Here is a 121961-nt window from a genome sequence, read left to right as displayed (position 1 = left end):
TATTGTGTCTTGGTATATAAATAATGCTGCAGAACCCTTCTTCTGACTAGTTTTAAATTTCTCAGCAAAGTGTAGTTTTACCTAAAGGATGCCAATGGAAAAATCCAACTGGGCCAGTGAAAGTTTTATTACACATAATATAACTGATTGGTAAGTGTGAACCCAAGAAGACTGAATGCTAAAGATGATCACAAGGTGCTTCAACAAGTAATTTGTGGGAAAAGTGTTTTTTTTGTTTTTTTTTATTATCAAAATCCCATTTTTAAACTGCAAAAACCTAGTATTTTAGCCGTGGTGCGTAGACTTTGTAGAGCCACTGTAAGCTTTGACTTTCTTGATAACTCTTAGATTTGAACACATCTAGTCTGAGACATGAACATCCATCCAGCCATTGCAGAGTAGACCTCTTCAGCTGAAAGTCATTTATTTTGAAGGCATTAACCTTACTTCCCGAAGCTCGGTTTCACTGGGAACTTAATGTAACTTTTCCTCAGCAGAAGCACCTACGATCAGCACCTTTAAGATATGGATCTTTCTCCTGAACCTTACCCAGAAGTTACAGTAAGAAAGAACAGGTCACTAGTCACACCATGTCATTAACTACATAAAAGAGTAGAGATAAAACCATATGAAGGAGGACAGTAATATTGAGGATTGTTTGACTTTGATTCTAACTGATTACCTCTTATCAGCTTGTCTTTAGTCTTATTGGGCAAAGATAAGGAGAAAAAAAGACAAAGGAAAGACAAATAAAACAAGGTTGATGTTTTATTCTGAAAACTACAAAGCTCTAGACAACAAGCTTTCAAATCAGAGCGGGATTGTGTGATAAGTGATCCAATAACAAGACATATTCATGACAAAAGTTATCCATTTCCATTAGACTTTTCATAGACATGATCTGCTCTATTATAGCATTACAAAAACAGTACACCTACAAGGATAGATGACGTGATCATTTTTGGCAATAATCACCATCCCTCTGTTAGAGGGAACAGTCTCTTTGAGCTCTGGCAGACAAAAGATTATCATTTAGGTATTTCAAGTAGCGGAGATCACTGTTACGCCCTGTTCACTGTAAGACTGAAGAAACAGACAGACACGCACGCACGCACACACACAAAAGAGCTGCAATAGAGCAATAAGGACTTTTTGTTAAGAATGAATACAGCAAACGCTTAAAAACAAAAACAAAAATGAGAATATGTACATCCCTGAAATAAACAGCATGGACAAAACTTAACATTCTGTGTGCTAATGTGTGTTAGCATAGTGCTAGAGTTAGAGTTTCTTCATTGTCACCAGTCTGTCCGGCTTATTTAAAACAACACTACCTAGAATTAATTATAACCATCATAATCTGTCATGTTGTCAAAAACGTAATAATTCACTATTCCATCAGAATATTATTCAATGAATCTGGTGGCTTAGCATCTCAGAACTTTTCATCTGAAACAACATAATACTTAATGTGTTCATGGTTGCTGGAATACGGTTAAAGAGCTGCAGCTACATACACAACATCATAAAGTTTCTAAGGAGATATGCCTTATGGGGCAACATGGTGAAATCCTTCAAGAGTTGATTTTGGCCTGTACACAACTGGTTGATATTTACAGCATAATTATTAAACCTGTCAGTGATCACAGCTTTGGTGCGGTCCTGGTTTCGTCCCTCACTGCCCCACAGGTACCGCACAGCGGGTGCAAACCATTGGGTACAAACCATTGGGTACAAACCATCTGTACAATCGAAGGCTTGGGTAGAAATGTTCAAATAAAAACACTAATGCAGCTAAAATTCATAATCCTTTTCAGCCATGTCGATCGCCCAGGCAAACTTTTCCCTCTGGGTCTTGTTGTAGATCTTTTCAATAGGAATGGCCCACTTCTTGCACCTGGACAGAAGGGAAGATGGACCAGCATGAGCAGCAGTTTGCGACTAATATGTCATGAAGGAGAGAGATCACTTGTTACACTGGAAAGGCAGTCAGTTTGTGACTCTTCTGCATTAAAGAGAGACTGAAGAGACTAATGGCTGCCATGTCTGGAGTTATTTGTGGTGAATGAAACAGATGACTTCTCTCATAACTTAAAGATTTCCTGTGAGTTTTGGTTGAGATGATATAAAATACCAGTATAATGTTATCGGTGCCACAGAATGAATGCTGCAAATACATTAAAACACTTCTGCCATCAGTTTCAAGAATCTTAGATGCGTTCTGATGTTTTTTCATTTCTGAGGAAACAATAGTTGCTTTTAAAGGTCTTTCATGACCAGTAGATAAAGTGCCTTGTAAAAGCATTTACACCTGTTGAACTTTTTTACATTTTACCATGTTATAATCACAAACTACAAAATACTTTCTAGTTACACCAACACTAAGAAGTGCAGCATCTTGAAGTGGAAAAAAAGAATGCTTGTTATCGATGAATTTGATTCAATTACAGTAGTAAGGCTTTTAGGGGTGTGTCTTTACCAGGTTTGCACATCTAAAGACTGACGAATCTTAGTGAAATACTGAGATTACATCAAATAAAAATGGATTCCATTAGGTGACTTCTGAAGGGAGATAGTTGGACTGTTTTATTTAGGGGTATCAAACTGACGCGAATACAAATATCATTGTGCGCCACAATTTTACGTTTTTCAATTGTTAAAAAAAACTAAAAAAACATGGTGTCATGAGTTGAGTTGGACCCAAATCCAGGAAGGAAGATTGCAGCATCCCAGTAGAGTTGACTTATTGAAAAGAGTGGGAACTTACAGGTATTGGAGGAGACATGAAGGAAACTGAAAGCAAGCCAGCATGAACCTGTGAACTAGCTCGCACTCATACCACTATTCCACAAGACCACGAATCGCCAAGAATTGCCAAATTTTAGGAATCTTGGATCACAATAAGTTCCGGAGTTCGTAACTGATTCGTCTTTCATTCTTAGTCACTTCTTGCCATTCTTGAGCCATCTGGAATTCATGGCAAAGGTTTTGAGCTGTTTATAGGTTTGGTGCCAAAAATCTCTGTTAATTCTTAACAAATTCTTAGTTAATTTTTTGGTATCGTAACTGATTCCTAATTTATTTGTAGGCATTCCTACGTACAACTCAGGGCCACTGTACTCCCTAAAACTGCCCAAATGTCTCTTCTGGCTTTGGAAAAAAATGAAAAAATAAGAAATAAGGAAAATTATTAATACAAAAAAGTAAAAAACCAAAACAATGATCTTAAAATAAATACAAAATATAAAAGAAAGTTAAAATAAATATTTTTCTTACTACGTTTCTGTTTACATCTTATGTCCAAAAACCAAGACTTCAGCTTTTACGATTTATTGGTAAAAACAGTCAAACAGTTCAAACATTTTAACTTCTTAATATGAACAGTCGTCATTTAAATAAGATTCACTCCTGCTAGTCCCTCATCACTTTTTTATTATATCCTGATGGAAAATCCCACTAATTGTCAAGAATAGTAACAAATAAACATTTAAACCTGATTCTTAGATGCATTCAGCCTATTGTTAACTGATCCTAACGTTCATGCAGTATTCCTAAAAGATTCTTGTAAATCATACTGAACTCTACACAATATTGATGTGAATCAAGCCGAAGCTCATGATTTATCTTTATCTATCGTAGATGTGTCGTAACTGAATCTTAGAGAGCCACAAATTGGACCAGATATTTTGCAAAACTGCACAAATCCTGAAGAATCCTAAAAGTTAGCAATTCCTGGCGATTCATGTTATTCGTGGCCTGTGTGGAATAGTGGCTTCAGGCAATGATTTCTTCTCTCTCTCTTTTTTTCTTACTGTCACAGATCCTACACTGTGTGCCGTGTTTCTACGCACCACCCTATAAGAGGGAACCCCATCCCTCACACCATTCATGGAGCATTCCATTATCCATTGTGCCTGAGTAAAAAGTTCTCCATAAATAGCTGTGGGGCATCGTTTAGGGAGGGCGGACCACTGTCCCCCTTTCTCTGAGGCATTCTGCCACAGACAGCTCCCCATGTACCTCCCACATGGAGGAAGGAGAGCTGTTTGGGGACGCTCCCTAGCTTTCAGAAACAAACCCCATTGTTCCTGGCACTCACACACTTTTCTTCCTCTTATTTTCCTTCTGCACCCTTTAGCTTTTTTGCCTCTGCTGCTCCTTTTCCTACAATGCAAGGCTGTTTCCTGCCTTTTTGTCACCAAGGTAGATGTGCAGTCCACATGGCCAGCTACGCACAGCTGGCCTGTGCAACGAGTAGTTTACTACCCTAATTTTACAGCTTTTAAACCATAAAAACACCGTCATCAAAGCAGTGCAGGAAAAAGCAGTGCATAAATACCATGCCACAGAGATGCGTGGATCCAGGTAGTTGAGCTTGGAGGTTCCCAGAGCAATCTGCTTGTTCTCCTCCCTGTCCGTGGCTTGTACCTGGAGTTTCATGAGCTGCTCCTCTATCCTCTGTACAGCTTTACGCTTCACATCAACAGCCCTGAGAGTGACAAGATACAGATACAGAAAAAAAAACCACATGAATATATAAAGAAAGTCTGAGACTAAGCTAGATGAAGAAATATAAACACACATCCTGAGCACATTTAACTGTGGAGATTAAAAACGTATTTCCATTCTACCCCAAAAGGGACAGAGAAAGTAGGGGAAGCAACACATCAAACACTTTGCTGACTGTTAACTCTCAGGCATTCTTACTTTTTACTCTTTTCATCATGTGAGGCCTTGTGATCGGCCTTGGCGGCCTTCAGCTGCTTCCTGGCTGCAGATAGTTGCTTTTGTTTCTCGTCAATCTGCGATCACAAACACAAGGTGAATAAGGGAATTAATCTAGATGGGGCATTCTAAAGGAAAAACATGCTTGGGGAGGGATTATAAAACTAAACTAAACAAAATTTACCTTGGTCTGAAGGTTCTGCATTGACTTCTCAAATGTTTTGGGTGGAGCTCTCTGGTGGTTACACAGAATGGCTACTGCTCGGTTAGCTCGGTTGTATGACAGGATTTTAGCAGGGATGCTGTCTTCAGCTGTGAACCCAACAACAACAGAAACGAATAAAAGAAGAGGTTTCAAATAAACACAGTTTGTTCGACTGGATAAAACTAAAGCCACTCACGGCAGGTAAGTTCCTTGAGCTGCTGTTGCAGGGTGATTGAGGCGTTGTAGGTACGGAAAACTTTGGCTGTCAGTCCATCCATCAGCTCCTGTAAGTGCTTGTTCAGGATAGAGGTCTACAGAAAATGGAGAAAAAATAAGGATAGTGGGGAGATTGTGGGAAGAACACAGTAATACAATCACCAATGTAGACAGATCCATTTCAGAAGCATTTGGTGCTTTTCTTACATTCAATCTGTCAAAGAGGTCGTCCTCTGGCTGCTTGTTCTCCAGAAACAGCTGAAGGTTTTTAAAGACCTAATGAGACATAAACAAAGACTTAATGAGCATTAGAAAACTGTACAAATTGTACCCCTAAGCCTTTAAATGAATTCATAGTTGCACCATCACATTCCTACCGAAAGGGGGAGAATGGCACCTGGACTTATGTTTAATATCCAGACGAGACAAATATGGAGCTTTTTAGCCACAACGAGAAGACTGTTTGAAGGAATCAAAGTGAGGCATTCAAATCTCAGAACAATGTGCCAACCTTCAAGCACGGCAGTGGGTGTGTTGTGCTGGGGGTCTGTATAACAGTTTTAAATTATTCATGGTAATGATGAGCTGGTGTAAATTTGTCGTTGAAACTTTTTGTTTTACTGAAAAAGTGGGGTTGCAGTTTAGTCAATCAGACAGTGTCAAAGCATTGGAACGATCTGCAACTGAAAGCTAAACAGAAAGTGTGTGTGGTTGCGTACCCTCAGTAACAAAGGAAAAGAGACCTCTGGGGAAGAGCTGATGGAAAACATTTACAGTCTAATGTAAACATCTTCCCAACTTCACATCTGGTTAAAACTAAAATACAAATCTACAAAATAAACAATTTTCCACTGTAAAGACTTTGCCATAAATCCTTCTCTCTTCCTTCAACGGAGCGCTGATTTTGTTGCTCACCCGCTTCTCCACCGGGATTTTGTTGTAGTAGCGAATGGAGTCTTTTCCCAAAAAGTCAAACTCCACCACATACTCCTGCTCGTCCATCTTAGGGTACAGTTTGATGTGCTCCACCCTCAGCGAGCAGCAGCCGACTGTGTCTGCCGTTTCGCCTTCCTCCTTTTCATTACCTGCCCTCAGAGCCAGCTGCGGGGGGGGACGCAATACATCAGTTTACTGTTTTAACTCAATTACAGAGAGCAAGTAAGTAGGATTTACTCACCTTGTCAATAAAATACAGTGCAACAGCTCTCTGTCTGATCCTCATCTCTTTTGACTTCCAGTCATCTCTGTACTGAGAACGAATCCGATCCACGCACTTCTTTAATCGCCTGGCAGTCTCGTATTTCTGCCAGTCCTTCTCCCCCTGCACACACACACATATTTTTTTATTTTTTTTTATCCAGGTGAAGCTGTTAAAAAAGGCTAATGAATGCATGAAGGTGTGAAAAAACAGGCACCTTGATCCTGGAGCTAGGGTTCAGCATGATGTACTTGATGGAGCCCTGGATGTTCTCCGTCCAGGACACTAACCACGTCACCTTGTTGTCATGGCGAACCTCCTTCCACTTTGTCCCTGGTGGAGGTTTGGGTTGCTTGGAGTCCCTGTGGGAACAAAAGGCTGGTTTACAAAAAATTAATTGGTGCAGAACATCTTAAAAAATAAATCTGGGTGTATGGTGGACTAATTCCACCAAAACTCCAGTTTCACAATGCCCCAGCAACAATGAAGTCTCACCTATTACAGAAAGACTGAACTATTTTCCATCATAAACACTGGCTGTATGACACTGTAGGGCAGAGATTATATACAGCTAGTGAGGATCAACATGTCCTCCCTGAGTTGTGTGATTGTTTTCGCAGATACGGCTTTCTTATACAGGAAGACTACCCTGACACGCTGCCAGAAGTGTATCTATCTGTGTGTGTGTGTGTGTGTGTGTATCTCATACTGTACATGTCAACTCATTGCTACAAGCTACTTATAAAAAACGTCCTGCTAATGTAACCCCTTAGATAAACTGAACGTCACACCCAAAGTCTATAAATAACTGCCAGCAGTCACAAAAAGACAGTCAGAGGATGAACGGAATGATAAAGAATGAAGAGGCTGAACACAGAGATGAGAATGATTAACAAATTTGAGTTACATTCCTAAACAGGAACTCCTGCAAAGTGACCACAGACTATCTCTAACCTGACCCTGCAAGGTTCTCATGATGTAATTTTATGTGAATGCATTTAGGATGGTAGTGGCACAGTTGGTAGCACTGTTGCCTTGCAGCAAGAAGGTCCTGGGTTCAATTCCCAGCCTGGGGTCTTTCTGCATGGAGTTTGCATGTTCTCCCTGTGCACATGTGGGTTCTCACTGGGTACTCTGGCTTCCTCCCACAGTCCAAAAACATGCCTGTTAGGTTAATTGGTAACTCTAAATTGCCCTTGGGTATATGAATGAGTGTGTGCATGGTTGTATGTGTGTTGCCCTGTGATGGACTGGCAACCTGTCCAGGGTGTACCCTGCCTTTCACCCATAGACTGCTGGAGATAGGCACCAGCTCCCTGTGACCCACTATGGAATAAGTGGTAGAAAATGACTGACTGACTGCATTTAGGATGGTTTGATGGGGCCACCTTGTGGTATACAGGTCCTTCTCAAAAAATTAGCATATTGTGATAAAGTTCATTATTTTCTATAATGTAATGATGAAAATTTAATATTCATATATTTTAGATTCATTGCACACTAACTGAAATATTTCAGGTCTTTTATTGTCTTAATATGGATGATTTTGGCATACAGCTCATGAAAACCCAAAATTCCTATCTCACAAAATTAGCATATTTCATCCGACCAATAAAAGAAAAGTGTTTTTAATACAAAAAACGTCAACCTTCAAATAATCATGTACAGTTATGCACTCAATACTTGGTCGGGAATCCTTTTGCAGAAATGACTGCTTCAATGTGGCGTGGCATGGAGGCAATCAGCCTGTGGCACTGCTGAGGTCTTATGGAGGCCCAGGATGCTTCGATAGCGGCCTTTAGCTCATCCAGAGTGTTGGGTCTTGAGTCTCTCAACGTTCTCTTCACAATATCCCACAGATTCTCTATGGGGTTCAGGTCAGGAGAGTTGGCAGGCCAATTGAGCACAGTGATACCATGGTCAGTAAACCATTTACCAGTGGTTTTGGCACTGTGAGCAGGTGCCAGGTCGTGCTGAAAAATGAAATCTTCATCTCCATAAAGCTTTTCAGCAGATGGAAGCATGAAGTGCTCCAAAATCTCCTGATAGCTAGCTGCATTGACCCTGCCCTTGATAAAACACAGTGGACCAACACCAGCAGCTGACACGGCACCCCAGACCATCACTGACTGTGGGTACTTGACACTGGACTTCTGGCATTTTGGCATTTCCTTCTCCCCAGTCTTCCTCCAGACTCTGGCACCTTGATTTCCGAATGACATGCAGAATTTGCTTTCATCCGAAAAAAGTACTTTGGACCACTGAGCAACAGTCCAGTGCTGCTTCTCTGTAGCCCAGGTCAGGCGCTTCTGCCGCTGTTTCTGGTTCAAAAGTGGCTTGACCTGGGGAATGCGGCACCTGTAGCCCATTTTCTGCACACGCCTGTGCACGGTGGCTCTGGATGTTTCTACTCCAGACTCAGTCCACTGCTTCCGCAGGTCCCCCAAGGTCTGGAATCGGCCCTTCTCCACAATCTTCCTCAGGGTCCGGTCACCTCTTCTCGTTGTGCAGCGTTTTCTGCCACACTTTTTCCTTCCCACAGACTTCCCACTGAGGTGCCTTGATACAGCACTCTGGGAACAGCCTATTCATTCAGAAATGTCTTTCTGTGTCTTACCCTCTTGCTTGAGGGTGTCAATAGTGGCCTTCTGGACAGCAGTCATGTCGGCAGTCTTACCCATGATTGGGGTTTTGAGTGATGAACCAGGCTGGGAGTTTTAAAGGCCTCAGGAATCTTTTGCAGGTGTTTAGAGTTAACTCGTTGATTCAGATGATTAGGTTCATAGCTCGTTTAGAGACCCTTTTAACGATATGCTAATTTTGTGAGATAGGAATTTTGGGTTTTCATGAGCTGTATGCCAAAATCATCCGTATTAAGACAATAAAAGACCTGAAATATTTCAGTTAGTGTGCAATGAATCTAAAATATATGAATGTTAAATTTTCATCATGACATTATGGAAAATAATGAACTTTATCACAATATGCTAATTTTTTGAGAAGGACCTGTACATCAAAAGTAGGGACTTCCTGACTTTTCGACAGACTTTCAGTGTCCTCCTAGGCCCAGATCTTTAAGAATATCAAAAAAACAAAATTTTGTTAAAGAAAAGATTACACTCTCTTCCATCTAAACAACATGTGAAAATGTTTTATTTTAATATTTATGTAACCCTTATTTAAGCAGGTGTGTAACATGTTTGTCAAGGTACATCTGGCCAGGAAGGCCTGCATGTTACCAGTCACAAGCTAATAGTTAAAGTTAGTGTCAAAAGACATAAAGAAAATTATATAATCAAGTATAATAAATTCAGTTTCAGTTACAAAAAATCTCCCAGAAAAGTGAGACGTTAAGCTTTGATGTACTCTGAAGATTATTCTATGACCAAAGTGCCAAACAGGAGAGAACAGCTCCACCAAGTTCAGAATAACTGTGGGTACTCTTAAGGTGAAGCCAACCTGGATCCCGCAAATCAGTTAAACTCATGTTGACCTCCAATTAGGTGGGTAATTTACCCAGTATAGATTTCTACATAAACTATACCTGTGCTGTTGTCTCCTTGGGTTTAAAGAGGGTCAATAAATCAGATTATCCAATACAAGGTGACACATTCTGCTCAGGTTTGTTATAAACAGGAGCAGCGATACAGACAGTGACATGCAGAGGAAGCAGAATGCATATAAGTAATGTAAACATAGTCAACAACAGACAGAAAGTAGCCTGAACAAGAGTTTTTTTTTCTAATTGATAAATTAAGACATAATAATGGCTCACTTTAGTCTTCAGATTTGTATTTTACTAAAACATCGATAAGTTCTTAGTCAAATATCAAAACATTCTTAGGATGAAGCTCTTTCAACGAGGTCTACCCCTAGGGTAGAAATCTTAACATTAGGAACCAACTTTAAGTCATACAGCGATGCATGCAGTGGCTAAAAGGTGGTTTGAAGTTCACTGACACCTGATCTCAGAGTGAAGTCAACTTGATGATCTTATTTGTACAAAAGTGTACTTTAGCTGGAGGCATATCCTTCCCAAAGTCAATACAGAAATAAACCAAAACGGAGCCTAAAATTTAGCCCTGATGGACTCAAAATCTTAAAATAATGTGAAAATGTGGCTAAAAACAGAAAGTAGAATGGATGAAGATGATGCATAGATATTCCTGAAGAAATATTAGGATAGATTCAATGGTCTAACTAAGACTTTCAATGTCTTTTATTGAAATATGAATGTAAGTGTCTCCTCCATGTCTGTGGCCAGCCAGGCGCAGCTCTATGGTTTCAGCAAGGCTAGGATCCAAGAAGCCGTTGTTGAACCAGAACACAAGTTGTATCTTAGTGGCTAGATGAGGGCCATATCATTGGGACAAGTCATTGCATTGTATTGTTATTCATTTGTGTATATTTAAAAAAATAATTAGAAACCCTACTTGCTACAGTTGATGATAATGTCTTCAGGTCTGATGCGCCGTTTCAGCATTCCCATCTTTGGATGGTCGCCGCGTCCTCGGAACAGGCCCGGTGGCTCGATGCGAAAGTTTCCAATCCTTTCCTTGTGATTGTCCATGATGCAGAAACCATACTCCTGGAGGATCCGCTCGTTTTCCTCTTTGATTTTCTGCAACGAGTTTTAAAAACACAATGACGCGTTCCACAATGTTCTAACGACTGATAGCACCCACGTAAACGAAAACTAACCTGTTTCTCCTCCTTGGACATCTGTTTGCGAGCCTCTGATTGGGCCTTGAAGTACTCACTCATTTCTCTGAAGTCACACTTGTTCAGATCGGTGATTACTGACTTCTCTTCTGATGTCATTTCCTAAAACACAAGAAAAATCTATAAAGCATTCTCTGTTTACTTTTTCTGAGCTTTGAAACACTCTGTGAATTCTCCCCACCTTCCTCCAGTCCTTATAGAAGTTCTTCCTAAAGATGTCTTTAGTGGTGTACTCGTGATCTAGCATCTTGGCGAAGAATGTAGCGACTTCCTCAGCAGGAGCACTAAGTTTCATTGCCTTACCTAAAAAAAACATAAAACATTGCAGCTTTGAACAAAGACTAAGTCTTTGTGATTTACAAGGTGACACACTCACGGTCATAGTAAAACTTGACTTTGTCAGGCAAAGCCTCATAAGGTGGAGCAAAGACAGGACCCTTATGTTCAAGAAAGCGCCATTTGGAGCCATCTGTATATCTCTCCTCCTCCCACCTACAAACACAAACCACCATAGGAGAAAAAAAAAAATCAGTTCTTGGAAAGCAATTTCCTGAGGAAAAGAACAATTTGAGCTGAACATTATCTTGCCATTTCCATTTCTCCTCATCCTCTTTTTTGGCTTTCTTTCCCTCTGTTGCTTTTTTGTCTTTCGTCTTCTTTTTGTGCTTAGTGTACTAAAAGACAATGACATGAAACCAGGTTCATATAGTTTAATATAAGGTTTTGTCAATGCAACTAAACAATCCACAACAATCTGATACCTCATCCTCCTCATCATCTTCGTACTCATGTTTCCTCTTCTTGGCCTTCTTATCATGTTCTACCTTGACTCTCTTGGGCTTGTATTCAAACCTGTAAACGGCTGCTGCTTTAATAAAGCTCAAATTACCAAAATTGCAAAAAATACGTTTTTAATTGCAGCAAATATAACTTTCATTAGATTTGAACAACACATACTCCTCATTATCATCCATCTCACGTTTGGTGGCCTTGTTGTGTTTGGGAGAGGGGTAGAAACCGTTGTCATCTTCCGGCTCGCTCTTAATCGCAGCAGGACTTCTCTCTCTAAATCGCACATTGAATGGCATATGTGTAAAGCAATCAAAAACATAAATTTTGTGATATGATGTTAAACCAAGCTTCTGTCTAACAGTGCGTAATCAATTTATATCACATGCATTACAATAAGGATATACTGTACCTTACATAGCCATTTTCCTTCTCCTTTTTAGTTCTGTTAGAATGGGATGAGAGACTCTGTAAATATAAACAAAAACTACTTTAGTCAAAGGCTCTAAGGATGTTGGCTCTAAGTTATTGTCCATATTATGTATTGAGGGTGTACGGTATTGCAATCTTAGAAAGGATCTAGTTTCTCAATGGATGGATGGATGGCAAATCAAACAAATAAATAGAATAACAAACAGATGGATGGATGTAGCCATACTCTATTCTGTTTTTCTGTACTTATCCAGATATTAAAAATACTTAGATCCAATTAAATCATTCTCCAAATTGCATAAGAACCCAGTGAGTATAAAAGTCATTCAGCACTGAGAAGCAATCAACAAACCTTGTCCTCTTTCCTCTTCTCTTTGTCCTTGTCTTTGTGTTTTTCTCTGTGCTTGTCTGAGCTGCCATCACTGTGCCTCAGCTTCTGTTTGTCTTTGTGTTTTTTCTCAGAGTACTCCTTATGTTCGCTGGAGCCACAGAGGTCACCAGGTTAGCAAGCAAGAGGTCAGACAAAGCATGTCAGTGACACAGAAACAACCACCGGTGACATAAACATCTTTATATATTTTCTTTTAACACAAAGTGTCCACATTCATCATCTTCGCTGTTATACTGCAGCCCACCCCTTTTCTCCAGGAGTAAGCCATACCACATGTCCTGCAGATGGTTTAAAAACAGATGTTCTGCAGATGCCATTCACGTGGCTGGTTGAGGTGTATTTGCTGATTTAACATAGCAGTTTTCTTTTTTTATGAAACTTGCAGCAATCTTTGTAATATCTGTTAACAGCATCTATACACATCAGAATGTCCATAGTCCTTGTTTAACATTGTAAAACTAACTATATAAAGATCCATCATGTGGCTGTAGACAAATGTAAAACATTAAAACATATTGTTGTCTTCAGAGAGGATAAAAAAGTGTACCTGTTGCAGTGCTTTAATTTTTCTCTCTCCTTGTCTTTCTTGTGATCTTTGTGTTTGTGTTCCTTTTCTTTGTGCTTGTCTTTATGTTTGTGAGAGTCTGCGGCACAATGAAAAGATTCACTTTGAGTCAATCATTATAAAAAAAACAGTGTATATTATATGTGGATAGTTAACACATCTGAGAGTCAATGATTTACAGTTGTTTTTTTTTTTAAATCTGGATGACTTTGAGCTGGTTTAGTGAGAAAACGTGGCTATAAGGACGAGCTCAGGAAACAAAAAGCTCTCCCTGGGGCGGCATAATTTACTCTGATGACGATGTATAAAGCGCACTAAAATTAACTAATTTTTTTATTGAAGGACCATAATCACACTGAATATTTCAGAACGATAATTTTGAATTAAATACATCTAATCAGTGGAGGAGAAAAAAACATATTTTTTAACAAAAATCAAGATGCAACAACTAGTTGCCCTCCTAACAATTTCCATATATGAAATGTAACTTTTTGTAGTTTATGCTATTTAAGTTAAAGAGAGTATCTGTGAATGTTTATAAATAATCACACATAAATATATACAGGGGTTGGACAATGAAACTGAAACACCTGTCATTTTAGTGTGGGAGGTTTCATAGCTAAATTGGACCAGCCTGGTAGCCAGTCTTCATTGATTGCACATTGCACCAGTAAGAGCAGAGTGTGAAGGTTCAATTAGCAGGGTAAGAGCACAGTTTTGCTCAAAATATTGAAATGCACACAACATTATGGGTGACATACCAGAGTTCAAAAGAGGACAAATTGTTGGTGCACATCTTGCTGGCGCATCTGTGACCAAGACAGCAAGTCTTTGTGACGTATCAAGAGCTACGGTATCCAGGGTAATGTCAGCATACCACCAAGAAGGACGAACCACATCCAACAGGATTAACTGTGGACGCAAGAGGAAGCTGTCTGAAAGGGATGTTCGGGTGCTAACCCAGATTGTATCTGAAAAACATAAAACCACGGCTGCCCAAATCACGGCAGAATTAAATGTGCACCTCAACTCTCCTGTTTCCACCAGAACTGTCCGTCGGGAGCTCCACAGGGTCAATATACATGGCCGGGCTGCTATAACCAAACCTTTGGTCACTCATGCCAATGCCAAACATTGGTTTCAATGGTGCAAGGAGCGCAAATTGTTCTCTGACGAGTCCACCTTTACCGTTTTCCCCACATCCGGGAGAGTTACGGTGTGGAGAAGCCCCAAAGAAGCGTACCACCCAGACTGTTGCATGCCCAGAGTGAAGCATGGGGGTGGATCAGTGATGGTTTGGGCTGCCATATCACGGCATTCCCTTGGCCCAATACTTGTGCTAGATGGGCGCGTCACTGCCAAGGACTACCGAACCATTCTTGAGGACCATGTGCATCCAATGGTTCAAACATTGTATCCTGAAGGCGGTGCCGTGTATCAGGATGACAATGCACCAATACACACAGCAAGACTGGTGAAAGATTGGTTTGATGAACATGAAAGTGAAGTTGAACATCTCCCATGGCCTGCACAGTCACCAGATCTAAATATTATTGAACCACTTTGGGGTGTTTTGGAGGAGCGAGTCAGGAAATGTTTTCCTCCACCAGTATCACGTAGAGACCTGGCCACTATCCTGCAAGAAGAATGGCTTAAAATCCCTCTGACCACTGTGCAGGACTTGTATATGTCATTCCCAAGACGAACTGACACTGTATTGGCCACAAAAGGAGGCCCTACACCATACTAATAAATTATTGTGGTCTAGAACCAGGTGTTTCAGTTTCATTGTCCAACCCTGTATTTATAAACTAAGAAAATGAATATAAATTACATGAAAGACCCATTTCTTTTTTTTTTATATATATATATTTTTTTGCAGCCCTAGAGGCCTTTATTTTTCAATAGCAGGTAAACAGGAAAGTGGGGCAAAGAGAGAGGGAGATATTTGGCAAAGCTTGCCGGGTCCTGGACAGCCTTACCGAGGACTACAGCCTCTCCACATAGACGCACGTTTAACCCCTACACCACCAGCGCCGCACCCGAAAGACCCATTTCTATTAGACACACTTCAAGATGGGAAAGATAAGAATACATAGCATTCATGGAAGCTGGATGTGAGAATCAAATGTTAGCAAACTAGTTCAACATAGTTACTCACCTAAACTAGCCCTGTGTACAGTAAGAGTGAGAATTTAAAAGTGTGGAATAACCAAAACTGTGCCAAACGACGCTGGATTAGGACCAAAGTTTATCATAAAGTAAGGGAGGTTAAAAAGATCTCTGAAGCTCTGTTAGAGAACTGCAGCAAAGGCTGGCATTGAGATTACAGTGTCGTAACAGCAAACAGCTCCAAGGCTGCTGTTCAGATCTTAATCTGGGTGCCAATAATTGTGCAGCACGATGTTATTAAAAATACAGAAGATGCACTTGGCACCATTACTATACTATTTGTTTTGATAAAGCTGTGATCTGTGAGAGTTTGCAAAGATAACACAAACGAATTACTAACAAATCTCTATTACATTGTAATGAGCAGACACACACTGGTACAATGAGGAAGTTCAATTCCTTAAGAATAACAGAAAATGGAAATGGAAAATTTTCCTGAAAGTATAAAGTATCACTATGCTTTAAAAAGTGTTAGGCACCGCTTAAATGTGATGTGGGAAAACTCTGAGGAGACAGTTTACCCTGCTGGTAAGCAGAGGTAGCATAAGTGGTAATATACTTTTAAAAAATGTAACGTGCTAACTAAAATCTAACTGCAAATTATATTTTATACTTTTCTGTAAACACTTTCCTCAATTTGAAAATATTTACAACAGAGTTAAACTAGCAATATGTTTATTTGTAGTTCTGCCATGCTGAATTATACATTTAGTCAAAACTGTTCTTTAAAAATCAAAATAAAATCATTTCCACAACCGAGACTTTATCAAGTGTATTTCAGAAAACATGCTTATAAATCTATCTTTTGTATAAAAACAGGTTATTTTGGATCATCAGTGGCTTCACTTCACATTATACAGTTAACCCTGGAAAAGTATTCACACCTCTAGAACTTTTTGGAGTTTTGTCACATTACAGCAACGAACTTCAATGTATTTTTGGGGGATTTTATGTGATAGATCAACACAGGGTAGCAGAGTACAACTATGAAGTGGAAGGAAAATTATCCATTGCTTTTAAAGTTTTTTAGGAATAAAAATAAGACAAATGTGGTGTATTTGTATTCAGTCTCTTGTAGTCTGGTTCCCCTAAATATAATCCAGTTTCAGATGTCACATACTTAGTCAAAGATAAAGTGGAAATTAATGTAAACTTAAGAAATTGAAAACCAATCATCTTTGTGTTGGTCTAACATACATCCAATTAAATACAATACGTTTTGTATTTCATGTGACAAACAGTGGAAAAGTTGAAGAGAATTGAATACTTGTAATCACAAAAAGCACCACTGACTAATAAATATTCTATTTACTTATATTATGCCCTAAAGATGAGTCAAGTTTTGTAACATTTAAATAAAGTCCAGCATTTTGCTCAGCTTGAAAAAAGTGAATGAACTGGATTTAGCTTTTAAACGCTTTCTATTATTAAAATATCTCAGTTATAAGCTGTATCAGTTCCCACTTTGATTTCAATAGAATCACTATAAATGAATCCTTAGAGGAACAAAAAAGAAACTCAACTTTTAAAGTGTCTGGGAGGCGCACATAAAGGGGTTATAATTAGATAAAAATTGCATTTCTTTCAAATAATTGTGGGCAACTTTATGTAGTTTGGTTTAAAGTTTCTGAACCCATATTTGTTTTCTGTCGGCGGTGCAGATAAACGGCTCTTTGGCGGAGATGGAAGCAGAGCGCAGGCGGTGCTGAGATGCTATAAGCGCCCCGCTCTCGCCTCCATATCACGGCGGACAGCTGGCTCGCTGAGCGGCGCCCTGGATGCTACACGCAGAAAAGAAAATGGCGCAGAGACTAAGTCCTCAACCCCAATTCCATCACTTTCGGCTCCAAAATTCATCACATTTGCACCCGCATATCATGAAATGAAGGCATGCAAAATTAACCCGAAGCCAGTCTCTTTCAGAATATCCTTTTAGTTTTGAAATCCGAGGGTGGTAAATGCACATTTCAGACCCTCTTTTTGAACAATAGCCGCAAGAGAGTGGAGGAGAAGGGACTTAGTCTCTGGGACGCCATTTCTGTCCTTTAAAAACTAACAGTAGACAGGTACCAACGATTACGTTTAGAAATTAGTCAATACGAATAAAAAATAATCAGAAAAGGACCTACCACTTCCTTTAGATCCAGCGTTGACCTGAAAATTGTGAGGAAAATATTTTTATTATTTCAATTTTTAAAACGCCGGTAGCTTGGCTGTTCAAGTTAAAACTGCAACAGAGAAAGACGTTACTCTATAAAAATGATGAAGATAAAAAATAATAAACAAAAAACACCCAACATCCCGCATAACTGGAGGCCTCTCTCCAAGACTAGTTGCTTTAGTTTTTAAGAGTTAACATTTATTTCATATCGTGACTGTTATTACTCATATTATGACAGTTGTGGCTGGAAATATTGATTTAAAACTAGCGAGAAAAAACGTTGACTATTAAGCGAGAGCTACCTGAGAGTCTCCGCGTCCATGATCCCCACTCATTGTCAGGTTGTCTTTGTTTAGAAAGCAGGTAAAGTTATTACTGAGAGGACGATAGTTCAGGGAGGCGAGCTTCAGGGAAGCTGCACTGACAGCCTGGAATGGAGTCCCAACGTTTGCCAACTGCGCATGCTCGCTCTAACAGAGAACTCTCCTTGTACAAACACCTATGAACGCTGGCATTTATTACTACACCCATATATATATATATATTAGCAATAAACATATCAGGGGTAGACTTAGCGGTTTTTAAAATTTCCTAGCCTCTTTATTGCAGCTGCAATGACTAGGTTTCCTTTAACTTAAACCAGTGACATCCAAAGCTGGGTCAGGTCCTCATTGTGGATTATATAAAAGTACCAAATTGGTTGCTTCAATATGGAAACAAGTGTAGGTCAAAATATTTATTAAATAGAGAAAAAAGGTTAAAACGTATAAGATAAAGGAAAATTGAATGCCATTTTTTTGGCGTTACACTCTGGAAAAACAAGAATTTGTTTCGTTTTTTCAGTTTTCTTTACTTTCACTGATACATTTTCTCACATTAGGTTTTTTAGTTACAGATTTTGTTTTCAGATTCAGGTCTATTTTGCAATTTTTTCCCCCATTTCAGATACATTTTTTATACATTGAAGTTTTTTTTTTAGATTCAAATCTCCAGTAGTGATCTTCAGAGGACACTGCTATTTCATAAAATGAATTACAAAAACTTATCAGTGTACTTCAGCCACAAAAGTGATATTACAGTAACCTTAAATCAAAGGGGCTTTGGGACCATTGGTGTTACCACCCAGGTCTTTAATGTTTTTCTAATATTTTAACAATGTTTAATGTATCAACTAGCAATTATCAGGTTTGCAAGCATCTGCCACTGTCAATTTGCAGGTGATAAGCTGAATGGTTTGGGAGCCACTGACCTAAACATGTGTCTTATTACACAAATAGGCAATAATATAGTAGGAGTCCAACTATCTCTGTGTCCTGCTCCAAAGGGGGACAGCAGAATGAAGTACAAGATATAAGGATAAAAGCTTCATCTTAACCCCCTGCATGCTTTACTGGTTTGTTGTGAAGAGAAAGCTTGTAGCTGAAAGGCATTTGAATTTACGGGTCTAATTAGGTTTCATGCACCACCAATGGTAATGAGTCATGGATCCTGGGTATAAGCATAAGAAAAGACCGTTGTCTGTTGGGCGGCTAGGCTGAGCATTAGAAACTGGGTAAAAAGCTCCAGCATCCTTGGATAAAGCAGAATCACTGCCCTTCACATAGAAAGCAATCAGGCTTTCTGTGCATGTCCCACTAAGAGACCATCTTGGAATCCCCCAGGATGAGATGGGGGAGAGGGACCTTCAGGTTACCCTCTTGAACTTATTTATTACCTTTGCGACCCGACCTTGGACAAACTTAAGACAACAAATGGATGGCCGGAATACAGTTGTAGGTAAAAGCAGTTCTAGTTACATAAAAAACTGAAATCTAATTTAAACTTGATTATTTTAGGTTAAAAAAAGAAGCAGCTTGTCATGTCACAGAACAAAAGCAGTAGAAAATTTTATTCCATTTTACAACTTAATCATACAGTAAATGGTGAGTTTCATTATCAATCTTCATGATTAATCCAGCATGTTATAGAAAAAAAAAGCACATTCACACAAACTGTATGCACACATTCTAGCTACAATCACACATATAAGCTTCAACAAAACAATAGCTTCATTTTTTCCTTAAAACAATCTGTACATAGTATCTTCCTCTACTGGGAGTTTTAAACTGAGCCAGAGAAACTAACGTGAACTGATTCACAGCAGAAAACAAAAACATTTACAGTAAAGTTCACAGGTAAACAACCACTGTTGTGTCTATTTAGACTTCCTTCGTTTAGCTTGGGTCGGGCTCGCAGCGGTTTCTGTAAAACCAAAGATGGTGGTTAGAGAAAACGTCTCGATGTCTCATGTAGCTTTTATGTGTAGTGAAAGAAAGTGACTTTGAACGTCGCTTTAGTGATCATTGTACCTTTAACTGCAGCACTCGTTCCAGGCCTGGCTGATCTCTTCCTGCCACTGTCTACTGCTGGCTCCTCCTCCACCTCCTTCTCAGCTCGGGAGCTCCGTCTGCTTGGCCCCTTGGGCTTCTCCACAGCAGCTCTGGGAGAACCACAAAGACAAACAACAAACAAGGAAAGAAAAACAGGACATGGATCTGTTACTAATGAGCAACTATCTCTGCTTTACTCAACATTGTAATACCAATGAGGACTCTGCTGTTTTTCCTCATCTACCACAGATACTGTCCATCTTCATCCCAACAGCGTCCACGACTACGTCGACATGATCACTGCTTGCGTCTTTGCAGCACAACCATGTCAAAATACATACCTTGGGACTATGTTGATGGGCGTCTTTCTTTTCTTTGCCCATCTGTGATAGAAGTGGAAAAACAGCGGTAAACTATCAACTGTGCTGAACAAACAGTTATACTACCTCACCATATCATGAAAATCCCAATGTGGAGATACAGCCATGTGGTAACGATCTGCCATTGATTTGACATGCTTTAGATATCATATAATCTCATGCTAATCATACGTACCATATGCGAAGGTCTGTGTTCATCATGTATCCCAATGGTCAACCAAAAAACCTCCAAAATGTTTCAATGGAGATAGAAATCCCTAAGAATCTCCTAAGATTGGTTTTGCTTTTCATAAGATTATATTAAAAGAGAGAGCTTAGAAGCCCCAGCACCCAAAACAAGCAGAAAGGACAGCAACAATAATGTAGGAACCTTACCCTTGCTCAGAACCGGTTGAGGTGTCTTCACCTGACAAGCACAGGAGCAGATATATATTAGGAATCTAATTGCAAAGGTTTAAAAAATGTTGATGACTTGTTTCTCTTTCTCCTGAAAGAGAAAATTAAAGATCAGTTACCCGTCTTCTCAGTCGAGGTGGGTTCCTGTGAAGCTTCTGGCTGAAGAGGTGCTGGAACATGAGGAGAAAACAGTGCAACTAGGAGTAGTTGAAACATCTCGATGCACAACACAGGTTGAAATGTTAAAAGAACCAGCTCCCTATGTGAAGGTATGGTACTGACAAGAAGATTTTCATGTCCTCAGCTTCACAAGAACCAGCACTTCCGAAATATTCCTCAAACATCATGTATTTAGCTGTGGACAAAATTATTGGCACCTCTGATAAAGATATGTAAAAAGTCTTTCAATAAATTCGGATTTTATTGCAACAGCATATAAGAATATGTACTTTGGGTTTGGGAAGCATGCCGAGAATAAAGCTTTCTTGTCCTACAATCTCGATTTTAAATGTGAAGTTTGTTGAACTATACTGCTTTGGTTTAGATGAGGCAACAAACAACCCAGGTGGGTCTGGTGTGCTGTCCTGGGGGCAAAATGAGGTTGTAAAAACTGTTGATAGTAGGAGCAGAAACAATTGTGCCACTGGAGATTTTGTAAAAAATAAATTTAATGAACTAGGGCTGCACGGTGGCACAATTGGTAGCACTGTTGCCTAGCAGCAAGAAGGTCCTGGGTTCAATTCCCAGCCTGGGGTCTTTCTGCATGGAGTTTGCATGTTCTCCCCGTGCATGCGTGGGTTCTCACTGGGTACTCTGGCTTCCTCCCACAGTCCAAAGACATGCCTGTTAAGTTAATTGGTCACTCTAAATTGCCCTTAGGTGTATGAATGAGTGTGTGCATGGTTGTTTGTGTGTTGCCCTGTGATGGACTGGCGACCTGTCCATGGTGTACCCTGCCTCTCGCCCTTAGACTGCTGGAGATAGGCACCAGCTCCCCTGCGACCCACTATGGAATAAGCGGTAGAAAATGACTGACTGACTTAACACATTTAATGAACTAATAATTCATTTGAAATGCTTTATATTGGGAGATAATGCTGCTGCAACAAAATGCTTCTTTTATTATCTTGTTATACATCTTTACCAGGGGGTGGCAATACATTTTTCTACTTATGCATTTCCCTATTTAGAAATAAAATGTGAAAATCCAATAAATCATTTTATGAACACAGGAGTGATGGATGATGTTTTACAATATGCCTACTGATAAGACTAGTGTTGAATACTAATAGTTCTTTTGGCTTGCCAAGCATGTACCTGGGATGGTCTGAGTGGATTCAGCAGGTGCTGTTGCCGACGTCATTGAAGGCTCTGCAGCTGGGGCATCTGACTGGCTTGCTGGGACTCCGCTGGCAATACCAGGTGGAGAAGAGGTGCTGTGGGAACCCTCACCAGGTCCGCTTGATGCAACAATTGGTAGAACAGATGTTACAGAAGATTGTATGGGAGGGATTGCAGAGAGCAAAGTACTGGGAGAAACCCCAGTGCCAGCTACAGTCACAACAGGACCTTGAGCTTTTACAGGCAGTGGCTGATTTGGGACTGAAGCTGCTACGGGTGCAGGAGCCTGACCAACAATCTGAGTAGGAACTGTAACTTGACAAGAGATTTGAGAAGGAACTACAGAGGGATTATTTGTACTAACAACAATAGTATGGGGAGTTTGTGCTTCAGTCTGACTAGCAGGAGGAAGAAAGACTTGTTGTGGGATGCCCCCTTTATGCCCTTGTAGAGGCCTTTCTACTGTACTTTGCTGGGAGTCACCTTTGCCAGAAACAGATACAGTGGCTGATGTGGGCATTATTTTCATTTGGGCTGTAGGGGATGGAGGCACGGGACTCTTTCGAATGGGGTTAACAGCCATAGGACTGGAGCAAGGAGGTGGAGAAGCCAGAGGTGGCTGAAAAAAAGTCGATACAGAAGGGCCCGGGTGGGGAGAAGGCTGATGGCCTGGGAGAGCAGATTTCTGAGAGGAACTTGCCTCACTTGAAGTTTCTGTTTTGATACCTCCTTGGTTAAATTGCTGAGGAGCCAAGAGAGTACTTATTGGCCCTGATGAGGACATACTAGTGGCTATGTGGACCTGTCCAACACCACTCCTATTAGACAGAGCACTTGTCATTGTAGCCCCTGTGGTGTGTGAGGAGCTTGAAGCATGAGAAAGATGGATGTTACCAGCCGACACTTGTAGGGAACCCACCATGGTAACCGACTGTGATACGACTGTTGAATTGGGAGCCATAGAAGAAGCTGGGACCTGGAAAATTGGGTTAATAAATACAGGCGTAGTGGTGATAAACTGTGCAGGTCGAGGGCCAGAGCTCTGATGCCGGAGGTCCTGAGGTCTTACCATAGATGTAGGTACTTGTGAGGTGGGGGCAGATGTAATGGGGTTTGATGTTACAAACACTGTTATCTGGTTGGGGGAAATGTTACTTGATGACGCAGGAATCTGTATGACTGACTGAACACTTGTCCCAGGTTTTGTACTGGGGCTTGGTTTAACAGCTGAAGTGGCAGGATTTACTGCAGAACTGGCACTAACAGTTGAGGCAGAAGTGTTTTGACCGGAAACAGGCGTACTGGTGCTTAGACCTGGACTGGTATTAGTGTTGGTGGAGACTGAGCCGGTAAGAGTAGCCACTGGATTTACATTTTGATTTACAAGGTTGGGTAATGGGTTCTGTTTAAGACTCATGGTAGTACTGGAGTTTACAGTAGTGGGAGGGTGTGGGCTTGGAATTGAAGTAATCGGCAAGGCAGAACCACTAGTAGGATTAAGAGCAGATTTAGGTACAGCCAGAGGTTCGTTTGCAGCACCAGCAGCCGTAGTAACGACAGATGTCGATTTATCTGTATTCTGAGAATTGCAAGATAAAGGCCTTTCTGGATCCAGAACAGACTTGTGGTGGTCATTCCCTGTTTGCGCAGGCCGAAGAGACATGTTCAAAATATTTGTATTATCCAGTAACTGGTTAAGGGATGTTGGAGCTGCTCGGAGAGCAGGTGAGACCTCTGAGTCCTGTCCAGTTGCTGGGTGTATTGGGGGTCTGTCAGCTGTGTTAGCCTGCATTTCGACATCAGGTTTGGGAACCTGATGTGTTGGCATACGAGGACTTGTTATTCTGGGTGATGATAACTCCCTGAATTGCTGTGTCTGGGCTTGAGGTTGGGGTATCTGTCGCTGCTCTGGTGGCATTACTCCCTGATTTTCTCTAAATCCATCAACAGGATTTCCATGAATACCATGGAGGGAGCTCTGACTCTGCTGTGTCTCTATGCCTCCGCTGACTTGTGAAGGCATAGATACTGGACTCTGAGGTACTGAGGAAGGGCTCAGCATCACAGTTTGTCCTTGAGAATTTACCATCTGCTGCTGGTGAGGAGAGCAATTTATAGTATTTTTTGTCGCCTTTTGTCTTCCTGGACTTGGAGTGGCTGACTTTCGACTGGAGGCTGGACTTGACCTACGGCTGTTGCTAGGACTAGCCCTCTTATTCTGACCCCCGGACTGTTTGTCTTGCTTAGCACCTAAAACCCCTACACCAGCCCCAGCAGACTGCTGATTGTTAGAGTTATTTCCTCCTAAATTGCCATTATTGTTGTTGCCTGGTAGAGTTAGGCTAGGTGGAGCCTGGCCGATGGCTTTTAGAGTTGTTGGGTTCAGACCTTGTTGGTCAAATCCCCTGTTAAGGTTTGGCTGTCTTGGAGGAAGAGGAATGTTAATTTTGGGAGGAAACAATCCTGCAATGGAGGCGTTTAGTCTCTCAGGAGAAAGGTTAATTTCTGAGGGCTCAGTGCTGGGTGGCCGATTAGTTGGAGTGAGGGGATGGTGGTAGGGCCTAGGGCTTGCTCTGTTTGGGGTTTTTGGCCTTGAGCTCTGTGAGGATGTCGGTACATTGGGGAAATGAAGGCCAGGCATGTGGCCTCCTTGTTGAGGCTGAGGGGCTAACTGCTGCTGAGGACTGGCCCCAGTATGCTGAGGCATCTGTGTTTGACCGGGACCTTGCTTCATCATTTGAGGGTTGGAACTCTGTTGGGCCCCATTTCCAGGTTGCACTCCAATTTCTGAGCCAGTAGGCCTGTCTTGTTTTGTGTGGGGACCAGCGGAGACTTCCTCAGACCCACTGCTTTGGGGTCCCTGCCCTACATCTGGATGAGACATTCTTCGTGCAGCACCAGAAAGCTACAAAATATTTTAAAAAAAGTAAAGACAATTAACTATGCACCTTAATCAGAAGAAAATATATTAACAAGTGCGTTTTTGATCATCAGATAAAAATGTTTATTATCCCATGTTCATTAAATGCATTAGTATTACACCCTTACTTGTGGGTTCACCATTAGGGGAATCCCCCTGGCTTTGTCAGGTGATGGTGGGACACTGCTGTGGCCTTGAAGGTTGATCATTACAGGCATGCTGGCCTGCTGCGAAACAGGATGCCTCTGCACCTCTGTTGGATTGCCTATACTCCGAGGAGGGAGTTGACCTCCTGGGGGAATGGGCATGTGATTCTTGGATTGCTCCTGTTGCATCTTTAGCATCCTCATCATTTGCTGTTGTTGCTAGAATGTAAAATAGACACAAACTTTAGGAATGAGACTAATATTATGATGTTGAAAAAAAGATTCATGAATGTACACAATACCTGTACCTGCTGTTGTAGGCTGGGCTGCTGCAACTGCTGCTGTTGCTGCAGCTGATGTGGGTGCATCTGTGGCTGACTTTGACCTGGAGTCTGTGAACCCGGCATCACTTGCTGCGCTTGAGCATTTTGAAGACTCTGCATTTGCATTATCTGCTGCTGTTGCTGCATTTGTTGTAACTGTTGTTGTTGTTGTTGTTGCTGCTGCTGCTGCTGTTGTTGTTGCATTTGCTGCTGATGGATTTGATGTTGCATTTGCTGCTGATGCTGCATTTGCTGTTGCTGTAGATGTTGCTGTTGCATTTGCTGCATCTGATGATGTTGCTGCTGCTGATGTTGCTGCTGCTGTTGCTGTTGCTGCTGTTGTTGATGTTGCTGCTGCTGTTGTTGCTGCTGCTGTTGTTGCTGCTGCTGTTGTTGCTGCTGCTGTTGTTGTTGTTGTTGCTGCTGCTGCTGCTGTTGTTGTTGTTGTTGCTGCTGCTGCTGCTGTTGTTGTTGTTGTTGTTGCTGCTGCTGCTGTTGTATATACTGCATGGGTACTTGTTGCAGCACTCTCTGTTCTCCTGTCTGGCTGGGAAATCCTATTCAAAACATAAAGAGGGTCATATTCATAACTTAAGAGGGAACATAATAATACAATTTCCTAAATTAAAAGAGTATGTAACTGTAAATATTGGTGATTCAAAAGGTGTACTAAATAACTAAGATATTGTTTTCCAAAATTTACCTGCAGGCCTATTAGGAAAATCCGGGAGTTTTTGGCCTGAGCTTTCCAAACCCAAACCCTGCTCCCCACTAAGATTTGGTAATTCAGCATCTTCCATGCCAACAGCCCCATCAAGACCACTTTGAGGAGAAATGCAAAACTTAGCCATCTTAAAATAACCAGTTCAAGCATAACTGTAACATAACTGTAACAGAACCATAACAAATTCTGGTTATTACCTAAGTCCCTCCACTTGCTGCTGTCCATCACTCTCTTTAGGCTTCTTCTTTCGTGGTGGTTTCTTCTTTTTAGGTTTAGCTGGATTATCCCCACCAGCCCCCTGTTTTCCTCCTGGTCCAAACTGGCTTGCTGAAATATCACTCTGCAGCAGATTGACCAGGAGTGGGCTAGTCAGTGTAACATCTTTGCTAACGGGAAAACCACCAGGCTGTCCACACGGTCCTCCAACCGGCATCTGACCAGAGAACTGCGGGTTGAAGTTCATGCCATGACCTGGAAAGTGTCCATTACCCATCTGGATGTGCTGGGGGCCTCCCATCATGCCTTGCTGCTGTTGACCTTGCATATCAGGGACCATCTGCTGCACGCCTATTTCCCCTGTCCCACTATTCGGATCTCCAATGACATGTGGATGTTGCTGAGCTGCCTGTTGTTGTTGTTGTTGTTGCTGCTGCTGCAACATAGCTTGTTGCTGTTTTTGTTGCTGAAACTGCTGTTGTAACTGTTGTTGCTGTTGTTGAATGAGATGATGACCAGCAGGGAGTCTCATCTGTGGCCCATGCATGCCCATACTTTGATTAGGATTGCCAGCTATTGGGACCTGCTGAGGCTGTTGTTGGTTCATCTGTTGGTGTTGCTGTTGTAGCTGTTGTTGCAGCTGGTGCTGTTGTTGTAACTGCTGCTGCTGAAGTTGAGCCATTTGCTGCTGCTGCTGTGGAGTCATCTGTTGTGGGCCAACCTGGCCCTGGAACTGAGGCATGTTACCTGGAACATTGGGTGAAGGGCCACGCATCATCTGGCCAGGCATAACCCCAGGTGGAATCTTCCCACCAAACGCCTGTTTGTTTCCTTGCATCTGGTTGGCAACCATCTGCTCCATCATTGAGTTTTGTTGCTGCTGCTGCAGGAGCATGGCCTGATGCCCTTGGCCTCCAACCATCTGACCCTGCCCATGCATCACCCCCTGGCCTTGCTGTGGCATCATTTGCTTAGGTGGGGTCATCCCACCTCTCTGCCCTTGACCAATGGGCCTTGAAAGGACAGTCTGACCTCCACCCTGGCCTTGAACCATCTGGCTGGGGGAGGAGGGCACAGGCTGGGCCTGATGCTGGAGGCCTATCATTTGGGTCTGGAGGCCAGGCTGCTGCTGGCCCATACTAGCACCAGCCGTGGTACCAGGAGGTGGACCTGCCATAGTACTTTGTCCAGCCATTATATTGGGTTGAACATGGGGTGGTCCCTGCATTGAGTTAGGAGTGGAAGCTGCTGGCTGGGCTCCTGATTTAAAACCGAAAAAGAAAAGGATTTAAGACATTACTTCAACGTCTTTTTACAACACATACACTGTTATGGCCTTTAGCAACATATTTAGCTTTCTCATATTAGACAAACTAAAACTAAACTTCAGCGCTAATTTTTGCTATGGCCAAAAACCTCAAATTAAAAATAAGATTAAAAAAGTAGTTATTATTACTCTGGCATTTAGGAAACTCAGAGAATGTTGGTGATACTAACTGATCTAAAATGGTAAAGTTTAGTCAGATTTAATGATGGAAAATGGGGCCTCTGACTGGCATGCAATACCAGGTGGAGAGGAGGAGATGTAGAAGGGATGGGAAAAAGATTTTGTCTCTTTATGCAACGCATATAAAAATTTTGGTTGAACTCTATGTCTGCTGGTGTAGCACTGCACATTTTTGGGTTGAATAATTTCTGATCATATGAAAGTTGAGAAAAAAGATCAAATCTAGAAGAAATTGTGAACATTTATGGAATAATCTTGTTGAAATATAGCCTACATTAGATCAACATGATGCATTCAGCCTAATCATACTACCATGCTTCTGCAGTGTGTTATTTTAATCATTCTTTGAATTTTATTTACCTGTGTGAGTTATTCCTTGGTTGTTCTGCAGCTGCTGAGGAGCTCCGCCTACAGGGGTTCCTGTAGTGCCAGCACTCACCTGACCTTGAACAAAGTTCATGTTTGGAAAGCCCATGGGACGCTTTCCCATGCCTGCAATCAGTAGTTATTATATTATTATTAGCAGTTGTTATTCAAAAAAAAAAAAAAAATCATCATTACTGTAAAGCAATTATATTACCAAAATTGCAATGCGCTTTAATATGCAGGTCAACAACAACAACAACAAAAAAACAATTACCAACAATTACTCACCCGGGTGAACTTGGGCACCTGGCTGCACATGTTGGGGCATTCCCATGAATCCTTGCTGCATGTTACCCTGTTGGCTGAGAGCTGCTCTGCCTGGTGAACCAACACCCTGGGGGAACCCCTGAGGAGTTGTGGGTCTCTGAGCCATCATAGGAGGCGTCCCTGGAGAACCTTGCTGAAAAGGAGATGAGGATGATCCAGGAGACTTGGCAGTGATGTTGCTCTGTGGTCCAGACGTTGACGGTAGGGGTAGTGGAGGTCTGGGTGGTCCGGTGACACCACCAGGACCAGCTTGTTGGCCTTTAGGTTGCGGCGTAGCAAACTGACCCATTCCTGCTGGCTGTTGCTGCTGTAACTGTCCTTGTCCCATTGCATTATATAACTGCCCAGCCTGCTGGCTCCCAAATGGATATGGGGGTGGAGGGTGATTGGGGGTCTGAACTGTAGCTAGTGATGGTGGGCGTTGAACCATTTGGTTTTGAGGGGGAAGTTTTCTCCAAGCAGGGCCTCCTTGGGCTGCTGGGGGCTGTAGTACGCCAGAGGGCAACGGATTCCAGCCAGGAGGTGCTCCCATTTGGCCCGCAGGATTGAATGGAGGTCTAGGTCCGAGCTGAGAGAGCTGAGCCTGTTGCTGCGCTTGTTGCTGGGCCTGTTGCTGCTGTTGGTGATGCTGTTGTAGTGCAGCTGGGTTGTGTGGTCTCCCTACCTGCAGAGCCTGCATGTGATGTGCAGCTTGAGCAGACATGGCGCCTGAAGCATGTGGAGCACCCTGTTGGTGCTGAAGTTGTTGCTGCTGCTGAACTGACATAACTGGCATCATTGGATCCATCACATCTGTGACAATGGAGGACATGGTGCTTTCATTCAAGTCATACATATGCTATGATATTTTCAAAGGTCCAACATCAATCATTAGATGAAGACAAAATACAGACCTAAACCTGTTTGTAGAGGTGGTCTCTGCACACGAGCATGGATCTGTGCACTGCTGCCAGGTAACATAGGCTGACCCACCATGCCAGGCCCACGTGGAACCATTGACGGATCGGGCATCCTTACCCCTCCTCGAGAAAATAAACAATCATCATGTCACTAACTATGAATACAGTACCTTGCAAAAATATTTACACCAATTGAATTTGTTTCACATTTTGTAATGTTGCAACAACAATCTTCAAAGCATTTTACTAGAATTTTATGTGATAGGCCAACACATAACCATAAAAGTAACTGGAAAGTTGACAAAAAAAAAATCATTTAAGATTGAAAATCTTTTTTTTTTTTACAATTACAAATCTAAAAAGTGTGGCATGCATATGCATTAACCTTTCTGAGTCAATTCATCCCAGAACTCCCTTTTCACAGCAATTACAGCCGCAGTTCCTTTGGATTCGTTTCTACCACCTTTGCACAGCACAGATACTAAACCTTTTGTCCAATCCTCTGTGAAATACTCAAAGCTGAGTCAAATTGGATGAAGTCTGAAGAGCAATTTTCATGTGTTGTGATTGCTTTTTTGTATTTATGTCTATAATGTTTGATCTAATTTACTGGGTTTACTGCACGTTTTTTTCCTAACACTGTCCTCCATCTAGCCTCCCATCAATTCTGACAAGCTTCACTGTCCCCGCTAAAAAAAAGCCTCCAGCATGATGCACAATGTTTAAGGGACAAATGTTCGTGCCACGCCATATAATAAAATCAAAACGTTTAATTTTGGTCACGTCACACCAGCCCATCTTCTTCCACATGTCCCCTTTATGGCTTTTGACAAACAAAAAAATAAGATTTCTACAGGTGTTCTTTCAACAGTGGCTTTCATCTTGCCGGTTTCATAAAAAGGTCAGACTTGTGGAGTGCATGACCAGTAGCTACCAGTGCTCTGTGAGATGCTTTAAACGTCCCCACAACTTTATCCTTAACCTGTCTTGTGTTTGCCTTGGTCTTCCTGATGCCCTTTGTTCGCTAATGTTATCTAAAGAAACTGATTCCTTCATGGAACAGCTGTACTAAGCATGAATTCCAATAGTAATTAGTTAATCTGGATTTCATTTAGAAGTATCAAAATAAAGGGGGATGTATACAATCATTTGTAATAAATTAGAATATGCCTTGTGATGAGGCTCGTTAGTTAGATTAAAAGTACCATTTGGAAATAAGCAGGTATTTAAATGTTTGGTCTAATATTTTTAATCTTGAATGTCATGTTTTCATTAGCTGGAAGTGGAAAATAATCATAATTAACAGAAATACAAGCTTGTGTGTAATTTATCTTTATAATGTGCCTCACTTTGTGAATCAAGTTACTGAAATAACTTAACTTTTGAATAACATTCTACTTTATTTAATGGGTCTGTACACGCACGCTACACTTCACAGTCATGCACTAGTTTGTGTTGGTCCATCAAACAAAACCTAAATAAATTACACTGATGTTTGTGGCTGTAATGTGTCAAAAAATAAGTTCAAGAGGAATGAAGACTCTGCAAAGAACTGTGAACAAAAAGTAATATTTATCTAGTAACCAAGTACAGAATTAGAGCTAAAAAGAAAAAAATTATCTTAAAAGATTGCTCAATAAAACTGTAAAGTAATTGTTTTTATTACCAGCTTGGATGTTTTTGGTAATATTTAGTTTCTCACTCAATAGATCATCTGTAGTTAGAATGTGAGACAGGTAAAGTAAACCAACCTGGACCAGGCTGACCTGGAAAGCCACCATCCATTCTCATCTGACCAGGTGCACCAATTGGTCCATTCACCCTAACTTCTTGTCCTCTGTTTGGTCCAACAGCCACATTGATTGCTCCCTCGCCTGAAAATTAGACGTGAAAAAGAAAACGCAGTTAATGAACATGCAAATCCACTTTTAAGTGTCCAAAAGAAATATGTTTTTGAAATATGTTACCTTCTATTTGCACAGAGAGAATGCCCAGGTCTCTGAGCTGCTGCTGGTTGTTCTGGGCCAACAGTCTGAGACGTTCTGCAGCATCTCTGGGAATGTTGAAGGTAACACGGACACTGTTCCATGGCTCTACACATTGTGGCTGCAGCCTTTCAGAGCCTTAAAGAAAAAGATTTGATGTATATATAAAGTTTTGCAACTACATGGAGCTATTATAGTAGCAGTACAGTTTTCCTTTCTTATACATGTCACGGTAAGAGTGAGATGGACAGATAAGAATAGCTAGAAGAGCTCACAGAAACTGATCGAGAGACTTGTCGATGTTTTCAGGGCTTGCAAATCTTGCGCAACCCACCTCAAAATGTTTTAAAATAAAAATATTTTGAAACTAAATATTATAATGGCATTACGACATTTCAGAAAATCGACTAGTTAGAGGGCAACATAATAAAAATGAACTAGGGAAAAAACAAAGCCATTTTTCTCATTATTCAATAAACCCTCCTGACATGACTGCTACATTATAAACGGAGGACAATGTACATCTGCTAAGGTAAAGAAGGGAAAACTGACCAAGGTTAAGCATGTTGGGTATCCCGCTGAGAACCGAGTCAAGTTTTTGAGTGAAGTCCTCGTCGTTCATGTTCCCTTGAAAAGCAACAAATATTGTGGAGTCTTCATCCTTCACACTATTTTCTTCCATGCCACCTGCCTTCTTGACCTCTTCTACTTCAGTTGCAGTGTATATATGGCAACTCTCAGCTTCGTCGACTGCATCGTCCCCAACACCGGAGTCTCTGTCTGAATCACTATCAGACTCCAGGTGCTCGGTCTTCTGGGACATGTCAGGAGGGGTTTGTCGGTGAGCCATCCTCCCCCTGTACTAGGAGTGGCGTCTGAACCGTTTTATGCTGCAACCAAATGTGATAAGGCTCAAATTAGAACAACATCTTACAAAGCGCTGATGTCAGTGAGAGGAAACAAAGAAACAACAAACAAAAGGGCAAAATGATCAATTAAAAACACTAAAACTCTAGGTTGCAGACAAAATTCAAAGTCAAACTAATAAATATTAAATATTCTTTGCTTGAAAGAAAAACTTAACTGCAATCAGCATCATTAATGCAAAATTCAATGCTTACATCACAATTACGTCTTCCTAATATCAAGCAGCACTACACTCAGTGATGAAAAACCTGTCACACATTTCTTTCTGAGTACTCAACTAGTTAAGGTAGTTAGTACATGTAAGGATGTGCATGCATTCAGCATTTTTCCTACGCAGATTACAGCATCAAAACTGGGTCAATCACAATTGATCAATTCTAAAGTAAAACAATTACTTCTTAACAAAAGGTAGAACAACAGTTCTTTCTAATTTTTATTTTTTATCTTATTTTTCTGAAGTCAGAATTTCACCTGGGAAAGCCAGAGACCTTCAAACAACACTGAATTCAACATGGCTGCCATATGATTAATTTATGTCGATAAGGAGGAAAATGTGTTCTTTTAGTGTTTGAACGCATAACAAAAGCAAAAAGAGAAATACATTGTTATTGGCTTATGTTGCTAAAGGTAGTTAGCAACACAACAACCAGCAAATTCCACTGGTTTTCCAACATGCTCTTAGAGCATGCTCAACCTGGGTGGGTTATATGGAAGACATAAAGGATTGCCCCATTTCATCTAAATGTTTTCAATCAGAGATCTAAAAGTAATATTGACAGTAAGACTAGAAATCAATCGATGGGGGTTTTTTCTATGGGCAAAGCCAATGTTTTTTGACTGCCCAATATTTTCATTTTTTTTTTATTTTGCAAATATGTTTCAATCTTTTGACCAAGGATAAGATTTTTGCCCATTGTCTTTGGGTATTAAGCAAGTGTGTATTGTTAGGCTTTAATTTGGTAGCTGAAGAAGTTTAGCTCACTTTCTGTTCCTCAGATGACCCGCATGGATTGTGTTTACAGATCTGCTTTGCTTGTAACGCATCCTCTGGAGGAAAGAGGTTCCCCAGCATACAATAACCCTGGAACAAGACAGTCTGAGTAAAAATACCAGAAATTTGAAAAAAATTTCAGAAAAATTTGAAAAAAACAAAATACATAACATGATCAATTTTCTCAACTTTAAAAGAGAATAGAAACAATTATTCCAACTGTGGAAAACAAATTGTGATTATTAGTTAGAATACTTTTATCTACAACATTTGATCAACATTATTTCAGTTCTAATACAAATATAGAATAAACACTAGCTACATTTCATAGTAGTTCTAAACTGTTTATTGGGCAGGATATTATAAGTTTACTGTTCTGGTCTTTGTAGAGTAACAACCATACTGCATGATTAGTTGGGTTATATGCTCAGGTAGCCAGGTGGCTTATTGACAGACACAGCACTGGTAGCTTGGTAACTAAAGCTTTAAAACTGTGTTTCTGTAATAAGAGTGATGGGTGCTGCTCCTTTAGTTTCCACATCATGACTGTCTATTCTCTTTAGCGATGGAAAAGTGTTAAAACCCTCATTCTGCCAACTCACAGACAGCTAGTGCTGCACAATATAGAGCAAATATATTATAATGGCGATAGTGTGTGCAGTACTTATGTTGCAAAGGACTGTTTGAAATGCAATATTATTCAGGAATTTTCATGTTGCATGCCCAAAATATATTCTTCCTCACTGCAGTATAAACCCCCAACTGGCAGCTGACAAGGTCCAAGCTACCAAAAGTCACAACAACGTTTGGATGTGATGTAATGAAATATGAGAATTGCATTTATGGTGCATTAACTGCAGTGGGAAATTAAATCTCCCTGTGGAAACCTCCTAAAGGAACTAATTATTTATTAAAACCACATTTAACAAAAATATGACGATTGCATGATTCTCTAATAATGTGCAGACCAACGGGCAACAAATGGGGGAGGGTCAGCCCTCCAGCAACCTATGCACCAGACACCTTAAAAAAAAACCAAAAACAACTCCTGCTATTTTGACACTTTTTCTAGCAGCTTATAAAAATGAAACTATAAACCAAAGAAATGGTAAAACAGAAATTTTTTGTATTTAAACCATAGCTTTGTTAAACCATGGTGTAGCTGGATACCTCATGCCTAATAATGCATTGGCTATGTAAAATCAGACACGACCAATGGATGATATTTTTAAAAATGGCAAATATTGGCCTAATTTATTGTACAAGCTACATACCTGCCAACATCTGCACTGGAGGTCAAGTTCGACCTAAATGCACATATGGACAAGCTGTGCTGACACTCAAAGGTTGCAAATATTTGACTAATTTACCTTAAAAATGGGATAAATCTGTCACATATTTTTTTTTTAAATGTATTGTGGTGTATGAACAGTGTAAATTTGGCTTCTTTTTGTTGTTACCATTATACCCTAAGCCTGCTTGGGACAACGAAGGTAAATTCGTGTCTGTGGCAAATTGTGCGCATTTAAAACGGCTAAACACGTATATATTAAGGTGCATGATCTAATTTTAATGATGAAATAAATAAAATAAAAAACCATGAATCTACGTTATGACTGTGTAGCAGCACATACTAAACACACCGGTAGGTCACATCAACTTGATCGGTGATGTTCCGTCCATCAAAGCAAATATGTCAAACGTTTAGAGGCGTTTTGTATCGCTGTCAATGGCTGTGTAATTTCTATAACCGTCAATAAATATCACACGGTTGAAAAGCATCACTTTAAACAAAATCCAGCTTGATTATATGATGACGGGCCCAGCAGTAGTACGGGCCTTAACGCAAATATAAGCTAACGAAATTCACAACGCAGAAGCTGAAGATTGGTTTCCTTTGTTATTATGCACATTTAACAAACAACCGATAACGTTTATACACGAGATATTTACACTTGAAGTGGTACAGTTAGAAAAAGATAAAACGAACTTGAAAACGGTTCAAGCTAGTTTCTCCGTGAACTAAAGCTAACTCCAGCTAGAAAATTTTAGCTGCGTTAGCCAGCTAACAGAGGAGATAACTTATCACGAATGCATTCAAGCACCTGATGTTAGCTTACAAATTCTTTCGCTTTAATTTTCTACGTATTTCAATTAGTAAGAGCAAAATAACTTACCACACATAACAGTCAGGAAATATGTTTACCAGTCGAAATCTGTTTGCTAGGAAGGCTAACCAAACATGATTCACATTAGCAGGTTAACAGAACGACTTCCGGTGGTGTTTACCCAAATAAAACCGCAACTCAGGAAAGAAGCTTACACAACCACGTAAAATTTCTACAAAATATTTTTATTTCACCCTCCTGTGTCCCTGCATATTTTATGTTTTTTTAATTTTATTTTTGCATAATTTGTTCTGGGTTGATGTCAATGGCATCTTTTTGCCACTTGGCGTGTGTGTCTCCCTTTAAATTAAAATAGCTAAACACCTTTTTCATTCCCTGCAGTAGCAATCCCTTAAAGTCTTCATTCATAAACTATAAATCTACCAACTTTCATATAAGTGGTGGAGCAAAAACATTTTGATGACTTTTAAACGACTTTGCACAAAAAATGGATAAGAATCAAGCAGTGTTTATGCAACGTTTTGACATTCCCTGGGATGGGGAAAAGCAACACCAAAATAAAAAGATGTGAGGTTATTATGTAGGGCTACACTGAAGTCAGAAATTTAAAAGGCCCACATAAAATTATGATACATAATATTTTATGGCAATCTATAAAAGACCACATGGGGCACAAAATGGACTCCCAAAGTTCAATCAAAAAATTCCTTCTCTAAATGTGTACATGTTTAACCAACAATTTAATATGGAGTGGAACATTAATTGTCTATATGTATGTTTTGATGTTTTCTTGCTGACCTGAAGATGTTTCTCCAATTCAGAGAGGTTTTGTGCTTCATAAATGATTTGTTATGCTTTTCTTCTAATTCACCTAATTTACAACCAAAAAGATACACTTTATTCAAAATATCACAAATATTCACTTAGTTTTCTTTTCAAATCTAAAATCTACTGATTGCTTTTTATTTCTTTTATACTTTCTTAGTTTTTTCAATCAAATGTTTTCTGTAACAGATGCATGTTGTATTTGACTATGCCAGTTAAAATGACCATTTTAAATGTCTTATTTAAATAAAAAACAGCAAGGAAAAAACAAGTGGTGAAACATTCTTTAATGTTTGGACGTGTGCTACGTGTCTGATTTCTTGTGTTTGTACAAAGCAAATTTTTATGTAAATCATACATGAACACAGAAAAAGCAGACATCAGTTGTGCAAATGTGTGCTTACCGCACAAAAAAAGATTAAAGATCAGGATGGATCCGATCAGGTGAAATTGGCATTTATGTTTCAGTGATAAAATAGTCAAAAACAGTTTGTTGATATCTTAACCTAATACAATTTAACCTGTACACAAATTAGATGCACTGATTGGTATGTGATACAATAACAACGATAATAATGTATACAGCCAAATAAATGTTACTATAAAAATAGAAATCACATTAAATTATTTTTAAAGAATCCAACCATTCCTGCACTGAGAACATATGACCTTCAGTTTAAGAAAAGAAAATCTTGATCTTCCGTTTCTACAAAATTAATTTAATTGCACTCATTAAACAATTACTTACATCTAAAACCTGTTAAACTTAATAAAAACCATATTGGCAATGAGCAAAGAACTGAAGGTTTAGTTTAAAATTGTATTTTACAACCTTTGTATCAGTGTTAAGCTTAATCATGGTCCCAAAAAGTCATGCAACAGTGAAAGATGCAGTAGCTTTACCAAAAAACATCTAATCACAGTTACATGCCACACAAAGAGCCGAGAAGGTCATGTGTTAGGTTTAGGATGCTCCTGCCCACGTGAGATGCAGCAAGGCTTTGCAACAGGTGATTTAAATATACTGCATGCCATGCCTGTGTTGTAGATGACGACCTTTTGGTGTGTGTCCTTTTCAGTCCTCCAACCAGTCCTTTCCTCAGGATTTTCACTCATAATTTCTGACGGACCATTTCTAGTGCAAAACTCGAAAACCTACTTTTAGAAAAAAAAACGGTTACTTTCCACCACCTTTGGAAAAATAGCTTCATCAACTGTTCATGCTTCTATTTTCCTTTCCCTGGAATGCCTCACATTAATTTAATAATAAACTTGGTTCTCCTGTGTATAACACAAGCAATGGACTTTTAAGCCATTTCTAGGATGGATGTGTACTTTCACAACAGGGTACACTGTGACAGGACGGTACTTGAGGCCGTGACAGTAGGTACACTGTAATCAACAACATTAAAGTGAAGCTACCTTCTAATTTTTACTGTGAGCAAGTCAGCATTTAAAAAAAGTATCGGCTTCTTACCATGTTAGTTCAGAGAAACCTGCATGTTATTTGCTGTTAGATGTTTGTAGAGTGGATTAGTTTGGTGTTTTATTTAATAAGTAGCCTAAATTTCTGCCTCATTAAAAAACGCTTAATCTTGCTGTTGCAGTCGTATCTGGGTATTGAAAGGAGCAATGCATTAAGGCATCATAGACATAGTGAGGGCGGAAGCATCAGCACTGCGGGGATCTTTCACCCCGATGATGAGATCATTGGTCCTCCTTGTGCCCTCCACCAAGGAAAGAACTTCCGTTCGTTCAACTTTGTGCCCTTTTGCCTGCAGCAGCTCTACATCGTCCTCTAAAAACTCAGCTACAAAGAGAGAAGATGATAAAAAGGTTACACTTTCTCATCTCATGTCACTCAAATGTAATACAGAGGGTGTAGCAATCACAACATGCTTGAATTGTGTGTACTGTATGTCTCCATGCAGTATTTTACAGTGTTGGAGACATTTATTGGCTTTCAAATATAATAATCTGAAACAGAGCTTTTAAGAAAACTCTCTATTTTGCGTGATTTATACAACAAGAGAAAACATTTTAAGAAATATTTGGTTTTAACAATTTAGATAGGCAAAATTATTAGTGCCTTTAACTACTATGTACAACCCCCTTTTGCCATCAGTACAGCATTATTCGTCTCCTGTAACATCTCCCAAGGTTTCAGGAAACAGAGGAAAGAATATTTGAAAATGTATCTATGTGTAGTCTTTGTGTAGATCAACCAAAGTCCTGGATCCTCTCTTATGTTGTCTATACAGGATTTAGGTCTGGAGACTCAGATAGCCATAGAAGAAGGTAAATTTTGTGTCTGCTGTTACATTTGTGTGAATTTGCCCATCTGTTTTGGATCATTATACCAGGACGAGACCATTTGATGTCCTATTTGCAGTTTTCTGCTACAGCCTTTCATTTAAAAATTGCTGGTATTTCAAAGAACCCACAATGCTGTGCACTCTAACAAGGTTCCCAGGGCTTCTGGAAAAGAAAAAGGCCTACACCACTACGAATCCCCCATCATACTCAACAGTAGTCTGTAGTTCTCTTCCATATTCTTATACTTGGCTTTAAGCCAGACCAACCTGGAGTGTTTGTTGCAAAGTTGAATTTTAGTCCTATCTGGTCTGACTAAAGCACATCCCACGTAAAGTCCCAGTAATGTATAGTAAACTCTACATGTTTGCATGTGTGACAATAAGACAGGACAGACCAGTTGGCATACGGAAAACATCTAATGGTAATACGGAAGTGTGTTGAACCCAGTATCCCACTTTTTGCTGTTTTCAATGAGATTTCTTGATATTTTCTCTTTTATGATGCCATCCTGCTCTCTGTGCACAGTGGCAAGATAAATATGGGTTCTTGTCCAGCCCAGAGAACAGATAAATTGGTTTATGTGTCATGTCAGGTTTATTCTCCCGTGAAAAAATGCAAAAATGCATGGATTACTAGTAAGACTTTCCGAGAAACTCTAAAGAACTAAAAAAAAAGGTAAAATCTAATCAAATCATTTAAAGTTTTCTTTACATTGTGCTTAGGCCTGGTAACTATACACCTGACACCTGGTGTTTATGTTTGCCAGGTGCAAGCTTCCTGCTTACAACATCTACTTTACATAGAGTGTATAATAAAGGGTGATAAAAGTGCACAAAGACAAGGGCAATCTGTAACCATAGATGTTTAAAGCAGGAGAGGTAAACTAGGGTCAGCGGTTAATGTCAGTGTAGAGAAATACTTTTCTGAACACATTAAATTAAACTTGACACTTCATTGAAAATACTTTTTTTGTGTTTTAAATTTAAATCTCTTTATCCCAATACAATATTTAAATTTGGACCTAAAAGTTAAACATCTCAATAATGTTTGTGCCCAAACTTGTCAAAAGAGGAAGTAGGAAAAACTCACCGTCCACCAGCAGTGTGTTTGGCTCCAGCTGTGGGTGGAGTCTCCCATAAGCTAAACTGTCACTCATATTTTTGCGTGAAGAGAGAACATTCATCAGTACCTGTGGAGAAGTAGAAGATAATATGAATTGTAACAAAAAAAATGAATTAACCAAGTGTAGTAGAGAAGACTAAGTGCAACTGCACTAAAAAGTGAATAAATAACCTGTGTGATGCCGCTGAGAGCTTTCTCTCCGTTGGAAGACCCAACGGCTACGTATGTACCGCACAACCCCACAGCTGGCCTCACCGCTGTGGGCATCAGGAAGGACATGGGTCTTTTTCCGGCCTGAACGCGGTTATGCTACAGCAAGGAGGAAAACAAAAACATAAGGGTCATCAGACAGCACAACAAATAATTTTATAAAAACATGCTTCAAGATGAAGGTTATACATACAGGGTTGGGTAATGAGCTCAGTGTTTTATTAGGCCAAGAAAAGTCCAGGATCTGGCTATTCAAAAGGATTCCTGAAGAAGTCACTATCCCACTGCCAAATGGTTTATTTAGTGAGCTAAAAGAAGGTAAGAATACAAATGAGCCCAGTTTTGCAACTGTTATCATTTTTGGGGGTTATTTGTTACCAATAAGACATACCTCACAACTGAAACGATGTGGTCGTCTGGGCCCATAACCATGACTTGTGCAGCTGCCGCACCGTCCTCCATCGTAAATGATGTGGTGTAATGGCTGACAGGGAACGCTTGGAAGTCGCTGATCATCTGGCGAAGTAGGGAAGCCTGTGGTTTACTGGAGGACCAAAGAGAAGAGGTTCTGTAGAAATGTCTTACTAATGGCGTGATTTTGCTTCTTAGAAGGTGGATTAGTTTTTACCTCAGCATCTTATCAACAATCTCTGAAACCGAAGTGTCAAACATAGGGTCTCCCAGCCCACTAGCAAGGGCCAATGCTATCTTCACAGCCTGAGTTGATTATAAAACAGAAGAAAACACAAAAATCAATCCTGCATGCATATTATTTATGCTTTATAATCAGGATTTGTTCTAATTATTATTTACCTCTGCAATCCAGTGGTAGGTTTTATTCCTGGGCACTTGGCTGGTGATGTTGTAGCCTTCAAGGATGTTGAGTGCAGTGATCAATCCAACACCTGCATGCGGGGCTGGGGCGGCCATGACACGATGTCCTTCAAAAACACCAACAGATCACAAGATTGCACATATATATTTCTAAAGGGAAAATAGACATCTGGGATGACTGTTGTGTTGTACATAGAATGCTAACATATACTTATATTTAATTCATTAATGATATTATGATATCAAACAGAAACAATTACAATAACATAAAGGGTAAAAACATGTAGTTATTAAATAAGATCAGTGTTCGCATTTAACTCTGGATTCCAGGATTAAAAACAGCTCGCTCTAGGTTAGACAGAGAGCATCAATGCCACCTTTGTTAAACTGATGAGTGGACATTTAGCGATTAGGAGGATCATCCTGGAAATACAAAGGAATGGTGGGAGGAAGTGATCCAGACCAGGTCAAGTCAATATTTTAGTTTAAGGTGTTTCTCAAGCAGCTCAGAAGGGTTGTTCACGAACATATACCTTGGTAGGTGATTTCTGCTGGCTTTTGTATGACAGTGCTGTAGTTTCCAAAATCTTCCTCTGTCAGCACGCCACCTCTTGCTTGCACCTATTACAAAGGTAGAATTAGGTATAACATGCCTACACTGTTTTTCTTACTACTGCAGCATATTTTAAAAGTGAAAAAATAAACCAGATCTTGCATAAACAGTTCTACCTAGAATGACTGCATTTAAACCATGACTATTCACCAGGGTAAATAAGTATTCCTTTTAAGTTGAAATGTGATACCAACTTTTCAGCATCATGATGAGGAACAAGGTTTTTCAGTGTTTGCATTTGACCATACTGTAGTATCTATCAGCAAGGTTTTTCCTCATGTGTTAGTGCTGCACTAACTAAACAGACAGCTTAACACCACATTTAAATGCCATGTCAGGGTCATTGAATCAGCTGAGTGACAATATCAGCTGATTAAAGTTATTTGCCAGTTGGCTAATTTCATTGAAGACTCAGAATCACCCAATCCCACCATCCAGTGGGGATTTTATGCGATAGACAAACACAAAGTGAAAGGAAAATTATAAATGCATTAAAACATTGTATTTAAGCCCCCTTTCCATTGATTACCCTTAAGAAAGTCGAATGCAACCAATTGCTATCACTTGAGCTGCAGAGACCTGCAGCTCAAGTGAGAGAATTTGTTTACAGGACAACTGGAAGTTAAGCATTCCATAAATCTAGTGTTTATGTAAGAGTGGCAGGGAAAAGGCTGTTGTTGAAAGACAGCAACTTAAAAGTCTTGTTTGGAAAAAGGTGCTCTGGTCAGATGAGACCAAAATTAACATTTCTGGTGTGAATGCAAAACAATGTGTGGCAGAAAACTAAGACAGCACATCATCCTAAACACACACTCTCCACATACTGAGACATGGTTGGAGCAGCATTAATTTGTGGAAAGTTGTATTTCAGCAAAGAAACGAAAAGCTGATCAGAGTTAAAGAGAAGGTAGATGGAGCTAGATGTAGGACAATCCAGACTTGAATCTGAGGTGGAGGATCACGTTCCAGCAGAACAACTGCCCCTAAACATACAGCTGGAGCAACAATGGAGTGGTTTAGATCAAAGCATATTTATGGTCCAGACCTAAATCCAGATCAATCTGAGGCACGACTTGAAAACAGCTGATTGCAGACGCTCACCAAACAGATATTAACCATAGATATTTTGCCAAGAAGAATGGGCAACATTTTCAGTCCTTCGATGTGCAAAGCTGATAGATATGCTGCAAAAGACTTGCAGCTTTAACTGAAGCAAAATATGGTTCTGCGTATTATTGGCCTGAAGGGCTATATGCAAATGCTCCACACTTTCCGGATTTTTATATGAAAAACATTCTGAAAACTTTGTATCATTTTCATTTGTGTGTATTCTAGGTTATGTGTACAGTCCTTCGTCTATTACCTGGAGGTCCAGCTACCGCCAGTCCGCTAAGACACATCTAACCATAAACTGAGCCGTTTTCTCGGTATAAACTAGGACTCTATTGGTACCTTGTGTTTTGTCTTGCAGACAGCTCCACACTTAGCAAAAAGTCACGGTAACCAACAGAGCTGGTAACTTGTTCCATCACTGCGAATGAAGGTTTCTTTAAAATTCCTTTTCATGACTTCCAACCACAGCAGCAGCTGCTGTATTTTAGTTAATAGTAAAATAATCCTTTGATTTTGCTGTCCAGTAATAAAAGAACAGTGTTTCCCTGTTGATGCATTAATGTTGTCCTCACATCCTTTGAGCAACATTAATCTCCATACTATCTGCAGCTCATCCATCAAAGCTGCACAATTATCATTGTATGCTGCAAGAAAAGGATTTCTGTTTGTTATATTACTGTGCCAACAATAATTATAACATTCATTCATAATCATTACAAATTAAATCAGAGTGAAATCATTCTTCCTTACTGCAGCCATCATTTCCTGTGCCAGTTTCCCAGCGTAGAACTCCGATATTCCTTTATCTGCAACGGCATCTAAAATGGCTGCTAGATCAAGGCGCCGGGTGAACAGTCCGGAAAGGGGAGCCTGACCGTTGGAGAAGAATAAAGCCCGAAAAGCATCCGACATGTTCTGATTCTTTACTTTATTCAGAGCTTCCGCTGCAAAGGAATACATGAATGAAAGAGAGGGCCAGATGAGATTACGCTAAAGTGTGTGTGCCTTCGCTTTATATTGTTTGAGAGTAAAATGGTGCTTTGTTTCTATCTGCACAAAGGAGCAACAGAAAAGACAATTAGCTGGCCCCAGTGCCTGGCAGGATAATAATCTATAATCACCCAAATCGTGAGTAACGTTGAATCCATTTTTGGCTACATCTGCTGCCATGGAAACAACATCCTTCCATGGTATCCTAGCAAAACAGAAGATCAAGTCAACAAACAATCTAATAACTATGCTAATAGTCCTCAGTTAATCATTTTAAATGGATGAAGCAAGATATTTATTGCTGTAAAATCCTGCTGAGGCTACTGAAAGATGATAATAATTTGAGTACAAAACAACTTTGTTGTTTGATCACAGTCAGGTCTAGATCTGAACAAGTCAGCTTAAAACAATTTTGTTATGAAAACATTAAAAAGGTAGAATAGAGTAAAAACTATTTGGTTTTACAAAGAGAATCCAAACCAAGGAAGGGCAATTACCGGTAAGTGAGTTCAAGAGTTCAAAAGCAAAAATGAATGCAGAATGTAAATTCTGGGAGCTTGTAACAGATAGAATAGAGAGTATTATTGAATAAAGACCTGCCGTAGAGCTTGTGTGCCTGATGCATCCCACTGAGCATACCTGGAACTCCCACTAGCAACCCTGACTGGAAAAAGAAACATATAAACACCATGTTAGTGGCAGCAGAGAGCTACTTCAGACCTTTATCTGTCACTTTTAGGAGGCTTATATAAAAAAGTTTACATTAAGATCGAAGTTTAGCAGCATGTCCTCATGGATGGCCGATGGCGCCGTCTCTCTGAAGTCAATCACTCTTGTCTCATTCTTACGGATGTCGTGCACCAACATAACGCCGCCACTAAACACCAAAAGAGCAGTGAGCATGCATTCAAGCAAGTCTTAGCACCATAATGATAAAACTGTTTATCAGAAGGAAATACAGAGCACTCAAAAGTTCCACAAACTACAATGTAATATGATTTCATGTGATAAACCAACATACAATAGTGCATAACTGTAAAGTTAAAAAGAAAATGATACATGGCTTATTTTTTTAAACGGCCATTTTGGGCCTCATCAGTGCCGTGTCGGCTACATGTCTTAACAAAGCAAACTATAAAGAGGATTTCTTATGTCGTTCTTTCAACATTGGCTTTCTTTTAGTCCTTCTTTAATGAAGGACAGATTTGGGGAGTGCTTGACTAACAACAAATTTTCCCACTTGAGCTGTGGATCTCAGCAGCTTATTTCAGATTTACAATGGGCCTCTTCTCTGATTATTGCTCTTCTTCCCACCCTCTCAATTTAGGTGGACGGCTATGTCTTGGCATGTTTGCAGTTGCAAGGCAAGGCAAGGCAAGGCAAGGCAAGGCAAGGCAAGGCAAGGCAAGGCAAGGCAAGGCAAGGCAAGGCAAGGCAAGGCAAGGTAAGGTAAGTTTATTTAGATAGCGCTTTTCAGCAACGAGACACTCAAAGCGCTGTACATACAATTACAATACAATCACAAAGCAAATGAACACAGATACAGACACAGAAAAACAAATCAAATGATAAAATTAAACAACAGAGGTAATTTAAAAAAGTAAAATAAAATTAAGGGAATAGAATAGAATGATGGACAAGAAAATGAAAGGTAAATTGGACTGAAAAAGCAACTAATCATGCCTAGATGGCACAGTCAAAGGCCACTCTAAGCAAATAAGTTTTTAATCTTGATTTAAAGCAACTTAGGGTTTCAGCGCTTTTACAGTTTTCTGGCAGTTTATTCCAGATTAGTGGAGCATAAGAACTAAAAGCTGCTTCTCCATGTTTGGTTCTGGTTCTGGGTATGCAGAATAGATTTGGGCCAGAAGACCTGAGAGGTCTGGGTGGTTGATACACTGACAACAAGTCTGTAAAGTATTTTGGTGCTAAGCCATTTAGTGATTTATAGACTAACAGAAGTATTTTAAACTCTATTCTCTGAGCTACAGGGAGCCAGTGTAGGGACTTTAGAACCGGGGTGATGTGCTCCACTTTCTTAGTTCTAGTGAGGACGCGGGCAGCAGCGTTCTGGATCAACTGCAGCTGTCTGATCGACTTTTTAGGCAGACCTGTGAAAACACCGTTGCAGTAATCAATTCTACTAAAGATGAACGCATGAATTAGTTTTTCAAGGTTCTGTTGAGACATTAGTCCTTTAATCCTGGAGATGTTCTTTAGGTGATAGAAGGCCGACCTTGTTACTGTCTTTATGTGCCTCTGAAGGTTCAGGTCTGAGTCCATCACTACACCCAGGTTTCGAGCCTGACTGGTGGTTTCTAGCTGTATTAACTGAAGCTGTGTGCTAACTTTTAAACGCTCTTCCTTTTGGTCCAAAGATTATTACTTCAGTTTTGTTTTGATTCAGCTCAAGAAAAGTTTGGCCCATCCATGCATTGATTTCTTCTAAGCATTTACCCAGCACTTGAATGGGTTCATAGTCACCTGGAGACATCGTAACGTATAGCTGTGTGTCGTCTGCATAGTTATGATAACTTACATGATAACGTTATCATAGTTATGATAACTTACGTTGTGCGATACTCCTTCCATATTCAGATGACCTACTGCACGGCACCGAGTCAGATATTAAAAGCTTTGTATAATGTTTTACAACTTAAAAGTTCTTAAAACATCTTCACAACTTTGTCACTGGCATGTCTGCTTTGTTCCTTGGTCTTTATGATGCTGCTCTTCTTTTAAGGCTCTTTAACAAACCTCTGAGGCCTATACAGAACAGCTGGATACATACTGTGATCAACACATTCACACGTGAACTTTATTCACTAACAAGGTGACTTCTGAAGGTCATTTGTTACACTGAATTTTATTTAGTGTTATCAGAGAAAGGGGGCTGGCTGAAATGTAAGCCCACCTTTTCAGACACATGGACAAAGTACAATAAAGTTTTCAGTTAAACATGGAAGATGATGAAATGGTTTATGGCAGATTAATCCTTCTGTAAGGTGCTGCCTTTCTTATAACTCACCCCCCAATGCCAGAGGTGTGAGGGTGGACAATTCCCAAACAGAGAGAAGCAGCTATGGCAGCATCCACACTGGACCCCTGCTTTCCCAAAACATCAAACCCAAGCGATGTACACTGAGCTACATCTGTCACCACCGCTCCCTGGTTAAAGACCTTAAAACACAAAAGGACAACAAAGCAGAAGGAAGTATATTTATTAGCACACCTTTTGTTATGAAATAGCTTAAATGGGCGTAGACAAGCACATAACCATGATCGTTAATCTCATGATTACTCATCTGAGAGAAGCAGAAGTGTTGCAACGTGGCTCACATTAAATTAGCAGGAAGTTGTAACAGACCAGTACCTGTGGATCGCCAAAGTAGATCTGCATGATGAGAGCCACAGTGACCCCAGTAGCGAAGGTGAGACAGGCCGTGATTATGACTGTCACCCCATCCCGCTGACAGGCGCAGTCTTCAGTAAAAGGGTCGACGTTGGTCTCTCGCAGAGAGGCAACATCATGGCTGGCCAAGTCTGACGCAGAGGAAGGGAGACGCTGCAGGCGGGCCGACCTCAGAAACAGATCTGGGTCTGGGATGAGTAAAGTTGTAAATAAACAACAGGCGGAAGTGAAGAGAGCAGAGGACGCAAAGTTGTCTCCTTTCACAAAAACTCTTGTCAGATTTCGCTTCTAAGTTATGACTGCAAGCAGTGAGGTTAGAGCTAACTGAAGATGCATGACTGATTTATTACAATGGTATCAACCACAGATTTAAATGAACAGGCTAGATAAGCTCATATTTGCACACTCCCTTTCACAGAGTCTAGGAAGTATTTTGCAAAATGACTCCTAATGTGACATCACCAACCTGTGTCCTGCTCACTCAGGACGTTGTCATCATCTTTGCGGGATTTCAGGGTGTTTTCTCCAGACACCACGTCATCCTCTGGCAGCCTGGGGAAGCTGGTGATGCTCATGTAGTCTACCGGAGAGTAGGAGCTCCCCAAGGTTGTCTCCGGGTTGGCATCCTTATCCACGGCATTTCCACCTGGGTGGGCTGCCAGAGCTTCTGGAGCAGGGTTGTGCATGGCTTGCAGTGGTTCCTGTGCTCACCCTGTTTTCTAAATCTTAGAATTAGACTCGGAAATCCATGTTTGTAAAAACCTGTTTCAGGAAAATGACAAATTTGTGGATTTTCCCTTTTATGGACTTGTTAATGTTTTGAACCTACAGCTTCCGTTTTTTAAATTATTATTAAATCAGAATTCTCCTGCTGGGATTTGTAGCTTTATGTGTGACAGTGGGACATTTAAGACCACTGGAGCTGGATCTGATTGGGAAACATTTTATTAGGCCAAAGCACATGTGTGTAGCTCCAATGATGGTGCATTTTCTTCCACCTGAAGATAACAAACCATACAGATTGAATAGTTTTGATAAAGCTATGATGAGCTTCGCCTTGTAGGATTTAAGAACATTCACGCCTAAAGCAATAATGGACATATGAGACAAAACGCTTCGTGGTAAAAGTCAAGCCACAAACAGATTTGTTATTATTAGATACAGCCGCATTATTACCTGCTTAAACTCCGAGCTAAATTCGTGTGCTGTTTATTTACCGCGCTACTACAAGCTAACGCATCCCTCCATATACGGCTTCTAAGAGCAATCAATTTGCGCAAATAATACTTACATTTGTCGTAAGATACATGTCGTTCAATAGAAGTATTCCTTGGCGGTGTAAGTTTGGGTTTTTAAACGGAGCAGGTGAGGTGGCAGGACGGAGCCATCACAGCGACCGAATCCCTCCCCACAGACAGACAGCAGCCGCAGCTCCGCGCTCCGAAGCTCGCTTCCTATTGAGGGATAGGGACAACCGGTGGTACTAGATACTGGCTGCTGTTTCAACCAGGGTTTTAGGAATTCATTTGAGTATGGCCAAAAAGGTAAATGCGGATGCTTGTTAATATTTGCTTGGCACAAAACAAATCTTAATTAAACTGCACATATTTGGCAACGACCTAGGTCGTCTTCTCTATATCAATGTCAGACTTACTTCAATGGAAGAAGTAGAGGCCTTGAAAATCCCATGAAATCTGCGTTTCTTAAATGCACAAATCCTCCAGCTGTTTGCATATCTAAATAACTGCAGTAACCAGAGAGGATACTCCCATTAAGGCATTCTGGACTGCCTTTGAGTATAAGTGAACAGGACAGGGTGGATAAACAGGTTAAAGCAGGTGCATAAACCAGCTCAGCTTTAAACCCTCCCTTTAAGCATGTGTCTTCATTTTCCGCCACCTCCTCTGAACTGGGGAATGACTGCAAAAGTCTCAAATGTCAGTTCAGTTATTTTCGCTCTCTTCTTTTGTTTGCATTATTCGCTCTGCAGGAAAAAAAAGAGAAGAAAAAAATAGGTGGCTGCAGTGGCAGTTCTAGACCAAATTTACCAGGGGGGCCTGGGTGGGGACACTGTTTTCTTATGTGGCCACAGAACAAAATAATTGAAAAAACAAAAAAACAGGGCGATATTTAATCGTTTAACATATTAAGTGAGCAACAAAACCACTTACGGTTCTGGAGCTGCAGGTTGCAGCCCCCCTGATCTAGCAGATGAAATCTGTGATCCTGTCTCAATACAGGTGAAGCTAAAAGTAAACCACCTTAATTTTTTATTCATTGTTAAAGTAAAACTGTAAAGGCAAAAAAATAACTGTACCAGATCTACAGGGGCACTGGGCCCTGTTGGCCCCTGTCTAGAACCACCCATGGGTTGCAGCTATGTTTACTGGCGATTTTTGATATGGGCAATATGGCTTTCTGCCCAGGACAACCTAACAGAGGGCGCCACAAGGCAAAAAAGCTAGTCAGCACCCTACTGGTTTCTATTGGCTTATTTGCATGTTCTGTCAATGAGAACTGGCGCACTGTGTGGCAAGCCTTTTGTGTATATATTTAATATTCTTGTGCACAGTGTTAGCACTGTAAGGAAATACTGCCTATGGCATTTTTTCTATCTTTTCAGGTCTCATTCTACACTGAACATACAGTGCTGTGAATATTCATTTGCTCCTTTAAAGGTTTCTTTTGTGTATGCTTTATTGTCACATTTCCATGTTTCGGGCAGTTATACAAATTTTACTATCAGACAAATATACCCAGGGTAAATACAAAGTGTTTTTTTAAGATTATGATTTCATCTATTAATTGGTTATGCCACATTTGGCGGCAACAGCTTCCATCAAGCATCTGTGGTAATTCGGAAAGATGTCCTTACATTGATGTGTTTTTACATTGATGAGTTGGACTTGCTGGCTGTACATCCTCCTTCAGGATTTTCTAATGGAAAACAAAATTGATGGTTCCATAATTTACAGCAAGACATCCAGGTCTTGAACATCATACTCCCACACCATATTTACCTGTCTGCATCTCAACACATATATTTTAGCTTAAATCATTTAAATACAAAATAAAGTCATGCATGTCCTTTTTTATCTACAGTAGAAACATTTTTGAAACCTTACATGAAGCGCTGTCTGCATAGTATCTTCACTTTTGTCTGGAGATACTGCAACATTAATGGTATCCAGTGCAACAATAATAGTCATTATGGTCTCCTGTGCATTCCGATTGAAAGGACTTTTTATTTTTATTCAGATTTCTCACTTGTCTTGCTCTATTTGTTGGTTTTGTTTCTTTTCGTTTTTTTAAGCAAACTTGTGAAAGAGCATCTCTCCCCCATTTTCCTTCATCTTTTACTTTGCTCTATTAGTTTTGTGTAACGAAGCAGAAGGAGGAGTACGACTAAAGCGCTATTAATGAAACAAATGCCACGGACTAAATTATAACATAAAACCCTGACATGCTGTTCCAGACATGGTCAAACTCAAAGAACGACTATTGTTTTTTTTTATTCATCACACTCACTGATTAAAAGAAAGATGTGAAAATGTATCATTCCTTCTGGGTGCCTGTTTTAGTAAATTTGTGTGTTTTCATGATTGCTGTAGCAAGTTTCCTATGGATACCATTTTAAGTCAGTGTTACACACAAGAACACGCCACCCAGGTCCACAGACAATAGTTACACTTCATCACCACACCTGTCTGGTCACCTCATGTCGGTTCATCCCTGAACCTTTGACTAACTAGATTCACTGTTTTATCTCTGACAATATAGGAAAACCCAACCCTTGATTGTATGGGGCCCTGACCAGATATTGATTTTGGGACTTATTTGCAGTTAAGACCTCGCCAGCTATTAACACTAACCTTCAAATTATCTGTTTTGAATAGTCCAAGTTGGACTGGTTGCGTGTTGGGGATTTTCCTCTCATTGTTTCATGATTTAATAGCAAACCAACAACTGAATTCACCATTTCACAGAATTTGCTTTCCTTGACCCCAAACCTAGTGATTTCACATTATTTACAAAAAAATCAACAAATTGTGGTTGCAGATTTTAAATGTTTGCTTTTGTGACTAACTTTGGTCTGAGAGATGTCTGGTGGGCAGCTTTTCAAAACAGTCTTGACAGTGTCAGTAAGAAAGGGTTGCTTAATTAGTTATGCTTATAAAAAATTTTAAATTATAATTTACTAATTGGAATTTAGAAGAAAAAAAAGAAAGATTCATCTCACATTAATTTGGACTGAGAGTGGGGCAGAGCAAGATAGATACCACAGCTTCAAAATATTTAAACTGGGCAGAAATTTGCAACTGTTCACATCGACAAGGAAACTCTATCTGGATAAATGTTTAATTGACAAAAGAGTCAAGATTGAGCAATTGGACCAAAATGAAAAGTATGTTTAGAGCAGCCAAGGTGGTGTATACATAGGACACTGCACGAACTGCCAGGCATGGTGATGGAAGCATCATGCTGAGGGACTGCTTCACTACCAGTGGTAATGGTACATTGCAGAAGAAGGGGAACTACTTTAAAATTCTTCAACTCCAATTCAGATCAACAGTTAGATTTCTAAAACTTGGAGAGAGTTGGTTTTTCCAACAGGACAGTGATCCCAAACACAAATGGAAGGAGCATTAACCTGTGGGGGAATCATTCGTCCTCTACCCAAATGAAAATGTGTATTTATCTATTCTTAATAGCCGAGTGCATTCCAGGAAAACAACCAATTCAAAAGAGTAGACGTCCGGCCAGAATTGTTCTTGGACCTTCTTAAAGGTCAATACAAAACAATACAAAACGTGTGTGGTTTGCCTGCAAGCCGCTCTCAAATATTAGTAGGGGTGTAATGTTTATATATAGGTCTGTATTTATAGTTTTGATCTTGTGAAGATGTGTGCAGATGATTCATGTTTTTAAAATTAGTTGAAATCATATGTTGCTTAAACATTCCTAATTTAACTAAATCATTAAACGTTCAAGGGAAATGTGCATTCTATGCTTTTAGGTTTTATTTTTAACAAAGTTTGTCTTCTTCAACTAGTTAAATGTTGGGTCATCAGCTCTTAAAAAAATATTTTGTGGGTCATACAAAGTCATGAGAAGAGCTTAGATTTTTTTTTCAATCAAACATATTTCTGAACACATTAGCATTAAGAGAAAGACCAGGAATAAGTACCTCAGCTATGTTAAGTAACTGTTTTTTCAAAGCTTTGTCTGGACTGTTTTTTTATATATAGAACATCTAGTATGACCTCCTTCGGTGTTGATTAATTATCACATTTATGAATAAACGTCAGAGTCTCACATTAAAACAATGACACAGGATTCAGGTCTTAACCTGAATATGTATTCTTGTTGTTACTTTTTATTGTTCAGATTTTTAAATATGTATATACTTTTTCATGGAGGGTGCTTGAATGGATGCTGAAAAAAACCCATCCGTTGACTTTTGCATAGATCTTGTCTCTCCAAAGATTGGGAGTCAGTACATCAGCAAAAACCATACAGAAGTAGTGAAAATGCACAATCACCATAAATATCAGATACACTGAAATTTCAAATGTTTATAGATTTCTCTTTTTTAATGAATGAAGCAGGGGTTGTACCAGCTCAGGTGTAATATTGACAAATCCTCCAGAGTACTTTTAAGCTGCCATTACTTTCAGGGCACAACATAAAACAGGAAAACACCTCCTAGACATTCAATGCCTTTTGTTTAAAACACCCATATTGTTCAACAACTTCTAATAGCTATATGGGAAAATACAAGCATGTCTGTGTTTTTTAATGCAGCACATTTAATTTTATTCATATATAGAAACTATTTTTCTTCTGCTTATTCTTGTCCATATGCCTCTCATCATCCAACATCCATCGTCTACCAGTTTTCAAGAATTTTCACACAAAGCATGACACCATAATGACACACAGAAAAGATGTTTCATTTTTGACTGATGAAGGGAAAAACAAAAACAAATGAGAATAGAAAACCTTTTGCAGCTGCAGTCATCTGTGCTGATTTTGCACATGTGTGATCTTTCATTATTATATTGGTTTTTTTTTGTAACAGATGAACATGATCTACCCCTCAGGCACAGAATAGTAAGTTCTGCAATACTGTGGATGTCAATAAAGACATCACTATATGTTTGTGTGTGTGTGTGTGCAGTGGGATCACCATCTCATATACTCTGTATTACAGAGGACATACATGATTGCATCATACTCTTCTTCAAAGCAAAAAAAAAAAAACGAATGGTATTTATTATTTTATGTTTTGAGTGCACAGACTTTTTCATTCATAGGACCACGACCACAAGAGGAGACAAAAAAAGTACATAAGAAAAAAAAAAAATCAAATAAAGTCACTCCTTCAAGAAATCAATACAACTAGAAATGAATTCAAAGACAATCTTTCACTTGAACACAGGTAGAGATGTATTTAAACCATGTCATCGTTTTTGTGACGTCATTGCATTCATGCAGCAGGTGCTGTGCGGCACTGCCCCCTAGAGGCCAACGTTTGCCTGTGGCCTATTAACTCTTAGTTTGGTACTGTTTTGGGGGTTCTTCCGAGACCACTTTCAGCTTTAACGCCCCTCAGTCCCCTCTGGACGCAACGTCCTGGACTCAAGTCCTGAGAGGCTTTGCCATCTATATCAGAGAGTTGTAAATTGTTTTCTAATATTTACAAGAAAAATAAATGACCAACATCAACAATTTTGTTTTTATTATTTCCCCCATTAAGGATAGGTCCTGGCATTTAGCATGCCAGTACACCTACTCACACATCAGGATCCAAAACAGAAAAGAAAAAAATGTTCACAAATAAAAAACAGAAAAAAACAAGCACACAGCACACTGCTAAAACTTTGACCCACACAATATCTGACGATGCAAACTTACGTCCATGTCTTAAAATAATTTACAAACATTAGTATACACTTCAGCACCATTGTTTAATATTGTTGAATACACATCAGTAAGCGAGATCATAAAAGTGGATGATATTAGAGCTGGATGTGCAAGCAATGAAAGGGAAGGGCATTTATGGAGTGGTTGGTGGAGAGATGTTGCAAGTAAATGAACTGATGCAAGGTTTTTGCACAACAGCATTAAGAAAGTTGTTGTTTGTCATTCTCTTAAAACAGTGCCTTGCAAAGATATTCATGCACCTTGAACTTTTTCACACTTTCACATTACCAATAGATCATGCTCTGGTCAGATGAGACTAAAATGTTATTTTTTGGCTTACATATAACATCTTGTGTGTGACAGAAAATTACCAACTAGTACACAGCATTTGCATTGTGGAGGACAATCCTAACCTGATTCTGCAACTGGCTTGAGATGGCGGCAGGGGGTTTCCTTTCAAGCAGATAAACTACCATAAATATACAACCGGATATACAATGGAATGGTTAAGATTGAAGCACTTTCATGTGCCGGAGTGACCAACTCACAGTCCAGACCCTGATACAACTGAGAAAATCTGACAAGGCTTGAAAACTGATGTTCACAGACCCTCTGCATCCAGGTTTACTGAGCATGAGACATACCTCAAAAAGACTTGCAGCTGTAACTGTTACAAAAAGTGGTTCTATTATTTTTAAATTGTTAAAAGATTTTCCTTCACTTTGCAATCCTACACTATTTTGTGTTGGTCACTCAAATAAAATCCCAATAAAATACATTGAAGCTTGTGGTGGTGATGTGACAAAATGTGAAAAAGATCAAGGGGTGTCTGTGTTTTTGCAAGGCACTTTAGATCTCCTTAGACAAGTTACTGTAAAATATCTTCCAGAATTACACGGATAGGTTACAGCACATATTGCTGTTAAACATGGCTAATGTGTGAAAGGCATATGACAGATCTTTAAGGAAAATGAATATGTTGACCTTAAAAGCCAAATCTCTTCCTCTGACAGTGCAGGAATTGTTTTATTTTATCTCTTGGTAGAACTTTGCGAAAGAGACTACTAAATGAAACGGTTTTCCAGATAAAATAAGATTAAATCAATGTTAACAAAACATAACAAAGAGTTCCTTTCAATAATGCTTTTCACTTACCATAACTTGCCACACCTTGTAACCCACAGGCAATCCCAGAATCTCTGAATTCTTACTGGCTGCTCTGAGGGTTAAACCACATTTTTCTAAAACCATATTCCGAGTGATTCCTTTTACTCTTTAGTCTGTTTTGCACATACATACACCATCTCCCACATGCTTTAGCCTTCTTCATAAGGCAGAGAAGAGAATCAGTTGTTTACTCTAACAACACAGTTTCTTTAGACACTTTGCAGAGAAATCAACTTGTACTGGTTTTTGTCTTCTTCTTTCCAAAAGATATTTTCTTCCACCTTTTCTGATCAAACTAACTTCAATAAAATCATCATCATGTTTTATAGATTATTAAAAGTTTGTTCGCCCAGTCGGAGTACAAAAGAAGTGGCTATTTTGGTCTTATTTCATTTTGTATTATAATAACACAGTATTATGGTTTTGAGTGAATATAATTAAAACTCACATGTTTCAAAAGCTTAAGAAAATTTATTGAACTCAACTATTGCCAATTTTCCAGGTGTAATTGCAACTACATATAGCTTGGGAAATCCGGTGGACAAAAAGGGGGCAATTATAATTGTCTACTAAGATCTACATTGAGCGACTGCTTTCTACCTGCAGTTTGGGTTAAAAGGTACCAGGATGAGTCAGTTTGTGCTGACACAAAAAGACCCACTGGACCTCTTTTAAAAAGAATAATCTGATATAATGTACGGAAATGGAAGCTGAAAATGCTGTAGGTGGACATGTTTAACCATGTTTGACTGCACTACGAATGCCCCCAGAGTAAACACAGCCTCCATTTTTGATGGAGAGCTTAGTGACAGAAGCTATGCTTGCTAGGCTGGTGAAGGAAGGTGTTTCTGGCGTGCGAAGCGCGACGAGGGACCTGCTCCCTCACACGGTTTTGGCGTTGGATGTGGCTGCGGCTCAAATGGCGCCGCTCCATGCGAGCTTTGTAACGCTGGACCCTGGCCACTTGGGTGACCTTGGCCAAAGCCCCAGCCTGGGCAGCTGCTCCACGGCTCACCCTGGTGGGCATAGTGCTGCAGGTGGCTGGGGGAGCTGCTGGTTCAGTCACTCTACTGCAAACAGGAGTAAAACAAGTGGCAGTATTTTCATTAACTACTAAAGCAGGTAAAGATCAAATATAGTGTAAATACAAATTTCTCACCTCGCACTGCTCGCCAGGCTGACAATGCTTTCCTCCCCCACCACAGACAAGTTGCTGCTGGAGAGCAAGGACAAGTTGTTGGGGGAGACGTATACAGACATGCTGGGGTGTTCTATGAGCAGGTCCTCCATGGGGCTGGTCTCTGCTGTGGCTCCCTCTGCAGTGAAACAGGGGGGAGGGGTGACAAACCAGCTCTCATCCATGCAGCCTCTCTCTGAATCTGACCTACTGGCACCCCCCCTGCCCCCGCAGTCACTCCCAGAACCTGGAGACATAGACGGGGTGGAGGAGGGCGTGGACAGTCTGGCCCGTCTCGGTAGGCTCACAGGTGTGGTGGCAACTAAGTGTTGTGGACTACTGCTGGGACAAGACAGGGGCTCTGATGGTATTGCTGGACCCCGTGTCTGACCTTTATGTGGTCTGCGACGCTTATGAGACAAATATGGCATGGAGGCTGGGCATTCAGTCCTTGTTTGTGTGTTTTGGCAATCTGATCGTTTACTGTCTGGTAATGCTTGTGCAGTGAGTGGGGTCCCCATCTCATCCTCCACCTGCATCATGCTGTCAGAGTCTTTTAAGCACATGGCACAAACGAGATCAGGAAAAGGAAGGCCAATAAAAGCAGGAGGATGATTTTGCAAAAATATTTTGCAAATGTGGCAAAAAAAATGTTAGAAGGCCATGCGGGACGTTGAGGGACCACATACGCACGCGCACACATACCGATGTGAGGTATATAAGGGTGTTTAAAAAAAATTTGGAAGAGGGGAAAAAAGAAGGGGTAAGGAAACACAAAACATAAAAGAGTCACATTGTTAGTTGTCAAGACCCTCTGAGGTTGTGCTGATGTCAGTGACATAATGTTTTGACTCTGCTGAGAGATACTTTAAATGGGCTCTGGGTCAGGTAGATCCATCTCCATTTTGTACCCCCATTTCATGCCCACATGTTGCCATTTCATACCTTTAAACAAACTGCTTTGTACCGATGAACCATTGCATGGAAGTTTATTTTTCTTCTTAGTTAAGTATTTTAATTATGTAAACAGATAATCCTAAGAATGCTCAAACCTCATCTGTATGTGAGTTTTAATACAAAACTTTGTACTTTGACAAAAAATCGAGACATAAGTGCCTTGAAAAACATTCATAAAAGATGAAGAAAAAAGACCAAAAAAATTATAATTTAATCTATAATATATTTTTTAATGATTTTAATGAAAATATTACATCCTGTTTTCATGGATTGGGGTCCTGATACCCTTTTTGGGTAACTTTATTATGATAAAATATGGCAGATTAGGCCCCCGGATCAAATCCCAATTACTATCCTGATGGTCAAAATTATTTATCAGAGGCACATTGTCACATTTTGTTACAGTAATATATGAGTATATAATAGAAAATTACTTCATTATGTCAATTGTCAAAGCAGGTACAAAACTTTGCCAAGGTGGGTATGATTTGAAGCATGGTTGGTATGAAATGCCTTGTGGCAGATGGTTACTTAAAGCACCCAACAGTCAGGTAGAAAATGATCAAAACTGCAAAAGTATGAAAATGCAAAGGGACAGCACACCTTTTGACATTCTGATATGTGCTTGGCTCCAGTAAAGGCCTCAAGACATTTTTTTCATTAGCTGTGATTGTCAAGATCCCATCGTGAACAGACTGGAAGAAGCTGAATGTTCCTGTGCTTTCATCTACTGAGAGACAGAATTTTTGTCATGGCAGCCATATGGAGGTATGCCACACCCAGACTGATTCTACACCCTACTCCATCATACCCATTAACCTTTCAGATTTTAAAAACACTACACAAACGCAGGGAGAAGTTGAACATTTCTCACCTCATAACACACAGCTTAATTACACCATCCGGCATAACATTGTGACCACCTCCCTAATAGTGTGTTGGTCTACTTTTGCTGGACTCCCCCAAACTCCTGAAGCTTTTCTGTGGTATTGGGCATCAAGATGTTAGCACCAGATCCGGTGTGGTCCTATTAATTGCAAGGTGGGGCCTCAATGGATCGCATTTTTGTGTAGAGTGCATCCTACGGATGCACGGTTGGGTCTAGATAAAAGGAATTTAAAATCCAAGTGGACAGCTCAGACTTATAGATGTGCTCCTCAAACCATTCCTGGACCATTTCTGCTTAGTGACAGGGAGTATTACCTTGCTGAAAGAGAACCCCACGGACCCGACTGGTCTGCAGCTATCCAGCTCCCTAAGCAATAATTTGAGATGCAACAGGAGCTACAATCTATTAGATTGACCACAATGGACTGACTTTGCTCCCCATGTGCATCAGCGACCCTGTTGCTGGTTCATCACTACTCCCTCTTTCAACATTTATGACTGATACTGTACCCTGCAGACCAGAAACACCAATCAAGAACTAGAGATTCTCTGACCCAGCTGACCCCCATCACAATCTGGTCTTTGTCAAACTCATATCCTCATGCTTGCCCACCCAATAACAGACACTATTATAAAATGACAAGTGTTGTTAACGACACTTGTGAGAGGTCATAATTTTATGCCCGACTGGTGTATTGTCTGACTGTGATGTTGTAATTAAACGGCATGTTCCATCCACTCCATCTCGGAACTCTTTGACTCACCGGTCAGGTTGACGAGCATCCAGCCCTCCTCATCGGCCTCAGTCACACATGGATTGGGTCCCTTCAGATCGGCTTCCACCTCCTCCACCTCCCCAAACAACAGGTTACTAAGACGCTGAAACATTGCTGCTTGTATCGTGAAGTTTTGATGACTGTGATGTGCTATAAGCTGTCCACAAAGAAAAATTATGCAATAGCTGCCTTTTCTTTTTTGTATTTATCAATGCAATAATTGTGTAATGCTGCTCTTCTGCCTGATGTTCTTGTTTTCACTTAAAGCCCTGTGCTTGATCTTGTATTTGACAAATCAAGGCTGGAGGGACTTCTGTAGTGCAAATGTAAGGTTTCACTTGGTTTGGAACAAAGGCCTGGGGAGAAGAAGAGAGAAAATGGAAATTATTAGTTGGATACAATGAGTTATTGTACCTGTAGCTAATTTTAAGAGTTTTTCTGGTGCTTAGAACTTAATGCGTCACTGTGTTTTCAAACTTTTGTAACCATAATATTATAAGGCTATAGCCAGGCAGAAATAACTGGATGTAATTCAAATAAAATAAAACATTTCCTTGAAAGTGCATCAGTAAAATTTAGCATCATCCACGTTTAAAGCCTTTAGATATAATTAGCTAAATACAGATTAGAAACAAATGTTTAAAAAGTTTGGTCAAATTAAAACATTCCCATTTGCATCCACCACAGAATTAACATTTATACTGCATCAATCAAACAGTTGACACATTCATGTTAATAAAAGCTAAAGTTTCAGCAGCTTTTTAAAGTGCTGCCATTTATAAGTCACATTTTTTAAACCAAAATGCTATAGGAATATTTATTTCACCCACTTTACAAGTTCATTGCCTACAATGGAGGGCTGACTGATATATAGGAACTGACTGTACTTGCATATAACTTGATTTTTAGATCTTTGCAATTTTAATACAATTCTGTTATGTCTGCCTAATCTTTCAAATTTAAAATACAAGCTTTCATACATGTATTTAAGACCTACAATGTGAAGTGCATTAACAGATCTGAGAAGAAAACATGAAAGAAAGGTGATTTATGAAGGAAAAAATATTCATTGAGCAAAAGAGCACAAAGACAATGACAATGCTCCCTTCCCCCAATAGATCTAAATAACCAATCAGCACAGTTTCAGGACAGATGGACAAGCCACAGAAGAGGAGGAGGGTGAAAGAAGGTAATACAAAAGAGACTCTTCCAACAGCCAACACAGTGACTGTGCACATGTTAAATGCAAAGAAAACCAGAAATGTGGACAACAGCTGAGGCAAAGGACAACTGCTTGACCTACATGTGAAAATGGTGATGTAATATTAAGCAATGTTTAAACAGTCTGCCATGTCAACCTTTACATATTCAAAGGCCACATTTTGTGTACTTAAACTGTTTGGCTGTTGGTCAAGCAAGTACCATACCTGATCTCCCTGCAGAGCACTGACAAATTTAAATAGTGTCTAGATTAGGGGTAATTTTGACAAGCTGTATATTAACTAGATTACTAGATTACTGCTTGGACATTCCTCACTTTTATCTTTTTGTTGTAAAGATTTATCATTCAATTAGAACTCATTTAGTTACGTATTCTTAGTAATAATTTATGTGTCCCAAATAATTAAATAATAAAGCCGGCTGTCAATAGATACACACACATGAATATGCATGGTTCCCATTTGTTGCAATGTATACACTCATTGGTTTGTAAAAATCCTACAAAAACAAACATTTCAGACGACAGTAAATAGGTTCAGCTGCACAACCTTTTTAATGTGGAAAAACTCTGGGATTGATGATGGATCTCCACAATAAAACCGTTTTTTAATCTGTGAGGAGTTTGTAAAAGTGAACTTAGATGTGCCTCACTGGTTTAAACATAGTTAGTGATACGGCATGAACAAAATATATCACGTCTTTATAATTTTGTATTGGCAAGCTTTAAACAATTACAGTTAATGCAATAACAACTATACATGTTTATTGATGCTATATACAGATTTATACAAAGGAGTTTATCTGAAAGATTGTAAGCATGTGCTCACTTTTACAATGCAGTGCTTTTTGGTCCTCTACCTCTACTACTCAGCTTTCTACCTCACTTATCTTTAGTAGGTTTTGGGTTGCAGATGACGATTATACTACAGTATCAGTTACAGGAAATTGAGCTTAGCATTTTTATTATGTTGTAAAGGGCATTAAACCAAACTGCTTGCTTTTTGTATTTTAGGAGCTGTGGTTCTCACAGTGTTATATGACAAGTAATACCTCACTAATTACTATGTTTTCTGAGTTCGATCAAACTGACAGGTGGTGGTGGTGGGGACTGGGGGTGGGGTAATTCATGAAAGCTGAAAAAAGGTGTGTGTTAGTTGCACCCTAAATTATTTTCATATTGCTTATCTGCTTGTCCAGTCAATGATGGACTCATTGTACAGTGTTATAAAGGTATGAAAATATGACCATATACCACAGTTGGCGATTGCAGTGGAAGCTGGTATCTGGTTTGTAGCCTACTTTTAATACTTTCTAGTTAAAAATTGAATAGGCCTACTGAACAGATCAAATGGTACTAAAAAAGCTACATAACAGATTGCTGGGTGCATTTCCCGCTAGAACCACCAGAGCACGGCCATTTTTAAAGAGTACACGAGGAGTTGGACTTTTCGTCTGTTTTTGTGTTTACTCAAAAAAAAGAAGGGTAGAAACAATCAATTTGTATTCTATGTTTGAAGTAAGAGTGACCAAATTCCAATATGAATATATTAACCAGAAGGCTCACAGAAGTGGAAATTCCAAGATGCTAATTGGAGGTTTTTCATCATCCCTGATCCCAAAATCCAAGATGGCTGCAGTCCATTTAAACCATTTTTAACCTCTGTGATTTTTGGTGATTGCACCACATTGCCACACACAGGCATGGCTGGATATATCTCCCTTAAAATTATTCTGTGTGTATAAGTAACTTTAGGCAAAATCCACAGATTGCTTTATAATTTCTTAATTTGCACAGTGCCAGATAATCTTAAAGTTGATATGTATCTAATGACTTCGGATCAGTTTGCCTGTTCTTTTCTCGTTTTGTACTTTCAAATTGTCATTTTGTCCATTCCTTCTTCAATTTTGTACCTGTGAACAAAATATTTCATAGCAGTGTACTTAAACCACAACATGGAGATAAATGATCATTAAAAAAATTTTTTTTACAATATTATCTGAAAACATTGCTTTGCACACAATTTCTGATACCTATTTTGGCCTATTTACAAAACTCTTATATAATCATATGGTCACATATGTAGACTGTGAGTAGGTTATAAAAATTTGGCTGACATTGTCAGTTGTCATCCTGTGTATAATATTTCCCATTCTAGCTACATACTGATACACGACTGGGACAAATTGTCCCGTGGGAGACAGCATAGAAATTGTCAGGTACAAAATAACCAAACCTTCAAAAGTGAAATATAGTGAAAGGGCAAAATTACCAGCACCCATACTTACCAATTGTATGACTTTGTAAAATGTATGTGTAAACGAAACTTGTGTGACTAGGCCACCAAAACTACCCTTAGCCCAGAGGCCCACATCCTCCTAAATCCGGCCCTGGCTTTATCCTAAGGTCTATGATGTTACATAGGAAGCAACAATGCTAGTGGTAAAATATATATAAATACACAATAGGTATAAAATAGAAATAGTAAAATATCTTATTGTCAGTCAGTCAGTAAGTCATTTTCTACTGCTTATTCCATAGTGGGTCGCAGGGAGCTGGTGCCTATCTCCAGCAATCTATGGGCGAGAGGCGGGGTACACCCTGGACAGGTCGCCAGTCCATCACAGGGCATATCTTATTGTTAAATGTATAAATATCTCCAAGTGGGACTTCCTGTGAGAGGAAGCCGAAGAAAGGAGCGCGATGGGCGGAGATCTGGAGAATGAAAACAAGAACCCTCTGACGTCACGTTGCGTCACGGACGCTGACACAGAGTTCAGCCCATTTCGCGACCAAAGGCGAAAAAATAGGTCTGAACAGCAAACATATCCAAACGCAAGATTGTGTACTTTGAAACATATTCTGCTGTCCAAGTCTAGTCTGCATTTTGCAACCGCTAAGTCATCCGAGCGAAGGTTCTCTGCTTGTCGACGGATCACATGAGAACTACTCTTATGTAAAGATTATGCTACCAGCAGCAATCATATTTACACGGAAAATCACAGAGACACCCGTGATGTTAATGAGGTAAATAAAACAACTTCAGCTTCATTATGTGAAGCAGGGCGATGTTGCGACTCCGTGTGTGGGAAGTATCCAGGTTAAACATGAATTATCCGTATAAGCTCTACAGCTGAAGGGTCACAGCAATGACAGCTGTGGTTCAGCAGCACTGCACGGAACACATCAACTGGATCAGGCTCCTAGTAATACAACAGACCGGCGTTTACACTTAATACCATATATGTCTGCAAATTTACAGATACATACAATATAAATATATTTTTAGTCTTATCCTGAAGGTGTCACAAAAGGCAGACAAAAACGTCAACATCCGCCATCGACCCCACATCAACATTTGGTGCAGTTAGCAAAACAGCGGCTGCTGGCTGAGCATATATACAGATATGATAGAGTCATTTTTTTCTTAGTGATACATTAGGTCAAATCGGCTTTTTTACGCCCCGATACTGCCTTCGCATTTATTCATGTCCTAATAATAGGTCATCACAGCTATAATACACTGCAGACAGAAATACCCTACAGTATGGGTCACAAAGACAAATACGTTGTAACCAAATGTCATATTATTCCATGGCAGGGAAGTAGGCTTAATAAATGCCCTAAAATTGAGATAACAAGAGGTTGGTGTTAGACAACAAATATGTTGTCTAACACCAATAGCCAGACACAAAAGATAAATATATTTGGAAAAAAATACTTACCTGCCTTTGAGTTCAAGTTGTAAACGAGGTGTCAAAACACAGTAGAAACGACAACTCTTAAAGCATAGCTTTAGATATAGCCTTTATGTGAGGTAGTTAAAACACTAATATACAAAAATAAAAGGCTTTCTTCTCAGAAGAAGGGCTTCGTGTAAAAAATTTACACTGATGTTTCAGATCATTACATCTGCAGCTTCTTCCTCCTCTCCTTTTTTTTTTCGCTGCAGATTTTCCCGTTTATTGCTGCCTTCCAGCTGATCCTCGGATCAGAATGTAGAAACGTACAAAACAGCTGATTGTGAGATCACAACGTGTCAGCCACGCCTTTACCACGCCCACTAGAAAGCGAAGCAGCCAATCAGAATATTACACCCGATAGAAGCCGAGTCCTCTAAGCAACAGGGATAGATGGAGGCCGGGCAGGATGGAGATGATAACCTGAACCCAGAGGAAAGTGACTGATCCCTGATCAGCTTCTATGTTCCAAAAGCACTGTGTTAGAAAGCAGGCCTGGGGGAGGGTAAACTGATCTAGAGTCTGCTAAGCAAGAAGATGAAAATCTGATGACAGCAAAGTAATTAAAGTGTCAGCTTGAAATGCAATAAAATTAATTTCGCTGAAGTAATCATGTCTTACATTGAAACAGATATCGCAAGTATATTAAAGATATTTAAAATATCACAAAACTCCAGATTCATGTTATTCTTTATTTTTTTATTCACATGCAAATTCATAGACTAATGCTGGATTGTGTAATCCTATTTGCATGTTCTCATCTGACACCACGGTGATCAAGCTGATCATTAACTGAAACAAGTGTAAGCCTCAAATATTCAAATGAGTAAAAAGCCACAGTGCAGATAGCACATATGTTCTCCCTTTTCAGCGCTGCTACTTCAATCCTATATGTAGATAGTCATTTCCTCCTCCCAACAGCGTCACTTTATTCATTCTGCCTTAATAGGGAGGACCGAAATGTGCATTTCATCACACTGTATACCATCCAGTCAAATTGGCTTTTTATGAATGCAGTATCTGAGTATCCAATGAGATTTCAGGATTCTTGGTTTAAACCCCTGGTGCTTTTTTGTCCTTTCTGCAGTCTCCACTTTCCTTTTTAGTGTTGTTCCACATTACACAAAGGTGTGATGTACACTAGTATTGCCCAAAGCAAATAGTTTTGTTTATAAAAAAATTAACTATTTACAGCAATGCATATAATCATCATATAATCATCAAGCATCTTCACAGCTTGCTCTTCTTCAAACATGTTCACTTGTGTATATTACAGAGTGCTGGGATGGTACTGTGATGCAATTGTTGAGCACTGTTGCACCTTGCAGCAAAAAAAAAACAACACAAAAACCTCCACTATCTAAAAACATGCAGTTAAGTTTATTTATCTCTCAATTTCTTTTGGAACCCGCCAAGGTGTACCACTATTGTCCTGTGTGGAAGAAAGGCATCAGCTCCCTCCATGTAACAATTAAAATGATACGAAAAACTGGATGACTGTATGAATAGTATATAGTGGAAAAATTGTGTTTTACAGGCTGAAATCTTGGCATAAATGAAGCCTGATTCTTCTTTGATCATCCACTTGTACTGTTTTCTCAGTTATTTAAAGGCAAATACATAGACTATTAGAAAAAGAATGAAAAGTCAACCAAAGCAGATCTTTCCAAAGCATGTAAAGGAAGTCTGACTCCTTGGATGCAAAACAATTAATGCTTTTCTGCTGCGCTGTAAGGAAGTAACAATAACAAAAACCTGACTATAAACTGCAAACGCAACACACCACACCTGTCTACAGATTTCTGCGTCACAGATTCCTAAGTAAGATGTAAAAAAAAAAAAAGCAGTTAGCAAAGCAGGCAGCGTGAGTTTTCTTAAGTCTGGATAACAAGGCTTATACAGCTACCAGGTGCTGAGTAACTCAAACACACAGACACACACACACACACACACAGACAGAAACACCTTGACTCCGCAGTGATAATAACATCCAAACTCAAGTGACACACAGTATTCAAACATTCACCAAGAACAGTCTGTACATCTGTGCCTAATGTTTGTGCTCTTGAGCTAATCAAGAGATGACACAGCCCTGGTAGCATTTGTTGTGTCATTTCCTTACAGTGTTTTTATTTGGGTATTTATTAGAAAACATGCAAAAAATGAAACAGATTCACGTCAAGACATTTGTAGCAGGTAATCAGCGCTAAACATGATTATAGCTGCAATTTTCACAAATAACTAGTGCTCAAATAAAATGAATAAAGACACAGAGGCATTAGTGATTAGTGTTTCCCTTTGTCTGCCTTCTTTTACCCTGTTCCTTAATCTGTGCCGGTGCTTTCACCAAAGTTCTCTGGCTTTACAAGAATTACACAGTTTCCTACGCTGTTGGAGAACTGGGTCAAAGTTCACAGCAGTGATGCCCTCGTTCGCTCTATCTCTCTCTCTTCAGGTGTTCATGATGAAGGATGTGACATGCAGCTTTCGTTCAATCAGTCCAGAAACAGCTAACAAAGAATGAAGTGAATCAAACCTGGCATCTAAACAACCTTAATCTATCGATCGAATTGCCTTAAAAGACATTTTGACAAATCAGACAAATAGTCTCCAATTTTAATGAGCTTATTTGAATTCTTTATTTTAGATTCTCAACAGCACACTATTTACCTTCATCATGCATATACTGTTGGTCTTATTTTTAGTGCCCCTCTTGTCTTAGGCCTCCTTCCATCTGGCTGATGATAAGACAGCAGCACCGAATGATTAGATGTGTGCCACAACATAACTTGCACTAATTTTAAGACATTTAGCAAAAGTATTCATAAAACAACTTCACATTTTGTCACATTATGGGCACAAACGTACATTTTTTGCAGGGATTTTACACAATAGACCAGCAGGAAAGTAGTCCGTAGATGTGATGTTTTTTACAAAAACATAATGTTGTGCACAATACTATTCAGCCACAACGCTTTGTATAATTGCCTTTTGCTGCAGTTACACCTGCAAGTCTTTTGGGCAATGTCTCTAACAGCTTTGCTCATCTAGAGACGTAAGTGTTTGCCCATTTTTCCTTGCAAAACAGCTCAGATTCAGTCATGCTGTATGAAGTGTCTGTGGACAGCAGTGTTCAAATCTTGCCAAGGATTCTCAGTTGGATTTATGTCTGGACTTTGACTGGGTCATTCTAACATATGAAAAAGTTTTGATCAAAATTATTTCATTGTAGTTCTGCCTTTTCTTCAGTATCATTGTCCAACTGAAAGGTAAACCTTTTCAAACATTTTGCTCCATCCATCTCCCCATTATCTCGACCCAGCTTCCCTTCTGATTGCTGACAAAAAGCCACCCCATAGCATGATGTTCCACTGTGTTCCTCCGTGGTAGTGGTGTATTCATAGAGATGTACTGTGTAAAGTTTCTTGTCACACACAAGTATATTTTAAGTTGGCAAAAGTTCAGCACCTTCTTCCATGTGTTTGCCATGTCCCATACAGGGATTGGATTGTATCAGGCTGCAAACTGGGCTTCTTACGATTGTCTTTCAGTTACTGCTGTCCTTTGGCTACTCTTCTATAAAGGCCAGGTTAGTGATGTACATAAATACTAGTTGTCATCTCAACAGATTCTCCCCCCCTGAGCTGTGAGCTCATTTGATTCAATAAGTGTAATGGAAAGATACACAGCAGACATTTTTGGCTGTGTAACAGTCAGTGTTCTGAATACCAATCCTCAGGGACATAAAAGGCAATTTAAAAAAGATTCAAGAGAAAAGGTTAAGCCCCACTTTCAGAAACAAGCTATACCCCTACCCAAACTCTTGACCATTTCTTTTGATACAGTCCACTGAACTGTTGGAAGGTCTGTGGCCTTAGATTACTAATTCCTCTGCTTGTCTCATGTTGCATGCACCCTGTCTGTACTCGCAACCCTTCACAGTCCCTAGAAAACCTCTAATCACAAAGCACTATGTTGGTATTTCTTACTCAGCACGCACAGCCTGATCTTTCACCCAAATTCACACAACAGGAGGTAGAGGAACTGATAGATCTTCTTTGGCCTGGGAGGTCCCTGGTCTACAGTGATAGCTCTCATGCATAACCTGCATCCAGGGAATCTAGCCCTACAAGGCCAGGGCTAGCAGGTTCTGGAGACAGTGTCCTTGGCAAAGAGTGCATACTCACCGATAAACATGAGCGAGGACAGACTGTTCTCACTAGAGGGGGGCAACGTTCCCCCTGGAGGGCTTTACGAAACATAACCAGGAGAGCTATTTTAAATTCTCCAAAGAGTTATACCGTCACGGATGACAAGAAATAAGTTACAGAAGCCGTTCATGTAAGAAATATAGACCCGGCAACCCTCTCTGGTTGTCAGTTCATTATTTGCTTTTCACGCGTGGGAACAAGGGCTTCCTCGGTCAGACAGACAGATGTGTCCACCGGCTGATAGCAAGGCTAAAAATGGCTGAAACCATCAGATAGGTTAAAAAAGCCGAGATTAGAGTACACATCTTTATTTTTTTTATCACATACATACTAGCGTCAATGACCCGTTGTGCTAAAATCACAGATAAAAAAAACGCCACTTCCACGAACATAAAAAAAAAAGGTCAAATAATATGATCTGCACTTTAAAAACAGTTGGAACACAGCAGGGAGATGCGGTGAGAATATGGGCATTGAAAGAACGGACTGTGGACTGAAGTAAGGACGAAAAGAAGCTTTTGTACATCGAGTACTTTCCACCAGAAAGTGGACCCGGCAGCGGGACACAGATAAAATCACCGCGGGCGGCAGCTTTTTCAGGAGGGGATGTAGCTCAGTGGTAGAGCGCATGCTTTGCATGTATGAGGCCCCGGGTTCAATCCCCGGCATCTCCACTTCTTTTCGAGATTTTGTGGCCCATCGTTCTTTCGCAAGCGGCTTCCAGATCATATATTTTAAAATTACGTAAAGTTTGAGAACAGGCTCAAACAGGCAAAGTACCTTGATAAACTTCATTTAAGTTCATGGAGGTAAGGAGGAACTTTATTTTTTAATTTTCCAGTTTAGTTGTTTATGAACCGAATGGTTTCATAGTAAATATTTGACTTTATGACTTATTTGTTTTACAATAAAAGTTGCAGCAAAAAAGCTATGAACATTGTTTTAAATGCATTAAATTAGTACAAATGCTTTTCAAACTGAAATTTCATCTCCAGACGCCTTTTTAAAAGGTAAAAACTACGCGTTAAAGCTTTGAACCTCAAGGGAACATTCATAAAGGTTTTGTAATACAGGTTGCAGAGAAGAGAACTTTTCAATTTAGTTCAATTCAGTTCGGTAATCCATATTGGGCCAAATTCAATAAAATAGTTATTTCAAGGCATTTTTCAAGAGAAACAGATCCAATCCACATGCAGAAATGTTCATGTTAAATTAATCCACTAGAATTCAGTCCTCAACAAAAGTGAGCTGCAACTTTTAGATGCATGTCAGGAGGACTCCATAGAACCTGTAGTGTACTGAGAAGGTAATTCTGCCATTTTATTCAGGTACTTTTGACCAGAGACGCATCTAAACAGTGCAGAACCCAGTTCAGAGGCCTGGAGTTTAGGACCCCTGATATGGACAGATTCATTCAATTACGAACATCCCAATTCAATCCTGGTTTTAATACAGCGCATGTAAATTTGCATTAAAATGCCAAATGGTCAATTTATTTATCACTTTCAAGGAATTTTAAAGAATCATTGCTTGAAGGTTCTCTAAAGATTGTAGTAAACCCCATGTCAACTTCTAAAAAATATTCACTATAAGCTGATATTAAACATACTTTTTATTAGGTCTACATTTCTGTATTAACACAGTTTTTTATTGATCGGATGTAATATTCTAATCTTGAATGTCACGTTTTTTATTAGCAGTAAGATCATCATAATTAACAGTGATAAACGCTTGAAAACATCCGTCCGTGACAGAGCCAAGAGCTATTACTTATTGTGTTACGTAAAAAAGAAATATGGCAGAAGATAAAAAATCAAGTATTACTTGTTTGGAAGAGTTTTCTGGAGAAACGCTCTTCCTCTTCAGAGAATGCTGAGCCTCAGGTTTGTAATGAACTACACAACTTCTAAGACAAAAGTCAAGAAGTACGACACTGATTCACAGCGCAGTGTGTGATGAAAAGTAGACCAAACAAATTGTCATCAAACACTCACTTTATTCATGTGAGAGGACTTTTAGTAAACTGTGTATAACCAAGTGCCCATAATCTTAAGGAAAATTATAAAAAAGTCGCATTAAATTCTACCACAACCATGAGATGAGGCCTATAAAAACACACACAACGTGACCCTCCAAATGTAAAAAATTTAAGTATATTCCGACTCTGAAGGGCCCTTTATTTGAAATGTCCCAGTAAAACAAAAAACTGTAAATTTCCTTTAATCTGAACTCTTTCTGGATATCTTCATCTAAATGTCTTGTTTGTGGTTATTTTTCAAAGTGGGACATAAAGTTGACTGGTACAGCTGGGGTGTAAGTAAATAATCAAAACACAGCTATACAAATATTTGGAAAAAAGAAAGGAGGGTTTCAGTTTTAGCTTTAGTTTAAGTACTCCATTGTTGTGCATTTTGGTGACTTCTTTAACAGCGTCTATAAGCATTATTAGTAATCCCTTTAACTCATGCTGCAAACTAAGTGTTAGTGTTATATGCTATGAAATAAAGTTGAAAATCTAGCAACAAACTTAACCTGAATTGTGAGTCACTCGGGATGTGTAGGCTACGGAGTGCTTTTAGTTTTAAATAATTACCTTTTAAATGTTATTGTTTAAAGTAAATAGGTGACATGCAGAAATATCTGGAAAACAGGCAGGTAAAAACAAACAAACACACCTTAACATTGTCAGGCTGCTGTCACAGAAAGGAAAGAGAAAACACAGGACAAGTTTCAGAAATCAAGCTCTTACCAAGATCAACACATGCGGATACATCATTATGCAACAGTATACTAAATTAAAATTGCCTGTCATATCAAATGGCAGTGGATCCATTTTCTTCTTTCATTGGAGATAACTGTACTTATGATGAGTCAATCTTAACACCCATGACACTGCTGGTATCCATTTATGACTTTGCTGGTCTATTGTGACAACCTTGGGCTAAACATACAACCAGAAATCATTCCACAAGTTATTGTGATTTAGGATAAGATCTTATCTTTTAGCGCTGGGATGTCCAAAGTGCAGAACATTTGCTGCCATTGGAATGATTTTTAGTGGCCCCTCACTGCAATGTAAGAATGGTACAAATTTGGCCCAACAGCTCATGTGGTTGATTCCAATGAACACGGTTTGTAACCTTTTAGAGGGAGATTTTCACTGACAATAAATGTTTTTTCTATTTATTTTGCTTTCATTTCAGTGTCATTGTAAGCAGCATAAACATCCATGAATTTGTTCTCATACAGATATTTGAGAAAAATACAACAAGGGTTTTTGAAGAGAGAGTGACTCATGTTGCATTCTTAATGCTGATTTTCTAGACCAACAAAAAGAAAACAAGAAACCAGAAAAAGTTAGGAAGTTGTATCATTTTCTTTTACTATTTTAATGTTTAATAGTTTTACGTCAAATCGCAACTCACAAAGTAAGATTGCATTTCATACTGATCTGGAATTATGTTCTGCTTCACTCAAGTTTGTATCTGGTTTGTAAATATGTTTTGGTTCCAGTGTGATCTAATGCAATAACAAGGAAAGACAGAAAATATAATTGCATTATCTGCTGTGGCAAATATTTTTATAGTTATGTAAGAAAGTCAGTCAGTCATTTTTTACCGCTTCTTCCATAGTGGGTTGTGGGGAAGCTGGTGCCCATTTCCAGCAGTCTATGGGCTGGAGGCAAGATACACCCTGGACAGGTCACCAGTCCATCGCAGGGCAACACACAAGCAACCATGCACACACCTACGGGCAATTTAGAAAGACCAGTTAGCCTAACAGGCATGTCTTTGGACTGTGGGAGGAAGCCAGAATACCCAGTGAGAACCCATGCAGGCACAGGGAGAACATGCAAACTTCATACAGAAAGACTACAGGAGTCAAACCCAGGACCTTCTTGCTGCAAGGCAACAGTGCTACCAACTGCGCCACCATGCAACCCTGTGTAAGAAAGTCATGTCAGCAATGTAAAAAGAGACTCAATTCCCCTAAAACAAAACAAAAAAGACCAACAGTCTACATCTGAACATGATTGTCTTTGGGCCGTTTGAAAGAATGAGCATCTTTTAATCTCTTATTTGGAGAAGGGTTTGCTTTTATGACACTAAGAGGACAAAAAAGCCAACCAAAATTCGAATTGCATTGATAAAGTGTTTGTCATTGACTGTTGACCTTTTTTCTTTGTCTGATGGGTACTTGCATCAATTGGGACAGCAACACCGCCAAATGATGATTTTTGAATCCAGAGTTATGTTGATATTTATTTAATACTAGCATTTTCAAAATTAAGATAGAGCAATTATAAGCAATATGTATGGGTTGAAAACAACCATAAATTGTTCTTTGCCGCCACCTTGTGGTAAATTCGAGTATTTTCAAGAGAGGGTTGACACTAGTGACCGCAGGTAGCGCCACTTTAGTATGTAGGTCATCTGACATTCTTGACAAATGCAGTACCATCAAAATGAACAAAACCAGTTAACTGGAAATAGGTTCTGAAATTTGTTGTTTAATGGTGGTTTAAATACAGCTGACAAGGTGAACAATGGGAGGAAGATTTCAGAATGGGGATGCAAAAGACCAAATATTATACTACGTGTAACTTTAAAATGTGCAGCTTATTTTTCAACCCATTAACAATCTTATCATTCTTAATTTTTTACTATTTTTGTGTTTGGTTATTAACCCAATGGCAATCTACCTATCAACATTTTCGGTTGTTCCTAATTTGGGTGAGGAATAAATAAAAGGAAGTAGGCTAAGATCATAAATTGCTGCTGCTTGGTAGATGTAGTGTCACAAAACTATTATTATTAGTATTAGTATTAGTATTAGAGGTAGTAGTAGTAGTGTCAGTACTGTATCAAAGACACAATGTACTGTAGCATAATTAAGAAAAAAAACATTTAATTGAGTAATTCAGGAATACAGATTTATTTTATTGCACCACCTGAGAAACAGTGTGTTTACTAAGCTGTATAAGGCCTCTAAAGCCAAGGAAAACAAAAAGGAATTGAAACATTTTGAAAAGCAAATACATGCTGGAGCTCATAACCTGTTTGAATTCTTTTTTTAACATTAAATATATCCGACATTCTTTCTGTGATCTAAGAATTTTTAGCTGAACACATAGACAAATAAATCCTAAACATGTTCTAACCCCAACCCTCACCCTAAACCTATTTCCATCATGTTTTTTCTGGGTTTTAAACTAACATTTAATTTCACCTCACATAAAAATAGAACATGTTACCATCTGTGTGTGAGATGTGGATGTTTGTCTGTAATTAATCTGTTGGCTTGTCAAGTGTTTGTTCTTGAATGACATGCAACAATACAACTGTGGACAAATCTAAGAATGACATGTCATTATTATCACTTGCCGATGGACATGCAAAACCTCATATGGTCTGTAAATGAATACACTCCGTGAACAAACAGTGTATAGGAGCACAAAGAAATGAAAATGTGAACAGAAATTTGCTATTTGAGCTGTTGAAATCTGATTGAAAAATTATTTGTTCTGGAGTTTAAATATGATATATAATTGGCTGGTATTGCATACATGTTTTCTATTACTGAAGCACCTTTTTCTAAATAAAAAAAGTAGAAGGGACAGAGCTAAATATGAGAACTTAGACACCATAAAACAACAAGAATAAATACCGTATTCCTAATGTCTGCATAAAACAAGTTGTAGTAGATAACTTCAACATTACTTTGTAAGATATGGTGAATACATCATGATAAACTCTAAATGATTTAGAAACCATGTGGATAAATGGGGTCAAATTTCTGTCCTGTTGTTTTTTTTTTATATATCATATATGTTTGTACGTTAAGCTCATGTAAAGGAGGGGAAAGATAAGCAGAAAAAAAAAAGTTATTTAAGGAAATATTTCTCAGTAAAAAAATTAAGACACCCTAAAACGGTCTATATGTTTTTATTTTACATATAAGGGCATGTGAATATTTAATATCAATTTAAACAATTCTAATAATGTAAATAAACAATAAAAAACTAAAGAAACAATTTTTTCATGTTTTTTATGTAAATAAAGAAAATTCAGTTGCTGTATAGGAATAAATTAGGCATCAGGTGCACATTGTAACTCATTGAAGCCGGTTTGTCCCTGTTTAAACCTTAGTTTGGTGGTTTAAGATTTAGTTTGCTGTGCTCCTGACTGTTGAAGTGAGGGTGAAGCCCAGGATGAGTTTGAAAGAGCTCGCTGAGTCCTTCAGAAAAACAACTAGAGTCGCTGTTCCACTGCACAAAAAAGAGTCTACAAATGGAGTCCATTCTGCCAACATACTCAGGCATGGTAATTTCCCCTCGGGGATCAATAAAGTATCTTTGAATTGAATTTGAAATAGATTCACCATAAAAGCAGACCACAAGATGCTAATAGAAGTGCCCAACAATCTGAAAATGTCAGACAGCTTTTATAACTGTCATGAAAGTATATGCCTCTACAATCAGAAAGAGATGCTGCAAAATCAAACTTTCATGTTTAGTGTTTATGGAGGACATCTTTGCTCTCTGAGAAAAAACATGATGGCCAAACTAAAGTTTGCCTGAGAAAACAAACACATAATGCAGGACTCCTGGAATAAGCTTCATCGGACAGATGAGTCTAAAACTGAACTATTTGGACAACTGAACAAAGGACATGTTCGGCATAAACCAAGGACAGCATTCCAGGAAAATAACCTTATTTCTACTTTGAAGCATGGAGGTAAAAGTGTCATGGTTTGGTGAAGGACCTGGTGAGCTCAACATCATAAAATCCACCATAAATTCTGCTACATATATTGGAAGGTGTTTGAGATTTCAGATAATCTGTAAATAAAACTAAAGCTGCTGCAAAATTGGACTCTGCAACATGACAATAATCCTAAATATAACAGTGCAAAAATATTCTCAAAATTAAGAAATGGAAAGTCCCGGACTGAGTCAAAGCCCAGACCTCGATCTGATTGGGATGTTGTGGGGTGACTTAAAATGGGCGGTGCCTGTAAGAAATCTCTTCACGTGACTGTATGCAAAAAAGATGCATTTGCTTGATTTAACAGCTAAACAGATAGGTAACAGGTTGGATGGAGAACACACCATTCGGGAAAACATTAATGTGTGTTGTGGAAAAAAAATACTTTATTCTAGTAAGATACATAAATACAAAAAAGCCCAGGATTTTGAATGTTTTTGAGAGTGAAAAATCTCCAAGCATATGGAAATTAAAGTTACAGACACAGAGATAATTTAAACTTCTGTGGATAGCAGCACAATTTGAAAGATTTATCACATAGTCTTTATACAGTAACTTGTTTTTATAAAATGAATATATGAATTAATTATGAATATAATGGTAAAGTTTTATTTTTTTCTGTGCACAATAATCTGAGATCAGTCTTAAAATGACTTCTCTCTGTGTTTTAAAGATGTGTTTATTGATGAAGTTCTGGAGAGCTTCTTTCAAAAGTTGTTTAAAAACAAATTTGACCTTAATTTCTACATTAAAACCCACATGAGGCTGTTTTTGCTATTACTTCAGCAGCCCTGTAGCAACCAAGGAGGAGAGATCAGAGTTTATTTATCATTCTTACAAATACTTATATGGCATTTATTAGTGGTGATGAAACGGCTCCACTGGACTACATCTCTGACAGGGAGTTGATTTACAGAACTGAGCTACACTGTGTCCTTCAAGTCCTCTAAATTTAGTTAGAGGTTGTTGTTCTTTACTATTTTTGAGAGTTCCTTGGAGAAATTGAGAAAATTATAATCTTGAAAGACACTAAATGTTAATTGTAATAGCTGACTCTGGCCAAGAAAGTACAATAATAGTCTAAACTTTACTTTACAGCAAGTACCATCAAATGCATTTTCATTAATTATAAAAGTCAAAGCAACATAACAGTGAATAGTATACTTTTGAACATTATATAAATAAACATGTTAATTTCATGCTGCCATTGTATATCAATGTGCAAATAAAGTGCATTAAGCTATTAAAAATATTATGTTTAACTCACATCCTAGCGTGAACATTTTTTTTCCAGACAAACAGGGGTCAGGAAAGGATGTTTCTTTGGAGCAAACTATCAGTTGTTTCCTAGAAAAATCTACTAAATGTGTATGAAAATAGATAAAAGCCACGTGAAGAAGTAAAGAACTGTTATTGGTTCCTTATGGTATTCGTTCTTTTTCAAAGTACTGCATCATTCAGAGATGGAGATCTTGGATTGCAGTATACATTGAAAAAGGTATCACTTTATATTATCATTTAAGATGATAAATCTAATTTGTTTTATATAGACAAGCATATGTTAAAACTAATTCTAATCAGCACAATTCATACAAGAGATTTAAAGTGATCATGTTGAAAATTCCTCATCACAGCATGCTCAAATACACAAAACCTGTGTATGCGTCTGGCAATGTGACCAAACCACAGATCACGTGTAGGAGTTAGTGTCCATATGAACTGCTGTGGGATAATCTTATCTTCCTCCAGGTGGACCTCTGAACTGCAGGGCAACACTTACACACCCACCCGCACACACACACACACACACACACCCACACACACACACACGCACACACGCACACACACACACACACACGCACACACACACACACACACACATACAAACAAGCAAACAAACAGAGATACATCAGAGAAAATGCATAAAACAGCTGCAATACATCAGGAATGCTCTTATAATGGCATGACAGAGGCCATTCATCACAGATTTATCCTATGGTTTTCAGGCTAAACAGCAAGTACATTAAGACACATTAAAAGAAGACCTGTTTCCTTGGCATTCCTTAGCATTAACATTATGTAAATGTGCTCAAGTGGCTATTATCTGTCTTCTGAGAAGACTGAATGGTTACAATGCACCTCATTCAACTAAGACCGTAGATGGGTTTTTAAAATGTAAAGCTGTACTTGATGCATGCACTCAATGACAAAAGGTGTTTGGAATCGTGTTGCTTCTATTTAGATACATGATGAAATACTGTTAGGCTCTGAAAAACATTTAGAATTGGAAATACAGAGCTGAGACGATCAGGGCGTGTCCAAGACTGAGGGTGAATTTTGCTGTTAGAGACAAACCTTGAGATATTAGTCATGACTTTGGTTGAATGATATTCAGTTCACTTAAAGTTTGACGTATCAACTGCATGGCGGAACTGTGATGTTTTTTGGTGCCATGTTTGAGTTTTAGCCATTTTTTTAAAATAGCATTCTCAATATCTTTTTTGTCATGCTATAACCAAAAACTTCAACATACTTTATCTTGATTGTGTGCAGATCCAAATAGTGCATAATTGTGAAGAAGAAGGAAATAATACATGGCTTTCAAATTATCAACATTTTAGTACAAGTGCAGCAACAAGTCTTTTGGGGTATGTCTTTGCTATGTTTGCACACCTAAAAACTAACATTTATCTCAGTTTTCTGCAAAGTAGCTCAAACTCAGTTAGATTAGACTGACAGCAACTGCAAAACATCAATGTTTAAGTCTTGGCACAAACTAATTTGGATGTAGCTCTATACTTTATCTAGGCCATTTGAACATATGTTGACTATTCTATTGCAGCTCTGCCTTTATGTTAATGGTTGTTGTCCTGTGGGACGCGGAACCATAACCCCAAACTTATGTCTTTCGCAGTCTCTAACAGGTTTTATCGCATATGTACCCTGTATTTAACTCCATCCATCCTTCCATTAATCCTGATCAGTTTTGCTATTTCTGATACAGAAAAACATCCCCACAGCATGATGGTGTCACCGCCATATTTCAAATCTCACATTTATTAATAAGGTAATTGAAAAAGCTGTGTTTCGAGAGTTTAATACCTTTTTGACATAACCAGCCGCTTTAACATCTTCCAGTCAGGTTTCCATGCTCACCACAGTGCAGAGGGTGCCCTTGTCAAGGTCTTCAGTGACATCCACATAAAGGCAGACTGTGGAAGAACCACAGTGCTGGTACTGTAGGACCTCAGCGCAGCATTCAACACTGTTGATCACGGTATATTACTGGAGTGACTGGAGAACTGGGTCGGTCTTTCTGGTACAAGATTTTACTGGTTTGATTCTTACTTAAAGGACGTTTTTGTCAATAGATAACTTTACATCGGAGTTGACAAAAATCACATGTAGGGTTCCCTAAGATTCCACACTGGGGTCCTTCCTATTCAATATCTACGTGCTCCCCCTAGCTCAGATCATAACAAACAACAACATAAGTTACCATAACTACACAGATGACACACAGCTCTACATTACAATGTCACCAGGTGACTATGAACCTATTCAAGTGTTAGGTAGATCCATACAACAAATCAATGTTTGGATGAACCATAATTTTCGTCAGTTAAATAAAAACAAAACTGAAGTAATTATTTTTGGACGAAAGGAGAAGCAATCAGGAGTCGGCACACAGCTTCAGTTACTACAGCTAGAAACCACAGATCAGGCCCGAAATCTGAGTGTAGTGATGGACTCAGACCTGACCTCCAGAGGCACATAAAGATAATCACTAAGTCTGCCTTCTATCACCTGAATAACATTTTCAGTATTAAAGGATTAATGTCCCACCAGGATCTGGAAAAACTCATCCATGCATTTATCTTTAGTCGAATGATTGCTGCAATCAGACAGCTGCAGCTGATCCAGAACGCTGCTGCCTTCACTAATACTAAGAAAATAGAGCACATCACCTCAGTTCTAAAGTCCCTTCAGAAAAGAGACTTTAAAATACTTCTGTTAGTTTAAAGTCACCGAATGGCTTGGCACCAAAATACATTGCAAATTTGTTGTCATTGTGTCACCCTTCCAGACCAGTCGGGACTTCTGGTTCAAATCTACTCTGCATCCCCAGAATCAGAACCAAACACGGAGAAGGCTTTTTAGTGTCCACTCTTTCACAAAGGCACGATATGTAGCATGCATGATTAATAGTTGTCATTTCAATAAATTATTCAACCTGAGCTGGGGATCTTTGCAGCTATCCCACAGTTACTATGGGCCTCTTGGCTCCTCTGAGTAATGCTCTTCTGATAAAATATTGTGGCGTGTCAAACCCATTTGAAACATTTGATAAAGGAAAAATCAATTCAGCTGACAATCATAGGTACTGAGAGTAATCATGCACTCCATCAGTGCATTTACACTGCTTTTATCAAGGACTTTTGTGGTTCAAAAGAGACCATTTGGGTAATCATTTATTTCTAAACACAAAGCATTTTCTAATATAATGGGTTTATTTAGGCCACGTTTCCAAATGTGTCAAAACCAACTGTTACACAACCTAAACTTGTGCATGAAAATAAAGACATTGTTTAGGGGCAGAATACTCTTGTGACATTTTTTTCTAAAAACAGAACATCATGAGACCAACTATGCATTCTACATTCCCACTGCAGCAGTGATCTGGGGCCATTCGGAGAAGAAGTGACCAGACTGTGAGAGCCTCTGTGTCTGGTTCATGCCTGGGGCCACAGATGAGTGAAACATCTGTTCCCTGCAGAAAACTTTTCATGTCACAGGGTCACTAACCTGCTGTAACACAAATTGTAAGCAGTCTGCCCTACAGATAAATTGCCCCCTCCACAGAGCACATTCACCAGTGTGTATAATCACCTGTTTTCACTCTTACGTGGATGACTGGAGGAAAAGAGAAACACACAAAGTGATGTGGGCAAAACTCTTATCAAGTGTTGCATCGAGGTTCTCCTCTAACCTCAAAGAATCCGCGATGTAAAAGAAATCATAAGCTGCAAGATTACTTTCACGTGCGTCTTGGCTGTTTGCCTTTCTGTTTTTTACTGCAGCCCTGCCCTCCTGACCCGCAGTCTACGTGGCGTCAGCATCAACAAGCGCTCTAACGATGTGTGAACTTCTGGGCACGCCGTGACAATAGCGCCTTTTGGACAGGTGCTCTAACCCCCCATCACCCATCATCTGACTGTCTTTGCAATGCTAAATAGCAGCAGTTACAGGCTGAGACATCCCTGCCTGATGTCTGTCACCTGATGCGCAGATTCAAACACTTTGCGTACCGACGGTTCCAAGGGGGGTCCAGAGAGCAAGTTCAATTTGCATGTTGAACACAGAAAGAAATATAAGATTTTGGCCTCATTTAATGTTTTAACGCACCATACAGACGCGATATAGGCTAATTTCCTCCCAGCATTTCACACCACCCGAGGCAGGCGCTTGATCTCTCCATCTTTACATCGTCATTTTGTTCCTGTCGGCTCCCTTAATTTCTGACCTCGTTTCACGCTGCGAGGAAGCAGGAGAACAGGGCCGCTCCTATTCAGACTGAATTATCTCCTGCTGAGAGCGGAGGAGAGAACCGGTCAGGATGAACTGAGCTTTTTTTGTTTTGAAGAGGGCCAAAGAGAACAGGCCGTTTGTCTCCTTTCGACGACTAAAATCTCTCCTTCACATTTAAAGCCTTCGTATTTTAAACGAGACCACCAAAACCTTACCGATGCTGTTTTAGACCCTTATAATGAACATTTGTATATAAATGCCAGAGATAAGTGCGGACTTTACAACGCATTTATACCAGGAGCCGACAGAGGACGCTCCCTCTGGTTTTCCACCCCATTACACGTAGTTTTAGGTTGGATATTGGACAGGTATGCGTTCCGGGTGTAGCGGGGTCTTCCTTGACCGTTTCAACCCAGTCCTGGCACTCATTGGGACAAACGTCCTAGTAGAAACTCACTTAGGGATAATCAATAAATTATTTAAATAATAACACAAAAAACAACAAAAACAAAACAGTTGACAAGTTTGGTTAATTTACTTTATCGCCCGTTAAATATTGATATTTTTATGGATAATGAGTGATTTTTTCCCCATTAGTTTTATGTCATGTGACCTAGTGATCCCAAATTCGTGCAGAATTGTATTACGTGGATGGGCTAATAAAACAGACTGATTTTTGAATAATTATTTGTATGAAAATTTACCGATTTTCTTTCAATAACCAGTCTTTAATAACATTTTAGTTGGTAATACATTTATTTGATAGAAATGGGCGTGTCTCATTAGTATCGTCCTTTAAAACAGTGCAGCATGAATTTGCTATTGAATGTGTGATTTAACCAGTAATTTCTTGATGGCTCCTAAGAGAATAACCTCAGCGAGTCGCACTGTGTCATGAAGTGTAAATAAAGTTCAACCTCATATCTTTATCTTCTGAATACACATTAACCTCATCTGACCCTTGACTGAAAGGTTTTTGGCATCGACTACAATTAAAACATTAATATTTCAGGGAAAGTCTATAGTGCGCAGTGAAATAGAGCCGTGACATGCGCAGTCGTTTGTTAAGTGCAGATTTGGGCACTCCGGGCACCTGTGATGAGAGGGGATGGTGGCGTCCCGGAGTGCAGGGGTGTGTCTTTGGGCGGGGATGTGCCCACCCACCCCGCTGCTTTCTCCCACTCTATATGAGAAGGCAAACTTTAACGGAGAGATACATGCAACTTTGCAGGTTGTAGCTTCCTGTTAAGTTTTTAACTCGGACCGTCTGGAATTAACAGTTAACCGAGGCGTACTGGGACCAGTCACCGTTTTGTTGTGGAGATTATCTTATTTGTTCTGGTTGAGGACAAACTCGAGCTCAACATGCCTCGATCTTTTCTTGTTAAGAAGTATTTCTCCAGCAAGAAGCTGTATTACAGAGAAAGCCAACTGGAAAGCCAAACTGGTAAGTCTTGTTAATTTATTATTTTTTACATTTAAAATGAAATATTGAGAATTACAGGAAATCCCACTTTAAATGCAGTGCTCCATCTAAGTACCTGCGGACACAAAATAGAGTTGTGAAAGGTGCATGTAGCCTGCAGGTTTCTGAGACTGATCTATTTACCTGGAAAATGTGTTGATGAGAAAGCTTGATGCTCAGACTGCAACCTGAGAGAAGAATGATAACAAGCTTAGATCATCTGTTTAACCCACCATACTTAACGTCTTCTTTGTTTACAGCTTTTGTCCCTGAAAGCTTTCCACTGGCTGAACTTCCAACACAGAACACTTCTTCTGTGCTCACCTGCCAGCCCAGTAGCCCCCTTTTCCCCAGCTCAGATGCCCTGCCTGCTCCTCTCTCCCCGATCACCCCGATCACCCCGGTGTCTCTGCCTCATTCCCCGCTGGGCCCTCTGAACCTCAGAAGCTCTCCTTCCAGCAGCAGCGGAGATGAGGAGGAGGATGGTTGCCGAACTTCAGATCCCCCGAGTCCAGAGGCGATTCAGAACAGTTTCCACTGTCTACACTGTAGTAAGAGCTACAGCTGCCTCTCTGCACTCTCGCATCATCAGGTGTCCAACCACCAGTTGCCTTTAAACGGTCCATCATCGCAGACTACTTCCATTCCCTCAGACGTATCCCCGCGTCCAGCCTTCCACTGTAAACACTGTTCCAAGGAGTACACCAGCCTGGGAGCTCTGAAGATGCACATCCGCTCGCACACTCTTCCCTGCGTGTGTCCAACTTGCGGGAAGGCTTTCTCCAGGCCCTGGCTGCTCAGAGGACACATCCGCACGCACACAGGTAAAGATTCCCTATTGATTCACACTGTTTTGGCTTTGCTGGTGCAACTGACTGCACCTTGTGCTTATTGATATTTCTTGACACATGAGTAAATGTCATTGCTTAACAGGACACAATCTAATCTCAGCTTGTCAGTTGGTCTGCATGAGAAAAACAGCATTAACTCAGCTGGTCTTTTCTTGGTTGCATTGCGTTTCTTTAGATCATTTTAAAAACAATGACTTTAATGAGTGCAAGTGTTTATCTGGTACTGATGGTGTTCTTTCTGCCTTGTGAAGGTGAGCGCCCCTTTGCCTGTCAACACTGTAACCGGGCCTTCGCTGACCGCTCCAACCTGCGCGCCCACCTGCAGACCCACTCTGAGGTGAAGAAGTACCAGTGTGGCTCCTGCTCACGGACCTTCAGCCGCATGTCCCTGCTGCACAAACACAACTCCTCTGGGTGTTGTCCCTCCTCATAGACCATCGTTCCTCAGAGTGCCTCGAAAAAGACCCAGGTGTAGCTGCTCTTGTGTTGTGAAAAGAGCAAACACCCACAGAAAACGTAGAGACATTGATGTCCTCTGTATCGAATGCAATTCCTCTTTCTATCAGTGCCTTAACTTCATGATTGCCAAATTTAAAGTCAAACTGTTGTTTGCTGCATGTTTTTGAACTGTGGCAGCTGAAGGCGTAGTTAATTCCCAGGAAACTTCATTGGTGCCGGCCGGTCCGGGACTGTGGCCATGTTGCAGCTGCTTGGGGTGTGTTTGTGCGTATGCTAGGATGTCATTCCTCACCATGCTATACATGCATGATGTGTGAGTGTTGAGACAGCTGTCTGCATGGTGCACCGGGGAGGCAGGGCGCTGAAAGACGCGTTTGCTGCAACCTCAACGACAGGTGAAACACTCAAGCACCATTTGCCCCCTCCTTGCCGTACAACCATGTTAGGATATAAAAGCTCATTTTAGCATGACCAAAAACTGTTTTAAAACAATGTTTATTTTGCAGCTTTTGTGAAACATTTGATTGAAAATGCATTTCACTTGATGGCCTTTGCAAAGTTGTGTATTTTTATTCCTGTCATTTGTAAATAAAACGATTTCTGAATAAATCTACTTGTCTTTTGTGTCCCTTTAATGTAATAGGGTTTCAGGAGGCTTTGTATTGACACAAGAGTTCATTAGTACATGTATGACAGCTTGTGAATGGGATGATAGAGCTGCCCACTGTTGTGTGTGTGTGTGTGTGTGTGTGTGTGTGTGTGCTAAGTGGAGTGGGGAGAGGTTTATATGATGTTGAGTGACAGGCAAAACACCTGCACACACCTGCCCGCCTGTCGGGAAACACTGGGTATACACACTGTGCAAGCAGGGTTGGTGCAGGTGTGGGGGTCTTTGGGATGCAGAAATTGCAGAAAGATGCTGACGTAAGGGAAAAAAGGGGGGCAAAAAAGGGATGTTTGTGATGGGAAAATAAGCAAGGGTGAGAACACTATTCACCCATTTCCTGTCATAGGAATGGTGTCTAAAATAAACCAGGAGATTAGACTGAGAGCAACAAAACTGGCAGAGCAGATCAACTTATAATACATCAATCGGAAGCAGAGCATCCTGGGTACAACATATGACAGCAATCTAAACTCACACACACACACACACAGAATCCCAATTGCTCTCTGCGTTGAAAGGTGCATGCGTGCCCATCCACCCATGTGTTTTAGGAGGCCGTCAAACTTTGAGCTCAGATTGCATGACTTAGCTTGCTCAATGTAAACAGCACCCTAAAGGCTGTGAACATGCAAACACACAACCCCTGCATACAGAAGCTTACTTTTATGAGGGGGTTTTTCATTTGTCTGCTGCCTGCTTGTCTCAGCTCATGAGAATGTGAGAGGTGAGAGTCATTTCAGCAGCTGCACACCTACGCAGTCATTGAATCTGAGGGGCCCTGAGCTCCGCTTGAAGGCCAATTGTGCCGCATGTGGTGGGCACACAGTACAGATAAAATGCACAGATTTTAAAATACGTGTCTAATTTCATTTTTTTCTTCGAGTATCTTCATTTTGCCTCCACAAACTGTGCTCTTAATTTTCTATATGTTTTTTAAATTAAACTAACATTTTGCTAGGGGGACTTTTTGGGTTTGTGGAGTGTAGGAGGTGGTCTGTGACTCTTAGCTGTGAGGCAATGAGATCACTGGAGCTGTCATCTTTCCTTTTAAATGTTCGCTGGTATCATATTGATGTTCACAGCCTAACGCGTGCGTCCATTGACTAATTTGACATTCCTGAACCATTAGCGACAGACATATAATACAACTGCCTTGCAGACTGATGGCTCCTCTGTTGTCTTAGTTAGATTTTCTGTGACAAGAAATATGTGGCTCCATCTGCCTGAATTCAGCGTCAAATTGTCTTAAGTCTTAGGGACCTGGCCAGGGACATTTGTAAAAGAGATACATTGTGAAAACAACAATTTTTTGACAAAAATGAAAGGACAAACATCCCATGGGCATGTTTCCGGTTTAGGAATGTCTGCAACTTCAGTCAGTTGATGAACTAATGTGCCAAATAACTCATTACTTATTACTTTTAACTGAATTCCAGTTTATCATTAAGAATAGACTATGAGAACATGAAAAGGCTAGATCTTTTGTATCTCAAAACCCTGTATCAACAGTTTATGCATCCAGTTTTCTGTGGCTCTATAAGAAATGTTTTTTTTCCAACATATTTGTGACCTGACTCCAAAGGTTATCCCTTCCTGCTGATTTAAACGCATGGGTAGTTTTTTCCGGTAATTTTCATAATCTGAACCTTTTCACATTTGGTCATGTTACAACCATAAGTTTCAATGCAGGATTTTATGTGAAAGACAAACACCAAGAAGTACATCAATCTGAAGGGGAAGGAAAGCTGTACACTTCAGAAATCTGGCCTTTATGGAGGAGAGTCAAAAAGGAAAACATTGTTGAAAGAAACACACGACAAGTCCCATTTGCAGTTTGCCACAAGTAAATGTTTTTTTTATTAGGTTTATTTGATAGGGACAGACACACAATAATATAGACAAACTGAATAAAACAGCAGTCCCATGCCTGTGTCTTGGTGCTTACCGTGTAAGCTAATTTGCAGCACTTGTCCCTAGAAGAACATGTGAAAGTATGTGCTCTGACCAGCTGAGAGCAAAACACAACTTTTAGCCTACATGCAAAATGCTATCTGGGGAGGAAAACTGATGCTTTCCTGTGAACAGACAATCACCTCAATGAAACATGGTGGTGTCAGCATCATGCAGTGGGGATGGTTTTTTCAGCAGGAACAAGTAAGCTGGGCAGAAATTTTAGAAATATGGAGCTTCAGTTGGGAAAGTGTGGCAAGACTTAAACTGATAATCACAGATGCATGCTATCCAATCTGACTGAACATGAGCTATTTAGCAAATAAGTATGGGCATAAAACTCAGACCCAGCCACATGTAAATTCATAGCACACTGACATAAAACCTTTTTAGTATTGTATCTCCTTATTCTGCCAGTATTGCACAAACATGACTAGATGTCTGTCGATTGTCCATTAAGGGTGCTGGGGTTTACAGCAGCCCATACTGAGTGGGAGAGAGTGTGTTGCTGAAATCAGAACTTTAGGCTTTGCAGAGATGATTCACTGGAGGATCAGGTTCAAGCCAAGAGGGTTAAGTCACTGGGCTAAAGTTTCCAACCCTCTTACAAGCTGCAGAGCTCTTACACAACTGCCCAAAACTTCAGTGCCAATATTTTCCGCTGGAGTGGTCTCAGCAGACTCTCCTCCAGGGTTGTTCTTTCAAAAGATGTTAAAAAAGTCTCAGATTTATCTCAGCCTCATCTGCCTTCCAGTAAAAAATGAAGAAACCTGCAGGCGAAAATAAATGGCATTAGGTCAGAAAGAAAAGGGTGATCTAAGGATAATAGGAGGAGGTAAGCAACAGGACAGAAGAGAGTGGACATTGGAGAGGGAGGCGGTGGGAGGGTAGCTTGGTGGTGTCTACAGAAGAATGAGTCTATCTGTTTGCAGGCCATTAATCAAATCTGCGGGGAGTTGAATTTACTGAGGAATGTCACATGTTGCAATGCAGACTTGATCAATGACATGTGCTGTGAGGGCAGTGAGATATGCTGGCTGTAGAAGCTACTCTAACAGACAGTCAACAGGCAAAACACATAAACATCTGCCTAATACAGGTGTTAAAAAAAAGAGGAATTCTTCTTTCTCATCAGAAGGGTCAGGAATGTGTGCCACTCGGTGACACGTACACACAATGTACTCAGATCTCTGCACAAATAAACCCGTTTTACCCAAGGACAGGATGCGGCCTCAGGGAGGGGGTGCACTCCATTTCCTGCCCACCTCCGCACCCTGCTGTCCCCTTTGCCTAAATGTGTCTGTGTGCATTAAGAGGCTTTTGCTTTCCTGCTAAACAGTGAGGCTCTGTCTCACAGGGTCAGAGGGTAGAGGATGAGCCATAAAGAGACAGGAGGACAAACAAATGTGACTGAGATGTCCGACTTTGTGTCACACAGAGCTGTGAACATGCCTGTTTCCACTGACTCTGAATACTGGAGAGCAGGCAAACTCTACTGCGGAACTCTAATGTAATGTAAGCATCTAGAGAACAATGTTCACCTATTGGCATTTTATTGAATAGACCAGGACAAAGCTGTGCATAATGATTCAAAATGATTCATGGTGTCAAGATCTTTTACAGATAAGCATCTAAAAAGTTTGTGGCACATTCGCATTAATCCCCCCAACTACCCTGTCCCTGCTGAAAAAAAGCAGCCCACAGCATGATACTGCCACCTCTATGTGTGAGAGCATTCATGATGACATGCAGTATTAGATTTTTTGCCACTCTTCTATAAAGGCCAGAGCTGTTGAGGGCACAACTAATAGTTGTATAGTTGTCCTGTCAACAGATTCATCCACCTGAGCTGTGGATATCTGCAGGTCTTCCAAAGCAACATAATCCTCTTCACTGTTTTTTTTTCTTTGTTTAATGCTCTCATTTGTATCTGATCTGATTAAACTGTTTAAAATTCAATTAATCATCGTCACTTGGTTAATTTCAGCAATTTCAGCAGAAATATGGTAAACCCTGTCCTGCAGTCAGTACAGTAACATGGCTCTACAGTAAGTGAAGAGGACAGTGAATTATGAAACGATGTGACAAAGGAGGTCCTGTTATGCAAAGTGCTGAGTGGCTGAAATCTTAGAATGGGAAAACATTTCACTTTCAAAAGTGAGCATCAGGTTTCTTTGGTTCCCAAACACTCAGCGCGTCATTACAAAATGACACGATGCTATGGTAAGTGTTTCACACATTTCTAAATATTTAAACATTTTAACATCACAAAACAATTGCATTCAGTTGTTTTTAAATGTGTAATGTTGTCTTTGCTAAATGTAAATTACATACAGGATTGAAATTGCTTGAATCATTCTATTTTGTTCTGCTCTGATCTGTTTTGCAGACAAAAAGCTGCACCAAAACTGCAAATTAAAGTAAATTTTATGACCATTGGCCTGTTGGAATGTGAATGTCTGACTAAATCTCACATACTTTGCAGCCTGCAACAGATTTTATCTACAGTAAGTTCCTGCATTTAACTTAATCAATCTACCCTTCAGGTCTGTTCAGCTTTGCTACCCCTGCAAAACAAAACCATCCCCACAGCATGATGCTGTCACCACCCTGTTTCACAGTAACAGTTTTGTGTTCAGGGCCCTGTGTAGTGTCAGTTTTCTGCCACTCAGTGTTTTGCATGTAGGCCAGAAAGTTTAACTCTATTCTCATCTAATCATAGCGCCTTCCTCCACATGTTTACTCCGTCCGCTACGTGGTTTGAGGTTTTTGGACTTCTTGTGAGTCTTGTGATTTGTGACTTTGGAGGTCCCAAATGCAGGTAGACAGACAGAAGGTAAAGTAGAAGCAAAATTAAAAGATATTTAATGATGAAAGTTAAAACCTTTCAAACAAAGTCCAAATTCCACAATCCAGACACATATTCCAACGCTTAATGACAGCTTTCTTTCAACAGTGGCTCTCTTCTCACCACTTTTCCAAAAGGCCATATTTGTGGAGTGCATGACTTACCACTGTCCTATCAACAGATTATCCTACCTGAGCTGTTGGACCTTTGCAGCTCACAGGTTTTAGATTCATTGTTACACATTTGTAAAAAAAACATGTATCACTTTCCTTCAACTTTGCAACTATGACCTATGTTGTGCTGGTCAATCACATAAAATCCCAACAAAATAGATTACAATTTGTGTTTGTAGAGTGACAAAATGTAAAAATGACACTTTTGGCAGAAACTGTAATTGTGCAATGTAGAATGAGAAATGCTGAAGAATCTGTATGTGTATTATCTGAATCCTAGTTCATTAGGTTGAACTCAGCCTTGCCGGACAATGTGCTTTCATCCATCCTACTAACACCATCCTAAAACTCTTTACTTTAACTGATACCCAGCCAGACACGAAGGAGGAGCAGAAGGTGCCTGGAAGATGACCTGCAGAAAATTAATTTTGGTAATAAAATATGTCTAAATGTTCTCATCCAAATGCAGTTGAAAAAGACAAATTCCAGTGGAATTGCTATTTATTTTGGTAATGAGCCAGCCCAGGACCAAATGTGGTGCAATAAAAGGAGTGTGTAAGACAGCTGGAAACCACACACACACACACACACACACACACACACACACACACACGCACACACCCGCACACACCCACACACACACACACACACACACACACACACACACGTACACACACACACACAAACACACACACACACACACACAGAGCAGATAAAGATGGAGGAAAACCTAAACAAGTTAGAAAGTTTGAGGATAATGTAGTTTTTTTTGGACTAGATTAGTCTGGTAAGCAAAACATCTCCTGTTCTGACTGTTTTCCGTTTTTGTTAACTATAGTCATTCCTCTCACCTCATCCTGTTGTGTTATTCTGTTTTTCCTACTATAACCACAGGTATTCAGGTATTTGCCCCATGGGTGCCACTGGTAGCTGCAAGGTGCACTTTTGTCCTCCTGTCCGGGCCTGTGTGGGCCCAGGGGGCCACCACCCAAAGGAACGGGACAGTCCTATTGTCCTGAAGCATTCCACGTGAACAAGGTAAGGAGCGAGGGAGGTGGTGCAGGGAGGGGAAGCGGGCTAAAACGGGCGGAGAACAGCCTTGGAGTGGAGATCTAGAGCATATGTGTTATTGTTTAAAGCACAGATTGCCTCCCGTCTCCTCCAACCCCGCCCCAACCCCGTCTTGCTCCGTCCTATCCTGTCCCTTGAGTTGCCACAGGGTGTGTAAAATACACCTGCCTGAAATCTACACCTCAGGGCCAGATGCCTATCTCCAACATCTCCACAGATTTACAGAAACACAGCAAGTGTAGAACACACTTGCACTCAGAGCAAGGGCATCGGGTTATATCGAGCCCTCTAAAAATGGATTATAAAATAAATTGACACAATTCTTTATTCTTTAAATGTCATTAGTGAAAATCAAAGGATGTCACCGTGCTAAAAGCCCACTACCAGTATTAAATGGACGCCCCCTTTATGAGGGAAAAAGTGATATCAGATATTTTTTTTTAATTTTAAGACATTTTAGCAAAATCTGATCATTTCTTTCAAATAGTATATATAAAGAGATGACAACTGTGCTCCTCCTGTTGGGCTGCAGAGTTGTATCATTGGTTTTATGGAAAGCAAAAAAGCAGATTAATTAAATTAACAGGTCTCTGGGTCTACTGTACTGTTATCTGAATCGTGTGAGTGCTCTCAGTGAAGGAAAATGCAGAGACTTGTTGACTTAAAATATGTTTAAAATTAATTAATAGTTTGTACGCTCTTTAAACCTGTGAGAGGTATTTGAAAGTAGATTGTTCTCTTTTTATTTGTATATTAGAGTAGATAGACAACCGCAAAAGAAAAAAGGACATGCAGTGGAGATTAAAATGACATTCAGATGCTTAAAGGGATAGTTTTGTTTTCAAGTGGATTTGTACCGGATGGATAAGAGAAGTCAGCATTGAAGATCTGCTAGGTATCTTTCTGTGCACAAACATGCGAAGCCCATATTTTTCTGAGAAGTAATCTCATTCAAAAGGTGTCGTCAAACAGATGTAGAAGACAATGAGTCAAACCATGAGAAGAGTTTATTTTTAGTTTTCCAAATATGGACAACTTATTTCCCAGAGGTAGCAAAAACATGCAAACCGCCTCAAATTTCAAAGGAGAGATCACTTTGAGGTCTTTTCTTCTTCTTATATAACATTTAACAACTACTGGAGAGTACCAAAAACATATTAATTGCTGTAAACTGAGCAACCTTGGCAGAGTGGGATGAAGAGTTGTCTTGCTGCTGGAAAGTAGCATCATCTTCCAGCGTCCGGCCACTCCACAATTTTATGTTTTTTTGGGCATGACTCAGCCTGAAGTTGCATACCAATATGCAAATCTACTGGTGTATGAATGTGGGTAAGACTCGTATTGGAAAAGTACTTTGGTTGGTTAGTATGACTAGAAAAATGCTACACATTCCCAATCAAAATCTTGAGACTGTGGAAAAGGTTCAAGTTTTTGCATTTCATGCTGCTAGATTGTAGAAACAGAAGTAAGAGACACAAATCAGAGATGAGAAAATATTAAATACAGGTTCTCATTAGTTCTCAGTAGGGAGGGAGTAGCCCCCCATTCTTGTTGATCACTCATACAATATGTTCAGACATGCTTGATGTGTTTCCAGAAGGCAGGTGGTAACATTGCTGCATGTGTTGAAGATGGCTTCACAAAGAACCCCTGCCTGCAAAAATAATGTCCACTTTTTTAAACCTGCTTTTCCATTTATCCCTAAATGTTTTCAATGATATTTAAACCAGGTAAACATGTAAAAGGCCCAAAAGAGGGATGTTATTCTCCTGGAGGAAGCCTTCATCAGAAGGGCATGGTGAACTGCAGAATTGTCCCGTTTAACAACCCAGTAATTATCGTGCAGATGAAGACAGAGGGATACATGCTGCAACATCTCAAGATAGTCATCTCTGTTTTTCCATGGAAGGAATAAGCCCCTCAGATCATGATGCAGTCTCCTACACTGTGCGACCTGTAAAACATCACCAGTGGTATCTCTTCATCATGTCATCCATGTTAGGAGCCTTAAAGATTGTGAAGATAAAAATTTTCCACATCAAAAAATAATAGTTTGTTCCACATTTCCATACCCTATGTTTAGTGCTCCCCCTGGAAAGCACTAAAAGCTCCACATTTGAGGGTTTGTGGCTTGGGAGGAGGTTCTTTAAGCCCTTCTCTCACAGATACTGTCTTCTGATTCTTGGGTTGCAGTCAGTATCAGTAATTCATATGGGTTGAAAATGACTGTCTTCAGCCTGTATCCAGCCTTGGAAGCAACAACACCTTGCAAGAGGCTATGCTTGGCCAGCTTAACAGCCCTGCCTTGTTCAAAGACGGAAAACCCTTTTGCCTTTGGCATCAGGGGGTTATGACAGTGTCATCTGACAGAAAATCACATAAAAGGCAGCTTTATGAACAGATTCAACTTTCGATCAGCCGATGACCAGCTTTGAATTTAAATGCAAATAATTTAACTACTGTATTTGTTTTGTCTCCTGGTCCTTTTTCTTCAGTTTGTATTTTTAAGCTCTACTTCCAACTTTGTTATGATCTACCATTAAAACATGCAAAAATTGTAATTTCTTTCATGTTCTAAATATTCTGATATGGATTGTATAAATTCAGTCCATTTAGAATTCACAGTGGGGTTATTTTAAAGCACTATTTTTTTCCTATGAATCATAAGAGGAAAGAGTGGGATAAAGGCTTCACAATTTGATATTGTCCTCTTAATTTTAGCATATTTAAGAGGAAAGACAGATATAAATCGAACCCTTTCTATTTTATAACCCTTATTCTGTCTGTCCGACACTTTTTCTTGGTACCTATGTTTCCACATATGAACCTGTCCTGCGTGCCTTCTGCTCACATTCTGCACCCCTACATCCCTTAAATTGTGATCACATTACTTTAGGTCAGATCTGAGGTTTCTGTGTTTACTTTGGCATGAGGATAATCATTCTTGGCTTGTTTTGACTCCCAGATGTGCACATTTATGAGACAGTGGATGTTCTAATGTTGCATGACAGAACAAATGGTCATGGTAAGATATGCACGGTTGTGTGTCTATGTGTAACCGGACCTTCTTCTACTAAGTGGGCACAGGTGTCTCACCACCTGACCACACCCCCAGGCCACACGGCACCTCCTGTCCCCAACACCTGTCCCCTCCGTCTGTGAAAAGACCGGTGCGCCTCTCTTCCTTCTGCCTCTCAGCCACAAACACACAGTCTGAAGATTGTCTGGGGGGAGTGCAGGTTGGTGAGCTGTGACCGAGCTGGGGGGGGGAGGAGACCAGTTTGTCTTGAGTATCCATGCAGCTGTCCTCCTGAAACCAGAACTCAGACCAAGGATGCGGTTCAATGTGGTGTCGTCTCTGCCCGCTCGGTGACATCTCTGCAAGCTGTTGGAGGGCGGCTGCAGACCTTCATGTTCTTATAAGCAACAGATGGGAACGTATCAAAAAACCTCTACCATCTATATGTCCAACACAGAGAAGAAAGATTTGGTTTCAAAACTTTGCTCATAGATCCTGTTATTAATAGGCAATTATTTATCCTCCCAACAATTCAATTCAATTCAATTCAAAAATACTTTATTAATCCCAAAGGGAAATTAAATATTGTTGTAGTTCATTATGAGGGTTTCCTTAAAGAGCCGTTGTAGATGCTGATGGCTGTGGGCAGGAAGGATCTCCTGTAGCGCTCCGTCTTACAGCACATCTGAAGAAGCCTCTGACTGAAGACACTCTGTGGATGTGAGGTCCAAATGTTATAACATACTTTTCTGAAAATACAATTATAGATCATGCATTTAATAGCTATTTATCTATTAGAATTTGCATACTTTATAAAAATAAAATCTCTAATAATGAAAAACAAAACAAAAACATCAATAGATATTTACGTGCGCGTGAAGTGATACTGGGTATTTCATATTTTAATTGTCTGCTTCTGTGTACTAACATCTACGGTGTCTAGATCTATGCTGCAGTATTGGTATTCAGACTATTGATTGTGTGGGCCTAGAGTCATCAGTTTATAAAAGCATCACCTCTCCTCTGTGCTTTTTCTTTCACTTTTGCTTGGTTTATGCACACAACACATACATTCATTGGACTCTTTATTGAGAACACATCGCTAGTATCAGGTTGGTCCCTATTTTAGCTTCAGAAATGCCCTAATTGTGACATAGATTCAACAATGCCACTTTAAGATGGCGCCACAGATGGCAGCCTCGTTCTTTCGCTCTAAACACGGTTTTAGAAACCTTCAAAGAGATTTTCATTTATATGGACATAATAGCATGACATGTTACTGTAGTTTTGTTGGCTGCGCATCCATGATGAAAATCTTGCATTCCACTGCATCTCAAATATGATTTATTGGACTGAAATCAGGTAACTATGGATACCACCAGAGTAAAGTAAAAGAACCCAGTTTTAAAATTTTTTGAGCTTTGTGACATGGTGCATTAGCCTGCTGGAAGTTGCCACCAGAAGATGGGTACACCGTGGTCATGAAAAAATATCCCCCACGCCATTAGACCACCACCACCAGCCTGAGCTGTTAAGAAAGGCTGGATGGATCCATGCTGGAACCGTGCATCAACAATGCATTTTCATCCACACGTATGTTTTTTCTTTTTCTGACCATTCTGTGTAACCCTGACAGACGTGAAAATCCTGGGGGACTGGCAGATTCTGAAAGACTCAGAACTTGGCAAAACCACCAAGCCAGGTTCAAAGTCACTTAAATTCTCTTTCTTTTTCATTCTGACGCCCAGCTGAACGTCATTAAGTCGTCTTTAGCACGTCTAGACAATACTTTTGAAGTCAAGACCACCTAACCTGAAACTAAGTCTAGACTAAGACCAAGGAGGGGGGAGACCAAATCCAATCCATGACCCAAAAACATTTTGAAGATTTTGAAGACTATTATTATTATCTCAAAGTTGTTTTTGGTGCAAACATTTAAAATAAATCTGCATGTGGCAGCTCATTAGTAAGTTTCATTATTTGTTTTGATATCACATCTCGTAACAAACTGCATTTCTTCTGTTTCTGTCATGGCTGTGGAGGCAAGTGTTTTGGTCCAGGGGTATGATTGTTCTTTGTGGACCTAGGTTTAGGTCCCAGAAAAGTCCTTTTGTCATGTTTTGTCATGATCTGGATCAACGATCATGAGACACAGATGAAAATGACACTGACGGCAACATATTTTGCAGTGCTTCTTGGAAAAAAATGAGAACAGTAGACAAGTAGATGAAGAGTTAGAGCTACAAAAATGATTGCAGCATATGAGCTCTATCTGAAAGTCATGTCTTTAGGATATAGGGAAAAAAATCCAACACAGGATGTGTAAGAGATGCATTGTCCTTTATGTGATTATCTATGTTTCTAGCACAGTTGTTCATGAATCATCTTATTGGAGCTCCAATCAAGCTGTTTCATCTTTGGTGTTGTTTATATAGATTCAACCAATGAATTAGGATCAAATTGTGACTGTAACTAACCTGCTTAGAAATGTTCAGAAAGCCTGAAGTTCTCCCAAAAGACAACAAGAATCTGACTCATTGGGAATAAAATATAAAAAAAGAGGGGAATGAACCAATACTTTTTTTAAAAAAGATTTGTATTTGCTTGATGAAAATAGTCTATTGTTAATAGTCTGTTGCTCATCCAAGACATCAAGAAGTATTAACAGTGATAAAAATGAACCAAACATCTAAAAGATCCTCTCCACCATGGTAACTGTTTTTATAACCAGAATACATGAATGAGACACAGGCTAATTTGAGTCTTTTTATGAACAACTTTTTTCTGTTTTGTTTTGTCTCAGTGAATAAAGAAGAAAGGAGACATTAACTTTTATTTAAAACAAATAGTCGGAACCCAACATATTTTGTTCAATTTTGTCAGTTGTTTTAATATGCGGGTCCTGAAGACATTCCTAAAAACATCAAACATACAAAAAAAAAAACAAACAAAACGGTTTTAGGTGTTGTAATACGAATAGTAAAATGAGCCATGCAATAAAATACACATGAAGATGATGAAAACAGTTTTTTTTATTCAGTATTAGTGCCTGCTTGTGTGTGTGCAGGAGAGAGTCAGAGAGAGAAAGGGAGGGAGAGGTCAGAGCAGCCTGAAGGCCATTGTAAATTCCTCTCTGGCTCAACCAAAGACATTCTTCTCTGCTGTTTTTCTTTCTAATCTCTATGCTCAGATTACCAGCTAGAGGGCCTGACAGGAGAGCGGGTGGCATGCGTGCATGCACATGTGCCAAAACATGCAGCGAGCTGCACATATACCACATTCACACACATAACTCAAACTCGCTTCACTGGGTGGAAGCTGGTAGAGCAGGTCCAAATAATGTGATGAAGAGGACGGGATTTCTGTTAAAACACACACAAGAATAAATCTTACCAACACACTGAAATCATTAAGCAAGAGCTTGTGTTTTTGAAACCCAGAGAAAACATCACCCCTGCGGAGAATACTGAAAGGATTCCCACATGACAGCTAACCCCCGCCGGTGCCACCCAAACAGGCACAAAAATGCCCTGTTTGAAACTGGGAGCTTCCTATGAAGTCTTTCCAGATGTGGCCTAGATGTCTTTCACCAGAAAATGCCTCCCTTAAAAATCACCAATCTCTTTAAATCAATCAGCTAAGTAGATAAAATATCTGTTGCAGAAATGTTGTCTGATCTGTAGGCTTGGTGATGCACCCAGGCTTAAATTTTATAGTGATGAACCTTAATTGAAAAATGGTTATTTAATTTTTTCAACCCAGTCACATTTCTTACTTATTTTACAGCTTTGTAGCTCTTGGTCTATTCGACCTTTCACCATTTTGTACCCACGCGTTATTATTTCACATGAAGTCAGCAGTTACTTACAGTCTACAGTTTATTTCTCTTGGTAGTTTTTTGCTAAATTATGAAAAAAAGTTTCCATACAATGCTAAAATCTGATGTAAAATTTGAATTAGAATAAATATGCTTTTATGGCAATTTAATATACTGTACCGATTTTCTATTGACTGTGGTTCTGATCCCAATATGGATGAGTTCAATCTTATGACCTCTGAATAACTAAAATAACTCTGAGAGACTCCTGCTGTTGAATATAATTTATTATAGACACATAACTGAACATTAGATATTGAGTAGAGTATAAAAATTACTTTAAATTATCGTTGATGTTGCTCAGAAAGAAATGGAGGATGGGTGAAGACCTCTGGACAACATTTTTGGTTTTAAATGTGTAATGTACTCATAAATTTGGCATTTATTACACACACTGAAATTGTTTTGTCTTTTGCAAAATTAAACATTTACTTAAAAAAACAGCTTTATTACATACAATCTGACCCAATACCTATTGTCTTTAGTTAAAGATTTTGTAGTGTTTTTTTGGTACCAGTGTTTTGCTGTTCTAATGTTCTCTACAGCCAGTTTCCATGACTCCCTCTCAGCTGTTACTGATCTGTCCCATCAGTTCACCTGCTACCAATCCAATAATTCCTCCTCTAGGATATAAACGCTCCAGTATCACTTTGTGTACATGGCATGATTTGTTTTAGAGTTTTGGACATTATTTCCATCTTGTCTGCCAGCATATGGGTCCCATATCATTATGTATGATATAGACACTGATTTAATTTCTTCCAGTTTCCAGCCAACCAAATGAAAAATGCATTTCACTCAACTAATTGAACCAAAATTCTGTAAAACAAAAGGTCTTATTGACCCAAATCCAACATTACTGATCTTATAGGACTGGAACAGGATTATTTTTAAGGTGAACTAGATTTATATTATAGTGGCCATTAATGCAAAGTGAATTTCTCAGCTCTTTGGGGTATGTCTTCACCAGCTTTGTACATTTAAAAAATATTTTTTAACATTCTTCTTTGCAAAGTAGATGTAGAACGTTTATGGATTTTTAAAATGAGTCATTCTAGCACATCAAATTTGTCTAAACTACTCTGTTGTAGCTCTGGCTGCATGTTTATAGTGTTCTCCCTCTGGAAGGTGAACCTCTGCTCCAGTCTTATGATTTTCCTCCTCTGAATCTAGCTCCATCCACTTTCCTTTTTAACTCTGACCAACATAACCATCCCCACTACATAATCCTACCTCTACTATGCATTAAGTTGGGAGTGATTTGTAGTGTTGCTTTACCCCACAAAGCTTTTTGCATGAAGGTTTAAAAGTTTATGTCTTTTGGATTATTCCTACCTGAGCACCTTCTTCCACATATTTTGTCGTGTCCTACATGGGTTGTGCCATTCTACAAATAAAAACCTCACCACAGTTTTAAAATTGTTATTTGTTAAAAAAAAATCAAAAACACTTCATTTACAGTTTTACGATTATATGCTAGATTTTTGTTGTTATTTGTTTTGATTAATTGTGTAAAAGTCCAATAGAATCAAGTGAAGTTTGCGGCTGTAAGAAGAGATGTGAATACTTGTAGAGGGCACTGTACAGATCCCAAACAGCTGAGAAAATCTTGGTATCCCCTACAGTGAGGACAAACAGGAGGTTTGAGGCTTTACTGCTGACCCAGTGAGGAGCTCCACCAGGGGGCCCATACCATCAGACCCCCCTGGAATCAACATGCAGATCAGGGGAGATTTCTTGCTGCTCTAGTTGTTTTTGCGTGTCTATTTGTTTCTATTGTAGCAAACCTACTGATGTAAATTTTCAGGTTCAGCTCCATTTAGCTGTATGCAGAATGTTTTAGCTGCGATTTAAAAAAATTAAGAAGGTTGTGGTCGGATCAAGCTATTAGAAAATGTAACACTTTATAGCAGAAGTGGAAGGGGGATGGAACAGACCAGATCCAACATTCTAGTAAAGTAATTATCTGCACTTAAGATCAGACCCCCCTCTGTCACAGCAGAGCTCAGGCTGGCTGAAATACCCAGATGAACCAGCATGAGACCTCCCTCTTCAGCAGGTGGGGAAAAAGAAGAAAAAACGTGTATAGAGAGTGAACGATGAAAAGAAAAAACACTCGAGCACCTGTTGTAGCCTTCCTTTTGCGGGCTGGGGCTTGCTCTACCCCACCCTAAGCAAAGCATTCATGTCTTAGTGCCTGCTCAGCTATGTAAGAGAGTGCAGGAGTTGGTTTTCAGGGATTAGACAGAGAAACAGGAATGGGAAAATAGTGAAGCATGGCTTGTAATTATGGGCAGTAATTGTTGATGGCTGGGGCAGTGAATCAGCTTCAACTGATGGTCAATGCTGCCTCAGCTGTGATAAGTGTATACAGAGAAAAAAAAAAAAACAAGAAAAACAAATTCACCCAGTAGAAGAACCAAAGGTCTCATAAGAAGTAGGTGCTTGATGAGTTGGTTGAGAACTGTTTGAACAAATCCAAACATTTGTGCCATGTTATCTGATCCATTCCCCTAAAAATTGCAACAGCAGGCTTATCAGAGCTCTTGAGGTTTCTCTCACCTTAAATCTAACTGTGCAAACACTTAATACCAGCATGCATTTAGAGCTCACTGGAGGCTCATTAACCTCCTGATGGGGGGGTTTAAGGGGGGTCAGAGGCATCAAAGTGCCAGGATCATTGCAGAGTAACCCAGCAATCCTACCATGGGGGTCTGGAGCCGCAGCGTCTCACCCCTAATGAGAGGCCATGACGCCCACAAATACACACAGTTTGACCCCTACAGACCAGCTGGAAAAGAGGCTGATGTGCCTGTTCCCCACCCTCCCTCATCTCTCCTGGATTCAACTCCTCTGTTCCCTCCCGACTCCAGTCATACAGTGCCTTGCAAAAGTAATCATGCCTCTTTCACTTTTTTTTCCATTGTCACATTACAACCACAAACTTCAGTTTATATTTTTTTTCAGAAATATTAGGAAAGACATAAACCTTCAACCCATTCTCAAGTCACAGATTTCCTTCCCAAATTGTCTTTATAGAGATCTTTTCATCTTCAAATACACTATCCCCACAGCATGATCTAGCCACCACCTTGTTTTTCAGTTTCTTTGAGACGTTCCCCAGAAATTTGCATTCACATTGCAATTAAAGTACACAGAGGTGAATTTTATTTTCTAATTCTGGGACTTCTGACTGTAACTGGCTACACTTTAGTTAAAGTTAAAATATTTTGAAAAGTGTGTCAAATTTGTTTTTGTCTGCCATACAAAATCTCATAAAAATATTTTGAAGCTTATTGTTGTGATGCAGCAAAATGTATGAAAGATCAATGCATATAAATATGAATGCAAGGCATTGCATCAGCTAGACTGCAGTCCAGTTTTTACCAGAGAAGAGGGTTTACACAAAATTCGGCTTAATGCAGAGCTGCAGAATCAGTGGCATTAATGTTAATTTAAATTGCACTGATAATCTCAACTATGTAAAAAGATAAATTAATCTACCATTTCCTACAGATGCAGAACATCACACCAGGTGGTGTTCTGTTGCAAAAATGGAAACTGAGGCTACATTGCACACAGACCCATTAAACAGAAAAAAACAGAGTGTAAATAAGTTGCAAATTCCAATGAGACTGGACCTTATGAGGTAAGAATAAAGAAAGTGGAAATGAGGGAGTAGTGGACGGGGTACTCTTTGGATTTGCTTTCTGCCAGAGAGACAAGTGCACCACCAGTTGAAGCAGCAGAGGGAAGGGTGGGGGGTGCAGGGTCAAGGGAAGAGGCACCTTGCAACAGCTGGTCTCAATTATCCACGGAGGCACTGCTAAGTGTACAGGAGCGTGTATGTATGCAAGTGTGTGCTGCGGGGAGGGGTGGAAGGACTGAGACCACTGGCGCCAGGAGAGGTGCAAGAGGTCAGAGAGTATGAAGATTATAAAAATAATGGCAGGCAGTTGGCCTTGATGCTGCTGCTGCACAGAGCAAGTGTCAGTAGATATGGCTTGAATGCCTCACATGATGTGGAGGAGTTTACATGTGTGTGTTGATGTGAATGTGAGTGTCTAGCATGCAACAAAACATTATAATTCCTGATACACTCAATCAGGGGACATTCTAGATAAAAAAAAAGGACCCCAGTAAGATTTATTGTCCTGGTAATTTTGACTGAAAATAAATAAATAAATAACAAATAAATCAATATTTAACATATCTTAGAAATTATTTATTAAAGATTTTGGAATAAATAAAAAAGTAAAAAAAAACAGTTGCAGACAAACATCCACTTGTATTACCTCTGCTAGATGTTGCAAACATGTGTGTCTATGGTGCCATCTAGTGATAATTAACTGAAATTGCGGAAAATGTTTAGACGTTTAATTTAGGAAGACAGCTATTTGGGTGTTTAGAACCAGTCACTTTTCAAAACGACGTCACAGCATTTACAAAGTTCACATCACAAGAAGTATTTCAACAAGTGGGGTCCCAAAAAGTAAATGGGGTGAGAGTTGTGAGCCACTCTGCCGAAAATCATGGTGAAAAGAAATATGGAAAGAAAGAAACTCTTCGCTGTCTCAGAATCTCTATACAACAGCACAAAGGCATAAGTGAAAAAAGGAGATTAATGATACCCTTAACAGAAAAGTGTAAAGTTTAATATTTTTTACTTTTATGAATAACTAGCTGATATACTTGCTCCAAATATTGAAGCCATCCTTTATGTTCTGCAGAGACCTATACAGGGGTTGGACAATGAAACTGAAACACCTGTCATTTTAGTGTGGGAGGTTTCATGGCTAAATTGGACCAGCCTGGTAGCCAGTCTTCATTGATTGCACATTGCACCAGTAAGAGCAGAGTGTGAAGGTTCAATTAGCAGGGTAAGAGCACAGTTTTGCTCAAAATATTGAAATGCACACAACATTATGGGTGACATACCAGAGTTCAAAAGAGGACAAATTGTTGGTGCACGTCTTGCTGGCGCATCTGTGACCAAGACAGCAATCTTTGTGATGTATCAAGAGCCACGGTATCCAGGGTAATGTCAGCATACCACCAAGAAGGACGAACCACATCCAACAGGATTAACTGTGGACGCAAGAGGAAGCTGTCTGAAAGGGATGTTCGGGTGCTAACCCAGATTGTATCCAAAAAACATAAAACCACGGCTGCCCAAATCACGGCAGAATTAAATGTGCATCTCAACTCTCCTGTTTCCACCAGAACTGTCCGTTTGGAGCTCCACAGGGTCAATATACACGGCCGGGCTGCTATAGCCACACCTTTGGTCACTCATGCCAATGCCAAACGTTGGTTTCAATGGTGCAAGGAGTTCAAATCTTGGGCTGTGGACAATGTGAAACATGTATTGTTCTCTGATGAGTCCACCTTTACTGTTTTCCCCACATCCGGGAGAGTTACGGTGTGGAGAATCCCCAAAGAAGCGTACCACCCAGACTGTTACATGCCCAGAGTGAAGCATGGGGGTGGATCGGTGATGGTTTGGGCTGCCATATGATGGCATTCCCTTGGCCCAATACGTGTGCTAGATGGGCGCGTCACTGCCAAGGACTCCCGAACCATTCTTGAGGACCATGTGCATCCAATGGTTCAAACATTATATCCTGAAGGCGGTGCTGTGTATCAGGATGACAATGCACCAACACACACAGCAAGACTGGTGAAAGATTGGTTTGATGAACATGAAAGTGAAGTTGAACATCTCCCATGGCCTGCACAGTCACCAGATCTAAATATTATTGAGCCACTTTGGGGTGTTTTGGAGGAGCGAGTCAGGAAACGTTTTCCTCCACCAGTATCACGTAGTGACCTGGCCACTATCCTGCAAGAAGAATGGCTTAAAATCCCTCCGACCACTGTGCAGGACTTGTATATGTCATTCCCAAGACGAATTGATGCTGTATTGGCTGCAAAAGGAGGTTCTACACCATACTAATAAATTATTGTGGTCTAAAACCAGGTGTTTCAGTTTCATTGTCCAACCCCTGTAGTTTACAAACTAGTATCCATTGCTATGCCAACTGAGCACACATTTGAAAGACGTGCATTAATCAAAGATAAATAGGAACATCTAAAAATCTAAAAAAAGATGAAAAGACATACAGGACCCACATGAAACATGAGGATAATATATAGATTTTCTGTCACTACACAATAATCCCTTTACACTGTAGATTCATTATTGTGTTAAGAACAATGTACAGGCTGGCATTATATTTACAGAAGTCAAATAGATTTTAACAAAAACATGTATTCAAAAAGGTAAATGCAGAATGTCATTCTTTCTAATCTAGCTTGGTGTTTAACTTTGAAGGTATCAAGCACATGTCAAATCAGCGAAAGATACAAGCATTACTTAACTAATGCTGGCATGAAGTAGTGGTTTTCATGTATGAGCTGAGGTAGCAAATTGGGAAGCTAAAACATATCCCAACCAATTACAAGCCTGCAAAATGTCCCCTTACAGCGGCTATTAAAGGGGACATTTTGTGAACATGACCCCTCTAACCAAGACCTACAGCATGTGCTGGGGTGGATCGCAGCCGAGTGTGAAGCGGCTGGGATGAAGATCAGCTCCTCCAAGTCCAAGGCCAAGGTTCTCGACCGGAAAAGGGTGGCTTGTCCTATTTAGGTCGGAGGGGAATTCCTGTGTCATGTGGAGGAGTTCAAGTATCTTGGGGTCTTGTTCACGGGTGAGGGAAGAATGGAGCGGGAGATCGACAGATGGATCAGTGCGGCAGCTGCAGTAATGGGGACGTTGTGCCAGTCTGTTGTTGTGAAGAGAGAGCTGAGCCGAAAAGCGAAGCTCTTGATTTACCAGTCGGTCTACGTTCCTACCCTCACCTATGGCCATGAATTTTGGGTCATGACCAAAAGAACGAGATCCCGGATACAAGCGGCTGAAATGAGTTTCCTCCATAGGGTGGCTGGGCACTCCCTTAGAGATAGGGTGAGAAGCTCAGCCATGTGGGAGGGGCTCGGAGTAGAGCCGCTGCTCCTCCACATCGAGAGGAGCCAGTCGAGGTGGCTCGGGCATCTATACCGGATGCCTCCTGGACGCCTTCCTCGGGAGGTGTTCCAGGCACGTCCCACCAGGAGGAAGCCCAGGGGACAGCCCAGGACACGCTGGAGGGACTATGTCTCTCAGGTGGCCTGGAAACGCCTCGGGCTGCCCCCGGAGGAGCTGGAGGAGGTGTCTGGGGAGAGGGACATCTGGATATCTCTACTGAGTCTGCTGCCCCCGCGACCCGGTCCCGGATAAAGTGCAAGACGACAACAACGAGTACGGGTCCTGTTTAAAGCAGTGATAATCCATTCTGACTTAAACCTCTTTACCTTTACAACCTTAAATATAATTTACTCCAAAATAAGAGCCTAATATTAAAAATTGGCAGAGATTCGTACCCAGCAGAACGGCTGGTATTGTGGTGAAAAAAAGATTCTAAGCAACTTGCAAAAATGAAAAGAGCAGATGTGTGCCTTGTATCGTCTGTCCATTGTTTTTAAAGAAGTTGTTTTTTTTTAAGGTGCCACTGTGGGAAAATAGACCAAATAGTTAAATTAACTAAATTAATCTATCAAGTAGGTCAGTTTTTTTTCTTTTCGTTTATCAAAACTAATACATTTAAATTTTTAGTCATTTTCAGACCAATTTAATATATCTTAACAAAAACAAAATATATAATCTCTAAAACTACATGCTAATGTTTTGAACAATGCTGCTCATTTCCTAAATATATTTTAGACCGAAGGTTCGAAGACATTCGGAATGTTTTGTATAAACTACTAAAATCTGTTAACACTAAACAGATGAGAGGAAAGCACAGTAGACTCTGAACTTCTCCCAATCAGACATTCGTAGAGTTTGAGAACATTCAGCACCATGGACAGATCTACACATGGCACAAACCAACAGTGCTGTCCATGGTCCTGAACACATCAAATACTAGGGACATGTTCGATGAATGAACCAATGAACATGGCAAATAGATTATTTATAGTATATATATAAGTTCTGATTAGGAAAAAATTTAGGATATAAGAATATACTGAAAAGCAACATTTATTCATAGATTTTCTTTGTGCATTTTTCGATTTTGTTGTCTTTGAATGTGTTGTGATCATAGGGTATTTTCTGTCTCTTTTTAGCTGTAAAAAAATTAAACGAAACTAAGATGAACTAAGATTGAAATCCCACCTGGTTCTGGAAAAAAAACGTAATACTTTTTGCAGCAAGCATGGTTAACAAAATCTCTCTGCCGGATTTGTAGCTTTTCGAGCTAAATTCAACTGCGGCTCAGGATTTTCAGTATCTCGGAAATGGTTAATTTCTTACCTGGATTTGTTAATATGGTGAGACATTTAAAAACCTGAAACGGACAACGGTACGTGAATACATTGCTTTTTCTCTCCTTTCCGAGTTACACGGATTTTTTGTATACGACAATATAGTTGACTTTAGTTGATCAAGTTTTTGTGAAAGATATTTCAGCAGAGTTGATCCTGAGACGTATATTACTCTTAAATTTGTTACAGTTTAAAGATGAAGATTAGAAGCTAACATTAATTGTTTTTCAGTTAAAATTCCTGACTTCTAAACAGATCCTGCCGCTTATCATGAGCGCATGTAACATGTCGAGTCTCTATGGTTATGTTCGTACTCACATTGTTATTGTGTAATTTTAAAAAGAGTAACACAACAATTCAACCACACGTTGTTTTCACCCGGACATTTATTTAAATACCAGATAAAAATGACTAGAAATAAAATGAAAAAGATTTATATATTAATGGAAGCATAATAAAGGATAATTGTGTTGCGCAGCATCACCTGTTTTAATTGAGCACGCACAGATCCAGAGTCAGTAACCCTGGATAGATTTGCCGAGATGATTTAGTACCACTTCAGCAGGATCTTCAATGTCAGGCTTAGTTCAGGTGGATCTCTTTCAGAAAACCCAGATATACATCTATACCTTCGTAGGATAGATGACCTGTGACAGAACAGACGTGCTCGCGCCCCTTACCCGAGGAAGGCGCTCATTTCCGCCCCACCCTGCCAATAGTTTAAACGTGGTCATAAAATATTTCTTGCCAATAGGGTATTGTAATTTACTTTTCAGTTGTCTCGTATATGTTTTTAATGTTTTAGTTGCACTTAGAATTTCTTTTGAAAATCTAAATTACGTAATAAATAAAATGCTTTAGGTCTATTATCAGCATTGTTGCTGTTGTTGCTAATAATATGTTCAATGATGAAACTTAATTGTACCTGTTAAAATTAGCTGAACCTATTGATAAACACAACAAAGCTCCCGAAACATCCTCAGTCACAATTGAGGTTTTATGCATTTGCTTCCAAAAATGAAACGTTTGCTGTTATTACAAGGGTGTGAAAAACAAGCAGTAAACGAGCTTGCAATAAATGAAAAACTTAGCATGTGGAACGAACTGCACACACTTGTCTGAAGTAGTTGGCTTGTTAAAGGCCAATTCAATACTTATAAGTATCCTACCTGAAGAAACAGACACTGAGAAACAACAAAAAGCACCAGAGCAGAAATATATTCTTTTGTTTTTATGTTTAGTTTGTTTTTGTGCAAACCCAATTGAAGGGATAACATTCAGCCGTGTGACATACACATGGTTGGGATTCTGCAGTTTTATTTTAAAAAACCTTTTTAATCATTTAATCAAAACATTTTAAGTTTTTCTGTTTATGATAATAATAGTAATAATAATACACATTAAAAAATCAGTGTTTAAATTAAAGAATTATATTTTAAATGTTAAGTACTGTTGTTTTTATTGTTGTGATTGTGAATTTGAGAATATTATTTAATATTTAATAATTTAATATTTTATCAAATAATATTTCGGTCTGTTAAAGGTGGTCCTGTGAATACCAGCCCAGTAAGCCGATGGTATTTGGACAAAATAGAAAGGTGTGAGACGAGCTCTGACATCATTGAACAGCATAAACTCTGCACATATATGGAATGAATTCACACAATTTCTTAAAATACAAGAATTTATTAACAAAAATAAGTCAACTCAAAGTCAAACATATTTCAATCAACAAACTCTTTACTATGCTAAAACAATCCAACTAAACTACCAAGCAGAATTAAAGAATAACGAAGACTAATGGGCTATGTACAATATAAACAAGTTGATTAAAGATGATTGGAAATCATGACCAAAAGAGTGATGCTACATTACCATGCAATGTTTATGTTTGAGAACCAAGGATTATCTTGAAGAATCTGAAATGAAGTTAAGTTAGTCTTGGAACCAACTTAGGCAATAATCAGCAAACGTTTAGACAACCAATCACAATGCAAGATCAGATAAAATATTATTTTAATAAAATAATGTTTTAAAGAATGATTTACTGAATAAAACCAACCTTCTGGATGACTAATTCTCAATGGTCATCCAGAAAAGAGCCAGAAAAGAGCCAAATCTTTCTGGAGAAATGGGGCTTAATGGTGTTTACTTAGTTATCAAGTTTAGTAAAATGATGTTAGGGACACATTATTTACTGGATTGAAAACTAAACCTTTCTGGGTAAATATTATTTGGCAGCAAGCAGGTGTCTTTACCTGTTAGCAGTTGAAGCTAACAAAGGAGGCTGATAGCTTAGCACCAGAATCAAACACACACCTTTAAAAATACCGTCAATAAAAAGGTTAAAATGCATAAGCGGGACGGCGTGTTATGATCAATGTTCTGTGTTTAAAATAACCCTTTAAATAAAGTTTGTCTTAACTTTAAAAACACACAAAACACAACCTGAACACGCGTGCTGCAGATAGCCTGCTAGCACCAAGATAGCTGAGTTCAACACAAACAAAACCAAACTTCATAAAATGAAAAACGTTCAGATCATTTCATCCTAAATATCTCTCTATTATTCTCTGCCCAAAACTTAACCTCATGAACTGTGGTGAGGAACGTTGTCCAGGGTGGCGAAGTTTGAAGAGACGTCCACAGTCTTTAAACGGTTAGCTACAGTTAACCTCCTTAGCTGTGGGGAGTGGCGGCTGTTCTGTCGGCCAGCCAAACTGCACGTTACCGTAACCACGGTGATGCGGCTCCTGTTGTCTTTCTCTCAGGCAGGGAAAACCGCTTCACTCAGCTTGTAGAGACAGCTTCTCTACTGGGGCTTCTCTGGAACACCGTTTGCTTCTGCAGGCCTCAGAGAGAAAGTCAAGCCAGGCGTGTACCTTAATTCCCTTTCATGAATGAATCCACCAGATACACAGAGTGATTCATTTGTACTTATCTTAGTGCATATGATCGATGATCGTCTGACACTCTTGGATCCAGTTTGAAGAGTTTATGAGAGATCGGACCATTGGACGAAAGCGTTGACATGTGGGCTCTGGGCTGTGTTCTGGCCTCTGTTTCATTGGAAGGTACATGTGTTCCCCCTAAGACTGAATATGAATTTATGAGAGTGATAACAGGGCTACTGGGTCTCCCAGAAGATCAAGTTCTTAGGAAAGGATCAATTGTAAACACTTTTTTCAGTTTGACTGAGGACTCAGGTTGGAAACTGAATACAAATGAGGAATATGAAAAAAAAAAACAGGAAATACAGTTGTGGAGTACAACTGTATTGACAAATATATAAAGACTTTCGATGAATTACCAAAGTTGCAGCCAGGACTGCTAGTACTGGATTGGACGCCCTTTTGCCTTGAGAACTGTTTTAATCCTTCGTGGCACAGATTCAACAAGGTACTGGAAGCATTCCTCAGAGAGTTTGGTCCATATTGACATGATAGCATCACACAGATGCTGCAGATTTGTTGGCTGCACATCCATGAAGTGAATCTCCCGCTCCACCACATCCCAAAGGTGCTCTATTGGATTGAGATCTGGTGACTGTGGAGGCCATTTGAGTACAGTGAACTCATTGTCATGTTCAAGAAACCAGTCTGAGATGATTTGTGCTTTATGACATGGCGCGTTATCCTGCTGAAAGTAATCATCAGAAGATGGGTACACTGTGGTCATAAAGGGATGGACATGGTCAGCAACAATACTCAGGTAGGCTGTGGCGTTGACACGATGCTCAACTGGTACTAAGGGGCCCAAAGTGTGCCAAGAAAATATCTCCCACACCATTACACCACCACCACCAGCCTGAACCATTGATACAAGGCAGGATGGATCCATGCTTTCATGTTGTTGATGCCAAATTCTAACCCTACCATTCGAATGTCGCAGCAGAAATCGAGACTCATCAGACCAGGCAACGTTTTTCCAATCTTCTATTGTCCAGTTTTGGTGAGCCTGTGCGAAATTTAGCCTCAGTTTCCTGTTCTTAGCTGACAGGAGTGGCACCCGGTGTGGTCTTCTGCTGCTGTAGCCCATTCGCCTTAAGGTTCGATGTGTTGTGCATTCAGCAATGCTCTTCTGCATGCCTTGGTTGTAACGAGTGGTTATTTGAGTTACTGTTGCCTTTCTATCAGCTCGAACCAGTCTGGCCATTCTCCTCTGACCTCTGGCATCAACAAGGCATTTGCGCCCACAAAACTGCCACTCACTGGATATTTTCTCTTTTTCAAACCATTATCTGTAAACCCTTGAGATGGTTGTGTCTGAAAATCCCAATAGATCAGCAGTGTCTGAAATACTTATACCAGCCCATCTGGCACCAACAACCATTCCACGTTCAAAGTCACTTAAATTAACTTTCTTCCCCATTCTGATGCTCGGTTTGAACTGCAGCAGATGGTCTTGACCTTGTCTATGTGTCTAAATGCATTGAGTTGCTGCAATGTGATTGGCTGATTAGAAATTTACGTTAACGAGCAGTTGGACAGGTGTACCTAATAAAGTGGCCAGTGAGTGTATATGTGTATAAATGTATGTATATGTGTGTGTGATATTCCAGTGGAACTATCCCAGAATTGCCTCCCTAAAAGTGAATTGTCTAGAGCCACACTAAATGATCCCGTGTGAAAGGTCTAAACCACATCCGGGCTCATAAGGATATTTCAAAGTAATTCTATAGTTAAGGTAGGAAAAAAATAGAACCAGAACAAACCAAACTTTTCAAAGCTTAAATATTTTTTTTAAATCTAAAAACAGATAAAATATTTATCATGTTATAAAAATCCTTCAGCTAAAATAGACTTAAATGTAGATTTAAGGTGTGATTATTTTTTTTCTCCAAACGGGAGTAAAAAGGCTGAAATGTTAATATTCATTACATATAAAATAATACTAATAATGGAAATCCCTTTATTGGCATTACAGCAATTGAACCCTTTTAATAATGTTTGGCTGGCTTTTGGCATCTTTCCACTAGTATTTTGATGATTTATCTTTAGTGATGAGCTTCAATGTCTTTGGAGTTTGGAAGGGCTCCTTACCATCACCCTAATGGGGACTTGTTAATATTACTTCCAATAAGAATAAAAAAAAAGAAATTAAATGAAAAATGTTAAGATTACCTTAAACCTATATCTGCCAACTGTATAAATAGTTTTCAGTCAAACTATATCAGTATAAAATTATTCTTGAGCTCTTCAGTTTATGTGAAAAAACGATGACACTGCTCCAATTAAGCTTTAGGCTTCGATGAAGTCAGTCCATGTCGGTGCCCTCAGGTGAAGAAACAAAATGAAACACAATGTGACATCCCAATGTTTATTTTAAAACAACCTTTTTGAATCTTTAAAATGATTACATTCTCACCACTTCTTAAAGAATTTCACACATGCAAGCTAAGATTTCATGATGCTACTACACATTTTGGCAACAATAATATTTTTTAAATGATACCCAAAGACACATTTATAATGTCAACCACATGTATCAAGTAAATATGGTTGTGTTAATCTAAACCTTCCCCTTTAAGAAAAAAAATCATATAACTTTAATTTTTGAGTCTTAAATGCAACTAATGCTTGCTAGCATACAACATTATCTTTTCTTACAGCAAGTGAAAATATAAAAAATACATTTGAACAGTTTCCATCGATGTTGGAGGTGGTGCAAGAACCTTAATTGAGAATTTTATTTTATACTGTCTTTTTATTCACTTGGGCTGTTAAACCAAAAAGGTAAATTGTGGAATAAACACAAAGCAGTGGGGTCAGAAAATCAAAGGCAAGTATATAAACTCTTTCAATATTTTCACATGCATTTTAAGGTATTAGAAAGTAATGAATCACATCTTACTAAAAATAGCAAAGGTTCATCATCTTTGGCTGTGTACAGCCTGCAGAAATAACTGAGGCTTAATGTGGATGCGTGTTCCTAAACCTCCTAAAGTGCTCTTGGTCAACCATCAGAGCTTCATTTGACCTCTTAGTGTAGAATCTATACAGCCTGTCTTCAAACTGCTCTGGAAGCAGCACATGGTAGTTTATGTTCAACCATAAAATTGAAACCACCTGTGCTGATAATACAAATTCTATTGATTCAGAAGAACACGATGCGTGACAGAAATGGGCAGATCAAGCATCTCAAAATTAGAGATGCAATTTTTTAAACTGTTTTCATTCTCACCTTAGCACTTTCTATAGTCCTGGCTTCATCTGGGGTTTCCTTTCTGTAGAACCTCACATGTTTTATGGGGACTTTGTCCCCATTCCATAGTTGAATTTAACTAACTAAATAAGAAATACATAGTGTAAGGTTAAATAATAATGACACAAATGAAATGCAATGTTAAACAGAATCATCTTGTTTATATTAAAACTCACATGCACGACATAATTGTCTGGGTTGGATCCAGGTATACTTTACTTCCACGCATCCTAAACAGAAATCACATGTAATGTGAAAACTTCCAGATTCAATTCAATTCAGTTTATTTATATAGCGCCAATTCACAACACATGTTGTCTCAAGGCACTTCACAACATTCAGGTACATACATTCCAATGAATCCTAATCATTGAATAGTGCAGTCAGATTCAGTTATTTATTCAAATTGGATAAAAAGTTTTTCTATCTAAGGAAACCCAGCAGATTGCATTGAGTCAAAGACTTGTAGCATTCACTCCTCCTGGATGAGCATGTAGCGACAGTGGACAGTCACTGGCGTTGACTTTGCAGCAATCCCTCATACTGAGCATGCATGTAGCGACAGTGGAGAGGAAAAACTCCCTTTTAACAGGAAGAAACCTCCAGCAGAACCAGGCTCAGTGTGAGCGGCCATCTGCCACGACCGACTGGGGGTTTGAGAGAACAGAGCAGAGACACACAAAGAATACAGAAGTACTGATCCAAGAGTACTTTCTATGGGAGGGAAAAGTAAATGTTAATGGATGTAGCTCCTTTAGTCGTTTCATCTAGAAAGAAAGAACAGATAGATTTTGAGCCAGTTTTCAAAGATAGAGTCTGAAAGAGAGCACATAGAGTTAGTCACAGTAAAAGCTCAGTCAATAGCCATGTCTAGGAGAGAGAAAGGGTTAAACACTGAAAGACAGGGCCATGTGGATCATCTGTAGAAGGAGAGCATTAAGTTGTTGCCAGCAGAAGCTTGGACGATGACCCCCTCCAGAAAGGTGTCTCAGGTAGATACAGAGTCATGTCAGGTGTAGCTTCTAGGAAGAGATAAGAAAGAGAACATAAAGTTAAAAACTGAAATAACAGCAAATAATGCAAAATTGGAGAATAGTGTGAAGAGGGGGAAAGTGGTCATTATGTCCTCCAGCAGCCTAAGCCTATAGCAGCATAACTACAGAGATAGTTTCAGTTTCAGTTTATTTATTTATATAGCGCTTATTTACAACAATGTCATCTCAAGGCACCCCATAAAGGGTCCGGAACGGCGCGGGGCCGCCGGGGAGGCCAGACCAAACCACTGAGTGCCAGAGCCTGGCCACCCCAGGATAGGCCATGTGTAGGGGCACTAGGTAAAATAATAAACTGATAAAGTTTGTCCGTCTAGAGCCCACTGATGGCCATTGTCATACTAAAAACCACAAGGATCGGGATACCTCTCTCTGTCTGACTGATTATAACCATGTTAACTTAAAAATCCCTTGACAGAGTTACAGCATTACTGTGTCAGTTCAAACATTTATTCACAGAGTACAGTTGAAGTGTATAATATGATAGATTCACAATCAAACACACATACCTCGAAGTCTTCCTGGGTTTGCTTTGACCGAATTTCCCCCAGACAAAAGTAGAGGTCTCTCCATATGATCCTGTCCACTATATTCTTGCCTCTTCAAGCTCCTGGGAGGTGGAGTTCAGTATCTGATCAAAAACATTATCTACAAGGCAAACAGAGAAACATAAAATGGTTTGAAACAAAGTAACACATTAAAAAGTAGAAGAGAAACATTTGATTTGTTTAACATGTTTTTGTACAGAAACAAACAGCATAACTTGAGCGACTGTCCACAAAGACTTTTTTAGATACTTGCAAATCAGGTATTTCCTTCAGCCCCATGCCCCAGCCACCAGTTTACTTTACAACCATCTGATCTCCGTTATTGGAAAGAAAATGTGTGGAAAGGGAAATCTCAGTTGAGGAAAGACTCAAATGTTTCTATTTTTGCAGATATTTGAGATTGAGTCGTTACTTTGGGAAATTCAACATCACTTTATGCCAGTTATTCTTTGTTGCAATTTAAGAAAGTCCAAGATCCCACTTATTTTTTAGAATTTGCAATTTGGATGCAAACTGTTTATTGGTTTATCTCCATTTCTATCCCTTTGATTTTGAAAATTTTGAAATAAAATCACATGTTTATGTTGGTTTTAAAATCCGCATTTAGCCAAACTGACATTTTCATTTAAGTTTTTCCACAGTGTTCTAAATGTTTACTCACCTGTCAGTTTAGTGTAGGCCACCATGTCATCTGTAGCTGTGGACAGAGTACGCTCTTCCCCTTCACTGCCTACAATCTGGATGTGTCCATCTGCTTTCAGAAAAGCATCTGTGATCCTGAAGAAACAAACCAGCTTGTAATTGGAGGAAGAACATTGCATAAAATAGACGGTGATAAAGCACAAATAGCAGCCAGCGAGCTCAAGCAATGCTAAGGGCTACTTACATCCACTCAATCGCCTTGCCTACTTCGTGCAAGTAGGCTTGTTTGTGCAAACAGAACCTTGTGTAGAACATGTTGTACAGATTGAACACCTGGTACCAATAATGAAAACACTGAGTGGCTAATACTGTAAACTTGAAATTAAATGTTGATTAGAAGGAAAAAGAATCAAACCTCGTCTCTGTAACAGATCTGCATCTCCCCATCCACTTCACACATTCTAGCAAATTTAATCAGCTGAAGATGGTCAAAGTTGTTCTGCATACCCAAGTGATGTCAGTCCCTGACATATGGGGAGAAGAAATATGTTTAAAGTTAAGACAAGATACATATATTGGGAACAGAATCAAATCCAAAAGCCCCACCTGGCAAAATAATCCCACTTATGGAGTTTTGACAAAAATTCAATCTGGAAGACTCACCCCTCCTCTGCTCCGTCCAATGACTCCATCATGCATCCCTGCTCCAGCCAATCAGCATCGAGTCCGCATTTTCTTGTCCGCCAATCACCGTCCAAGGCTCCGCTTTAAAGATCTTCACTCACGGACCTCCTCGTTCTTCAAGCTGAGCTGCGACCCTCCTCCTCCCCATCTCCACCATCTGGCTTCCTAGCCCCTCCCGATTTCCCTAACTCCTCAGGGCTCCACTCCACCACCAGTCGGATCCCGGGGGGAAGACATCTCTAATTCTATTCATAAGTTGTTTATTCAAGCTCATGTCATTCTCAGCGTTCATGTCTTCCTCCGGGGTCCGAGCGCCACAGAAATAAATATTTGTAAATTAACTTCTCTAATCATTACCTTTGTGTCTTTTCATTGTGAGTCTTACAGGATTGAAATCCACAGTCAAAATCCTTTATAGCATTATTAAGTTTTGACAAAAGGCAAATACTTCATTAGTTTCCTCTCTAATGCAGCTCTCTGGATTTAGAAGTGTGTAAATGTTGGAAATTTGCTCCAGTTGATCCAAGTTCTCTAAACAGTTTTCACCTGTAACAGGTGTAATTCATATACCAAGTAATTGTGTGCTTCACTGTTTCAGTACTTCCACATTCACATTTAGCATCCATTTGCTTTCCTTTAAGAGTATTTATCACTTTTAAGCTTACAATGGTTATAATAACAGTCTCTCTTACTAAGCAGATTCCTTTAATTATTATACATATTATTAGGAGGAAGGGAGTTTGAGTTAATACAAAACCTCTGTGTCTAGTAGACATCTCGCTTTGCCAAATACCAGTAAAATGTTAGGTCCCTTCGCAAGATAATGTATGTCCAGCAAGGAGCAAGCAGCAGAGTCTATCTCCCATTTCCCATTGACCTAGCCAAAGTCACAAGGAGATATCTGGTGGCGGGTTGTGCTTTAGGTTTGGTTTGGTTTGGTTTGGCTGCAGAGTAGGCACAAAAAAAAAAATCTTAAAATTCACCGTGACTATAAAGGTTTTAAAGATTCTTCTATTATTGATCATGTCCTGTAAGCCACAAACGTTATGACATGAACTGTAATTTAATTGAGTATGTGCTAATATCAGACATATACATAGTTAAAGCCTCTTAGCTCTTTATTGTCTGTGTAAAAATACTTGCACTGTAAATATTATATCTCCAGTTATGATGAAAGATGTGATGAAACTACTTTATGTCCTTTATTGTTAGATTTAAATGTAAGCATTGTGCCTTCTTGTGTTGAACAAAATCATCACAGGGTTGCATCCCAGTTTATTTAAAAAATCCCTTCTTGGATCTTTGAAAAGATTACATTTTCACCACTTTGACAAACAATTTAAACATGCAAAAGATTTGTAAAAACAAATACATAATCCGGTAAAGATGTTTTTAAAGTGGCACCCTAAAACACATTTGTAGTATTAAACATAGCTGAAATATGAAGACATAAATGAGGAAGCAGAGTTACTTTCTTTAAGCACAAACATTCCATCAAAGTCCCACAGAAAAATAAATGGCAAAGGACGGTCAGCCATCTGTGTAAACAATCTTAAAAACTAAAAACATTAAAGTACTTTATATGTTCAAGGGATAAGTAAAAAATACACAGAAACCCACCAGCTGTAAACCAAAGAAACAAACAAAAACATCTCATTTATTATTATATTTTTAAAATTGCAAAACTTTGAAGGACTTGCAAAACTTTAAGATGAAACTAAATAAAACCAACTTAAAAAGATCAAAACCATGAATTTATAAAGTTATATAATGCCTTATTTTCTACCCAACAAGAGTCAATGCATTCTAATTAGAACCCTTATTTTAATTCTTTTCATTCTCTTTTTAAAAATAATTAACTGTGCTGTTAAACACGTATCCTTAACAGAAACATTTCTTTCTGACTTTGATTTAAGCACCCAAGTTTTTTGTTTATTTCATAAAACGTTATAATCATTGTATCAGCTGGCTTATGGAGGAGTCACTTCAGGTGTTGTTTGGTCTTCATCCTGCGTGATTTTAGAAAAGACAGATGCTTGTTATAAGTTCAGAGCACAGTGTTTGGACACTGTAAAACAATACATATTTCAAAACCAAACACTATATAACTAACTGCCTCCTCGTATACATGAGGAATAATACAGTCACTCATAGCAATTTATTGATAATTAACTGTAAGATTTTTCTATTAAAGCTTCTTGGTCCTTTAACTCTTTTTGAAGATATGTTTCCTGTTCTTTAAAGTCACTGAGCAAAAGTACTAAAACTGGAACAACCCTGGAAATAAACCTAAATTTTCTGTACCTATCTGTTCATCCATATTCAATGTGAAATTTCAGTTATATTAAAATACTTCAAACTCATTTTTAAAATTTGCTGTAATTTCTTTTTCTTGGCATGTAACCACTATGAAATACTGACACATTGTCACCCTTTGTTTTAGCCTTGTTCACACATCCAGCTTTCACGATGCGTTAGCTAAGAAATATTTGAAACTTAACATATGATGTCCAGATTTTTCAAATGAGCTACAGCTGAAGCTTGTCTTAAACTTTCGAATATGAACCAAACCTTTAAATTTTAAAATCAAAACTGTAAAATTCTGTGATTTGCAAATTCAACATAAACAGAGACAACTCCTATCACACATCTAGATCAATAAAATATAATTAGGTTTATAATAATAAAATATAATTATGAAGTTGGTCATGGCTGCCTTAAAATGTTCACCATCTGTTCCTGTAAAATGCAACCTAAATAAATACCTCCGGCTCTGTGCTGTTGTATCTTCTCTTAAAATTCTCAAAATGCTGCTTGCCAGCCTTCAGAGCATCTTCATTTGTGTTCTTGCTGTAGATTCTGATCTTTCTCTCAGCAAATGTTCTTGGAAGAATATGAGATACCTAAAAAGAATGTAAGCAACACATATTACATTATATGGAGCAAAGAAAATAGGAGGATCAGTTTCAATATAAATTCTCTAGATATCGATATGAATAAAGAACTGATGCAGATTAAACATCTAAAAAATTAAAAGATGTTAATTTTGCAATGTTGTATTTCATTCTTACTTGATCTCTGCGCAATTTGATGGCTACATCTGGCTCGTTCTTTCGGTAGAAATGCACATTCTGTATTGGGTCCTTTGCCCCCTTCCCATATTGTAGTGTAACTTCCTGAACACAAATTCAATTTAGGTCAGCAAATGCAATAAGATACACAAAAAGGCATGATGGTACCTAATATTTAATTACAAATAGGACAGGAAAAGGTAATTTTTAACACATTGACATTCTTTACATTTTAAAATACTGCATAGAAATATAAAGTAGTAGATAAAAACTTACATCAAACACAAAGTCATCTGGTTTCAAATTTAGGTTGCCACCCTCAGGGAGTTTTTGATCCAATTCTGCCTTCCAGGCAGTTTCAAGTTCCTTTTAGTAAGACAAGGGGAAGATTCAACATGTCTGATATCAGGTAGCAGATTCCTCCATCTTAACACCAACAACATGAAGCTCGGTCGTCTTATATGTACCCAACATTATATCCGTTACAAAATTGTTGAATATTACCAACACTGTAATATATTACAGCAAATCTGATTAACAACCGCATATTCCCCGACAGGCACTGATGCTGAGGCATTAAGAAAGTTTTGGGAAACTTTTACATTTTCCCACATTCCTCATGGAAGTACATAATTTTAAACTAATCATCCATTTTAATTAAACATAGATCACAGAGAGAACAAAAAATTTACTTTTATATTTTAACTTGACTCTGTCAGGCCACTTATCACAACATTGTTGGACCACTTGTTTGCTGAATATTGGACTATTTGCACGTTGCTGGACGCCACCAGGCCTCATGGCGTTTTCGGCCATTTTGTATCCAGGACACTACGACTGATATGACGGGCGTCCCAAGTCTGACGTCACAAGATGCTATATAGGGAGGCCTCCATTTTGAACACTCGCCTTCAGCTGGAAACCGGATCCGGTTACCAACATCTGAAGTATCACCTGGAGAAGAGTCCCGAGTGGATCTCATTTATTCTCTCTCGTTGGCCAAAGAACAATTCATAACTGAGGTTTCTGGACTAAGGCCAGAAATTTCACTTTGCCAATCGAAGATGTGAGTTTAACACGTAACTAAAAACACGGAGTTTCGAGGGGACGAACCGCCACCGTGTTTTATCCTAGTCGACTTTGATGGTCAGATCATATTTGTCCCTTTCACCAAGGAGGCCAGAGGACGAAGATTGACTGCTTTTCCTGAGGTTAACTGAGGACGCACAGTAAATTCCAACTTACCCCTTCCTCTCTCAACCCCGCTCAGAAGAAAGCCGACAACAAGTAATACCCATCCTTTATTTTTATTCCTTTCTTAGAAGCCTGTGCAGGGTAGAAGGTTTTAGTGCGATGAGATCCACTATTTAATCTAATGTCTTTTGAATGATATGTGCATGTAACCTTGTTATTTAAACTTTGATGTGCCGTGTTGGACATCTGGAAGCCGCTGCGCTCCCATCTTTGCGTGTGCTTTGCGGGGTTATTGAACCCCTGAGAGCAAACGCAGGTGCGCTGTGAGACTGGACTGTTAAAATAACCTCATGGTGAAATTCCCCATTTTCTTTGTCTTCAGCCTTACTGCTTGCTCGTTTGCTGCCAAAAGTTTTATAACCCTTTGTCTGCTCACCTGGCAGAGTTGGGGGAAGTTTTATGACTGAGTATAACTGAGTTACAGTGGAACTGCGCCCCAACATCCTCACCACCCTTTCGTCATATTATCAATTTTGCCATAACTGCTGTTTTGCTTTATTTTTGTTTAGTTAGATATTTTACCCCTTGTGTGTAGAACTTTGCATGTTGAGTAGGTGAAGATTATTAAATTTGAAGAACGGATTGTATCAGGCTGTGATTTAATAAATATTCACATAGATAAAGAGAAGGCATTTCTGGGTTATTTTGTGCAAGAGTGATTCGTCAGTCAAGATAAGGTTAAAAGTTCCACACATTTCGGCAGAAACGGTTGTTTAAACAGTGACATCTCCGGTAATAGTTATTAATTATTACTGAGTATTTAACGGTTGTAATTATCAAAGGCGTTGAGCCACAATTACAACACCAGAAGACATCTCTGGTCTCGATTCATAAATGAGGATTTTGGTTAAGAAATTAATTTTGTCAAATTGTGATTTTTAATTATAATTATTGATCAAGATTAATTAATCAATAATCATACTTCCAACAACATGAAAGTCCAAAATATTCTCAGGTTAGTTTCTGTGAAAAAATGAATGTCTGAGTATAACTGTACTACAATTATAAAATTTTTGCCGTTTAATTGTTTTTCTGTATGATCTAAGTGTAAACACATTCATAATGATCAAATTTGTTTCTAATTTATTGACTTTTTCCTTTAATGTGATATATACACAGTACAGACCAAAGGTTTGGACACACCTTCTCATTCAAAGAGTTGTCTTTATTTTAATGACTATGAATATTGTAGCTTCACACTGAAGGCATCGAAACTATGAATTAACACGTGGAATTATATACTGAACAAAAAAGTGTGAAACAACTGAAAATATGTCTTATATTCTAGGATCTTCAAAGTAGCCACCTTTTGCTTTGATTACTGCTCCGCACACTCTAGGCATTCTGTTGATGAGCTTCAAGAGGTAGTCACCGGAAATGGTTTTCACTTCACAGGTGTTCCCTGTCAAGTTTAATAATTGGGATTTCAAGCCTTATAAATGGGGTTGGGACCATCAGTTGTGTTGTACAGGAAGTGGATATAGTACACAGCTGATAGTCCTACTAAATAGACTGTTAAAATTTGTATTATGGCAAGAAAAAAGCAGCTAAGTAAAGAAAAACGAGTGGCCATCATTACTTTAAGAAATAAAGGTCAGTCAGTCCGAACAATTGGGAAAACTTTGAAAGTGTCCCCAAGTGCAGTCGCAAAAACCATCAAGCGCTATAAAGAAACTGGCTCACATGAGGACCGCCCCACGAAAGGAAGACCAAGAGTCACCTCTGCTGCGGACGATAAGTTCATACGAGTCACCAGCCTCAGAAATTGCAGATTAACAGCAGCTCAGATTAGAGAACAGGTCAATGCCACACAGAGTTCTAGCAGCAGACACGTCTCTAGAACAACTGTTAAGAGGAGACTGTGTGAATCAGGCCTTCATGGTAAAATAGCTGCTAGGAAACCACTGCTGAGAACAGGCAACAAGCAGAAGAGACTTGTTTGGGCTAAAGAACACAAAGAATGGACATTAGACCAGTGGAAATCTGTGCTTTGGTCTGATAAGTCCAAGTTTGAGGTCTTTGGTTCCAACCACCGTGTCTTTGTGCGGCGCAGAAGAGGTGAACGGATGGACTCTACATGCCTGGTTCCCACCGTGAAGCATGGAGGAGGAGGTGTGATGGTGTGGGGGTGCTTTGCTGGTGACACTGTTGGGGATTTATTCAAAATTGAAGGCATACTGAACCAGCATGGCTACCACAGCATCTTGCAGCGGCATGCTATTCCATCCGGTTTGCATTTAGTTGGACCATCATTTATTTTTCAACAGGACAATGACCCCAAACACACCTCCAGGCTGTGTAAGGGATATTTGACCAAGAAGGAGAGTGATGGGGTGCTGCGCCAGATGACCTGGCCTCCAAAGTCACCGGACCTGAACCCAATTGAGATGGTTTGGGGTGAGCTGGACCGCAGAGTGAAGGCAAAAGGGCCAACAAGTGCTAAGCATCTCTGGGAATTCCTTCAAGACTGTTGGAAAACCATTTCAGGTGACTACCTCTTGAAGCTCATCAACAGAATAACAAGAGTGTGCGGAGCAGTAATCAAAGCAAAAGGTGGCTACTTTGAAGAACCTAGAATATAAGACATATTTTCAGTTGTTTCACACATTTTTGTTCAGTATATAATTCCACATGTGTTAATTCATAGTTTTGATGCCTTCAGTGTGAAGCTACAATATTCATAGTTATGAAAATAAAAACTCTTTGAATGAGAAGGTGTGTCGAAACTTTTGGTCTGTACTGTGTATATACACTCTCCTTTCAACTCAACTTACTGTGGATTTGTGTATATTAACTTGCATTTTCACATTAATTTTTCTTTATCTATGTCTAGTATTTCTATAATAATAGTTGTTGTAAACTTATGTTTTTATAAAAATTTTTTTATCTTGAGCTGCACAAAAAATGAGACTAAAACAAGTAATTCAATGACATAATGATTACTTACACATTTTACCAATCATTTATAACCCACATCTGATCTACTGTTAAACACATTCTTACCTTTCTTTCTTTTGATTTTTCAGGGCGAAATTCCCCCAGACACCTGTAGAGGTCCCGCTTAAGTATTCTGCGCAGTATCTACTCTGCCGATTCAAGGTCCGGATTAGAAGACATGTGGTTCAGTATCTGTTCAAACACGTTATCTACGGGGAAACCGGAAACCAAGAAGAGGACAAAGCAACATTAAAAACTCAAACTCCTTAAATTATTTAGTCACTTAAGCAGAAAGATAAACTCTTTTACACAGGATAGTTAAGTAGGAATGAATTGCTGTTTGTGAATCATGAACGGGGGTACTTAAGGTTGCAACCGGCGGGGGTTGAAAGAAAAGTTAACCCTTTGTTCACTGTGAATGCTTTCTTCAACTTCGTCACCCGGACAACTTTTCCTCAGCACGGTTCACATAAGAGGTAGTGTTTTGGGCAGAGAGAAGTTGTTTAG

The 121961-nt window shown here is 39.5% G+C and overlaps 6 protein-coding genes, 1 long non-coding RNA gene and 1 other non-coding gene across 10 annotated transcripts in view; 2 read left to right on the top strand and 6 right to left on the bottom strand.

Annotated features, from left to right (window-relative positions):
- Positions 1-755: 755 nt before the first annotated feature.
- On the bottom strand, positions 756-18022 carry top1b (DNA topoisomerase Ib). The gene is made up of 21 exons (XM_047371775.1): positions 17879-18022; positions 17545-17569; positions 13226-13322; positions 12640-12766; positions 12268-12323; positions 12024-12131; positions 11828-11918; positions 11655-11740; positions 11443-11558; positions 11248-11369; positions 11046-11168; positions 10778-10965; positions 6562-6706; positions 6324-6467; positions 6062-6247; positions 5354-5422; positions 5127-5241; positions 4910-5037; positions 4708-4802; positions 4340-4489; positions 756-1897 (listed from the first exon to the last, which is right to left on the bottom strand). The coding sequence occupies exons 1-21, from the start codon at positions 17909-17911 to the stop codon at positions 1795-1797; spliced, it is 2307 nt and encodes a 768-aa protein (XP_047227731.1). The 5' UTR covers positions 17912-18022; the 3' UTR covers positions 756-1794.
- A 1410-nt stretch (positions 18023-19432) lies between these two features.
- On the bottom strand, positions 19433-35679 carry ncoa6 (nuclear receptor coactivator 6). The gene is made up of 18 exons (XM_047364181.1): positions 35571-35679; positions 33385-33483; positions 32028-32365; positions 31458-31613; positions 31242-31364; positions 29485-29613; positions 28553-29383; positions 28259-28390; positions 26373-27651; positions 26155-26273; positions 25437-26008; positions 25111-25347; positions 22039-24967; positions 20841-20891; positions 20701-20731; positions 20287-20328; positions 19925-20055; positions 19433-19817 (listed from the first exon to the last, which is right to left on the bottom strand). Exons 3-18 carry the CDS (start codon positions 32323-32325, stop codon positions 19771-19773), a joined length of 7107 nt encoding a protein of 2368 aa, XP_047220137.1. The 5' UTR covers positions 32326-32365; positions 33385-33483; positions 35571-35679; the 3' UTR covers positions 19433-19770.
- A 940-nt stretch (positions 35680-36619) lies between these two features.
- Positions 36620-48826, bottom strand: LOC124875102 (glutathione hydrolase 7). Of its 2 annotated transcripts, none has more exons than XM_047376950.1 (17): positions 48612-48826; positions 48249-48411; positions 47424-47955; positions 46919-47145; positions 46574-46725; positions 44308-44422; positions 44142-44209; positions 43677-43750; positions 43306-43499; positions 41363-41450; positions 40809-40936; positions 40624-40712; positions 40387-40539; positions 40189-40303; positions 39957-40094; positions 39753-39852; positions 36620-38157 (listed from the first exon to the last, which is right to left on the bottom strand). In XM_047376950.1, exons 3-17 carry the CDS (start codon positions 47641-47643, stop codon positions 37985-37987), a joined length of 2034 nt encoding a protein of 677 aa, XP_047232906.1. In that variant the 5' UTR covers positions 47644-47955; positions 48249-48411; positions 48612-48826; the 3' UTR covers positions 36620-37984. The 2 variants fall into 2 exon arrangements, with proteins under 2 accessions (XP_047232906.1, XP_047232914.1); XM_047376958.1 differs by having other exon boundaries at positions 47424-47719; positions 48612-48825.
- A 3492-nt stretch (positions 48827-52318) lies between these two features.
- LOC124870043 (tumor protein p53-inducible nuclear protein 2) lies at positions 52319-64076 on the bottom strand. 2 transcript variants are annotated; one of them, XM_047368466.1, is made up of 4 exons: positions 63794-64076; positions 58838-59205; positions 56211-56781; positions 52319-56121 (listed from the first exon to the last, which is right to left on the bottom strand). In XM_047368466.1, the coding sequence occupies exons 2-4, from the start codon at positions 58959-58961 to the stop codon at positions 55854-55856; spliced, it is 963 nt and encodes a 320-aa protein (XP_047224422.1). In that variant the 5' UTR covers positions 58962-59205; positions 63794-64076; the 3' UTR covers positions 52319-55853. The 2 variants fall into 2 exon arrangements, with proteins under 2 accessions (XP_047224422.1, XP_047224430.1); XM_047368474.1 differs by having other exon boundaries at positions 56211-56367; positions 63794-64073.
- A 4545-nt stretch (positions 64077-68621) lies between these two features.
- trnaa-ugc lies at positions 68622-68693 on the top strand. The gene has a single exon. It is a non-coding gene; the product is annotated as a tRNA-Ala (tRNA).
- Positions 68694-81463: 12770 nt separating this feature from the next.
- snai1b (snail family zinc finger 1b) lies at positions 81464-83703 on the top strand. The gene is made up of 3 exons (XM_047373120.1): positions 81464-81762; positions 82041-82604; positions 82883-83703. Exons 1-3 carry the CDS (start codon positions 81681-81683, stop codon positions 83062-83064), a joined length of 828 nt encoding a protein of 275 aa, XP_047229076.1. The 5' UTR covers positions 81464-81680; the 3' UTR covers positions 83065-83703.
- Positions 83704-115577: 31874 nt separating this feature from the next.
- LOC124872188 lies at positions 115578-117633 on the bottom strand. The gene is made up of 4 exons (XR_007039214.1): positions 117540-117633; positions 117264-117368; positions 116958-117095; positions 115578-116201 (listed from the first exon to the last, which is right to left on the bottom strand). It is a non-coding gene; the product is annotated as an uncharacterized LOC124872188 (long non-coding RNA).
- Positions 117634-121531: 3898 nt separating this feature from the next.
- LOC124872182 (deoxynucleoside triphosphate triphosphohydrolase SAMHD1-like) overlaps positions 121532-121961 on the bottom strand; it is a 2684-nt gene continuing 2254 nt past the window's right edge. The window contains exon 3 of the mRNA XM_047371934.1: positions 121532-121663. Coding sequence (XP_047227890.1) covers positions 121599-121663 — 65 coding nt within the window. The 3' untranslated portion in view covers positions 121532-121598. The remainder of the gene's footprint in view (positions 121664-121961) is intronic.

This window comes from Girardinichthys multiradiatus, chromosome 1, assembly GCF_021462225.1.
Source record: "Girardinichthys multiradiatus isolate DD_20200921_A chromosome 1, DD_fGirMul_XY1, whole genome shotgun sequence".
Lineage (NCBI taxonomy): Eukaryota > Metazoa > Chordata > Actinopteri > Cyprinodontiformes > Goodeidae > Girardinichthys > Girardinichthys multiradiatus.
The sequence above is the reverse complement of the archived record's forward strand: the minus strand, read 5'-3'. Positions and strand labels throughout refer to the sequence as shown.

Coding starts and splice junctions, on each gene's coding strand:
- top1b (XM_047371775.1), bottom strand. CDS start 17,911: ATGAGTGGGGATCATGGACGCGGAGACTCTCAG. Junction 12,324..12,639: donor AGAAGAGGAAAGAGGACAAG/GTTTGTTGATTG, acceptor TTATATTTACAG/AGTCTCTCATCCCATTCTAA. Junction 4,490..4,707: donor CATGATGAAAAGAGTAAAAA/GTAAGAATGCCT, acceptor TGTCACTCTCAG/GGCTGTTGATGTGAAGCGTA.
- ncoa6 (XM_047364181.1), bottom strand. CDS start 32,325: ATGGCTCACCGACAAACCCCTCCTGACATGTCCCAGAAGACCGAGCAC. Junction 29,614..31,241: donor TCCAGGTCAGCCTGGTCCAG/GTTGGTTTACTT, acceptor TATTTTCTCGAG/GAGGGGTAAGGATGCCCGAT. Junction 26,274..26,372: donor CAGCAAGTGGAGGGACTTAG/GTAATAACCAGA, acceptor TTCTCCTCAAAG/TGGTCTTGATGGGGCTGTTG.
- LOC124875102 (XM_047376950.1), bottom strand. CDS start 47,643: ATGCACAACCCTGCTCCAGAAGCTCTGGCAGCCCACCCAGGTGGAAAT. Junction 43,500..43,676: donor CAACGTTACTCACGATTTGG/GTGATTATAGAT, acceptor ATTCCTTTGCAG/CGGAAGCTCTGAATAAAGTA. Junction 40,713..40,808: donor CCTACCACTGGATTGCAGAG/GTAAATAATAAT, acceptor TAATCAACTCAG/GCTGTGAAGATAGCATTGGC.
- LOC124870043 (XM_047368466.1), bottom strand. CDS start 58,961: ATGTTTCAGCGTCTTAGTAACCTGTTGTTTGGGGAGGTGGAGGAGGTG. Junction 56,782..58,837: donor GATGCTCGTCAACCTGACCG/GTGAGTCAAAGA, acceptor TGTGCTTAAAAG/ACTCTGACAGCATGATGCAG. Junction 56,122..56,210: donor AGCCTGGCGAGCAGTGCGAG/GTGAGAAATTTG, acceptor TCCTGTTTGCAG/TAGAGTGACTGAACCAGCAG.
- snai1b (XM_047373120.1), top strand. CDS start 81,681: ATGCCTCGATCTTTTCTTGTTAAGAAGTATTTCTCCAGCAAGAAGCTG. Junction 81,763..82,040: donor CCAACTGGAAAGCCAAACTG/GTAAGTCTTGTT, acceptor CTTTGTTTACAG/CTTTTGTCCCTGAAAGCTTT. Junction 82,605..82,882: donor ACACATCCGCACGCACACAG/GTAAAGATTCCC, acceptor TGCCTTGTGAAG/GTGAGCGCCCCTTTGCCTGT.